This window comes from Haliotis asinina, chromosome 4 (genome assembly GCF_037392515.1).
Source record: "Haliotis asinina isolate JCU_RB_2024 chromosome 4, JCU_Hal_asi_v2, whole genome shotgun sequence".
Lineage (NCBI taxonomy): Eukaryota > Metazoa > Mollusca > Gastropoda > Lepetellida > Haliotidae > Haliotis > Haliotis asinina.
The window spans coordinates 59,941,728-60,085,906 of NC_090283.1; the positions used below are offsets into that span (position 1 = coordinate 59,941,728).

Sequence of the window (144,179 nt, forward strand, 5' to 3'; positions counted from 1 at the left end):
AAATAAACTCCACGTTCATTTACAGTTTGAAACCGTAAGCGGAAATTATCTAGTACACCCTGGATAAGTAAGCTACCATTATCTGACTGCCCGAAATGAAGACTGACTTGTAACGGGCGTCGGGCGATGGGATTTTTCAACCCCTGCTGAAGGCCAATTTGCTACCCCGGTCTTCAAGAATCCCATACGTAAATCATGTAGGACGTGTCATGACTCTTTTCCCCCTGCACCTTAGGAAATGAACGTCTTGGTGTAATGAAAGTATTTGACGGCAATGCTCACTGTTCTCCTTGGATTTTTATTAGGCTAAATAAAAAGGTGAAATGTTTCTTGTCTTGGGCATAGACGCGTCGCTTTTATCTGTGCGCGTAACACTTTTGTATTGATCTTTTAAAAAATAGTTTTGACTTATCCGCATCCAGATCACCCATTTGTCCACTATAAGAATGAGAGTCTGTAAGAACGAGTGTGACAACTCATTAACACGTGCTGAACTTCCCATGCTGGTCATCTGAAAGAGAATACACTCTTTTTGTCTATCAAAAATTACCGACCTCGTCACTTTTGAAAAAAGTGTGCCCGAAACATTAATTTGTATGCAGTCTTATAAATTCGTCTCCGAAGCAATGCTTCTAGACCTTCGCCATGCATCATTTTCAAGTGAGTGAGACTGTGAGTTTAGTTTTATATTCCCGTTAAATGGCGACAGTCTGTAAAAAATTGAATGGGGGCGATACAATCCAGTGATCAATATCATGAGCATCGATCTGGGAACCAAAGACATGTGTAACCAAGTCAGCGAGACTGGCCATCCGATCCCCGCCAGTCGCACTTACGGCAAGCATGGGGTACATACTTAGGGACCGTTAATAATTTATGGCTAGGGGTGGTGGTGATGAATTTAAAGGTGGGTCGCCGATTGTGTTCTGGAGAGGTGGGAGGGGGGGGGTCATCAGTTCCGTACACATGATCTGGATTGGGAAAGAGTTCCGCCCGTAGTCCACTTTTTTTACATAGAATATTTCCACATTCAGCGGTGTAATATTCCATCACTGCAATAGGTTCATTGATTGTTTGGGGTTTTTTTTCATACCTGTTCTAGTTTACTGAATGTATATTTAGGGTGAGGTATGCATGTCAGTTTGTAATTTTGGCTTTGGATTGGGGTGGGGGTTACGGGCGGAACTCTTTCCCTGGACTGTACATGCAACTCCATAAAAATCATTATCACCCCTTCTAGCCATAAGTTATGATCGATCCCAAACGGAAAAAAGTCCTTGTGCAAGTAATATAATAGCACAAAAGAGAAGTTATTTGAAACGTTACATAATTACCTCTAAACAAACATGTAACAAAGCACTTTGCACGAAATTTGATGCCATGCATCGCGCGTGGCACGAGCACGTGGTCCACAATCAACGTATTAACTCTTTGCATGTTCTTTGACCTGAAGTTCACAAACATTTTGGTGTACATCTTATAGGCGTAGACAGCATCTACAAGACTAGGATGGTTTTGCTCACTGACGAGTCGCGATTCCAACTGGACAGTTCAAATGGCAGGTCAAGGGTGTACAGACGATGTGTGTGCTGACGATTGCATTGTTCAACGTTGACAGCTTGCTAGCGAAAGCGTTATGATGTGGGAAGTCATCATGTCTCATGTTCACAACATGTCATTGCCAATGGCAATGTGACAGATTGCGGCGCGGGGATCAAGTCATTGGGTCCCTTGTGCACTGGTTTATACAAGGACAGAGACATGGATAAGTACAACGTTATAACAGATTCAGCAGACCAGTAAGCACATGATTGTCATTCTCAGTCCCCTGGAGAGTGAGTGAGTGAGTGAGTGAGTTAATATTTAACGTCACATCGGAAAAATGAACAAGGGAAAAATGAAAAAGCTGAATATTATCACGACCCAACACACCAGTATACTCACGATTGTCATTCTCACTTCATATTTAACATCACATCTGCAATATCTCAGTCACACTGAGACGAGAATAATCTACACATGAAACCCAAATAAATCTATAACATACAACCATGTCATCAATGGACAGTAAAATACTAGATGAACACATATTTGGAATACAGCATACAACAAATACAACAAGTAATAAATATAACAAATATTATAAGTACAATACAGTGTACCAAATACAGGCAAATACAGGCTACAAAGCTGAACGAACAGAAAAAGTCCTTAAAATGAGAAAAAGGGATTTTCTTGGACCACAATACATCTCGTCACTCAAAAAATGACTTTCTGATGGGTACATGTATAATAATTGAAGCATCTTGCCTTACAGTCGTCTCACAGAGTGTTGTCTGAAGGGCACATAAGAAGACATAACGTTGGTTAATCGTCCATAAAAACGATTAGATATTCATTTGCTTGAAGGGTTATGTACGTGGCAAAAAATATTATCGCTTGTTGTGTTTTCAGCGCAAGGGACCCTTTGTTTAATTTGGGGGAGGGTTGAATACATTCCGGGTGGGACTACTTCCACTGAACATTGGTGATATTCAGGGACAGATGATGTATCTGAAAATACACGCTTAGTACTGTGTCCGTTGCAATAGCAAGCATATATGTTGGTTCTCTTATTCATACAGCATACTTTCCTTTGTGTGGTTGTATCCCCTGGGACTCACAAATCCGCACATTGGAAATCAAAAGCAAAAATCAACATAGCACATACTGCTCTGCATTAGGTTTGGTTGAAGATTGGGGTAAGAATTTGTCTTCAGCCACTCATGCTTTCCCTAAGAGGCGACTAACACAGGCTTAGGCTTGCTGACTTCGTATACTAATTGTGTAGATCGGTGCTCATGAAGTTGACCACTGGTTTGTCTGGACTCGATTACATACAGGCTGTTGTCATTTAGCAGTAATAATGGTGACTGAAGTGTTAAGGAACGCTTGAAGAAAGTGGATTGACTTCAGAAACTGCATTCAAGCAAACGCCACCCTCCCCTCCCCCAACACACACGCACACCAACACCACCGACCAACTCTTCCCCCCCACACACACACACACACTTCCCCCACAACAACCTCTCCCGTCCCCCTCCTCTCTCTCTGTGCTTGTATGTGAGAGAGAAGGAGAGAGAAAGAGAGAGAATGTGTATACGCAAATACGTCGAGATGTCAGTAATGCCATGTACATTTCGCATGTGTTGAAGATGCATACTCAAGGGCTTTGTATCACCCGACAATCTACATCAGAAACATTCCCCAAATCATACACAAGCCTGCCTTCGAATTCTTAATGAACTGCTCTCCGCAAAATCAGAAACGTTTACCTGCCGCATGGACACCTATTGAAATCAGGCCACAACCCTCGACCTTTTACTACCGCTTCCAATATTATCCTGACATTGGCAACATAAAGATACTCACACATTCTCTCACATAACACGATACAATACATAAGAGATAAAGTTAAAATGTTTGGTTTTCTTAATAAATTCAGCAATACCTTCAAAGCAGTAGTCAGACCCCATTGTCACTTCGCAGAACGTCTTTGAGGACATTAAATAGTTTCAAGTTTGCAAGTAACAGATTTAGCTGCTGAGACGGCTCCAAATTCAGTCAAATCTGCTTTATTGATTTGTTTGGTTGTTGAGTAATGCCGCAATTAGCAATGTTCCCCCTATAAAGCTGAGCCGAGATCAGACAATCTAGTGACTGATATTATGAGCACTGCTAACTGCACAACTTTCCCTTTCTATCATTGATCTGCGCAATTGAAAAACGAGCGAGACTATCTGTTCCCGTTAGACGCCTCTTATGAGATGCTATGGTTGCTCTGTTGTGTAACGTCGTACTCAGCAATATTGTAACTATACAGAGGCGGTCTGTCGAGTCTGGACCAGACAATTCAGTGATGAACATCGTGAATATGACTCTACGAAATTGCATAATCATTGATGTTGGTGTTAGTTAAACAAGCAGTTCTTTTGGACATCACTCTAAGTTAGGCATGTCCTGGTGGTCTTAGTTTTACTAAGTAACAATAATCTGTTGAAAATAGGCTTTAGACTTTCCACACGGAAAAACAGTCACAACACCAAATTGAACTGTTTGATCAGCATTCGGTGGGTCCAAAATATAACAACTTTGTGTATGACAACTTCTACTCGGGGTAGAATAGGTCTTCATCAACCCATGCTTGCCATAAAAGGTGACAACGCTTGTCGTAAGAGGCGACTAATGGGATCGGGTGGTCAGACTCGCTGACTTGGTACAAATGCCATCGATTCCCAATTGCGCTGATCGATACTTATGTTGTTCATCACTGGATTGTGTGGTCCAAACTCGATTATTTACAGATTATTTATTCTTGCTGAGTGGGGCATAAAACTAACCTCACTCACTCCCAAACCAAACGTCATGTCACATTTACCCTCTCCCCCTCGCCACAGTTCCCTGTGGTACTTACCCCATCGGCATATTAATGTATTATTTATCTTGATTGCTTCCAGGTGAGTGTTCACGTGGAACGAAAAACTTCTGATAAAGAATGAATACCCTTTGGGTACAATATAAATACAAGTCAGGCTGGTAGGATATGTAGCATTGTCAAGTGTCTCCAGACAGACAAGGATGTTGAGCCTTGGACTTTGGCTGACTATCCTCGCCTTCCCCATTGTGGGGGCACAGGTTCTTACCGCAAATGAACTCAGGGCTGGTATCCTCGCCAACTGCAATGTCATCTATAGTATGACATCTTCCAATATCTGCCAAAACCCGGCTCTGATCACGACATGCACCAACTTCTTCGTCATGGCCGAAATCTGTCGATGGACGCGGTGTAACTACACTCCTATCTATCCCGATTTTGCTCTGATTGAAGTGGTGGAGGCTCGGGACAATACCAGTTACCAACTCCTTGTCGACCAATGCGGCGCTTCTACTACTCCACTGTGTCAGTTTGCACGAACCATGCTGGCTTTTGCTGACCGACTTCGTACAGGTATGTTCTCTTATCCAGTTATATACAGCAGCAACCGAAAAGGTCCATAGAAACATTTTCCATTATCCGCTGAACAGACGTCACTGGAGCCACCGTGACGCATACAGTTTGTTTGAAAAGGTAGCGTTGCCTGCAAATATGCACAACATGAGCCTTCACGCTGTGGAACCACGTGACCCATGAACATTCTAGTAAGACTGAATTGCCAGTAGCCCATGCTTGTCGTGAGCACCGACTTACAGGATCGGACGGTCAGGCTGGGTTAACGCGGTTATCTCCATTGCGTAGATCAGTACGTATGACGGCAATCACCTGACTGTCTGGTCCACATATGGGGAATACCGCACGAGGTCCCATTACGAATTATACGAAACGAGTGTCCTTCCCTTGGTATCAGATAAAAATAGGGAGGTCACGAGTTTCGAGTAAGTTGAATGTAATGAGTCACATGTTTCGTATAAGTCGAATGTAATGAGACCGCGTGTGGTATTTTATTTATTACCCACATCTTACATGCATGACACTGGAAAAATAAGGTTAATTTTGTGGTTTCTGCATCCACTATTTGCATGATCACCTTGTCCGCCAATGTTTACATTCCCACAATGCATATAAGTCATAGAATGAATTCACGCGTTTCCTCTGCAGGTTCAACGGCAGCCCCGGCTACAGCCACCACTGTTGCCATGACAACTCAACCACGTAAGTCCGAGTTAGAATTGTTCTTCAGTAACCCACGTTTGTCGTATTAGGCTATCGTATCTGGTGCTGGTGGTCAGGCTCATTGGCTTGGCTGACACATGGCATCGGTGCCCATGCTGTTTATCACTGGACAATCCAGATTCTATTTTGTACACATCGTCGCCATATAGGTAGAACTGCTCAGCGCCGGGTAAAACTAAACTCACTGACTGACTCACTCACTCGCTCACTCATTGCATGGAAGAGCTGCTTCGCCGAGATCTGCCCAAGCAGTTGTTCATGCGTTCGAATCCAAGAAACTTCTAGGTATTGCCATATCTTTCTTTGTGAGTTTTCCAAAGATGAAAAGACGATTCCTAACACTAACGGACATGCGAAAGTCGCTTTGTTGCACTTTTTACAGCAATATCACGACGGAGGACACCATCAATGGGTCTCACAACAGACTTGAAAAGAAACGTTGAGTTGGAGTAACCTAGAACGTTATTGCGTTGGCTCTACAATAAGCTCTAGGCCCTCATACAGTTGAGAAACTCCCATCAAGTCGCTAAATTTTGGGGAGAAGCGTGCGGAACCAAATTCACTTATACACGCAACACTGTTTTCCAGCATGCCCCGTAGGAACTGGAAATATCGCTTGTGTTCCGGCTAGTGCATGCAGCTTCTCTTTGATGTCCTTCACCTGCCCGAATGAAGGAGTGTGCTGTGCAGTAAGTCATAAATACTTGGGTTTTCTAATAAGAATAAATGAGAAGAATATACACAATTGTATAGTGCTCTATATTATTTAGAAACTACAACACATTTAAGGTCACCACAGAAACAGACAAATGCTTCTGAGCGTAGGCTTCTGAGAGATGGGTTTTACGCCGTTCTTGAACATGTTTTAAGGTGTTGGGGGAACATGGCAGATCGTTACACAGTGTTCATACAGTATTGTTGAACCATCTGTCACCATACATTACTGTTCGTGTTTTGGACACAGTGGTCAGAGATGCAGATTGTGATCGAAGAGATTGAGCTAGCTCATAAGAATGACTGGCTCCTTGAGCTGTGTTGAATCAGTGTTATGCAACACCTTGGGCGCCTACACAGTAGATGGAGGGGCAACCAGTGCCGGTCTTCAGGACCGCCGTGACCTGGTCGCGACATGTGCAAGGAAACGGAAAAGAGAACCTCTAAATCGAACAAAATGCTAGTCGCCTTCCACTTGTTTATAACCATGTGCTTAATTTGTGTCATGATTTGTTTGGTATGTTTGTTTATTGTAAGTATTCTAGGTTCAATTTTACGTATAAGCGATATTCCAGCTTTATGTCGTAATCTGAACAAAAGTAGATGTTTTGACGACTTACAGACAGTGGCCATATAGTTGCAACATCTCTAACTGCAGCGGGTTTGTTGTATCATTTTTGGATGCAAGGATGTTTAACTTGATGATGTCGTTTTGTCTGTGGAGTCGATAATTTCATAAAATATGCTTTTCGTTTATATTCAGTCGTTGGCTCCAACTACTACTACTACTCCTGCCCCACCTACAACTACTGTCGCGATCACAACAACACTGCAGCGTAAGAACATTTTATATTTTATATTTGCTTGTTTGACGCTGCATTCAACAGAATGTCTGGATCTATGAGGTTCGATCTACTCAATTACATGACTACAAGATCCTGTTACTTGCCTTTTTTACAGTAAGTGTGGGTTGACCAGTTCGAATATTCAGTAATATACAAAATGTAACTTCACAACTTCAATCCAACGTAGACGAAGTAGGTCATTTAGATATAAGACATTAGGTAATTCTCTCCTCCAGGTAACGACAAGATATATTACTAGAAAGCGGAAATAGCTGAATCGTTTTACATGTTTCACTGTAAGACCTGGTGTAAAGTTACATCACTGAAGTAAAACGGTGTCAATACAGACTGTAGTATATGTATGCACGTACTGTTAACTTTGTGGGGATGGTCACACAAACTGGAGGCTCACAATCACATGTATTTTTTAAGAAAACGTTCGCTAAAAGTCGACCTAGACGAGCAATGCAATCAAGAGCGAAATACGAAACTCAATTTTCACGTTAAAACTACCTGTATCTCAGTCTCTCTTGTCACCTTAATGATGTGCTACGTAACAACACGTCTTATAGGCAGGTACACTCACTATATCTTATCTTTATGTATATCTGGCTATATCGAAGATATAGGTGCTACCAACAGCCAACCTTATGTAGATGAATTGCTCGTGGAGCATGCATGAAGTGTCTGAAAAGCATATGCAAATATCGTACATATCGTCTATGGCATATACATCTATATCACATTTATATTATTCCAAAGAAATTCAACTGTATGGAAACGTTTAGTTTTATCTGAAATGTCTGGGGTTTTATGTGATGTTTGACTGAGATGTTAGTGGTTGTCAAAATCACTTTTAATGCGTTCGGTTTAATGTAAAACAAAGTACATTCCTGGGCTAGAATTGCTGCACAATTGCTGACGGAGCATTAAGCAATATATTCACTCCCTCACTCTCTAACTCAGTAACGAGGTTCATTTGTTTTTTTAATCGTCAGGTAATCTTCGGTTACATTTCAAAGTTGGCAGTACTTCTGAGGCTAAGAAATTACCTTTAACCGTGATTTTTAGAGAACAAAGAAGTCTCAATGTATTCTAAACCATTACTTTACAGCATATCCAATCTCTTTCATTTTCCAGCGTGCCCTGTTGGACAAGGAAGTATCGCCTGTGTTTCAAGTACTCTGTGTCCAGGGTCTTCCTTACCCCTTGCCTGTCCAACGTCCGGCCAAGTCTGTTGTTTAGTAAGGCCTATTTAAACTCGAATTCTGTCAAGGAAGGACAGTCAAATAATTAGTGGATCTCAGACATAGATCTGAAAGTATTTGGAAATCTTTCACATAAAACTGAGCTATGGATGATCAGCAGCCAAAGTTAGGCTACCACAATCGGAACCCGACTGTATCAAGAGCATGCATTAACGAATCACTATCAAATAGCGATTACATCTGATATTTGAGAAGACGTGAGCATATTCTGACGACGGTCAAAAACGCCTATCAAGTGAAATTCATGGTTCGGATATATAGAACAACTTAAAAGCATGTGAACACATTTCAGTTACTATGTCAAATATGATATTAATGTGAATGAAGGGATACGTGAAGGTACTATGTTTTCCTCTACTTTAGACTTCTACTGAAGTTCACGTTTCAGCTTGTGTTACTAATCTTTTGAGTCTTAATTTTCTGAGGAAATGTGTAAATTGTGTATGCTAAAGATTCTACTTAAGAATGTCATATAGAAGTGATATTATTTCTTTCAAAGGATCCACTGACAACGACGACGATGACGACAACAACAACAACTACGACTACAACGTCTACACCTACACGTGAGGAAATTAGCAACGTTTTTTGTGCTCTTATTAATTCTCTCTTGCTCGATTAGAAGTATCTAGATGAATTGCATGTGGAGCATCCATCAAATGGAAGGCATGTGCAAATATCGTACATATCGTTTATGGCTTATATACATCTATGTCACATTTGTATTATTCCAAAGAAATCCAACTGTATGGAAACGTTTAGTTTTATCTGAAATGTCTGGGCTTTTTATGTGATGTTTGACTGAAATGTTAGTGGTTGTCAAAATCACTTTTAATGCGTTCGGTTTGATGAAAAACAAAGTACATTCCTGGGCTAGAATTGCTGCACAATTGCCGATGGAGCAACAAGCGATATTCACTCACTCTCTCGCCCACTCAGTAACGAGGTTTGTTTGTTTTTTTAATCGTCAGGTAATCTTCGGTTACATTTCAAAGTTGGCAGTACTTCTGAGGCTAAGAAATTACCTTTAACTGTGATTTTAGAGAACAAAGGAGTCTCAGTGTATTGTAAACCAATACTTTACAGCATATCCAATCTCTTTTATTTTCCAGCGTGCCCTGTTGGACAAGGAAGTATCGCCTGTGTTTCCACTGCTTTTTGTCCAGGGTCTTCCTTACCCCTTGCCTGTCCAACATCCAGTGACGTCTGTTGTTTAGTAAGGGATATTTAAACTCGAATTCTGTCAAGGAAGGACAGCCAAATAATTAGTGGATCTCAGACATAGATCTGAAAGTATTTGGAAATCTTTCACATAAAACTGAGCTATGGATGATCAGCAGCCAAAGTTAGGCTACCACAATCGGAACCCGACTGTATCAAGAGCATGCATTAACGAATCACTATCAAATAGCGATTACATCTGATATTTGAGAAGACGTGAGCATATTCTGACGACGGTCAAAAACGCCTGTCAAGTGAAATTCATGGTTCGGATATATAGAACAACTTAAAAGCATGTGAACACATTTCAGTTACTATGTCAAATATGATATTAATGTGAATGAAGGGATACGTGAAGGTACTATGTTTTCCTCTACTTTAGACTTCTTCGAATGTTCAAGTGTCTCCTTGTGTTACTTTTTTTTATCTTAAATTTCTGAAAAAATGTGTAAATTGTGTATTTGAAACATTTTAATTAAGAATGTCATATAGAAGTGATATTATTTCTTTCAAAGGATCCACTGACAACGACGACGATAACGACGACGACGACAACAACAACTATGACTACAACGACTACACCTACACGTGAGGAAATTAGCAATGTTTCTTTCGCTCTTATTAATTTTGTTCTGCACGATCACAAGTATGTTGATGAATTGCACATGGAGCATGCATCACATTTCTGGAAAGCATGTGCAAATATCGTAATGTTGTCTATGGCATATATACATCTATGTCACATTTATATTATTCCAAAGAAATCCAACTGTATGGAAATGTTTAGTTTTATCTGAAATGTCTGGGGTTTTATGTGATGTTTGACTGAGATGTTAGTGGTTGTCAAAATCAATTTTAATGCGTTCGGTGTAACGTAAAACAGAGTACATTCTTGGGCAAGAAATGCTGCACAATTGCTGACGGAGCATTAAGCAATGTATTCACTCCCTCACTCAGTGACGAGATTCATTTGTTTTTTGAACCGTCGGGTAATCTTCAGTTACATTTCAAAGTTGGCAGTACTTCTGAGGCTAAGAAATTACCTTTAACTGTGATTTTAGAGAACAAAAGAGTCTCAATATATTCTAAACCATTACTTTACAGCATATCCAATCTCTTTCATTTTCCAGCGTGCCCTGTTGGACAAGGAAATATCGCCTGTACTTCCACTGCCCTATGTCCAGGGTCCTCGTTACCCCTTGCCTGTCCAACAACCGGTGACGTCTGTTGTTTAGTAAGGGATATTTAAACTGGAACCCTTTCAAGGAAGGACAGTCAAATAACTAGAAGATCTCAAACATCTGAAAGTTTTTGTAAATCTTACACATAAATGTGAGCTATGGATGATCATCAGTCAAATTAGGCCACCACAATAGGAATCCGACTGTATCAAGAGCATTCTATTAACGAATCACTATCACATAGCGATTACATCTTATCTTTACGGTGGCATATTAGGGCCACGGTGAAAAAGTATTTTGGTGTCACTATCTCCTACGTAGGACGTAGTATCTCCTACGTAGGAGATTATGACACCAAAATACTTTTGGACGTAGTATCTCCTACGTAGGACTAGATAGTAAGTCCTACGTAGGAGACACTGACTCCTACGTAGGATATAGTAAGTCCTACTTAGGAGATAATAAGTCCTTCTTATATATGCTAAGTACTAAGTCCTACGTAGGAGATACTAAGTAGTAAGTCCTACATAGGAGATAGTAAGTCCTACGTAGGAGAGAGTAAGTCCTACGCAGGAGATGGTGACACCAGAACAATTTTTCACCGTGGCCCTAATACGTTTCCGTAGATCTTTGAGGAGTGACCGTATTCTGACGACGGTCAAAAACGCCTGTCAAATGAAATTCATGGTTCGGAAATACAGAAAAACTTAAAAGCATGTGAACACATTTCAGTTACTATGTCAAATATGATATTAATGTGAATGAAGGGATACGTGAAGGTACTATGTTTTCCTCTACTTTAGACTTCTTCGAATGTTCAAGTGTCTCCTTGTGTTACTTTTTTTATCTTAAATTTCTGAAAAAATGTGTAAATCGTGTATTTGAAACATTTTAATTAAGAATGTCATATAGAAGTGATATTATTTCTTTCAAAGGATCCACTGACAACGACGACGATAACGACGACGACGACAACAACAACTATGACTACAACGACTACACCTACACGTGAGGAAATTAGCAACGTTTCTTTTCCTCTTATTAATTTTGTTCTGCACGATCACAAGTATGTTGATGAATTGCACATGGAGCATGCATCACATTTCTGGAAAGCATGTGCAAATATCGTAATGTTGTCTATGGCATATATACATCTATGTCACATTTATATTATTCCAAAGAAATCCAACTGTATGGAAACGTTTAGTTTTATCTGAAATGTCTGGGGGTTTTATGTGATGTTTGACTGAGATGTTAGTGGTTGTCAAAATCAATTTTAATGCGTTCGGTGTAACGTAAAACAGAGTACATTCTTGGGCAAGAAATGCTGCACAATTGCTGACGGAGCATTAAGCAATGTATTCACTCCCTCACTCAGTGACGAGATTCATTTGTTTTTTGAACCGTCGGGTAATCTTCAGTTACATTTCAAAGTTGGCAGTACTTCTGGGGCTAAGAAATTACCTTTAACTGTGATTTTAGAGAACAAAAGAGTCTCAATATATTCTAAACCAATACTTTACAGCATATAAAATCTCTTTCATTTTCCAGCGTGCCCTGTTGGACAAGGAAATATCGCCTGTACTTCCACTGCCCTATGTCCAGGGTCCTCGTTACCCCTTGCCTGTCCAACAACCGGTGACGTCTGTTGTTTAGTAAGGGATATTTAAACTGGAACCCTTTCAAGAAAGGACAGCCAAATAACTAGAGGATCTCAAACATCTGAAACGTTTTGTAAATCTTACACATAAATGTGAGCTATGGATGATCATCAGTCAAATTAGGCCACCACAATAGGAATCCGACTGTATCAAGAGCATTCTATTAACGAATCACTATCAAATAGCGATTACATCTTATCTTTACGGCGGCATATTAGGGCCACGGTGAAAAAGTATTTTGGTGTCACTATCTCCTACGTAGGACGTAGTATCTCCTACGTAGGATATAATAAGTCCTACGTAGGTGATAATAAGTCCTACATAGGAGATAATAAGTCCTTCTTATATATGCTAAGTACTAAGTCCTACATAGGAGATATTAAGTCCTACGTAGGAGATAATAAGTCCTTCTTATACATGCTAAGTACTAAGTCCTACGTAGGAGATACTAAGTAGTAAGTCCTACGTAGGAGATAGTAAGTCCTACGTAGGAGATAGTAAGTCCTACGCAGGAGATGGTGAGACCAGAACAATTTTTCACCGTGGCCCTAATACGTTTCCGTAGATCTTTGAGGAGTGACCGTATTCTGACGACGGTCAAAAACGCCTGTCAAATGAAATTCATGGTTCTGTTATATATATATGTTCAGGTGCCCCCTTGTGTTACTTATTTTTATTAATCTTAAATTTCTGAGAAAATTTGTAAATTGTGTATTTGAAACATTTTGATTAGGAATGTCATATAGAAGTGATATTATTTCTTTCAAAGGATCCACTGACGACGACGACGATAACGACGACGACGACGACAACAACTATGACTACAACGACTACACCTACACGTGAGGAAATTAGCAACGTTTCTTTTCCTCTTATTAATTTTGTTCTGCTCGATCACAAGTATGTTGTCGTACATATCGTGTATGGCATATACATCTATGTCACATTTGTATTATTCCAAAGAAATCCAACTGTATGGAAACGTTTAGTTTTATCTGAAATGTCTGGGGGTTTTATGTGATGTTTGACTGAGATGTTAGTGGTCGTCAAAATCAATTTTAATGAGTTAAGTACAATGCAAAAAAGTACATACCTCGGCAAGAAATGCTGCACAATTGCTGACGGAGCATTAAGCGATATTCACTCACTCACTCGATCACTCAGTGACGAGGTTCGTTTGTTTTTTTAACCGTCGGGTAATCTTCAGTTACATTTCAAAGTTGGCAGTGTTTCTGGGGCTAAGAAATTACCTTTAACTGTGATTTTAGAGAACAAAGGAGTCTCAGTGTATTCTAAACCATTACTTTACAGCATATAAAATCTCTTTCATTTTCCAGCGTGCCCTGTTGGACAAGGAACTATCGCCTGTACTTCCACTGCCCTATGTCCAGGATCTTCGTTACCTTTTGCCTGTCCAACGACCAGTGACGTCTGTTGTATAGTAAGGGATATTTTAACTCGAACCCCGTCAAGGAAGGACAATCAAATAATCAGAGGATATCAGATATAGATCTGAAACTATTTGTAAATCTTACAGCTTATAGTTTAAAGAGACGCCATCCTAAACACATATGGGTGAATTTCTAACATGACAGAGGGGTAGTTATGTACATAATACGTTCTTAAAACAAGATTAAGATGTAAATGACTACCCCTGTGTTCGCTTATAATGGATTGCTTTAGAGCTGCTTAAAAAGCGCGAAAATGTATTTGAGAATATGTGGTAATGCTAAAATATCGACAAAATCGACCACCATTGTGTACTCTCTTCCTAAAATTGAGGGGGCGGTACCCTACCGTTTGCCTGACACGCCGAAGACTATGGATACAATGTTTGAAGCCAGTTTCCCCACCATGATTTTGCTGGAACATTGCGAATGGAGGCGTAAAACTTAACTCACTCACGCATTCTAAAAGTCACCAAAATCCACAACAGTAATAATAAGACATTTTTTTTAATTAAAGTCGATAAAGCATGACAAAATGCAAGAAAAAAACAAGACAAAATGCATGATAATGTCATTAACACACCGAAATTCTAATTATTCACATTTTACAGAACCAAACAGCGTGGCTATTGGAAAATGTTGATAACCACAGGAATTTTAGCGCATTTATGTCGCGATTGGGTCTCAAGTAAAGGATGTCTGGTACAGTTACAGAATGCCGGATACCAACCTCCCAAATTCTTAAGTGTCAATGCACTTCTATTATACAGAAGCACGAGCAATAAAATTCGAAAAAATAAGGGAGCATCAAAATAAAAGCTAACCAGAACATCGGATTGTTTATGATCATTTCAGCTTACTTAAACTAACCAACAATTTTGAAAATGAAAGGTCAGTTATCAAATATAAAAAAAATTATGCACGTTTGAAAAGTAACAAAACAAGCCAGTCAGACAAGTTTGACGAATTATTTCACATCAGCGCACATTCAAGTCATGCCTAACTCCTCGAGGTCATATTAAAAAACTTCAGGCATCTTCTCTTATTAACAAGACTCAATTAACGTCTTACAGAACACGTTGCGACCGTACACACCTGGTCCAAGCTCTTAATGACACAAATGGGGATGGAATAACCAACCAATGAACACAAATAACTGGTCACTAGAACAGTGATTCCATGAAGCGATTCAGTTCCAAATATGTAAATATGTACCTATCAGTCAGCCTTGTGGCTGTTTAAGGATATTTCTCATGGCGTTGGAGCTAGTATTTCCCTTCTGAAACAACACTGGGAGTGAGTATGGTTGTAAGCCTCATTGCTGAAACAACACTGGGACTGAGTATGGTTGTAAGCCTCATTGCTGAAACAACACTGGGAGTGAATATGGTTGTAAGCCTCTTTTAGCAATGTTCCAGCAATATCACGTCAGGGACACCAGAAATGGTCTTCACACATTGCTCCCATGTGAGGCATCGAACACGGTCTTTGGACATTTTAACCCCCAGGCTACCTTACGGTCCCAATTTGGTCTTATGAATGTATTGTTTTGTTAAGGCTCCACTGACAACAACAACTATGACTACAACGTCAACTACCACGACAACAACAACAGTAAGTTAAATTAATTGTTAATATTCAGAATGTTTTATGGTGCATACTGTCGTACTGTAAATAATAGGTTTGACCAATGTGTGTGTTCGTGTGTGCGTGCGTGCGTGCGTGTGTGTACTAAAGAAAAATAATACAAGATCGCATCTGTGTTTGAGAGTGGTATCTAAATCACTTACATTCATTAGACATATGACCAGACGCTGCCAGACAGTGGCGAGAGCACGTGGGGGGCAGACTCGATGCTCGCTCTATGCCTGGAAAAATGCTTTATGGGCGTTAAACGTTAACTCACTGAATTTATAAGGCCTGATTTAGTTAAATCGTTATTGCAGTCCGTTTCCAGTTGTTTTTTTTCTGTACCTTTGATACACTGTCGTGTAATTTGCAAGAAAAACAAAAGAGATTTGCGATGGAAGCTCGTCCCTTCAACTGGGACGATGAGATAGTGTAGTTGTTAATGCGTTTGATTAAGTACATAGAAACAATATGTGAAACTCCATATGTGATGTCCTCACTTGTAGCCCCAATATATGAAATGTGTCTTCGAAAACTAACAATCTTTACTTTTGTAGCCAATGACAACAACGACTACTACGACATCAACTACGACTCCTACATGTAAGTCCGAACACCCTCCATGTGTTTTTGTTGTTGTTAAACGCTGCAATAGGGTCCTGACCAGTTCTAGAGGGTCCTGCTCTAGAAGGTCGATCCTGAAAAGGTTTATGACATGATTATGACTTCCTGCTGAAGACATTCGTGGAAACGAGATAGCTGACCGGCCCAAATCGCTGACTTTTTGTGCTGGCGATCTGCTGCATGACTCGTGAGGATTCGAATCTTGTATCTAACTCAGCCCATTGAAGTAGTAGGATATGTACTCTACTGAGAAATTGTAATCATAAAGGTACCACGTGTTACATTTGACCGCTTTCTGAATGCCATTCTCTTCGGAGTTTTGAAGTGGTAAGTCATGACGTCATTTTCTTCCAACCAAAACCCTTAAATGCGATTCACACTTAATAATTCGCTATGTGTTCAAGGCACAAAGTCACTGCGTCCCTTTTATTGAACATATTGAAGGCACTGAATCACAAATCAGAATCAGCAGTGGGGATCGTTTCTAGTTGTACCTTCGAAGTTGGTTGAAATAAATTCTTGTCCTCCAGAGAGGTCACAAAAATCCCTAAACATTCAAGATAAATTTACCAGATGTTTTGTACTTTTGCTATTTTAAGTTATGGCTGTTTTTGACTCCAAAATCGTCAGGGGCTGGTGTAAATCCAGCTAGGGGCCATGCAGGCAGCAGTGACGCTTAAAGTCGTCATGGTTCCTAATATGTTCATCTTCCTTCAGTTGCATGTTCCTCTTCCTTTGGTTGTATGTTTACCCCCCTTCGGTTGCAAGTTCATCTTCCTTCGGTTGTATGTTCATTTTCCTTCATTTGTATCTTCATCTTCCTTCACTTGCACGTTCATCTTCCTTTAGCTGCTGGTGAGCACTGGCCCGTTTTAATATTGTATTATTATCTGTAGCGATATATTTGTATAATAGCATCCCAGTTTAACCTCAGTATCTGTGATCCTACGCGCAATGTTGATTGAAAACAGTTCGGCAAACACCGACAACAGCGCGCTCAACACTTATCGGTGTACGAATCATTCCATACATGGCAAGTGTTATCTGCTTGGAAACTGTTCACCTCGAAGTTTCAGTTAGGTATGTCGTAAGGGATAGTATGTCTTTTACTGCATCACCAGGAGGCTAAAGGGAGTGCAGGTGCCCCAATGTATAAAATATGGTGTCGAAAATGTGTTGCACTCTGCTTTAAATGCATTTTACTAAATGGTTCGTCATGGGTTTCAGCGCTATGTCTTTCTCAAGGCTTGAACTGTAGGACGGACTGCGACCCTGCCAATCGAATAGGTGCTGGTTGTCCTATGGCTACGCAGTTTTGTTGTATTGTAAGTTGACTGATATTTTATCTATTTGTATCTCGTTTTGCCGCGTGAATATGGAATGTCAGTGCATTAGAATACCCCGCCTTGACTAGCCTCAGATATAGATCATATTTCGTGTAAAGGACCAACTACTGACTGTGAAAATCGTATGATTATAGTGGCACTGCCATACATATAGTCTGTAGCACCCACCATTGATCGAATTCATGTACCTGTTTTCAGTATTGTATAAAGCCTCGTTTCCACTTGTGATCAACATGATCAACCGTTCTGGGAGGTTACCGAGAGATCTTTCTTTTTTTTTTTTCACAACGAGTAGTTTTCGTATACACGAAACAGAAACCGTATCAAACAAAATTCATAAAATGTTTGTTCAAAACATGTCCATTATACATTAGGACATTGATTTGACTTGGCATTTTAACCACTAGTGCTATCTCCTCTTTATAGCTATTATCATCTCGAGTGTTCTTATTTGTTAAGTATACTTTAACTGAACTTAAATTCCGGAAACATATAGAAATACTAGTAATTGAAATAACGAGAAAAAGAGGCACCGAAGGACTTTCTCACTTATTGTCATTTATGTTCAAAATTTATTGTGATTTGGTAAGAGATCTGCTTCATTGATATGGTTCATAAGGTAAAAGATCTGCCTCTTTGATTTGGTTCTTATGAAGGTCATATTGGTACACCTTTATTTAGCGTGAGTAAGGATTATGAAAAATGGCAAGATGCAATAAACAATCACATGAGTTTTGAACATTTCAACATTTTTGTATTGACACTTCTCAGCTGTCAATCAAACATGCAGTAAACCAAACGTCCTCTTTTTTCAGGTCTAAAGAAGAATCATGGTGTTTGTTTTATACTGAAGGTTCCGCCACTGTCAATATTTATGTACATATATGTTGTTGATGAAATAAATATGATGTCACATACCGTTTTCACTGCCTATGTGTGGCTTTCAAGAATACATGTTCGTGACATTTCCAGATGTGACATTTCCAGATGTGACATTTCCAGCATCAGTGACAAAAAATGATGCGCGATGCAATTCCTTGTTTGGGCCTGCACTGTGTTTTTTTAGGGGAACAGTTTAGGGGAAACCTCTACGTGTGTTTTAACAATTACCACCAGTGGTAACAAAAGCATTTATCTTTCCCCACACATAATATTGCTGTCTGATTGGCTGGGCGCTCTTTTGTTATTTTCAAAGTACCCTGATTACAATCGAGATGCATTGCAATGCACTCCGTTGCCAATGGCAATTCACTCGGTACTTCGTGGTTGTACTCCTTTATCTCGAATAACGTTGACTCACGTATGATGTACGAAAATTACCGATGTTTTGCGAATTCAAGTCGATGAAAGTTAGATAACTCAAAATCTGTTGTTTTTTTCTTGTGTCGTCTACAGAATCCAGAGAGAGCCACGAAAAGATTTGCCTCACATTACGATACATATATTTTGACAAAACGTTTAAATTTAGTCCGATTGAATACGAGAATTACACCGCGGCGACTTTACTAAGACAATACCTGCGGGAAAAACAGCAAGATGCAAGATTCCAATCGTTTTTTGTACACGGGTTCACTGAAGCATACGATCCGATACCCGTGCTTAAAACAGTTTAAAAGTAATATTGAGGTGTTCGGTAAGATGAATGTTCGGGCAAACATCGAGGGTACATCAACCCATGGTCCCCTCGTGACCAGTGAAGGACTTGTAATGTCGGTGTCTCATTCGTACATGTTCATGTTAAACGCGGAATAACACAACTGACTCTTGGCAGATTTTGGTGTTTGATTTTGGCAATCAGCCAGCTAGATAGGACCCTGGGTGAGTGAGTGTGGTCGACAATCCAAAGATCAATGTCATGAGCATACACAAGCATAGGTTGCTGAAGACCAATTCGAAGTGGGATCTTCAAGGATAACACGGGCATTCAACAGACCTTGTCAGCTTAAAGGTAATCCTGGCAAAAAGTAACATGAATTAGATAGATTAATGATTTTCCTCAAATTATGGTAGCAATAGCTGACCTAACACACAACTATCGTGAAGGTTCAGGGTTCGGAATTCAAATGTTGGAGGGTATATGTATTTACAAACTCAAAACTTTCATATTTCTAGAGCAGTAAACGCTTTCTGAAATGGGAAATTGATCGCCTCTCTCCCATACCACCTACTTCACTTCGCACGCGCGCACACACACAGGTATCACCTGATTACAACTAAAAGGGCACGGGCAAACTTAAAATGTGTTTCTGGTTTTAAAATGACGTAGCGTTCATACGCTTTAGACTTGCCGATGACTAAGGCGAAGGAGTGTCCACTGTACTGCGAGGGAGGGTAGCCACACTGACGTAACACATCACGCAGTGACGTCACAAACGCCGATTGAGTCAAGGTTTGGACTCGACCATCCTCCCAGAAAGAGGAGATGTTTGTCTCGTGGGATGCCAGTCTGGATTTCCTGTAGAGCCGTCAGAGCCGAAACAGGGTACAAAGGTGAGTCTGCCATTGAGCAAAGAGGGATCTGCAGCACTCTCTGCCCGAACTGAATAGTCTTACTGCGACGTATGGTTAGGAGAACCTTTTCATTCTGCCAGGTGACGCTGTATACTCTAGGTATTCTATTAACCCCTGCGAGTCCAGTTCACCCTCCCTGACGAGTTTTGATAGAATTCTAGCGTTACAAGATATCCACTGGGGCATTGAAACTTCTTCAGGCTTCAATTTTGAATTTCTGTTCTTTACAATGAGCTGGGATCCTTCTGGGAGATTTGCAGCTTCCTCATTTTCATAATTTACCGTATTTGGCCTCGTCACGAAATCTGCTATAAATAGCGGCTTCTCACCTGATGTTCTCGCCTCCCGGGTAGCTGAACCTGTATGTTCCTGTGTGTGGAGAAGGTCTGAGAGTGGGGCAGAGCTAGGGGCATCTAGGAGCGAATACAGCTCCGTATTAGCGGCTAGGGACCGGGTGGTTGCTTCGTCCGCGGTGTGAACACTAAGAGTTTTCTCTGCGCCATTTCAAGTCCAAGTTCTGAAATATCTGTAGCAGTGAGCTGCCCGAGTTGTTGTGGTGACTCAAACTCCTCATCCAGGAGAATGTCAACTGTGTTTTCGTTAAGACCTTTACTTTGTAGCCACTGGGTAAAACTCTCGGCCATGGTGCGCTCGCTGTCCGCCAGCTGATGTGCGACAAACACTGCAGACTCAAGTGGGGTCTCGTCTGCTGCTGCACGCGCAGGGACACTCGGGTGTTTCTGCCCAATTCCGAAAGCAGCCGAGTTAACACAAAATAATAGTTCCATTATTTTCCTCCTTACAGTAATAACAGAAATATTTAAAACTGATGATGAAAAACAGACGAAATATCTTCATACGTTGATACGCGTTTTTTTCCTTGAGGATTGTCATTGTATCAAACATTCTGCTTTTCCTGGGGTCAACCAATTAATACATTGCTTTGTGTTTTCCTTGAGGCATGAATTCGAACTTAGCAATTTTCAATTCTCACCTTGAAATCCTTTATACCTCGAAAACAGAGTATTTTGGGATAGTGATTCCCCGATCCAATTTCACTGGAGGTCGGCGTATTGTTTTGCCATTGTACTGAAAAGGATACCTTGTGTCTACAGTTATTCAGGAAAATCGACATGCGGCGACATTAACGAAAGGGGGATACAAACGTCTCCAGCAACATTCAGTAAATTATCACAAGTAACTGGCATGCCAAATTTTCCCTGTGTTCGCATATATATACAGATTTACCTTTACCTAAATAGCGGACTATCTATCTTAATTTTTAAAGGTCGCAGTCAACTGAATTAATTAACCGTACGAACTATATCTTGTATATACGTTAATAATGCTTGTGTGATTGTACCATTGTACAAGAATAAATCACAAACACACTTGATTCGCAGAAACTTCTAACAACAGTCACTTGAAAACCCTCTTCAGGTTTTGTCGGTTATATTTACATCTCAATAATTCATAACAGCCCTACTCAAAATACTTTGACTTTACTTCCGTGTTATGAGATTTCGAACCATCATGATTTGAACAACAAATCAATGACGGCCTAATCCATACATCACAAACGTTGAATTCAAGGGCGTGTAACTCTCCAACAATGTCATGACAGCTGTCGATAACTAACTGTAGGTGGCGGACTAAAGGTCGATAACGTGGTCAAAGGTCCACTCGGGCCACGTTCAATAAATTCTCAACATTTATCAAAAGGTGAAGATCACTTATGATGAAAGAATAACGGTCAAGCATAAATATGAAAAATCGGAGGCTTTTCCATTCAGAAAACTAGACGACCAAACTCGCACTTTTGCTGACATTGAAGTGAATTATTGAGAGCACAAACTAAATTAAATGTTCGGTCTCTTAAATAAAACCTAAAACTGTATCGTCTGACTGGCGGAATGACCTTTGATGAAATATAAGTCACATTTTCATTTGGTAGTCTTTAATTCGTGATGGAAAAAGACAATCGGGTTTTCAACACCCGCGGAACATTTCAGTGCCAACTCTTGGATAGGTTGAATTGTTGGATGCTAAACAATGTCAAGTCATTATCAAAGTAAGTAATTAATATATTAATATAAAATTATAATATCAGCACGTAAAGATGGTCTCTTCACAGCTGTGTCCTACATTATCGCTCCCCAGAGAAGTTATAATGCAAGCGTTATTTTAGGATCATTTCGATTATGTTCACAAAGACCTGTTCATTACTGATAGGAAATAAACTGTTTTGATTGTCCACACTAAGCGCCTCATCTTGATATGTGAGAAAGAAATGAAAGATGGGTGATCATCGCCTGAATGTTGATGATATGCTCCATACTCTATCCTCGCCCGATTTCTTCATGCTTTGTTGATGCTCGTGAAGATCGGGGCTAGATCTGGTCTTCATTAACCCATGCTCGTCGTAAGAGGCGACTAACGGGATTGGGAAGACGGGCTCGCTGACGTGGTTGACAAATAGAATGGCATCCAGCTGTGTAGAACGATGTTCATGCTGTTGATCACTAGATTGTCTAGTCTAGATAAGATTATTTTCAGATCGCTGCCATATATTTTGAATACTGCCGAGTGCGGCGTTTAACAACACACCAAAGGACCAATTTCCAAGGTTCTGATCACACCACTGACTTCTTTCGAGATAGATGAGAGAGACATGTTGCATGACAGCGATGCTGAATGATCATAGGCCTTGGCCCATGTCTCCCAACAATCGTACCTCAGCCATAGTGCGTCGCCAATGAGGTGTCCATACCCGACACATATTCTGTCTTCTATATTCAATTTGATAACTGCCCCATCGCCTCAGATGAAATTTCCGGGGGACATGTGTTCATGCATTTACCTTTGTCATTTATGGACATGGGATACTTCTGGGTGAGTGAGTGAGTGAGTGAGTTTAGTTTAGTTTTGCGCCCCTTTTATCAACATTCCAGCGCAGGGTTACACCAGAAATGGGCTTCTCACATTGTACCCATGAGGGAAATCGAACCGGGGTCTCCTGAGTAAAGAGCGAACGCTTTGAGCACCAGGCTACCCCCGCATTATTATTATCCCTGGGTGCTGTTATACAAACCAACCTTAGCGCTAAGACTGTCTATGGTAAGTACACGTTATGGTATGAGAGTTACGATCACCCTAGCGCTACAACGCCACCCATATCTGGATTTAGCCTTTCATTCACAGCTCCCTGGAGACAATTCAACCAGGTCTGCAAGTGAGGCACTTAAGGGGAAACAGTTCCATAACCAACACATCCTACCGGGTACCCATTCCCAATTGGTTTAATGCAAAGTTCTAGAAAGAGCAACAACACAGCCCACGCTCAAGGAGACAATACAAATGGTACATTGCTTCAGTATGGAGAGGGGAAGAACCCAACCCCTAGAACTGTTTAGGAACCACGTTTGCAAAAACAGATATACATCCTAAAACGGCACTCCCACGTGCACTGTTGTCGCATAACTTCGCCGGATGTGTTACCGGTGAACAGGCAAAATAAGGCAACGCGTTAATTCTTCAGTCACACAACGGCTACCATGACCGCGGCGTCCTTCAGTCACAGTCACCAGAAGCAACAACAGGAGCGCGTTTTTTTCGATTTTGTTTCTCATTATATGACAATAATCAATATAACTCATCCAAGTGTTCAGTGGACTACGATGGTCTTTAGAATGTTTGGTCTTCCACAGTCGTCCGTTTGGGTCTGCTTTTGACTGAAAGAACCGCGGTGATTTCAAAGAGCAAGAAAATCAAACCCGTATGTTACCGATGTCAAGCACCGGTGAGTAGCTTTGATTAAGAAATCTATAGAAAACACATTGATGAAGACATGATGTAAAGGTCGACCAAAACGTCAGAGAGCGACAGATACCAAAGCCGGTGAAGAGAAAATAGGGTAAGTTTGTAAATAGCGTTTTTCAGTTTTCAAATTCCATCAATCTTGAAATATCGTATTCTTTACAAGTTGTTTAACATAGATTTTTCCCTCTTACCTTGGTTTAATGAGTGCACAGTGATATAATCTCCAGAGCCTGCAATAATGGGGAAACGCGATTTTATGCTTAAAAGATTTCAGCATTTCAGCTACAAACAAAATGTAAACACAACCTCAAACCGTGAAGATCAGCATTAATGTCGTATTTATCTGACTAGCACTTGATGTATTGAGTACATTCATATGTTTGTGTGCCAGTATACATGTTCCCCCACAATTCTGAATTGTGTTCTCGTTGGTCGGGGTGGTGCGAGTCCCCCTCATGATCAGGATGTGCGAAGTACATTTCTGGTGTCTCCTATTGTGATATTGTTGGAATAATGCTAAAAGTGACGTAAAATTGAACTCACTCACTCACTGTCCTGTACTGACGTGCAGTGTAGGAATCCATACCAATTTCACCCTGATTATTGTTACGTTGTTTGTGCCTCTCATAATGGAGAGAATACGCGTGCACTCTCTTTGGATAAAATTTCTCGACTTCACAAAGAACAACGTTAAACCTCAGAAAAACGGAGTTCTGATTAAACAATGACGTTGTCTGCAAATTGTTATCAAATCCTGTTCATTGTTACCCGTTGATTGTCATGTTCAAACCTGGAGTAAACTAGAAATCATTCCGCTATCAAACTCGTTATGAAGCTGACAAACGCAGAGTGTAACAAATTACATGATTGTGTATTCTAAACTTAACAGGTTTACAAATGACTGCAAATCACTACCAGGGAACTTCAGTGACAGTACAAAGCAGAGAGTCAGTATAGATAATGTAGAAGTGAGCACATCAGTAAAGACAGTGGTTCGCCTTGTTGCAATGGTCAGAAATCCTTGATGACAAAAGCTCTTGAAAATACTGCAGATCGTTCGTGTTTTCAAATGCTTGAAGGGTCTTGATCCATCATATCCCCCCCCCTCTCTCTCTCTCTCTCTCTCTCTCTCTCTCTCTCAATGTGAAACGAAATTTATCAACATTCAATGAGGATATACATGTATATACCTATGACTGGACCTCCCCCTGACTCTCTGCATCCTACTGCACTGCCTCGACATGTCTTGCCCTTTTGTTCAAGTATGATAAACATCAAACCAACACAATCTTCACACAAACAATGTAATATAAGTACAACAGTGTCGTATAAATTCATAAGCAAAACTGAATCAGTATTCCACCTTCCCTTTATGGATTCGACGATGGTTATGCATTTGACATACTGTTCAAACTGTGTCTAACCCAACCCACTCGATCCCATGTTTCAGTCTTACAGCTCCATCAACTGGTCACTGATTACTGTTGCGTTTCCTCCAGTTACGGTCCTGAACAACGGAGATACACGATGAAGCTTCTTCAGATCTGCCTCTTGTTTCTAGTTGTCTCTCCTGGGTCAGTTCTGTGTAAGAGAAGGCGTGTTCCTTTTATGAGTTGCCCATCCACCAAAACAAACAGTCAGTTCGTGTCTGTACGACCGGCCCGCAGCATGATCGAGTGTTCTGTGATTTGTTTGAGTGACCCAGACTGTCTGTCAGCCTCCTACTGCAAGACCACCGATGGCTACACGTGTCAGCTGAGCGGGTTGTATGCTGATGGAAGCTGTTCCGGGCTGGTTGCTGATGGTAATTGTATCCAAACTGCTATGGTGAGCATTTGTATTCTTAGGTAGTGAAAATTTTAGAACCTTCAGCCCTCCAGTTAACACCATTAAAGATTTGGGTTAAATAATTTATATTTTTTCAGAAAACACAAAACGTGATTACCACTAGGTTGTAGGGAAAAAAAGAGAAAAAGAGAAAATCTCTCCAACGTCACTTGAAATAAACGCGACAAAATCTATGTCATACCCACAAGTACAATTCACCAAAAGTTCTATTGTATGTGTTCTACTACACGATACACTATACGATTTTGTAAAACATTGTGAACAAGTGCCCAGTGGTGTCACCTGCTATAAACACATTCAAAGGCTAGTCAATTGTCACTTGTATGCTCCAGTAGCGACTAAGTGATTTGTTTTGTTCCACAGATGGATCCATGTGAGAACGGAGGAACATTCTTCTCTGAGAACAGGACCTGCCACTGTGCACATGGCTTTGTTGGGGATTACTGCCAAAGACGTTACCGAGGTAGGTGTTCCGCTGAAGAACACACGCGCTGGTAAAACAACGGTCATTCACATTAATGCCCTTTCCTCATTCTTGGAGCCATTTTAAGAAAGAGGGTCTCGTACACCTCCCACTGCAATTAGTTTGCCGCGAGTTTCTACATACACGAAAACACTACATCATCCAGTCAACTACACATGTGATAATGTGTTGTGTTACAATAAGGGTGGTTTCGCGTCTCTACATAGACAAAATAGTCGAGTCAAGACCTGCCATGATTTACGAATTCTTGCTTACAATTAGATTGGTTCGGGTCTCCATGTCAAAAATACTCTATCATCCGGTGAACTACTACAGTGGTTTATGGATGTTTGCTTACATGCAGATTGCTTGGAGTCACCCCAGGCCAACACCCACTACTACCTGGAACCGCTGGACTCCAACCACGTGTTCGAGTGGCACTGTGAACCTGCTGCCGTCAACTACACATTGGTAGCTCCTATCATCCAGGCTTACAGCCCGAACTACACCCTCTCCTGGCAGCAGTTCAAACACGGTATCCCACGCTTTACTGGCTTCTACTTCATAGGCCTGGAGAACCTACATCAGCTGACAAAACAGGGAGTGTATGATTTGGTTGTGTACCTTATTAAAGCTGGGGGCGGTCCCTATGGATCCTTGGCGTACAGAAACTTCAAGGTGGGTTCTGAATCAGAAGGGTACGCGCTGAGGTGGGAGTACTTCGAAAGGGAATTTGATAACGTCTTTTCTCACAGCGAGGTCTTCATGGATGGTTTCGGGGGCTTTAGTGACGCTACCAAGAACCTGAATGGAGCACGTTTCGGAACATACGACAACGACATCGGCGTCTGCGCTCGTACTAAGAACGCTGGATGGTGGTATAATCCTGTTGGTTGTAGCATGATTTCGTTTGGCGGGGATGGTTTGTATTGGCCTACCAACACAACCGGGACAGTTGGAATAGAAAACGTGATGATTGTCATGATAACGATGAAACCAGTTTACTGGTATAAGTTAGATGACCTTGTTCTCTGATGACCCCTTGCTTCAGTATGGGTAGCCTATTCTGTACAGCATCACAGGAACCAGGGTAATCTACAGCGAATTATCCACTGCCAGATTTAAGGGAATGTGTCAAGTTAGATCAAAATAAATATCACCTACTAGAATATCGGCAAGCCCAACTGTTAGATTTATGGGTAAACAAAAGAAATACCACGTTCTGGAAGAAAGGATATAACATCTAATAGATTCAAGGGGATAACAAAAGAAATATCACCTACAAAAATATCGGAAATACCAACTGTCATATTTATGGGTAAACAGAAGAAATATCACCTACTAAAATATCGGAAATACCTGTTGTTAGATTCAAGGGGATAACAGAAGAAATATTACCTACTAAAATATCGAGAATACCTGTTGTTAGATTCAAGGGGATAACAAAAGAAATATCACCTACTAAAATATCGGGAATACCAACTGTCAGATTCATGGGTAAACAGAAGAAATGCCACCTACTAAAATATCGGGAATACCAACTGTCAGACTCAAGGGGATAACAAAGAAATATCACCCACTAAAATATTAGGAATACCTGTTGTTAGATTCAAGGGGATAACAAAAGAAATATCACCTACTAAAATATTGGGAATCCCAGTTTTTAGATTCAAGGGGATAACAGAAGAAATATCACCTACTAAAATATCGAGAATACCAGTTGTTAGTGAATGTGTACAGTTAGATGAAAATATGGAATGGAAATATCACATGTAGAGTCTTGGAGAAAAGACTTGCTAATGTGAAGGAAATATCACCTGCTAGATAAACGGGAATATCACATGTAGTATATTTGGTGAAATACCTGCTAATGTGGAGGAAATATCACCTGCTAGATAAACGGGAATATCACATGTAGTATATTGGGGAAAATACCTGCTAATGTGGAGGATATATCACCTGCTAGATAAACGGGAATATCACATGTAGTATATTGGGGAAAATACCTGCTAATGTGGAGGATATATCACCTGCTAGATAAACGGGAATATCACATGTAGTATATTGGGGAAAATACCTGCTAATGTGGAGGATATATCACCTGCTAGATAAACGGGAATATCACATGTAGTATATTGGGGAAAATACCTGCTAATGTGGAGGATATATCACCTGCTAGAACGGAATATCACATCTAGTATATTGGGGAAAATACCTGCTAATGTGGAGGAAATATCACCTGCTACATATCACACGTGGAATATTGGGGATAAGACCTGCCAATATGGAGAAAATATCACCTGTTAGATAAACGGGAATATCACATGTAGGATATCGTGGAAAGGACCTGCTGATCGATGTGGTCGAAATTAATATCACCTGTCAGATCAACGGGAATATCACCCGATAAGTTGAAGGAGCTTGATTTAAAGCGAATATCACCTGGAGGGCAACGCACACTTATCATTGCCATCAGACCTTCAGTGCGTGTTATGAAATTCACCTACTGTGGGAGGAAAGCTGGTGGTTTTAAAGATTTGTTACTGGACCAACTGACCTTCTCCCCGTGTCTGAGAAGTGTTGACCTTGTGTTTAAGGGACGCTAGGCCGTATTGCAGATATTAAGCAGACTTTGAAAGGCCGTAACTTTGTGCTCAGGTCAATCATGACGTCATTGTTCTTTGTGTATTGCAATAAAGAGAATGTTTTTGTGGCAATATGTACGAGTTCGGATATCTCATGTGAAACACTTTGACAGCTAGAAATGTTTGGATGGCTATAAACGATGTATGTGTTTTTAGTCTCTACTTAGTCGTTCGCTAACCTCATTGGGATATACATGCCTTGAAGCTCCTGAACTAGTCTCAGTGTATCAGTCTTTGTTAGAAGTGTGATATAACATCACACCTTGATTGTCAGAGGCGACCAGAGGCTTGCAAAGGGTAAACTGTATGGCTGTTATCATGCCACGTTTGCAAGGCTCAGGCGACCTTTATCTGTTAAATGCGGTCTCAAAACTCTTTACTCACTCATACACACGATGTTAAAGATTTCTAGAAGACGTGTCACACTTACGATGACGAGGGTGTCGAACATGGGATTATTTCTGTATAAATATTTATCAAGGCCTTCTGAAACTAGTGTACACATTCGAACCTCCTATAAGTGAATGCTCCTAGACGAATTTTCGGATATGTTTTACTTGTAGAGGGAAGTAGATATTAAAAGAATATGACTAGTTGGAACAAACGAAATATGGCCTGCTTGAATTCTGACATTACCTCCTGTTAAATTCATGGGAATAGCAAACAAAATATCCAACTACGAGATTCAAAGGAGACAGAAATGTTTTGAAGATCACCTAATCGACTTTTAATCAATTCAGTCCAGGTACCTTGTCTGGGTAAAAAAATGGGAGAGTGTATGACTTATTAAACATCCATGTCTGATTAATTGTTTGAACTTTTGGTGAGAAGCGTTATCTTCAGTATTGGTCGATCTAGCAATGGTTCACTAACACAGTAAGGCAACGTTTACCTAGTCCAGGTGAAGGGTATTTTTAGTGCATTGCATCTCACATCTGACCGTCGGTTACACCCCACCACCCACTAAGAATGAGTGAGTGAGTTTTGTTTTACGCTACATCCGAGTCTGGACCAAACACTCCGCTGATCAACAGCATGAACATCGATCTACGCAAATGAGGTACAATGACAAGTGTTAACCACGTCGGCGAGCCTGGCCGCCTTACACCCATAGTTACCTTCGACAGGTATGGGTTGCCGAAGACAATTCTAATCCGAATCGTGACGGGTCTGTTACAAAATAACCTTTTCTTAATAAAAGAAACATTCACATTACTGCAGTATGTACTCGTCCCTTTATTCAAGACTGCACAGAGACAACGCGCGTTCTGAACTGAATTTGCATTGACTGGTACCATTCGCTCGGTTCAGTTAAGCCAGTCTGGCAGCCATTATGTATGCAGCTGAAGAAGTGTTGACAGTCGCCAGAAGACGTTTAAATGCCATCATAATGGCGGTGTAAATGTTTTCAGTTACCTTCACTGAAGGTCAGCTCCAGATGCGTGATTAACAGTGACATGGGTTCACTATGGTCATCCAATCCTCTGTGTTGGTGTGGCGTGGCTTGTTTCATGAAGAGGCTTCCGTGCTCTTTAAGCTTTTTTGAGGAGGATACAGTTGACGGTTATTCGGCCAGAAGGAGAAAATACTTTGACTCAGATCGAGAGAACACATTTTACGTTGTTGAAGAAGGATGTTCGCGCGGAGATGATGAAGTGACACGTACTGACTGGAAACAAAGTAAAATATATAAACAAGTGCTTTCAAAGTCTCGCCCCTGTACAGAAGAATCCAAGGGTATAGCCTGTTCAAGTGGACAATGATAGAACAACCGTGGTTTCGAACCAAACTAGTGCACTTGCTCTTCCATGTTGCTCTTTGAAACGACAATTCGGCATAACAAAATCACGATACACTTTATATCGTGGGTAAGAATATATTTCAGTGATGCTGAATGTGATGTTTGTTTGCCTATAAGCCTTACATGAGGTCAAATGTTTTTACTGTTTGCATTCGAATAAATGTCACTGAGAATAATTTGTCGCAAACACCAAGAATAATTAATTTACAACCACCGTATTGGTGGAAGTTTTGCTGAGTGTGATGATAGATAACAACCACCATGTAGGTGAAATGTTGCTCAGTGTGGCGTTAGATAACAACCACCGTATAGGTGGAACATTGCTGAGTGTGCCATTAGATAACAACCAACCTAAAGGTGGAATACTGCTGAGTGTGGCGTCAGATAACAACCACCGTGTAGGTGAAATACTGCTGGGTGTGGCGTTAGATAACAACCACCATGTAGGTGGAATACTGCTGAGTGTGGCGTCAGATAACAATCACCGTATAGGTGAAATATTGTTTATTGCCGAGTATGGCGATAGATAACAACCACCATGTAGGTCGAATATTGCTGAGTGTGGCGATAGATAACAACCACCTTCCAGGTGGAATATTGCTGAGTGTGGCGTTAGATAACAACCACCTTCCAGGTGGAATATTGCTGAGTGTGGCGTTAGATAACAACCACCGTATAGGTGAAATATTGTCTGTTGCCGAGTGTGGCGATAGATAACAACAACCATGTAGGTGAAATACTGCTGGGTGTGGCGTTAGATAACAACCACCATGTAGGTGGAATACTGCTGAGTGTGGCGTCAGATAACAACCACCGTATAGGTGAAATATTGTTTATTGCCGAGTATGGCGATAGATAACAACCACCATGTAGGTCGAATATTGCTGAGTGTGGCGATAGATAACAACCACCTTCCAGGTGGAATATTGCTGAGTGTGGCGTTAGATAACAACCACCGTATAGGTGAAATATTGTCTATTGCCGAGTGTGGCGATAGATAACAACCACCATGTAGGTCGAATATTGCTGAGTGTGGCGATAGATAACAACCACCATGTAGGTCGAATATTGCTGAGTGTGGCGATAGATAGCAACCTCCATGTAGGTGGAATACTGCTAGGTGTGGCGTTAGATAACAACCACCTTCCAGGTGGAATATTGCTGAGTGTGGCGTTAGATAACAACCACCTTCCAGGTGGAATATTGCTGAGTGTGGCGTTAGATAACAACCACCGTATAGGTGAAATATTGTCTGTTGCCGAGTGTGGCGATAGATAACAACAACCATGTAGGTGGAATACTGCGGGGCGTGGCGTTAGATAACAACCACCGAATAGGTCGAATACTGCTGAGTGTGTCGTTAGATAACAACAACCTCTCATGCAGCTTATGGTTGCATTGTATATCGTTTCTAACTTAGCGAGGCACATCTATTGAAAGATTCACCCCGAAGTCTGGAGATTCTCTTCCTATCCACACGGATATCCTTACAGTGTGCAGTGGCATATATATCTGTACACAGCTAGATTCTCCTTCACAAGATCACTCTTATACGTAATAACTATCAATGCCACATATGTGTACTTTATACCTTTACAAAATGTCAGTGCAGCATAGGAAGCCTAGTGGGTAAGTGTTATCTCGTCACACCTAAGACCCGGGTTCAGTTCCCCACATGGATACAATGTGTGAAGCCCGTTTATAATGGTGACATATTGTTAAAAGCGGGGGAAAGATAAAGTCACATATTCCCTCACTTACAGAATGTCTGCATACAACAGCTTTCATGATACGGGACAAGGAGCGAGAGAATGTGTGAGTGACGGAATGTAGCTTTACGCCGTTTCTGTCAATATTCTAGGGACATTTTTATCACGTGTGGGGAGTGATTCTGGGTCCATGATGTCACAGAAAACAAAACAGTGTGAGTTGTAATGGCTGTTCTTTTGAATCCACAAAAGGCATCATACCAGTTTTACAGCATTCGTCACCGAAAACACAGGGCAGTGTTACAGTTAACAACGTGGTTCATCACACAAACCTGATCTTTTGTTCGTAATGTTACCATTGTACAATCGCGTGTATATTGGGTATTATTCACTATAACTATAACCTTGGAAGTTAAAACTATACCTGGATTTCCTTATAGGCATATAGACAGACAGATACTGTTATACATGTATTCAAGGCGATGGCCCTTTATACAGTATCCAGGTGCAAGTGTGTTGATGCTGACATAATATGTCAGTGTGTTTTTAACACATGTCGTCAAATCGTTATAATTAAACTGCGTTTTACCATGTATACTGGACAAAATAAGTTAGGGATATTGGTATTTTTATCATTTATATTTTTTCAGTGTGTCAGTGAGTGGATAGATCATTATTCATAATTTCAAAATTTACATATATCCCTAACTATTTTTGTTCAGTATATATACATTTAGTGATTAAAAAATAAACAATGAATGTGGAATTGCTCAAAAACTAGGTGGCCACGCTTATGGTAAAACACAATGTTATCATGAGGATGTGACGACTTGTGTTGCAACATCTGTCTCGTTTCCTGTGATTATGTCATGTGTGATGACAGCTTCCTCGTCTGTCAATCTTTACGCTCTACATTATTACAACAACAGGCAACGACATATAGCATCTCCGATATTACATCACCAATACAGGATCGTCAGATATTGCTGCCTTGCTGCATTACAGATGGACTGGTGCACATTCATTGCTTGTCCCTCAATGCGATCGTAACACTAACGATCCTAACTCACATTCTTTGACGTAGACTTACCTTCGCCATAGTGCTGTTCCACAGAGTGATCGTAGCGCTGGGTTGATCCTAACTCCCATCCTGTTACACATGTACAGTGAGTGCGTTAAGTTAGTTTTACGCCGCGCCCAGCAAAAGTCTATCTATATGGCGGCGGTCTGTAAACTAGACTAGAGTGTCTGGTCCAGACTCGATTATTTACACACCGCCGTCAAATAGCTGGACCTTTGCTGAGAGCGGCTTTACGGTAAACTCACTCACTCACTCATATAATTAACAAGAAAGCTTTCTGGAAACATATTCTAACCTACAATTACCGCCTGATATTATAATATATATTGTGGTAGTCTGATAAGATATGGTATCGCATTCAACCATCTGCAAACACTTAAGGAAATGCGGCCTTTCTCGGGAAGGCAGATTGGCGTTATTGTTGTCTTCGAGGAAGACCCTATGAGTTAAGCATTTCCGTTGACCTCTTTTGACTTCCTGCCTACCATTACGCAGTCATACGCAGTCACCAGAGTGCCCAGCCGCACACGAGACGACTGACAGCTTCATTCGACTTATCTTCGCTGGGATATTTGTCAGTATGGCGGGTAAGAGTTTTGCTATAAACAGCTGCTGGTTTTCTAAAAATCAGTCACAGTTGTTTGATTTGGCATAAGTCAAGAGTGACGAATTTCAAATTTGGTTTGTGAATGATCTCACACATGGGTAATGCATGCACCTTGTACTAATGGGAGTTGAACTGCATGCCGGTGAGTTCGGTTTTAAGCCACAATTAGCAATACTCCAGCATTATCACGGCGAGGAACACCAGAAATGGGTTTCACATTATGTACCCATGTGGGGAATCGAACCCGGATATTTGGCGTGACGAGCGGCCGCTATAACCAAAATGCCTTAAGCACAAGGCAGCCCCACCGTACTGCATGCACTTTTGTTGTACACACGTGTATGCACTGAATGTTCCTGACTCCGGAAACTTGTCCTATAGCATATGAGTAAGTGTTAACAAAGTGACACGTAGTGCCAACGGATGCAACCAGAAGCCCATGGCAAAGATGGCATGCATATATGCCAACATACACGCGTTAGGTTATTGCTCAGGGTACTGGTTGAAGATTGGTTCATAGGAAGTGACCAGGAAATATGTTATTCCCCAGGGTATTGGTTGAAGATAGGTTTATAGGAAGTGACCAGGAAATATGGTATTCCCCAGGGTACTGGTTGAAGATAGGTTTATAGGAAGTGACCAGGAAATATATGTTATTCCACGGGGTACTAGTTGAAGATAGGTATATTGGAAGTGACCAGGAAATATATGTTATTCCCCAGGGTACTGGTTGCAGATATATTTATAGGAAGTGACCAGGAAGTATCTTATTCACTGGGGTACTGGTTGAAGATATGTTTGTAGGAACTGACGAGGAAATAAGTTATTCCCCAGGATAATGGTTGAAGATATGTCTCTAGGAAGTGACCAGGAACTAAGTTATTCCCCAGGGTACTGGTTGAAGATGTGTTTATAGGAAGTGACCAGGAAGTATCCTATTCTCCGGGGTACTGGTTGAAGATATGTTTATAGGAAGTGACCAGGAAATATGTTATTCCCCAGAAAAATGGTTGAAGATATGTCTCTAGGAAGTGACCAGGAACTAAGGTATTCCCCAGGGTACTGGTTGAAGATATGTCTATAGGAAATGGCTAGGAAATATTAGTATGTTATTCCCCAGGATAATGGTTGAAGATATGCCTATAGGAAATGACTAGGAAATACTAGTATGTTATTCCCCAGGGTATTGGTTGGAGATATATTTATGGGAAGTGACCAGGAAATATGGTATTCCCCAGGGTACTGGTTGAAGATAAGTTTATAGGAAGTGACCAGGAAGTATGTTGTTCCTCAGGGTACTGGTTGAAGATAGGTATATAGGAAGTGACCAGGAAATATGTTATTCTCCGGGGTACTGGTTGGAGATATATTTATAGGAAGTGACCAGGAAGTATCTTATTCACTGGGGTACTGGTTGAAGATATGTTTGTAGGAAGTGACGAGGAAATAAGTTATTCCCCAGGATAATGGTTGAAGATATGTCTCTAGGAAGTGACCAGGAACTAAGTTATTTCCCAGGGTACTGGTTGAAGATATGTTTATAGGAAATGACCAGGAAATATGTTATTCCCCAGGATAATGGTTGAAGATAGGTATATAGGAAGTGTTGTGGAAATAAGTTATTCCCCAGAAAAATGGTTCAAGATATGTCTCTAGGAAGTGACCAGGAAGTAAGTTATTCCCCAGAAAAATGGTTGAAGATATGTCTATAGGAAATGGCTAGGAAATACTAGTATGTTATTCCCCAGGATAATGGTTGAAGATATGCTTATAGGAAATGACTAGGAAATACTAGTATGTTATTCCCGAGGGTATTGGTTGGACATAAGTTTATAGGAAGTGACCAGGAAGTATGTTATTCCCCGGGGTACTGGTTGAAGATATGCTTGTAGGAAGTGACCAGGAAATATGTTATTCCCCAGGATAATGGTTGAAGATATGTCTCTAGGAAATGACCAGGAACTAAGGTATTCCCCAGGGTACTGGTTGAAGATATGTCTATAGGAAATGGCTAGGAAATACTAGTATGTTATTCCCCAGGATAATGGTTGACGATATGCTTATAGGAAATGACTAGAAAAAATACTAGTATGTTATTCGCCAGGGTATTGGTTGGAGATATATTTATGGGAAGTGACCAGGAAATATGTTATTCCCCAGGGTACTGGTTGAAGATATGTTTATAGGACGTGGCCAGGGATATGTTATTCCCCAGGATAATGGTTGAAGATATGTTTATAAGAAGTGACCAGGAAGTATGTTATTCTCCAGGATAATGGTTGAAGATATGTCTCTAGGAATTGACGAGGAAATGAGTTATTCCCCAGGATAATGGTTGAAGATATGTCTCTAGGAAATGACCAGGAACTAAGTTATTCCCCAGGGTACTGATTGTAACACTCAAATCAGTATCAGAGGAAAACGTCACGTGAGCGTATGTCCGTGTACTGTTTGGTTGCCCATCCGTCTATAAAGTTTCTTTTTTACACAAACCCCTTTAACGCTATAGCGTCACGCATATATACCACATTAAACCTGTGTGACAACTATATGCTGCCTGACGATGTAAGGGTTGTCTCCCTTTGATTACTTTGATGGAATTCCCTGCTGCACCTTTGCCCAACTGGATGGTTCACTTTTCAGACAGATCGTACAAAAAGGTCAGTCCAGAGTTGAATGTTGACAGGTTACAGGTACGAGCAATGTGTGAAGTCCATTTTTGGTTTCCCCCGGCGTGATATGGATGGCATATTGCTATAGGTATGCTAAGTCCCTCACTCACTTCAAACATTATATAACACTAATGCATGGTATAAACTACCGTTAACACTGACAATAAATACTATTGTTAACACTGATAATTAACACTACTATCATTAACACTAATAATAAACACTAACATTAGCACTGATAATAAACCTTGGCATAACAGCTAATAGTAATCAAACCATCAGCACTTAGAATAAATACAACTGACAGCACTAGAATAAGCACTACCTTTATCACTGATGATAAAGAATACTTCCATAAACGCTAATCATAAACATCAGTACCATTATCACTAATAATAAACACTATTGTTAACACTCATAATTAACAATACGTCCGTTAGCACCCACAATAAACATTAACATTAAAACTAATAACAAACACTACAATTGACACTAATCACAAACACTACAATTAACACTAATTCTAACACTAATGTTAATTGACACTAATAATAAACACAACTTCCGTGCACACTAATAGTGAAAACTACCTTATAAACGGACAATAAACAGTAATAATTAACACTACCTTAGGCATTGATAATAACACTACCTTAACACTAATAATAACACTACCTTGGCCATTGATAATAACACTACCTTAACACTGATAATAGCACTTCTTGTAACCATCATTATTAAAACTATCATTAATAATACACGCTACTGCTAACTTTAATCACAAACACCACTGTTAACACTGACATTCACTACTAAACTTGTATGGTCTGCGTGCCCCACCACCCACACACCTTGCTTATCAGGCAAATGAAAAAAGCAAAACTGATAAAGCACTCATTCACTGCTTACTGCTACCAGAATTTACAAAAAGTATTCATTAATGCAATTATGTTCTGACAATATTCATCTGCTGTTTCAGCTAATACAGTGTTGGAAAATATCACTGGTGAGTACTGCGTGACTTGGAAAACAATTTTTTAATGATGTCCGTCATATGGACATACTCTATGCAAATGATTCAGCAATCCTATTGCACGTTAATGCTCGCTCTTTCTATTGCTCTATTTTCTATTAACTATGTTATTGAACTGTAGATTGTCAACTACGATTAATGGCTTGCAAAAAGCCTTTACTTCCGGAAAGAAGCTTCCATGTTTTATATCTTAATTTACTATCTGTCCTGTAGATGCAACAAGGGCGTTAATACAGTATGAAGACCCGAGGAAACATGTTTCCACGTTTTACGAAAGATCAGCACTAAAACTTATGAGAAGAACTGGATCTATATTCATCAAGGGAAAATCAGGTTCTGGAAAGTCCAACCTCGGTCTCAGGTTACTGGCGCACTTCAGCGCAGAAACTCAACGGACGCCTGTCGTAATCACATCTGCCTCTCAGTGGAATATCATTCCTAAGTCAGGAAAAGAACGATACATTGTCATGTTGGATGACATATTTGGTTCCAGCAGTATGGTGCAAACACGTGTTGATGAATGGCTGGCAAAGTTCAATACCATATGGCCACTCATAGAAACAGGAAGACTCTTCATAGTATTAACATCAAGACCTGAAATTTATGACCAGTGTGCAAAACAACTTAAGACAACCACCCTTATGAGAAGTATTAAATGTCTGACTCTGGACAAAGGCGAGTTTAAACTACGAGTGAGTGAGAAGAAGAGATTTTTGAAGTTGTACTGTGGAAAGTCTGGTCTCAGCAAGGAAGATTTCGAGGAGATAGTAGAGAAAGCTGAACCGCCCCTTGGGTTTCCACAGTGTTGCAATTTCTTTGCCATCAGCAGACGAGCACAGTCAAATGGTAAACATTTTTTCTTAAAACCATATGAGTTCATTGCCACAGAATTAGACATCTTGGAAGAGAGCGATCCTTTTGGGTACTTTGTCTTGCTACTTGTGATGATGCATAACGGTCGACTTGGACCAAACGAGCTAGACTCTATTCAGCCATCTAAGGAATTTCGCAAGGCAGTTTATGCTTTGAAAGACATTTACAAGCTGCCATGCATGCCGTCACGCATCAACATCAGATTGAAAGCTGAGTCACTAAGTGATGTCTATCTCATTCATAGCAACAAAACCTTCCAGTTTTGTCATCAATCAATATTTGATGTTCTGTTTCTGAAAGTGAGTGAAAAAGATCATACAGTTTGTATGAAGATATGCCCAGCTCGTCTGTTGGTTGAGCAAGTGAAAACACAAACACAAGAAAACATTTCTTCAACCAGTGGTATGTTAGTGATCCCATTCGAGAGCTTTAGTACACTAGCTGACAGAATCACTGCAATACTCTTGTCAGACGAGGATATTGGGGTACTTGACCATCCGTCCTTACGAGAATCATGCTTTGTCCAGTTTCTGTTTCACAAATGGTGCAAAGATGATGTGATATCTAAATTGTTCAAGGTCACTTTCAAACCCAGTTTGAAGGCAGAAGTGCCAAATCCTTGTAAAGACGGTGAAATGATTTCATTGTTTGAATGTGATAATCTGCTATCCTGCATGGCATTAAAGGGAAACACTGAACTTGTGAGCTTACTTATACCCGTTATTGAACAACATTTAAATCCCTCAGTGCTTCAGCAGGTGTTTGCAAGTGCCATATTTGGCTGCAAGCGCCAACTATATGATATGTTAATGGCAATGGGGGTAAATTTCAATGACGATTGTTTCAGGGCAATGTGTGCTATTCAAAAGAAAGATATCGATATGGCCGGTCATATTGTATTTTCACCAGATGTCCAATATTTCAAGATGCCAGACTTTACCAACTTGTTCACAATTGCCTTTCTCAATCAAAACCAGCAGATGGAAAAACTTCTTTTCAATCCTGACCCGTTGCACTTACCGATCTTTAGTGCCTGTGTGAAAATGCTGTTTCATGTTTTGAAAGACCTGTCTAATTCACAGAGCAGCCTGTTTGAGCTGAACGGCGATAGTGATGAGGTATACACTACTGTCATTGAGGGGCTCTTAAGAACTGGCTGTAAGGTCGACCCAGAGTCCCTCCTACTTTGTGCATCATGCCATGCAACAGCAACAGCCATGAGGTGTCTATTCAGGGTATACCCTGGCATTAACGTGAACAGCATAGAGTGTGAAAACACTGCTCTGGAACAGGCGTTAGTTTATGGAGGAGCCGAATGTGTGTCTTTGCTTCTGAACCAGGGTGCGGAAATAACTGTCGCGGAAAGGAAGTCTTCAAAATCTAGTGTGTTGCATATGGCAGCAAAGTCGAAGAGAAGTAGTAAACAGAAACTGGAAATGATGTTAGCAAAACTTGTTTCAGATGAAAAATCTACTGCTGTTCACAACCCGTCCCACCAAGTTAGGCAACAAACAGCTATCGACATAAACGACAAAGAACAATCGAAAGATAGTTCAAACCCTATTAGATTCGAACATTTACTAAGTAAAAGGAATATATACAAAGAAACACCACTGCATGTGGCAACGGCTGCTGGAAATGCAGATTCAGTTGAGTTCTTGATACATGCTGGAGCTAGGATAAATGATCGAGGTGATTTTGATATGACCCCTCTTCACCTGGCCATGATGGTGGGTCATTCCGAGTGCATCATGCACCTTATAGAAGCAAATGCTTCTTGGGGTATCAGGGACCAGTTCAATGCTCTTCCTTTGGACACTGCGTCTGATAGCAGCATCAGTTCCTTGAAGGCAATTGTTTCAACTTTGAAAACAAGTTTGAAAGACAAAAGGAAACTCAGTGGGCCCTTACTGACAGCCGTTAAAAATAATGAACTAGACAAAGTAAAATTCTTGTGCGGGAATGGAGCTGATGTGAATTCGAACTTTGCTGATGGAACTCTATTACATCACGCAGTCGAGACAAGTGATATCGACATGGTGATGTACCTCTGTGAGGAAGGAGCGCGGGTTGATGCCATTGATTTTGATAGAAATTCTGTTGTTCACAGAGCAGTCACGTCAGAAATTGAGCCAGTTGAAAAACTCATGTACCTACTTGATGAGAGACATGCACCTATTAATGTTAAAGAAGGTAGCCATAAACAGACTGCTTTGTTTTCAGCTGTGTTATCAGGAGATGCCGAAATTGTGGAACTTTTGATAGAACGACAGTTCAATCACATGCATACTGATGTCTATGGCAATTCCGTTCTCCATACACTATGTCTTAAAACGAATTTCAAGGAATCCGTTTTCAAAGTGCTGTTAACACTTGATCACCGATTTCTGAACATCCAGTCTAATGACGGCAGTACTGCTCTACACATACTTGCAACAAACGACAATGCACATGGCATGAAAATGTTACTGACGAGAGGAGCTGACCACTCTATTCAAGACGCTGACGGCTTGACCCCACTTCATGTTGCTGCATTATGGAGTGTTGATTGCCTGCAGCTTCTGCTGCAGTTTAAGGCAGACCCGCACCTCAAGGACAACAAACGTCGTACGGTCCTCCACCATGCCGCAAAGGCAAGTAGCACCAGTACCCTGGAACAGCTTCTTACATGGAAACTAGATTTAAATTCGGTTGATGAAGATGGATGGACAGCAGTTCACTCGGCTGCGGAATATGGGCGCACAGATAACATCAAACTACTGTTGGACAATGGGGTTGATCTGTACATTCAGGACAATCAAGGCAGAACAGCACTCCATGTTGGGTGTGAGGGATTGCATTACCAAGCTGTCGATTTATTTCTACAGAAAGTGTCCAGCCCGGACGTACTGGACACGAGAATGAGATCGCCACTTCATTTCGCTGCAAAAAGGGGAAGTAGCGACAATATAAAGCTCTTGCTAGACAAAGGAGCGAGCCCTTTTGAGAAAGACCTGAAAGGGAGAATTCCACTTCATCTCGCTGTCAAAAGCAATGATAGTCAATGTGTAAAGTTGTTGATAGCTGCAAAATCGGATGTGTGTGCAGCTGATAAAAATGGCGACTCTCCCCTTCATCTTGTAACCAGAAGGACTCCCGGCTCCAGTTATGAACTGCTCCTTGAAAATGGCGCCAGTTGCAACACTCAGAATAAAGACGGAAACACGGCACTTCATCATGCAGTTTTGAGGGGATTAAACAAATACGTGAAATGTCTTTTGGAAAACGGTTCAAATCCATGTGTACAGAACCACAAAGGCCAAACACCGTTACACACTGTTTCTAAAAGAGGAAAGCGGGAGTGTGTGCGTCTTCTGTTACAGTATGGCGCCGATATATCTCTGTCTGATGCGTAAGGAAGAGACTGATCACTTGGAACGGAAGTCTTTACAGCTGGCAAGTTATGTGCTTAGCAGACTCCCTCATTTAGTGACTATACTAAGCTTGTTTGCAGCATCCATCAAATGTATATTCATTATTCATGTGTGTGTGGATATTCAGTACTCCATATGCATGTGGATATTCAGTACTCCATATGCATGTGAATATTCAGAACTCCATACACATGTGGATATTGAGAACTCCGTACACATGTGGACATTCAGTACTCATATACATGTTGATATTCAGTACTCCATATGCTTGTGGATATTCAGAACTCCATACACATGTGGATATTGAGAACTCCATATGCATGTGGATATTCAGAACTCCATATGCCCGTGGATACCACTATAAAGACCTGTATGCAAGATGACCTCGCGTACCACTATAAAGGCTTGTATGCAAGATGTCCTCACGTGTCACTATAAAGGATTGTATACGAGATGTCCTCGCATACCACTATGAAGGCTTGTATACAAGTTGTACTCGCCTGCCACTATGAAGGCTTGGATACGATATGACCTCGCATACCACTATAAAGGCTTGTATAGAAGATGACCTCGCGTACCACTATAAAGGCGTGTATACATGTTGTACTCGCGTACCACCATAAAGGCTTGTATACAATATGACCTCGCATACCACTATAAAGGCTTGTATAGAAGATGACCTCGCGTACCACTATGAAGGCCTGCATACAAGTTGTACTCACGTACCACTATAAAACTTGTATAGAAGGTGACCTCGCGTACCACTATGAAGGCCTGCATACAAGTTGTACTCACGTACCACTATAAAACTTGTATAGAAGGTGACCTCGCGTACCACTATGAAGGCCTGTATACAAGTTGTACTCACGTACCACTATAAAACTTGTATAGAAGGTGACCTCGCGTACCACTATGAAGGCCTGTATACAAGTTGTACTCACGTACCACTATGAAGGCATGTATACTTCATATATAACCTACGTGTTCGTCTAGAAACGTTGAGAAAATCACAAATCACTCGTTCGTCATCTAAGGGTGTAATTGCCAGCTTTGAAGAACCGGAAGATTCATTGTACCGTGTCTAAAGACTATATGGATGTGTTTGATCATTACACTGTAAGAGACATGTTTTTGTGAATAGATGACTTTACTAAGAAACGTTGAAGACGGCTTCATAAAAGATGACAGCCCTCCCACAAGCAAGTAAACAGCACCTATGTTGTTCCATAGTTTAGAAAGGACTACATACTGGCAACAGCCATCCATCACACTATTTTCCTCAACGTGGTTTGGGGTCTGTGAGATATCCTTGTGGTTAAAGTGTTTGCTTGTCACAAATATTATGCACATTAAGTAAAGTAGCGGATTTACATACAAGTTGCACTCGCGCACCACTATAAAGGCTTGTATACAAGATGTCCTCGCATACCACTATAAAAGCTTGTATACAAGTTGTACTCGCGCACCACTATAAAGGCTTGTATATCATTATAAACATATCAGTCGAGTGTTAATCTTTCCTTACTGATCATAACAATTGTGGACAAAATCATACATTGCAAAACCAACAGAAGTTCAAAATCATTTGTCCATTACAGCATAAAACCTCTGAATCTTCCTTCAAATTTGTAATAGTGAAATATTGATGAGGTTCGAATGACTATTATATCATGTACATAGGTTATGTTGTGATTTATCATTATATTCTGATTAGCTTCAGATAGTGCATACATACTTTAAATTATTTATTGTTGTATACTTTGTATTAGCTCTTTGAATGTAAGACACATTTCTCTTGTGGGACAATAAATTTTATCTTATCTGAATAAGACGAAAACAAACCTTCTTTCCGATTAACCATTACCACTACTACAAACAATGAGATGTGCCGATCTCAGACAGTTTAAACAAAAGAAGTGACTTTATTTCATGTTGGAAACGTCTACACAAATATTAACACATACCTAATGATGTAGGTGAAATATCATAAAATGTGAAAAAGTATAAAATATATTATTATATATTATGTTTGTGTATTTATCGTTGGGCGATTACCTGAGTTAGCAACAGATTCCTGTGGAAAAGTAAAGATTTGGCCACTTCATTGAGCAGAAAAATAGTCATCACCGTCAGTGAGGAATATCTTTATTATCATATTATTATTTATTATTATATTTATATTATCAGCGCACACATACACGCACACACACACATACATACATACACACATACATACATACATGCGTGCGTGCGTGCGTACGTGCACACACACACACACACACACACACACACACACACATACATACTTGGGATTAACAAGGTACACAAAATCTACACTATTTGTGTTGCATGTGTAACTGCAACTATGAAAATGTCTTGCCTATACGCACTATAAGCACTAGCAATACATCTTCTATGTGGTGTTCTGTTGGATCGATAATGGTGTCATCGTTTTGTTATCAGTTTCTTATCAATTTGTCACGATTGTGGGCGATGCTGCTTCTCAGCCGAGGGTTTGGCGGTTACCGTGGCAGCGGGTAATAATCTGTTCAGCTATCACCATCCTGGGAGGAATGACACGGAAACCAAAGTGTTTTACATGAAGGTAAGGTACTAGTCGTGAAAAGGGCAGAACGTTGCAAAACAGAGAAGCTAACATTAAAACAACCAAGAATAGTTCTGTTGTGACATTTCTGTTGTGTTTTGATGTTTTTTGACAACTCAAAGAGACAGTAAGGGCAAGTGATCACAGTCAGTACCTTTCAAGATACTTTTAACAGGGGCAGAATCTGACCGAAGATTCGTATATTGCACGTGATCAAGACGACCAGTTGTTCGACTTGAATTTTTGTGACAACGGATGAGTGGACCAGATGGCTGCCCTTGAAAGGTGCCTCAATGAGACTTCTTGTTCGCATCTCGGATGGGACTCAACCCATTAAAAGTAACCAGAACACTAATTGTGGGGTCATCATTCTTACACCAGATACTCATGAGTATTCATTTCGCTTTAATTGTTATAACGCTGGGTCTTGTACTGCATTGTCTTTGAATTTGGAATGGCGCCCTATTTTGTATTGTCACAGCAATGCCAGGTTGATCTGTAGGTATTTGTAAACTGTGTAACATCGGAGTGTGTTTCAGTCACAACTTTGGCATCTACTCTTAACAGTGTGCGTGACTTATATGTAAATATTTTGTCACAAGTGTTTGTCAGTCAGTCGACATCTGAGCGGCTGCATTCTACGTGTGTTAAATTAATGTAACATCAGCCGTTACAACATATGTCATATTTGGGATTTCACTTTCTTAGTAAAGTACAAGTTCTAGTACTTTTTTCGGTTGAGTCCCATCCGGGATTCGAACCCGCACCCTCAGAGTCAGGCACCTAATCGCCAGCACACAAAATCAGCCGCCTAGCCCGCTCAGCCACCGCGACTTCCACAAAAATGAAAGTCGGACAACTGGTAGTCTAGACTGCGTACTTTGTGTACCCCTCTGATGAGTGTAAATTGGCACGGCTCCCATATGTTGTGGACCACTTTCTAAATGGCATCGTGTAATCATAGCTTTCGGCCGTGGGAGCCGTGCCAATTTACACTCATCAGAGGGGTACACAAAGTACGCAGTTTAGACTACCAGTTGTCCGACTTTCATTTTTGTGGAAGTCGCGGTGGCTGAGCGGGCTAGGCGGCTGACTTTGTGTGCTGGCGATTAGGTGCCTGACTCTGAGGGTGCGGGTTCGAATCCCGGATGGGACTCAACCGAAAAAAGTACTAGAACTTGTACTTTACTAAGAAAGTGAAATCCCAAATATGACATATGTTGCATTTGACCACTTTCTAAATGGCATCGTGTAATCATCAGCCGTTACTTCGCACATGTACGTGTATATGCCGGGTGATATATATCATATATGCCGGGTGATATATATCATATATGCCGGGTGATATATATCATATATGCCGGGTGATATATATCATATATGCCGGGTGATATATATCAATGTCCTGTGTATGTCTTAGCACCACGTGTATATAACATGTGACGCCATGATTAACATTATCTATGCGGTCTGTGGTTATTATCCTTCAATAGATAGCTTAAGATATATGTGGTGGCATGTCTGTTTCTAACTGAAATACACCCGTGAGGGCCTAAAGTTAGAACTGATGTAAAGTAGCCCATGTTTGCCGTAGGGGGAGACTAATGGTATTGAGAGGTCAGATTTGCTGACTAGGGTGACACATGTCATCAGTTTCCGATTGCGTAGATCGATGTCCATGCTATTGATCACTTGATTGTCTAGCCAAGATTCGAATATTTACAGACCACCGACATGTAGCTTAAATATTGACGTGTGCGGCGTCAACCAACCAATCAACCAACCATCCAACCTTTCGAATCATCCACATTGTCTGATGCGTGCGTAAAATCTATGCACATGGAGCTTTTCACCGTCCGTATTAGTGCGATGTTCAATTTGTCAGACGTACCAAATCTGCATGGAATTTCACAGCACAAGTGCAGACTACCATCACCCATCACTGACATGCCACTGAAAGTGTGTCTCAGGAATATTTAATACCCACACATCTTCTCCCTAAAGTCACACCTTACTATCACCACATCATCAATATTACTGAGCATTTATACCCTAAATGTAAGCTTTTTAGTTTGGCAGTCTATCCTCTCCTTATCAGAGTAACAATTAAATAAGTAAGGAAAATACGCAGATTCTCTACGTCACTAAGCAATGTAAGTAATCACACATGTTTGGGTGCTAAAGCTAGGTACAGAGAAGGAATGTTGATTTAGTTGGTTGGTTGGTTAACACAAAACAAAACAAAAATTCCAGCCATTTGGTTTAGGTTTGTAAATAATTTAAACTGCGTAAGACAACCCAGTCAGAGCATCGATCTATGCAGTTTGGATACGATGACATGTGTCAACCAAGTCCGCGAGCCTGACCCCACTGCTCTGAGTGTAAGCCAAATTCAGTTCAGCAATTCATTAGACTGGCTGACCGGGCATGCATGATGCACCAGTGCATGTCACAACTGTATATCTGGAGGGTATAGCTCAACCATCCTAAGACATGTATGTACACCACCCTAACATACGTCCTCTCAGATCAGTTGTAACACAAAGCTGACACAGTTCAGGAAACGTTTTAAGAGGCATATATTTAGAAACTATATTTACATAATGTTTGAAAAATGCGGCAGTGTTTTATCTGTGTTTTATCAGTGCTGCATCGGTGTTGTGTCGTATTGGTGTTGTGATAGTGTTGTATTGGTGTTGTGATAGTCTTGAACTGCTGTTGTACTCGTGCTGTACTAGTGTTGTGACGGTGTTGTACTGGTGTTGTGATGGTGTTGTATGCCTTTGTATTGTTGTTATAACAGTGTAGTACTGGTTTTAATGATGGTGTTGTACTGATGTTGTGATGGTGTTGTACTGGTGTTGGGTGATGTTGTACTGTTGTTGTACTGATGTTGTGATGGTGTTGTACTGGTGTTGGGTGATGTTGTACTGTTGTCGTACTGGTGTTGTGATAATGTTGTACTGGTGTTTACAGTCTTGGACGGTTCATATGTTATACATATGTTGTAAAGGGGTTGTACTGGTGTTGTGTCGCTGTTCGGATGGTGTTCTACTGGTGTTGGATGATGTTGTACTGTTGTTGTCCTGGTTTTGTGATGATGTTGTTCTGGTGTCGTGATGGTGTTCTACTGGTGTTGTTCTCGTGCTGTACTAGTGTTATGATGGTGCTGTACTGGTCTTGTCATGATGTACTGGTGTGTGTTGGTGTTGTACGTGAACTGTACTGATGTTGTGACGGTGTTGTGCTGGTGTTGTACAGTGTTGGAAGGTACAAATGTTATCCTGATGTTGTAAAGACGTTGTACTGGTGTTCATGTTGTGATGGTGTTCTACTGATGTTGTGACGGCGTGGTAGTGGTGTTGCGATGGTGCTCTACTGGTGTTGTACTGATGGTGTAACGGTGTGGTAGTGGTGTTGTGATAGTGCTGTACTGCTGTTGTACTGGTATTATGATGGTGTTGTACTGGTGTTGTGACTGTGTAGTACGTGTGTTATGATGATGTTACCCTCGTGTTGCCAGTTTGCTGAATGAAATGAATATGTTCGATGTCTTCTCAGAAAGGTACTGCCTGTTTGCGATCGTCACTGACAGCTGGTGCTGTCATACGGTGTTATTCAATATCTTAACACAACAGAGGGCGCTCATCTGTGACTCATTGTTAGGGTTAAACAGACTGTTGTGAATGTCCTTCACCTTGCCTATGTATGCACTTAGTCTCGTCATAACTAGGAATGGGATTACCATGGGAAATGAAAGGACATCTTTCCTGTATGCCGTCGTAGTGTGATAAACGTTTTGATGCATTTTGTATTTAACAAGGGACAGCGCATTCCCAGGACTTCGGTAAGTATAGTTTATCAATGTAAGAACGCAGGAACGCAGGTTCCCAAACTGTTTACTAGTTGTTTGTCCCATGTAATCGAAACCAATCATTGTGGCCTTCAAAAAGTACGTATTGCGTGTTATATGAAACCTGCACCAGCTTGCATGTATTGCCTGTTATCTGGAATCTGCACCGAACACCACACTGCACCACGCGTTGTAAATACTAAAGAAGTAGTAAATCCATACCATGCACTGTTATGTTACCTTCCAACGCCTAAATGCCCATCAATAATCGACATGTACGGTGGTATAAATCAGTGATAGACTAGGACTTTAACTGCCCTTTCCAGACAGTTAAGTATATATGTTTGTTTTTATTTCATTCATACATTTACAGATGTAGGACTTCCATAGTCACGATGTGGCTGAAATACTGCCGAATTTCTGCTCCAGATTTTAACTCACTCACATGGATTGTGACTTCCACCTAAATGTCTGTTATCTGGAATCTACACCAGGCGCTGTGTCCTCCAAATATATACTAATGTCTGTTGTCTGGAATCTTCAACAACTGCTGTGACCTCCAAGTATCAAAACGGAGTCGTGTGTCACTCTTCGATATGTTCGTAGGCAGAACATACTGGATTTTTCTTGAAAACGGAAAGTCTTTGTTTTAGTGATACAGTGATGGGTGGTATGATTTCACTCTGTATCATTACATTAAACAGACGAGGCGGCCTCACTGGGAAAGAATGTCCACGACATACTGATACGTCCTCTATACAGTCCAAGTGGGTATACTGGCAGTTGAAAGAGAGATGCTTCAGAAACTATAACTTACCTGTGCAGTAATCATGGCATGGTATTATTCACTCAACCAGTTATACCACACTACATGTAGTTATAACCCATGATTATATTTTGTGATCACTATATATAGTCACTATATATATGTATACTTTACAAATATAAAAAAGCCCTGATAATTAAAACAAATACCTGCACCGTGATATCAAGAAGGATACATTTAATGCAAGAGAAAGGATTTCCATCAATCACTTTCGACTATCAGTCATTATTTTAACTCTACGCCCTAACAGATTCCTCACGGAAATCATAGAATTCTGATCTGCTCATCAAGGATGTATATAATTATTTAATGATCTTCTCTAAAATGAATCTTTTTTCTGAACGCCTTTGTCCTTGTGTATTCACTTTCGCTGAAAGAGGAAATGACGGATGTGAGTTGTCATTGTCCTTTGTATTAATTCGCAGTGATGACTATTTGTCTCGTCATGTGATACAGCCGTGAAGCACACACGCACACGGAAGGAAATGGCCTGTGCCAAATGTGCACTATACATTATGAACACGCTCATGTTGTACTTATGAGTGAGTGAGTGAGTGAGTTTACGTGAGTTGAGTGAGTGAGTGAGTATCTACCTTTCCATCAGCAATATTTGAGCCTTTTTGACACTTAAAAATTAAAATAACGTTGAATACATTTTGACTTAATAGAACATCACAGTCAATAAGGTAAAATCAGCAATATTTGAGCCTATTTGACACTTAAAAATTAAAATAACGTTGAATACATTTTGACTTAATAGAACATCACAGTCAATAAGGTAAAATTAGTATGTTGTCATCAAATGATATCATTAACAAGAATAAGACATAAAACATGGGCTGTATATTGCCGACAACGGAAGGTAGATCACCATATTGAGGACCAGGGGGCTTACAGTACTTTTGTTACCTGCATGGACCCAAGACGGATTTTCATCATTCCCTCAGCCGTTGAAGATTCTATTCAAGTTTAGCCAAATACTAAAATAACATAAAAGCTTCTACGATAAAAAAAAGCCGTAGTTTGACAAATATACTCAATGTAACACCGTCGCACAATGACCGCTTAAAACTGACAACTCATAAAGCATAACCATTTGTGGATTATATTTTTATTTTTATTTTATTTTTACACCTACTTTGGTGTCCTACTTGTTTCGCAATCAGAGAATGGTATTAGAACGGGCTTCACAGACTTGTTGAATGCTGCATGAGAATCAGAACATGAAGCTTCAGTAAAGCTTTCAAAAGGTTTTGTGGAAACATGTGGAAACATTTCCCAATTTTGTTGCATCAGTGACAAACGGTATGTCAATTTTTTAACTTAAATCACACCTTCCCAAATTATTTCAGGTAACTAATTCACTTGGCATAATAATGTTTATGACAAGTGAATCAAATCGTCACGTGATCAAAACCAGTGAAGGAAATAGCCTGAGCATGTACATATGACGATGGATGGGTGTGGGTTGAGTGTTAAGTATTGCATGTACTTGTGTCCGATGTTGTCTGTCATTATGACATATATGTGTTTACAATACGAAAATAAAGTCACGGAAAGAGTTTAGTGTCTCATTACATGATGCTTACAGTCTCGGTACACGTCATCACCATGATCAAATGTCCAGCTGTTTTCAATGGGAACTGTTCCAGATGAGATGATACTATGTGATTACTGTGGCGATGATATCTCACCAACGACTAGTGGTCGTGAACACTCAGATAAGATATTCCATCAAGATTGTTTCAAGTAAGTATTCTACTTCAAACTTTTCCCTGAGCACTGGTTTTCTTTTCAGATATTATACCATAACAATTTTTAATTAGAAAATCGCATTGTACCAAAAGGAAATCATCGCATATCTGGTGACAAGGGATATTACATTGCCGTAGGACCATAGGATTTCGCCAACTATTTGTGCTGTCTAGAGATACTTTACAAAGACTGGTTCCTTGTGGTCTTACCATATGGCTATCTCTACTAGTTTGTTCATTACGCCTATTTGTTTCTGTTTCTGCAGACAAGCAAAAGTAGCCATTCTTTTAAATTTTCCTATTTCAAATCCACGAAAAAATGAACAAATATTCTCTCATATTATTTTGTATTTCAGTCACCATATTCCCAGAGGAGAACGTGCTCTTGCTCTCTTCAGAAAGGATTCGTCGCAATCTAATGTATTTCTGACGGCAATACACATCTGCTATTTGAACGGACTGAAAGGTGAAAACGCCGAGCAGAGGAAACAGAAAAGGGTTAAGAGAGACAGCAAAGTAAAAGAGTTATTGAAAGAAGTGACAGCACTCCGCAATTCAACCTCTGGTCAGATCTTGATACATCTTGTAGGTCGTGACCATCAGGATACCTTCTCCGGTGCTTTTGACGAATTCGTTGATGAAAAGCTTTTGGGTTTAATCCACGATGGAAGTCTTTTCACTGATGTTTACACGAAACAACCCATGTGTGCATATGGCAAAGTCCTGCAGCAACAGAAACTCGAGAAAGAAGAGGAGCTTCGCGCGCTGAGACAAAGCCAGAGGGAAGACATTGATCAGCTAGATACCTTGATAGAACAAACCAAGCTAGAGCTGGAAGCCATAGAACAGGAGTTACAACAGGATGAGGTGGTACAGTTTCTGAGCTTTACTGATATTATAGTTCTTTCTGTAGAAGGGGGAGACTATCTTACAACAACCGACTTCAAGACCAAGATAGCCTTGGACGATCGAATCATCAACCCCTCGGATCACACTGTACTTACTTGCCTGAGTAAGAAGAAGCAGTTTCATGAAGTGTTCCATCGTCCAGAAGTGAATTGGGATATACAAAATCTACAAGAGAGCAGGTCAATTCAGTTCAAAGGATACTACCCCAAACCAAACAGCAGTGATCGAGATATTTTAGATTTCATGTTCAATGAGCACAAGCTTCTGGAATACGCAAGCGCATTTACGAAAAACGACAGAGGTGGATCGTATTTCGTTGGAGTTGCAGAGAGTGATGTGTACTTTGCAAGCAACTTTTACAGGTCAAAGGTTTATAGAAAGCAACCAGTGGCAGTGATAAGTTGTGAACAACTTGTAGTTGACATTAAGAAAACATTTGAAGAAACAATATTGGTTTGTGACTATAATGGGAATAAAAGACCTGATCTGGATTTAGTGAAGGTTGAATTTCTTCACTCACACACGCGCAGCGGAGCAGACGGTGCACCAAACACACCAGGTGGACATTTTGTAATCCATGTACACATCAAACCAGTGAGTGGAATAGTTTTCTATGACAGTCAAGGACCACTGGCCTATAGAATAGTCAACAACGCAGTCACAACATACACTGTGAAGGAGTGGTTCCGGGCAATCAGTGTGTCATCCAACACTTTAGCCCCATAACAGTATTGCAGAGGACATAAGATCATATTCATCACCGTTCCACCAGAAGTAAGTATACACATATATATTTGCAGCATAACGTTCACATCTCTCCTCTGTCATGCAATATGGTTTTTCAAAATTGAAACAACAATATGGGCCATACAACTCGAATTACAACGTATAAAATACAATATATGCTATACAGTATACAGCGTAAATAATGACAATGACATATCATCATTTTCCTTTACTGTATTTGATATGTGAGTGCTAACCTACAATATGTGATGGCGGTAGCCAGCCGTGGCTGTGTGGTTTAGATCGCTGACTTTTCTTGTTGGCGATTTGCTGCCTGACTCTCTCTGCTAGTACAGTTACCTTTACTGAAGTAGTGTAATTCCAGATTTAACATATTTTACACTTCGAAATACGTTCCAAATAGTATTGTTTATTCACATGAGTGCTAACAGCTGAAGTGAGTTAGGACTGACGGTCACAATGTTTCGGTCATATCGTGACTAAAACAAATGTCACTCACTAGGCTAACATTGAAAAATCACTCTTCTGTCATACAATAGGATCATACATGCATGACGTATTTAGCCTACAAAACGAGCGTCTTGTTTCAGATTGACATGTCCACTAGACAGACAATGGCGAAACTTGAGGTATATTTTTTAATCATTAGCTTTTCAACATTTGCTGAAATCAAAATATTTCAATCGAAATGTAGGTGCAGCTGATGCATGTACAGACACAGGTTAGACTGACGTGTAAACTGGCATACAAAAGAAAGTACACACAATTTGTTGGTGAATTATTTCCAAAATGCAGTGTATGCGAAAGGTTACCATAGTTACGAATAGGTCCATTGTAAATGCAGTCAGGGGACTGTAAGTCGTTTCAGTACAAGACGTTACCGTTGTACACGCGACACTATGCAGGATGGGGTAGTTGCCAATAGATCCACTGTAAATACAGGGAAACACAGTCGAACGTGACTGTGTCGAGTTTGCGCTGTTTCGAATTGAAGGCTGGGTGCCCCAATATTGTTTCCTTATTTATAAGAGACGGTGAAATAGCCTTGTGGTTAAAGCGCTCGCTCGTCACGCCGATGGGTTCATTGTGTGAGGCCCATTTCTGGTCGCCGTGATATTGCTAAGCGGCGTAAATTTTAACTCACACACTCACTTATTATTCCCATCGGTTGTAACGAACCTTGGATATTATGAGTTCGGTATTTTGAACTTCGACACAGCGGGGTTCAGCTGCATCATAAAGCTAGACATAAGATACACATGATAACCAGGGATAATGATATCATCGATTCCTACGCTCCATGTATATTCAGACTGATATGTCGATTGTGTAACTGTAAGTGATCAACCATATTCACTCCACTGTTCCAATTACATATGTACATGTGTTAGTGTTGATTACATAACTGTAACAGATTTCACCAGAATGATTCAAACGCTCTAGATGTATTCATATCTATACACCTGGAAATTAATCAAGCAACACCCCAATTTTTTCTATTGGAGCAACTTTGAAGTGTTCTGACAATCAAAATATGCCGGGTTGATATAGTTTGACACTTTTTTATTCAACAGACGATCTCTGACAAACAACTTAAAGGGAAAAAGTATCAAGACTTTGCTTTATTGCAACGAAATCCAAATTCTTAAAACTGTCTTAAATTCATGAAAAAATGGACACAATTTACTATTCATCCACAGACGTTTTTGTCAGGTGTATTAACACAAATGTCACATGGAAAGAAAGAACAGTCATCTGAGAGTCTGCACACCGACTTTCATCAATATCTAGTGTGTCCTCCCTGCGCACGCACCACCGATTCCAGACGCCTCCTCATTCCTTGGATGAGTCTCCGGATCTGATTCTGGGGGATCCTGTTCCACTCCTCATGCAGGGCAGCCGTCAATTCGTTGAGATTATGGACTGGTGGGTCTCTCTGCCTCACACGACGGCCAATAAAGTCCCACAAATGTTCAATGGGGTTGAGGTCAGGGCTCATGGCAGGCCATGGAATTCTGTCAATTGCATTTTGCCGCAAAAAATCATTTACAGCATGCGCCCTGTGAGGTCTAGCATTGTCGTCCATAAATATGGGTCTCGTTGCCAGAGGATGGTTCTCAAAATGAGGTACCACAGCCCTGTCAAGAACCTCCTGTTGGTAACGAACACCGTTAAGGTTGCCACGGATGGTAATGATATCCAACTTGCAGTTCATGGAAATGCACCCCCATACCATAACGGAACCTCCCCCAAAGGCCACAGTCTCCTGGATGTTCCGTGGAGCCATTGCTGTGTTCCTCTGCCTCCAGACCCGAGTACGACCGTCCACCATGTGCAGCAAGAACCGGCTCTCATCTGAGAAATGGACCTTCCTCCAAGAGGCAATGTTCCAGTGCAAACGGTCATTACACCAGGCCAGTCGGGCTGCCTTATGGGCTGGAGACAGTCTGGGTCGCTTGATTGGCCTCCTTGCCCGGTATCCTGCAGCTTTCAGACGATTCCGAACAGTCCTGTTCGAGATGGGTCTCCCTGGAAGCCACTCCTGTCTCAACCGAGAGCTCGAGTCGAAGGACCTGCGCCGTACAAGTCTCAGTAAAGCTCTGTCCTCCCGGACTGTGGTCTTCCTGGGTCTTCCTGGTCTAGGCAGGTCTTTAACTTCATTAGTGGCCCGGTATTTTTTCAAAAGTTTTGAAATTATGGAATGATGTCGTCCGATTTGAGTCCCGATTTGTCTTAGAGACATACCAGCATTCCTCATGCCGATTATTTGCCAACGAGTGGCCTCTGATAATTTCCTACGTGCCATGACATTGAAATGAATGAAAAACCGAATGCAATCGACAACCTGCGCTTGTAAACACCCCAGGGAAAAAGTGCATTTTTCGAAAGTTGAGGTTAAAGCAATGCACGTGCGCTGTGCAAGCTTCACGCGCGTCATATCAACCCATGAAAAGCTCATGCTGTATGTCAATACATCAAAATTGAATAATCAATCATCAAAATTACTTCGTTAAACTTTGTTAAGTTTTTATGTGTCTTTGAATTTGGTGTTGCTTAATTAATTTCCATATGTATATATGCTAGTGTTGATTACATAACTGTAACAGATTTCACCAGATTGATTCAAACACTCCAGATGTATTCATGTTTATATGCTAGTGTTGATTACATAACTGCAACATATTTCACCATGTTGATTCAAACACACCATATTTATGTGTTTAGTGTTGATTCGTATGAATGACACATATACCGCCTTATTTCAGGGAAGAGTGAACCCAGAGGAGGAAAACGAATTCCATTTGAAAACTAAAGATTTTCTTCGCCCTTCATTGAAGCAAATAGGAAACAGCATCGCTGAAATCAAAGGCTACTTTCAGGAGCAAGGTAAACAATCCCTTTTTATGCATAATGATCAACTTCTGATTGTACATATTCTGTCTCGAATATACTGTAAGGCTGCCTGTTATCATTTTCACCAATCTTACACCAGATTTCCAAAAAATATTTGAAACGGAAGCTATTACAAGATGGATGCTTAACGTCTTCCTGGGCTCCCAGGAGTGTAACAAAAAGATTACAAGTTGTACATGTTGCCTGTATCATTATCACTTTTAATTAACAATTCGTTCACAGGAATATCTGTGAATGCCTTTAAACATGCTTCTGAATGCATGTCCATGGAATTTGAGGTACATTTTCATTTGACCAAAACACAATGCCCTCCAATTCAAATGATGTTTTCATCAGAACCTATCGTTATATATTACACATACGCCTCATTTTGCAGGTGTCATAAGAATCGTTCCATCACGACTGCACGAAGATCTGCAAGAAATCAGTGATGATTTGATGTCACGAATTAGAGCGGATGGATCTCTGTTCAAAGAAAACATAGTGAAAGGTGCAAGTTCTGAGATATGTGAAAACACGACTGGGCTTGTGCTGATGACAACTTCGTTTGGAGCAACATGCAACCTGCCGACATTGCCACAAACACTGCAACATCTATGTGATATTTTCTTGGCAATACCTCAGCAACCACCCATGTTGCTCACAGTCATTGATGCTTTTCCTGAGACAAAGAATGTAAAGGATTACAATGCACATTTGGCCAGAGAATTGACAACTAAATTGCGGTTGTTTACCAGTGAGAGTGTTAACCTTGTACGTGGGATTATCAGTAGAAACGATCTAAAAGACAGAAGACTGTTCCATACCAGATTGCGATTGCATGCATCGTTGTCTTCAATATTCCCGCCAAAGTCATCATTCTCCATGAATCTAATGAAGTATGATCAAGTCATGACAGCCCTTTGGGCGGTTGTTGCTGAAACAAACTCCGTTGTTAAAGAAAAAGGTGATGTTAATCACACGGATATACGGTTTCTCACTAAAGAACAGTGTGTCGTCTGGGTGGAGAACATGAACTCTAAAGATGTTCAGGTGAGATGTGAACCCGGAAGTGGAGCCACGACTCTGATGCTGGAGGTGGCCAGGAGACTGAGCAGGCTGGGGGAAACTCTCCTGGTTTGTAGGTCAAGGAAGGAGACAGACAGACTCAGGTAAATTACTCTGTACGTTTGTAAACATGTTGAAAGCAATAACTGAGATTAAGGAGTAAATGTTTGACAACTGCAGTCATTCTGAGCTAAAACATTGTGTGTTTTAATACCTGTGTTTCTTACCTGGAGGATGAATCCGTTTCTTGGGTTTGTTATTGGCCGATTTCATTTATGATGTATGTACCCATAAAAACTTCATACGATGATCCATTCTGAGATAAAACAGAATGCGTTTGAATGCCTTTGCTATTTTTCCATCTGGAAATGTATGTGCTGATATATTTCCAGGCCTGTGTACCCATCCATGCTATCACTCGACGAAGTTTGGAATCGTGATCTGTCCAAGTTTGAGAATCTAGTACACAACACTCATGCAGTACTACATGGAACAAATGGCCGTCACTGGCAGTTTGTGAGAGGCGAGTGTCAGTCTAGAAAAACACTCAACCACATTGTATTCTCTCATTCAAAGCCTAGTGGTTAAAGTGTCCCGATGAAGAGCGATACCCCACATGGGTGCAATGTGTGAAGCTCATTTTTGGTGTTCCCAGTCATGATATTGCTGTATTGGTGGAGTATTGCTACAAGAGTAGTAAAACCATCTTTACTTACTACCATTTTCATTCAAACCTCAAATGTACGACATTAGCTGTAGGATTGTGTAATGAATGAGGGTAGTGTTAGATGTGACAGTAAATGATGACGATTTCTTTGTTTGATTTTCTACGGGGCTTACAGCTCCTCAGATGTCCGCGTTTTATCATTAGCATTTAAATGTAACAGATGTATTTCCAGAGACAAGCACGGCAGACCTGAGGAAAAGCGTCACGGCTGCTGAAAGGGTAAATTCAACCATTGTTCATGATGAAACTTGACCGTGAACATCCGGGTTACATTTGGTCTTAAGCAACCTGTGTTTGTCGTAAAATGTGACCTACTGTTGTGGTTGACACATATCAGCGTATCCCCGTTGTGTAGATCGCTACTCGTGATGTTGATCACTGGATTGCCTGGTCTGGTTTATTTGCAGATGGCAGGCATTCAGATTACCTTCAGAAATGAGACAAGGTAAAGGGCATATATTTAGGTTAAACCCAAGTAAAAGAAAGGAAAGTAAACCCCCAGAAGAAATCCACAGAGGCATTAAAATCTCCTTGACATTGTGGTTAGAGTCGGCATTAAACCCGTTTCATATGTTTCAGGTTGTAAGTGCAATGGACAATCAACTGAAGGCCATGAAATGTGGTATGTCTTTCTTTGATGCTTCAGTCAACCATCCTTTATCATGAATGCACGACTGTTTTCGACCTCGATATCTAATTTCCTGTTTTATTCACAGAAAACTGGAAACAGAGGATGAACTACTTGCAGTCGGAAATGGATGTACTCAAGTTATTTCGTCAACTAGCTGGGTCTCATGCTGTAAGTTGTGTTCTGATGTAGAATGTGGTCTGTAAATGTGCTGTGATGCTGCAAGTTGTGTTCTCATGTTGTAAGTTGTGTTCTCAAGCGGTATGCTGTGTTCTCATGCTGTAAGTTGTGTTGTCATGCTCTAGTTTGAGAAGAGAGTAAGGAGAGGTTGTAAAATTTAACTCATTCTGGTCCTTGGGGCCTTTATCGGTCTCTTCAACCAATAATGTGGATATTTCATTGGTTAACATTAAAAACAATCACTTCCCGCTCAAGGGATTGTACCAGTCCTGCTGGGGAGCTGTGCAGGAAGCAGAAGTATTGTAAGTCCCTGGTATAGTGGACTCACCTTAGTTGCTCGCGATCTCTAGCCAACATCTGAACTGTGTTTGTCAATAAATAGATTTTTTAATGTTTTCAAGCTACGTTTGATTGTGCACTGGTCTGGTTTCTGGTAAGAAACAGTCCACAGATCGGCTGACAGTGATGCTGACAGTTAATGCAACCGGAAATGATAAGTTGAAACCACTTGTTATTCACAAATTCAATCGGCCAAGCTGTTTTGGTAGAACATTTTACCCCACATCTGTTTGCCACTGGTACGTAAACAAACGAGCGTGGATGACCTCCTTAATTTTCCGTGATTGGCTGGTGAACTTTGACCGACAAATGCGAATACAAAGATGTCACGTGATTCTGCTGTTAGATAATGCTCCCTCCCATGCTATTTGTCAGTTAACTAATGTTACGTGTCACTTTTTGCCGCCCAATGCAACGTCACACATTCAGCCACTCATGCGAGGATAATAAAAAAATACAAACTGCTGTACAGGAAAAAGCAAATGAAGCTTTATTTAGAAAATACACACAATGAAACTCAACAAGCCCTGGACGTAAAGCGAGCCCTCCTCTTTATCAGAAGTGCATGGAACGATGTCAAACAAGAGACCATCATTAACTGCTAGCGCCACACGCAAATTCTGCCATCAGCTGAACCGTTGACCACAGATGTTGCCGTCGATATAGAGGAGACAAGTGAAGAAATTTCAACAGCTGTGAATATGGTGTATGGGCTAAGCACGTCAACGGAACATTTCATTAATGCAGACAGCGATCTACCATGCGAGAAATCACTATCGGACGAAGCGATCATCGACATGGTGAGGATGACCGAAGCAGGAGAAACCAGTGAAATCGAGGACGACAGTGAGGAACCCACCATTCCAAAGCCTTCTGCTGTCAAAACATCCTTGAACGAGCTTGCAAGTTTTGTTGAACATCATCTGGATGCGTTGACCGTGATCCATCGTAATGCGATTGAAAGCATGCACCAAATTCTCGAAGTATACATCAACTACGCATTAACTAATCCTTCTCTTTGCAGCTCAACTCTATGAGTCACAAAACGGACATTCTCGGAAAATGTTTAAACGATGACATATCACTCTGTAAGTATGACGTAAATAAATATACTAACGTCATGTTGATGCACGATGCATAACCGGGTTAGAACTGACCTTGAACGACCCATGCTTGTCATAAGGTGCCATTAACGGGATCGGGTGGTCAGGCTAGCTGTCTTTTTTGACATGTGTCATCGTAACCCCATTACGTAGATCGATGCTCATGTTGTTGATCACTTTTTTGTCTGGTCCAAAGTTGGATTTAGTACGGACTGCCAACATGTAGGTGGAATGTTTCTGATAGTGGCGCTAAACAACAAACATACAAAGCACAATCAAAATCAGTCAAAACTCTTATCCAAACTAAACTCACTCACCTACATGTATTAACTCACTCAAAGTAACTATCAATTGATAAATTAATAGACATGTAAAAACAACAATACTGTTCTTTTCTTGTAAAACCGATAACGTTTCTGAAAACTGACTTTCAGCTGCCGAAAATGTCAAAATCACTTTGCTCATTGGTTATAATACATTTTCAGCATCCCAGCAATCTGGTGTGGTGGAAGCTCACATGAGGAACTTTATGGAAAGAATAGAAGACCGGAAGGACCCTTTTCCCATTGTAGCAACGGTACGAAATTAAATTAAAGATACACTGTACATACCTATGATCAATATTCACTTTTATTTGATATATTTTGAAAATAGAATGTTGAATGTACTCATAAAATACCTTTTCCAGTTCATTATTTTTTGTAGTTTATCAAGGAAAGGAAGGCTGAGCTGATGTATCTGAGAGCTAAAATGACCTTCTTGGAGAAAGGTATGTAACTACTGGTGTTGCTATCTTCGTCACTATGAACTCTTTTCAATGGCAATTAATGCCCAGAATGTACGGTGATTTGTGAAATTATGAGTGTTTCATATACTGTACAGAAAGATGAAAGTTCTATTTTATAATGTTTGAACTCAAACAATGATCATGAGTATCGTCATGCATTCTTTCTTTTTTAGCTACCAAGGGTTCTGAGGACAAAAAACATAAGAACAAGCTGGGCACGCTGCAGGTACGTTCAGATTAAGGAACAAAATCTTATGTCGACTTCCTTATTATGATGAATATATTCCCATTATTGCTCATAACAAAAGAGTTGACACCCATAAAACTCTTTTCCTTGTTTGTATGACATCTAAATGCCGTTTACCATAGAGTTGAGTGTGCCGCAAAACTAAATGGACGATTATTGTCGTGCGATTATAAAAAGGCACTGTCTCTAATATCAACGTGATGTTCTTAAAAGCAATTATCAATTACTCCTATTCAATATTCTATTACAGGAGGGACAAAACAATTCCGAACAGTTGTGTCTGAAGCCCGGGAAAGGTTTGTAATCATCACTGACGTAACCATAATGTCATTTCAGTTGGTCGTTGTTTAATTCTGAAAAATATGTTTGCCGTTAATCCACCTGTAAAAATGTTGTCAAATGTAACTGTAAATGCCTGGGATTACACTCAATACTCGCAGTGAATCTCAGTAAAATACAGTAAACTGATCGCTTCGTTCTAAGAGTGAGGTTCGAATTCCTTATGAGAATGAAGCCAAACGAACTAGAACTTGTAAGTTATACAGTGTGTGTGTGTGTGTGTGTGTTTGTGTGTGTTTGTTTGTTTATGTGTGTGTGTGTGTAGTTAATGTCAGTGTTCATCCTCCAGCTGCCACGAGAGAGAAACAAAAACAGAGGCCTAAGAGGAAACATTCCCGGAAGCAGAGACACAAACGCAGTTCCATAGAAGACGATGAAGATTGTGGAGCTAGAGTAAGGTTAAATTTTAGCATCGTTCAACATGCTTTCCTCCTTTGCAAGAGATCTTGATCTCTCAGGATGATACTATGTGAAAATATGTGTGCAAGAGATAAAAAATATATCCATAGCCATTAATGGTTAGGTGAGGTGAAATAGGGAGTAACGTCTTACTGAAGAATGCGTACATGTGTGTGTATGTATGGTTGCTTGTTCTACCAAGACTAAGGTGATTGTATAGTGCTGGCTCACTGAAATAACATGCTGCAGTTAAGCATGAATACCCCTCTCTGACACATTACACTCACTACAACCCGACCACTCCTTGGTTTGCACATTAATGCCGACTGGGTACAATCCATCCACATGTTTTCATTTCAGAACATATCCAAACTGCATCCCGCGGCAGTTCCTGAAACTCAGACTCAGACACCCCACCCAAGATCTGAAGAAACACAGCGGCGTAAGTATAACAGTGCTTTGGGCAATGAGGAAATAGGGATTCTTCGCAGTTTCTACTGCCACTCACACAGATCATGTTCAAGACATCTACTATCCACTAATATTTTTCCTAACTTCCCTGGCGAGCCCAGCTATATGTATGTAACTAATGATTATTCAATGGCTCGTTGAAATGTTGCGTGTTCATCAAAAGGAAATGTGACCATTATATGTGTACCCTGATAGATTTGCACGTTTCCCTTTCAGCAGTTGAAGGAAGTGAGAAACTCCAAGAAAGATTGGAAACGCTTGAGAAGGTACCACTCCACATTTATATGATTTTGCACTGCATTTATTGCAAGACACATACAGATTCAATGTTCAACAGAACTGTTAATAGAACACAATAAAAACCCTTCACGTCTTTGTATTGTTTTTGTTATAAGTGATTTGTTCTGTTACAGGCAAGAGATGAAAAAACACGGCAGCTGATTTCTCTTCTCACTGGTAAGTAAACTGCCTGATATTCAGCTGATTGAAGAACCCATACAACGTACCCCGATGTAGTCGTACAGCTTACGTCAATTATACGTCCACAGGTGCATTTCTTTACACTGACATGTACCGTAACCAACTATAGAAAACATAAAAGTGCCCAGGTTTAAGTGAAGATGATACTTGTTATAAAATGGACGTAATTCCGTTCGTTCGACACTAGTCATCGGCCAAGTGCAAAGGCTGGGCGCAATGTTGATAACCATTTGCTTGCATTCCAACATACAGGAAAATACAATGGCCTACACATTCTTTAGTTCGGATAGCACTTTCTCGCTAAAGTATATGACCTGTGTAATCTTTGGGGTTTGAGTTACGCTCGGGATTCGATCCCACGTTCTCAGAGTAATGGATCTAATCGCCACCACCCTGAGTCAGCCATCTAACCCACTCAGCCACCATGTCCTCCTTATAAATGATAGTCAGATAACTGGTAGTTTAGATCGCGCACTCTGACCAGTGACCTCTCTTTGACCCCCTGTTTGAACATTCAAAGGCTGATTTCCCAAACGCCCCATATCAACTTGTATTTTCAAAGATAAATTGTTCACTAGTAGTTATTGTTTCCTAGTTGAGTGGCAAAACACGTTGAACTACTTGAGGAGACATACAACCACACTCTCCTGGTTTGGTGAGGATATGAGAGGATTCGAGTTTGTGAGTATTGACATTTTCATTGCTAATGCACATAACAAATCTGTATGATGACAATGAGAGAATTAATCTCAATGTAAAACATTATGACGAGCACGGCAGTCATAGCAAATGAAAGTAGTAGGTGCAATAACAAGCAAAGAAATATTTGATAACTTGTAAACATCAACTGGTGTTATATATTGTTGCTAGCGTCAGAGATGAAAGAAAATTACTTGAAGTAACTCTATACATCAAATAAATATGCTTATATATGAGTCCTCGTTTCCTTCAGGATCAAAGAGAGCGATACGACTCTTTTGTGTTCGAAACACATTCTCGCCAGGAAAGTCTTTGTGAAGGTAATACTAGAGGGTAGTAAGACTGTGAGCGACCATCTATGCAAAGTTTTATCTCGCATCGTGCTCAGTTTTACACACCCGTCTGTCTGTTTCTCCAATAACAAAGCTTGACAAAAGAAATCTCAGAGATTATTGTATCGTGTTCCCAAAACGGAATGATGCACTACGGTTGCTCTTGTGTAGTCTTCTGCAAACGTAGACATTAATCATGTGTGTTGTGCTTTAATCTTGTAAATGAATGTTGTGTAACGGTCGTCACCGTTCTAAGTTTTTCTTGTCTTTTGTTCTTCAACCTTGATATAATGTCTTGTTCTTCAACCTTGATGTAGTGTCCTGTTCTTTAACCTTGGTATAATGTATTGTTTTTCAACCTTGATGTAGTGTCTTGTTCTCCAACCTTAATATAATAGCTTGTTCCAACCCTGATATATTTTCTTCTTGTTCTTCAGCCTTCATATATTGTCTTGTTCTACAAACTTAATATTGTCTTGTTCTTCAACCTTAAGATATTGTCTTGTTGTTCAAGCTTGATATATTGTCTTGTTCTTTATTTTTATACTTTCATCTTGCCGTTTGTTTTTCAACCTTATTAAGTCAATAGCGTTGTTCTAAAACAGTACACATCAAAGAGACGTGGCTTAGCCACAGATTATAACGTTTAAAACGCCCTTTGAAAAAAAGCAAATCAGTTTTGAGAAACAAATGGTTGGTTCTAAGTTCTGAGATTTCTAGTAGAAGATATGCCTTGTGCGAAAAAATAGAACAGACTGATATAGCACATGTTACTCCATTTCAGATCAGGGAGGTCACCAAACTGACACAATAAGAAACAACGGTGTTGATGTAGGCACAGAGGAGGTAGGATTTATAATATTTTGGCAAACTTTTTCCGACATACACTGAGACAACATTGATCATGCGATGTCGAAGACCTGGTTCATGGTGTATCATAATGTCCTGAAGGTGAGGGGCGTCGATTACATATATCACCAGCAATGGTGAATGACAGATGTACTTCAAGGAGTTGGAACTAGTGGAACGTGAAAACGTTCACTCATTAATTATTTGTGTCCTTACCTTACCGTGTATATCTGATCACATCGCTATCATCACTGTACATTGTCTTATAGATATATATAATATGTTAGCTTAGGGCCTCCTTTGAGGGCATATTGTATGTGTCATTCCAGTGTCTAGTACTTAACTTTCAGGTGGCTTCCTTTGCCATGGACTTGGACAGAACAAGATCACCTTCCATTTGTGAGTGTAGTATAAATAATTCATAATCTATGAAAACATCCTTGTCAAGGTTTATATGCATTGTAATTTGTCAATCCAGTTGTGATTAAATAACATATGTATGAACACCGATAAGCAGATGGTTGCAGCCATCACGGAGCTCAAAACAAACATAATTCTGATATTCTTAGCTACATCTTCATCAAAATGTCAAGGAAATTGTATGAAGTCCCATCTGGGCATTTTATGCAAATTTTGTCTCTTGCAATAGGTTGCCATGTCAAGTGACTGTTAATGACATGTTATTGCTACCTAACATAATTACTATCATCGTAATGATAATCATTGTTCCCTTCTTGCTGACCGTCCATCCTATTCTGCCATTTTCTCCTCCAGCTCATCCTATCAGGAAAACACGCTCCAAGCAAGAAAGCCTTGTCTATCAACTGAGAAATTTTCAGTTGGGAAGGCTAGGTGTTGTGCGCATTTATGAAAAACTCGGACAGGTAAGTTTAAATAGAACAAATACAGCGAAGAGTCTACTCCCAACTGTATGTTCACGAAGAAAACGTCACTCACTGCACTCACCCTGTATACAGAGATCGCTTTGCTAACATCTCCGTGTATAAGAGAAATCTTTTCTCCACTGTTCCATGTATACGAGGAAAACTATTCACACCAGTTCATGTACAGCATTATACACACGACGATTCCCTCTATACGAGGAAACCAATTCACACCTTGTACATGCACAGCATTATGTACACGACGGTTCCATGTACACAGAAAAGGAACACTTTGCTCACAAGTCAATATATATACGCAAGTCCACTATAAACACTCAAAGCATTTTAAAACACTTATTTTCACATTTCAATGTTATTTACAATTTAAAACGTGTTGTAGCTATACTGTTAACAACTCCACATTAACGAGGACATAAATCTACTTAAGTATCACAGAACACATCGACTGCAGTAAGACACTGATTCACAAGAGAATGTATCATCACCATGTATCATTTTGGGAATTTCCGATGAAACATATGCATTTGCTATATGTCACCGAATCTATGATATCACCGCACTTAATCAGGTATTTTTTTTATCAGATAGCCGCCGCGGATAAACATAGCATCACTGATCTGCAAGACAAAAGTGGACATTTGGAGAAAGGTGTGTTTATAATGAAATATAAATCATCATTATCAGCTGGTATGTGGCTACTGAGGTATATGATGAGCGAAGGAACCCACAATTACCCGAGTACCATTGAAGATGTAGTATGACGGTTCAGATCATATTATGCTAGCAAAGATGATTCAGTCATAACACAACATGTAAAACGAAAAATGAATATGAACATGCTGCTTCATTTCTGGAAATATGAGGGACAAGTAATATATTCTCGAATTTGAAATGTTGTCACTAAGAACTAAGCAATTGGAGTCTTGACAGCAGCATGTCGTTGTAACACTTACTAAATGTAGCCATAATATCATGAATGTTTTTTCAGCTTTTGGTTGTCCTCTTCACGTTGTGGGAGAACTGGATTCATCCCGATGTTATCCCGTTTCATGTAAGGGTGCCAAATAACACTATTCCATTCATGTATAAAAATGATGAAGTACGACGTTAAACTACAATATATCCACATTGTATGAAGAAATTACCTATGGTCTGAAACTATGTGAAATAGCATTAACTTATCCGGTACTTAATTGTATTGTTTATGTTGATACTTTACCACTGAGAAATGTGGAATCTGATACATACATTCAGTACAAAAATAGTATCACAAGACGTGTTTCGTTTCAGGCACTCCATTTTTACTTAACGCCAAAAGAGCCAATCAAAGACGGTGTCACGTGACTGTGGATGGGAAGTTAGTGAACTCACCACCAGCCAAAAAGGCCAAGGATGATACTGGATTGGAGGAGTATAGTGGCACCTGCAGCCATCTTCCTATTCTACTCCCTGAACATGTGACAGGTGACTGTGATAGTCGCCCGGTTCAATATTGGGAGACACATACAGATGTAGGTGTGGTCGGGGGGCAGGGATGGCCACCCATCCTAGAGATGGGACTCTCAGAGGCAGGACTGGTTGACAGCAGGACCTGGATTTGTAATCAGCCACGCTCCTGGTGCGTCACTGTATGGAGGTGCAAGAAGCACGGTGGAAAGATCTGTACACGTGCGTATCAGGAAGGGGATTGGGCAGAATGTGTGACTGACACCATGTCAGACATTCCTGGAACAAAGGCAACCCTCTGCTATGGCGTCGTTCTGGATTTGGAGAGAGGGAGGGTCGCCTTTATTGATCTGAACAGGGAGGTTGTTTTGGCCAGGTATGATGTTCGGTTTAAGGAGACTATTTTCCCAATGTTTGGTGTTTGGCGGAGATCAGAAGATTTCTCAGTGGAGATGAAGCTCATCAGTGGGGTGGCCATTACAATGACTGACACCAAAAGAACTCTTATTTGCCAAAGTCTTAAATAGTAGAGAAACTTTAATCACTCAGATGAACTGATTGGTTACTGAAAGCAATGTTAAATCTATACAAGTCACACCATGGGATGTGCAAATCTATATGAACTGATTTGTTAACACGTTTTCTGACACCCGGTGTCCAGGAGTTGTCCTGCCCTACTGGTACCAACCATCCCACGGATCAACGACATTGTCAGCTAACATTTTTTTCGGTAAAAACAGTAAAGTGAGAGCCACTTTGAACAATATTCCAATTATATTACGGCCTGTGCAGTTTGCGGGAAAAATGTTTGGTACAGTGGGAAACAGTTTGCGGGAAAAACGAGTCCCTGGCGTTTAGTACTTCCACCTGCTCGTTTGGTTGTCTGGAAGTTAAGAACACCCTCAAGCCTGAAATCAAGACATATAATCGGGGCAACACGGAATTCAAATCCACCCTGTCGAGGTTTCTGGAGTGTCCAAGACATGAGACCTCACAATGAATAACACTACCTTAGACCACTAGGTCATGGCCCCGAAAGGGAGCCGAACTATCTGCCATTTTCTTACCTTACACATAAATGTCGTTTGCTTATTAGCTAAGCCAATCAGTGTACTACGCATACGATCGAGTAACGTTTTCTATGTTACCCGCTGGAAATGCCAAACCGTTTGGTACTTCGCGTTGATAGAGTTTGGGCTGTTGTCTTACTCCGGTACTCCTTGTATCATCCAATACCCGTGCTTCAAACAATTCACAATTACCATTGAGGTGTAAGATAAGAGCGTTGTTCACTGATCCCCCTAGAACCCTCGGGTGATTTATCGTTTGCTATGACCTGTGCACAGTGAACAAGTTATAATGTCTTCTGTCTGTAATACATTTTCCTTGAGCTGCATATTGTGTCTACCAAATGAAGAAGTGTTGTCTGTAATGCACCACACAATGATGATGACAGATGTCTTGCTCTACTGAAAGACAAATGGTACAGGGTTAGTTATCATTGCCATTTATCGCTCGGCTTCGTTTCAAACATCTTTTGAAAGTGTTGTTTTTTGCCATGCAATCGTCTTTTTAGTTCAAGTCGACATACTCTTGAAATGGAGATTTGATATTGCTCTAACTGCTGCTAGTTGCATTTCTGTTATGTTGAATACAGTGTGAGTGAGTGAGTGAATGAGTTAAGATTGTTAGACAGACAGGCAGCATTTCAGTCATACAGTGGCAAGCTGTACATTCATGTCACATAAAGCAAGAATATAAATAGGAAAGGCAGTAAAAACAACTAGATTATCACAGACATAAAACTAGCATGTAAGCCTAACTATATGGACAATACAATATATGTATAGACATATAGATTATGTGTATATGTGTGTATGTATGTGTGTATGTATGTGTGTATGTATGTGTGTATGTATGTGTGTATGTGTGTGTATGTATGTGTATGTTTGTATGTGTATGTTTATGTGTGTATATATGTGCGTGTATGTGTTTGTATGTGTGTATATATGTATGTATGTGTGTGCGTGCGTGCGTGCGTGCGTGCGTGTGTGCGTGCGTGCGTGCGTGCGTGTGTGTGTGTGTGTAATAGGCTATACAGCAACTGTAGGTAGGTCACTACACAAAGCACTATGGGGACTTTGATTCCTTTGGCAGTTGTACTATTTACTATGTACGTGAGTGTCTCACTTTTTTAATACGAATAAGCTAGGGGAAACAAATAAAAGAACACGAAATAGATTGACTTCCAAGGTTACACCAACAGTACAATTCAAAACGTGACGAACACAAAAAAAGGAAATGAAAATAAAATACTTGTTTCCCACTGTACATGTTTAAGTAGTGCTTATTTCCATGCCTGTTTTCATACTGACTGCAAGTACTGTAATCGTGTATATGTTTAAGTAGTGCTTATTTCCATGCCTGTTTTCATACTGACTGCAAGTATCGTAGTCGTGTACATGTGGAAGTAGTGATTATTTCCGTGCCTGTATTCATACTGACTGCAACTATTGTGGTCGGCTACATATTTGAATAGAGCTTTTTTCCGTGCCTGTTTTCATACTGACTGCAACTATTGTGGTCGGCTACATATTTAAATAGAGCTTTTTTCCGTGCCTGTTTTCATACTGGTTTTCATACTGACTGCAAGTATTGTAATTGACAATTGAATACATTTGTTCAAATTTTGGTTGCTTAAAGATTCTCTAGATTGCATATAGGTTTGCTGAATAAAGCTTGTTAATGAATAGGCATGAGTTTACTAGTTACTTGTGTGAGTAAGTAACTTTTACATTGCACTTCAATGAAAAAATAAGCTGGTTTTTATTTACTGAGTGAAGTTCTAGTGAACTAGTTCAAGCATGACGTCACTGCTCAATTACAGTAAAATCACCACTTTGCAGATTTCCAAAACATGATTATCCAGAAAGTGTTTGGTAAACCTAGAGAGAGATATTAAAGCACCTTGGTCAGAGTAAAGTGTCTGCATCTGGTGTACCCACCATGAGCATCGATAACAAACCATCACACTTTCACCATCAAATGTATCGATCTGCTGTACACAGGTATAGGTGTAATATTCGCTCTGATGTCTGTCCATCAGCACGTCTGAGAAGAAACCGAAACTCATCCGAAGACAAACCTGCACTCCATCCTGCCCGCGGTAATCTCACTCGTCGCTACAAACTGGTGTTCTGTAAAAAGTACAGTCCCCGTAGCCACAATCAGTTCAATCATGAGATGACAATGATAACACTAAGAGTGGGGCAATCATGAGATGACAATGGTAACACTAAGAGTGGGGCAATCATGAGATGACAATGGTAACACTAAGAGTGGGGCAATCATGAGATGACAATGATAACACTAAGAGTGGGGCAATCATGAGATGACAATGGTAACACTAAGAGCGGGGCAGTCAGTGGTACCAATAACGCATGTCAAATAGTTGATCATTTGTATATAAATTACACAACGCCCTTTAGAAAGAAGTCACATAAAACATATGTTACGTTTGGAAATACACTTTCTCAGTACAGTGCAGTACAGATTCTAATTCTTTTGTTAGGATGAGTGTCATCCAGCATTCAAAGCGCACTCTCATGGCGATAACTCGCCTATACTAGGATGTGTACTTTATAACGAAAGCTTAATCCCATGTGAAAGATATATTTTACACGTCCACGTGCATACAGATGTTCCTGGTGATAAAGTGCACTTCCTCTAGGGACGTGACGTCATGACGACGTCAAACACTTGATCAATATACACCACCGCTTATGCAATTTAACAGGATATGTTCCCGCTCCCATGAATGGAGGGGTACGAATCACGATAAATATCTTCCGTAACTGCGTCACATCAGTTCCACGAGGACAATGTGTGGGTTGCCCCGTAATTTAATGCTATCTGTGTTAAATACCCATTGAGAGCATATATAATGAGAAATATTTCTAATATATTTCTGTCGACAGAGACCGTGGTATGAACTACCACTAATTATTACCTGCGTTCGTGAATATAGGACAAGAGATCCTAAGTGGTGCATGTTTGTGGAGAAACGGAACTTCAGCTATCACAACCACGTAACCCAGAGGACGATATAATCCCAGACCCGAGTGTGAGTATATCTACATTCGTGTCCATGTATACATAATAATTATACTAAGTATAACTTTCATTTTATGTCCAACAGGACACGTGAAGTAATATTGTCATTGGCTTGGTGGAACCAAATCTGTGTATAACGTGTATTGAACATCACTCTGAAATATGTTATAACAGTTATAAGAGATTCAGAACGGGCGAACATACACAGTGCTTGTTATAACAGACGTTAACTGAAGTGCAGACAGAGTTCATAGAGTATGAACTAGTTGATGTATATCATTTTGACTCGAGCCCGGGGACAACCACTAGCTTACCCAGAGTAGATACATGATATATTTACTAAGTCACCATGACATAACTGAACTGTTGTTGCGTGACAAAACATTCATCAAAAGGTGCATTCAAATGTCTGTATTCACATTCTGTTTGTGAGATACGAGTGAGATATCACCCATCCCACCTCTATTGTCAGCACGATGAAACACCGACCACGCCCTCCATACAGTGTATGACGTCACCTGTATAAATCTTACATCCCCTTTTGTCAATACCAAGTGGTTGCACAACATCAGTGTACATGTTATGCGTACTCATGGCACAGGACTTTTACATGGAAAATGTACTCCTGTCAGAAAAATTATTTTTAGCAAAAACATAAATGTGTAATACGTAAACAAAGCAGACCTTCAAATCAGGAAATGTGTAAGTTTTCTGAAATTTTCAGAAAATGTGTGCATTTACTAAGTAAACCAGAAAATGTACACGTTTCCTAAATATTCCCGGAGATTAACACATGTCCTGATTTGACACATTCACTGACACGTATATCCGCTGGTCCAGCCTGACCTGAACTACTCAGCATAAGCATGACCCCGGAGGTCACAGGGCACAAGCGGCAGGTCGAGTTAACTAAATTAAACAGGGGATCAGAGGATGTCATTAATGTTGCGTTCGTGCGAAACCTGGATGTATGGATTGTCCCAGAAAACAACGCTCTTGAAAAAACAGTCGTTTCATGTTTCAAGTGAATTTTTTATAGTCATATGCTATCTATTTTGGTTTACTAACTTTACAACGTACAGACGTCCGGCATCAATTACTTTCACAATCTCGCTATCACTCTCTGCACCAAGCTAAAACATCACCGGAAACACAGTACAGCCTGACAGCCTGAATAGGAAACATTAAACCATCTGTAACTTCTTGTTGAAAAACATTTAGGAAATTGCTGGTGATTTCTCGACATTGAAATGTCAAACGGCGACCTTGTCTCTGCTGTTCCGACAATCAGCTGACAAAGGTGCATCTCTTCACAGTAACAGACCCAACCAGCTGTAGTGTATAGTATTGTAGTGGCGAGTCGGACAGTGAGTGAGAAGTGTTACATGGTATATTTGCCAATATTAAGAAAACTTCAATTACTTATTTTCTGTGTTGAACCATATATTCCAAATATTAATATTGATAAGTGCCCGACTGCATTCTCTCATTACCGTCCACCTTCTCATAAATCCATATTGATGTTGTCACATATCATGTTGCATGAAACCAACAATTCTATCACCACTGTAACAGAAGACATATCGAAAAAGATTAAAAATGTTAATTTGTAAAAAATACAAAAAGGCTGGAATAAAAAATACCATGTCCATTCGATTTGTGGAAGTTTAACGCTTTGTTGTTATCATCCCATACTCACTCACTCACTCACTCACTCACTCACTCACTCACTCACTCACTCACTCACTCACTCACTCACTCACTCACTCACTCACTTTGTAATGTCACCTGTGGACCTGCCTCTATAAACTGACAATCACGACATGGTCCATAGTGCGTAATAAACAGACCATATCGAAAACAAAAATAGCTATCCTCCAACCCCACAGTGTATCCACATAGCGAATCGAAGGTGCGTTTGAGCCACTAGGTCTCTCACTGTTCCTGGTCCATAGCGAGTAACTGAGCACAAGTTTACACATATGCGATATCCTACCGTGTATACGAGGAAGTGTTCCCTGTGACAATGAAAGGACTCACAGAAGCCCTCGCCATACCAAGAAGTGATATGTATCTGGCCCTGTGGGATCTTCTCGTTTACCCACCACCTTTTGTTCTAGGTGTGCAAATCACTGAAGCGGAATAATCCTCTAGTCAATAGATGACTTTTTCAGTTTGATCCCTGTGAAATAAAGTCCCCCCTTCATGACAATGACAAATGATTTTGATAAATACAACTACACCAGTCTTTATTTTTCAATTAAGGATAACAATTTTCAGCAAATTTCAATTCAACAAAGGCACTGACGACGTCAGGATTCGACACTCTGAAATCTAGATTAAATTACTCTTACCTTAAATTAATTCTTTCTGGTATATAGATGAAATTTGTTTGCAATTTTGTCAGACAAGATCTTTGAGGTTGACTAGGAAGGTGTCTATTGGTATCTGATTGTTCATAGATTGGTGGTTATGTACGTCTCTGAACTATGTTACAAAGTTATCCTTGGTGTTGACCGTGGCATGGCAGGTTTTCCAATGTACAGATGTGCGTCTTCTTCGTTTAACTGTTAATTTATAGTTTTGAAATATCAAATATTGACCACCTCTACCATTTGGAATGAACTTGACATTCACTTGTTGGTTAGCCATCGTGACTGACTGGTCAACTGATGATGTGTACATGTCTTTATATACTGTTGAGGTTTATGAAAAGTGTTCACTAATTTAGTAACTTTACATGAAAAAAGAAAACCAAATCACAATCTAAGTTCATGAGCTGGTGAACACAGTTCACTTAGGTGACACTGATTAGTGTTACCCACCAGGATCATATTTCATGGTGAGCAGTGTAATCACCGACCCGTCCGCACTAATCCCCCTTGATCCCTTGTATAAACTTCAGGGTGGCCGGTAAGTGAGAATAACCCGCCCCTGTTACCCGATCATAGCATCACCCATGAAGATCCGTGTTAGGACTGATGTTCAGTAACCCATGCTTGTCGTAAGAGGTGACTAACAGGATCGGGTGCTCAGGCTGTCTAACTTCGTTGACACATATACTCGTATCCCAATTGCGTAGATCGATGCTCATGTTGATGATCACTGGATTGTGAGGTCCATACTATATATTCCAGCTATATAGCGTTGGTCTGTAAATAATCACCAGACAATCCAGTGATCAACAATATGAGCATCGATCTACGCAATTGGGATACGATTATATGTGTCAACCAAGTTAGACAGCCTGAGCACCCGATCCTGTTGGTCGCCTCTTGCGACAAGCATAGTCGCCTTTTATGGCAAGCATGGGTTGCTGAAGGCCTATTCTACCCGTCACGGGTACAAAATCAGTTTAGGAAATCAATGCTTATCACTGTTGATCACTAGAGTGTCAGGTCCAGACTCGATTATTTACAGACCGCCGCCATATAGCTGTAATATTGCTGAGTGCAGCGTAAAACTAAACTCACTCACTCACTAAATTGATATTCGATACAATTTACCTGCAAAAAATACTCTGAAACTAATGAGTATGATTCTATTTTCAGATCCGATAAAGAACTGCGCAAAGATGGTATTACTCCAGGTACGGTAATTTAGAGCTGTACTGAGATATAAGTCAATACTATTTTACATAAGCGTTGATGTGGTTAAGGTTTAAATCATGTCTCTGATACGTTACAACTTGACTGTGCAGACCATCAATAAACCCGATGTATCATGTTTCAGAGATTGGTGCAGACGGAGGAGGAAAGAGGATGTCATCTGAACACCAAGGATTTCCTTCGTCCACATTTGAAACAAATAGGAAACAGTATAGCAGACATCAGAAATTATTTTGAAAAGAAAGGTATAAATAAACTTCACTACAACAAATTATATCCTTATGGCCATCATTGTAAAGGAATTCAAACTCTTTTTAAAAAAAATTGTTAAAGTATTTTATAGTTGGTGAAGGAAAAGACAGACATGTTCAGTACCGTTTTATCATGCAACGTAGAGTTTTTGCTTTTTGCTGTTTTACTGCTGACTGCTGCGTCCAACAAACACATTCTCAGGATACATTCACAGATGTAGACGTAACTCGATTTTAGCAGAGATGTCTTAGGGTTTTGTCGTCTCTATTTTTACTGTCAGTCTCTGCATTGCAGGGGTCATAAACATGATGTGTGACGGTGCCAAGAAGGATCTGGAAGATATTGACTCGGATTTGTTGTCACTATTAGAGAAAGACTGTGTCTTCTCAGGTGACAATATAGTGAAAGGGGCGTGTTCCGGCATACGTTCTGACAAATGCACAGACGCTTCCTGTCTTGTGGTTTTATCAGAATCCTTAGCAACAACATTCAATATCTCTACGTGGCCACGACTGTCCGGACACAAGTGTGATATATTCCTAGCAATACCACATCAACCCCTAATGCTGCTAACAGTGATTGATGATTTGTCTGAGACGGGAGCAGGAAGGGACTATAATGCTTCTGTGGCCAGAGAAGTGATGTCAAAACTGCGAGCGTTTACAAGTGACAGTGTTAACATAGTGCATGGTGCTATCTGCAGAAGGGATTTGAAAGACAGTCGAACGTTCCACAGAAAGATACTTCTTCACGCAGCTCTATCGTCATTGTTCCTTCCAAAGTCTTCTTTCTCCATGAGTGAACCAAAGTACAGTCGTGTTCTAACAGCTTTTTGGGCAGCAATGGCTCAAACCGGATCTGTGCTGACGGAGACAGATAGGAGTATCAGGTTTCTTACCAAAGAACAGTGTGTCGTCTGGGTGGAGAACATGAACTCTAAAGATGTTCGGGTGAGATGTGAACCCGGAAGTGGTGCCACGACTCTGATGCTGGAGGTGGCCAGGAGACTGAGCAGGCTGGGTGAAACTCTCCTGATTTGTAGGTCAAGGGAGGAGACAGACAGACTCAGGTACACACAAACGTTCTGTAGTAGAAATTGTACAGTTTGATAAAACAGTTGAAAACATCAGTTCTATTAAGATATCATGTGATCATTGTGTCTGGTATGTGGGTTGCTGTGTAACGCCTGACTCAGCAACTTTGCTGCTATATAAACTCCGTCTGTGTATAATCGAGCCTAGACCAGACAATCCACTGACTGGCAACAAAGACTTGACTACACAGTCCGTTAGTCGCCTCTTAACGTGAGCATGGTTTGTTGAATACTCATTCTTAGCCCTATCTTCACTGGTCTATAACATGCTGATTACTCAGGGTGTTCAATTACGTTTCCAGGTTGATGTACCCATCAACAGTATCGATGTATGATGTCGAATACGTGGATTTCTCAGAGTTTGAGAATATCGTCCACGACACTGATGATATATTCTACCAACCACAAGGTAGACACTGGCAGTTCCTGAGAGGTGAGTGCGAGACAATGCCATAGTCATCTTTCTTCTCATGTCACTAGAGATATGACTAAATATTTAAGTGTCATCCAAAGACAGATGTAAGTTGGTTATCAGATGTTAGTAAGCTGGTTACCAGATGTTAGTAAGTTAGTTATCAGATGTTAGTAAGTTGGTTATCAGATGTTACAAATCCTTTGGAGACACTAGAATCCCTATATGATAATGTTTACAAACAATCGTTGTGTATCACACTGTAAGAGCCAAGACCGTTGTGTTCAGCTGTGTTTTAGAAATGCAAAAGACATTCAGTTTATACACACCCGGGTTCGATTCCCGCATGGGTACAATCACTGAAGCCCATTCCTATTGTCCTTTTCCATGATATTGCTGGAATATTGCTGAAAGCGGTGTAAAACTCACTCACTCACTCCAGCTTCCCGTATTATCTTTGTTGCATAGTGACCGATGATGCTAATTTATAGTGGCATTTTGTACGATTCTCGTCAGTGTCATCACGCACTTTAAGTCGTGTGTGCGCGTGTCAAGAACATACACAGTTACAAATTCCGCATCTGTGAAACCAGTGTATCAAAATCATTTATGTACACAGCGCTTGCATAATAAATGAATCGCCCAAGCGGACATTTCTAGACTGACGGACTTTTATCATGTATGAACAATGAATTAATGTCGATTTTAACATTGGAACAAATAGATATGCCAAGTGAAAATCATATTCGATTGAGTGACTTAAACTTTAAAGACACCTTGGAAATATGTATGTCATATTGTGACTAACACATTAATAATAATTAATGTAATTTATCTTAAAAAAACTGACAGTGATGGACACTTATGTAACTAGAATATCACCGATATAAATGTTAAACTAGGAACTGACTAACACTTAGTCTCTGAACACGCACGCACGCAAGCACGCACGCACGCAAGCACGCACGCACGCACACGCACAATGAAAAGGAGCCCCAGGGATACCACATATATACTCAGAACCTGGAGAAAAATAAAATAGACATGCTTCTGCAGAGAGAGTTGGACTGTTGTGAAAATAATATGGTTCAGGTTGTTGAGGGACTGTGAAACAGACTAGACTGATAATCAGATCTAAAATAGTATTACTATAAACGACAGCACAACATAAAATAAGCATAGATTGCTAACAACTGAAGGTAGATCGTTAGGGACCTAATAGTACAAAATCATATTCCATTATCAAATAATTAGTCTGTGCAGAGTTGCGTCCCTTAGTTGCGACAATGACGGGACTGATTCCATTCGTCACCACTCGCCCCTTTCCGTAACCGCCAAGAGGGCGATGCTATCGATGGTTGATATGTGCGAAAATACGACAAACTAACCAGAACGCGTGCTTTGATAAAAGAAATCACAACTACTTAATCGTTCATGGCATCATGCTATTGTTTTAAAAAATCATGAAAAATATGCACATCGTCATATTGAAAATACTGGGGACGTAGCTAACAAGTCATGTCTTCTTTAAAATATTCGACACGCAAATACAACCAATCTTATTGTATGGGGCAGAAATATGCGGTATAAAACATTTGATAAATTAGAAAGAGTGCATTTAACTGCATGTAAGAGATTTATTAATGTTAACCCCCATACCCCGAGTGTCATTGTATATGGGGAATGCGGCAGGTATCCGCCTCATATTAACGCAATGTGTAAAACATTAAGATATTGGCTGCGAGTTTTAGTTATGCATGACAACCGGATACCTCGCAAGGTATGTAAAATGCAATTATGTTATTCTAACTGTGGTTACACGACTTATGCATCGTATGAATATTCGTAAGATCTTGTTCTCACATTGTGTTTGTAATGTGTGGATGTTCCAATATGTAGGAGATATATCCTCCTTTATTAATGCCTTTACAATTTTTGGTATTAATATGTTTTTCCAGTCTTGGACTTGTACTCTGAATGATAGCTCCATATATTGTGAACATAAAAGCATTTTAGCTCCTGAGAAATATCTAGATTGCACTATTGACAATCGACTTAGGAATATATTTGTTAAGTTTAGATGCGGTTTATTAAGATTAAAATGTAACGAAGGGAGATGGTTAGGAATACATAAATCTCAGCGTTTATGTCCATATTGTAATTTAGCTACTGAAGATGAGTACCATTTTTATTCATTTGTTCATTATATAACACGGTACGAATTAAGTACCTCCCTTCTGTGCATCATCAAAATCCGAATATGTACAAATTTAGATCCCTTCTATCAACGGATAATGTAGTAGTTTTAAAAAACTTAAGTAAATTCCTATGGCATGCATATAAATTAAGAGAAAATACATGTACAACTTTAGATAATAGATAGATATCACATAGACAGTATACGACTACTATAATATATATAATATACATTGTATATACAGCTGTATACTCTGAATTGTATATGGGCCTGAGGCCTTCGTACTAGAAATAAACACTTGACTTGACTTGACTTGACTTGACTTGACTTGACTTGACTATTTATCATTCCCACTTTACTTAGATTAATAATAACTTCCATTAAAGCACGCTTACCTCTCGACGCTAAATCATCAATACAGCTTCCCATTTTATGAGTTGAGGAAAATAATATACCGAGGTATTTATAACTATTTACTACAGTAATTCTGTTTTCACTTGAAAAACACTGTTCATGTTTAGCTAAACGTCCACCTCTTCGAAAAACAACAATATTGGTTTTGTCGAGGTTAACCTTTAAACCGGAGTGTTCCGTAAAATCATGTAATATGTTCAATTGGTTTTGTAATCCAGGGACAGTATCTGACATAAGTAAAACGTCGTCTGCAAACATGCGTTGTAGAATATCTAGCCGAATTGTGCTTTCTAAAGCGACGTTTTTGATACGAATCATGCGATACAAATACACGAAGTCCGACAACCTCGAGGGTTGTCTGTGGCGATTATACGTGCGCTTCACACAGTTTTAGGATATGTAATTGTATATATCGCCACGAGTTTCAAAACAATAACATTATATTTGTATGTAATGAAACATCTTTAACACTGGGCATACATTTCACATTTCTACGAATATTTAATTCTGACTTTTTTTCTTTTCTTTTTAATACAGTTTATTTGCATATTCACTGAAACAAATTCCATTTGTGATTATTTTCAGAAATATAACTGGAAACAGAAGCTGAACATTTAAATATAATAAATTAATATTAATATAAATCATCAAGTCAGAACATGTCTTAACAAATAGGTGTTTCTCCATGTAGGCGTATCAAGGAAGTTTAATTCTTCAAAAATATATACAAAAAGAAAAACATATCTACAATGCATGAATTAGGTACCAAAGCAATCAAACAGGAAGAGACTTATCGGGCCTGCTCGAAGTAGTTCTATTCTATTCGAGTCGCTATTCGGCTTCTCCCGGAATAACACGAGCGGGTCACGAATAAGTTGATTCTTCTCCTGTCTGCTCTGTATCTGTGCTCATCGCTTCACGAAGACAGAAAGGGTCTCACAGACAGCAGGGTGAAATATGAAATACGGAACCACTGTCCAACCCAGCAATACTTAAGTATAAATACATATAAATACCTATTGTCTGATCGGCATTCTAGAAGTAAGAGGTTCAAAAATAAAACATACAGCATTCGGGATAACGGTGTCAGAATCTACATCGATACATCGGTCTGTGCACTAAACAGGAAGTTGTCATCCATAAAGTTGCATGTTTAATTATTTGAGAATAAATAGGGTACAAGGGTAGGTCGGGTAGCCTGGTGGTAAAAACGTTCGCTCATCACGTCGAACACCCTGTTTATATTGGTATCACTGGGTACAACGGGTATAGCCTATTTCTGGTATCACTGGGTACAACGGGTATAAGCCTTTTCTGGTATCACTGGGTACAACGGGTATAGCCTATTTCTGGTATCACTGGGTACAACGGGTATAGCCTATTTCTGGTATCACTGGGTACAACGGGTATAGGCCTTTTCTGGTATCACTGGGTACAACAGGTATAGCCTATTTCTGGTATCACTGGGTACAACGGGTATGGTGTATTTCTGGTACCACTGGGTACAACGGGTATGGTGTATTTCTGGTACCACTGGGTACAACGGGTATAGTCTATTTCTGGTATCACTACCGTGACATTCCTGGATCATACTGACTAATTATATATGTATATAATCTTCTTATGAACACACTTCGAACGACCTGCTGTATATATCATACTCTTGTTTTAGTGCCCGGGTATTGGTTGTGTTTTGATCAAAATATATTTTTGATCTGATATTGTTTCTTGTTTTCATTCATCTAGAATCATCTTGAACCAGGGAAAAACAGTAGCTGTCACTGGAGTGCTTATTTCTGTCGCCATCTTGTGATCCTCCTCCCTTTCTGTCCTCTCCCGCCTCCACCAGAAGCCACCAGTTCGACGTTGGTCTATACTAGTGACGTTGACGTTGTAGAGGGATGTAGATGACGGCAGTTCTAGGATCAACTCCGCTCCTGGTGTGTCCTTGAGTGTGTGCTGTTGTTGTTGTATAACAATGTTCAGCAATGTTCCGCACGGCGGCAGTCGGTAACTAATCGAGTCTGGACTCGTCAAACCAGAGATCAGCATTAAGAACATCGATGTACGCATTTGGGACACGGTAACATGTGTCAACCAAGGCAGTGAGCCTGACCATCTCATTAGTTGGCTCTTACGTTAAGCATGGATTGTTGACGATTGGAGACTGGATGTGTGAGACGTTGTACTACTAGCACTGGGCAATACACGACTAGTACTAGGAAAGTCGGCCCGGTCTGTACGCCACAGTCATCAATGGGAAACTTCGTTGCATTGAGCATATTTCAGACATACACGGATTCAAGTCAAGCACTGTCCCCTGACATTTCCTGCTGCTTCGTTGGGTCGTATTACACGTGTTTATGGTAGCTACTTCACAAATAAATAATATCACATTTGCTACCAACTGACCGAAAGGTGACTGCGATATCGAAATAAAGTGTCGTGTATTGTATGCCATGTCTGTTTATGATTTGTATGATGCTTTACACAATTTAATACGGAAGAGCAATACGTAAAGTACATTAAGTAACTGAGGTGAGGTGAGGTGAGGTGAGGTGAGGTGAGGTGAGGTGAGGTGAGGTGAGGTGAGGTGAGGTGAAATAGGGTTAAATGTCCTACTTAAGAAGGTTTCGCTCATATGACGACGTGCATGCGTGTAGCTGCTTGTCCACTCTGGCTTTAAAGTACCAGCTCACTGAGATACCATATGCATGACACAGTTAATCATGAATACACCACTCAGACAGATGTTGTGCGCTCAGAGCCGACCAATCCTTGGAGTGCCAATTAATGCCGATCACCAGGCAGCAAACAAGTGCCATATATTACCGTCTTTTGGTTTGACGCGACCGGGGATCCAACCCGCGACCTTCCGCGCTCCTGGCGGACGCTTAACCGCTACACCATCGAGGCGGTACGTTAAGGAATTGACGTGCACCATCAAGACAGGTATTTGATCTGTAATATCTTAGTGCACATGGCCGGTTCTTGACGCTGTCTGATGGTGTGAAAGAGACCTGTCACAGCGATTCGATGTTTTCACTTGTGTCTCCACACAGCAACTCTTGACAAATGTTATTGATCAAAGCTCATACATGGTGCAGCTTTCTTATGCTCCAAACTTTCTCAAACGATCGAGACTGCCATGTTTATGTACGACCCAAAGCCATTCACTCTAAAATGAGTAGAGCGCACAGGTAGAAGATCGATGCTGTTGGGTGTGGTTCAGGTCCAGCCTCGAGAACATGCATAGTATTTTAACAGCCTTTTAACATGTTACATAATTTTTCAGCAATGGATGAGGTCATGTTCGGCTTGCAAGAATGAGTGAGTGAGTTAATATTTAACGTCACATCGGCAATATGTATGCCATATCGTGATGGGAACATAACACTGAAATGGAATATATGTGAATGATAAAAACCTGTCAACAAAGGACAGTAAAACAACGAGAATATCACAGAAAAGAATGTAAAACTAGGAATTATACCTAAAACAGTTTTTCTGTAGAGGACAATACACTATAAAAATGGGTTATAGATTGCTAACAACGGAAGGTAGATCACCATACTAGGAACCATGGGGACTTACAGTACTTTTGCTACCTGCATGGACCCTAACGTCATTTACATCATTCCCTTAGCCGTCAGCAATTTGGGAAATCTAGCCATACAATAAAAAGACACTTATTCTACGATTAAAAACATGGAAAGTTTGAATTTACATTACTTTGAATGTTTGTGGACTGACGTACCCTCTCAGGAGGACCATAGTTTTACAGTACTTCAACCCCCTTTGAGGATACAGCCACTAACAAGCACAGTTCTGAATTCAAACTTCGAATAAAGTATTTATCTATTTACAATTCAGTTAACAAAATCTAATTCTTTTTAAAATGCAATGGTTAAATGGCGGCTTGAGAGAATACCGTAACTAGGTCAATTTCATCTATTTGGAATTTCTCCATTTCAGTTGCTCCGGTTTGGTTAATTGACCAGTGCAATCATTCTGGGCTAAAGATCGTGCACCTAACAGGACTGTACCGCCGTCCAGAACCTTTGGAACCTTCACAGGTAGCGAAACGCAATCCGTTCAGACATGACGGGCACCACCAAAACCATCCACTGATCACTGTATCTACCGCTGGCGTATCTTTCAAATAACCCCAGTGACACGCATATCCGTTCAGATTCTCGGTGACATGACGGGCACCACCAAAACCATCCACTGATCACTGTATCTACCGCTGGCGTATCTTTCAAATAACCCCAGTGATACGCATATCCGTTCAGATTCTCGGTGACATGACGGGCACCACCAAAACCATCCACTGATCACTGTATCTACCGCTGGTGTATCTTTCAAATAACCCCAGTGACACGCCTATCCCTCTGCTTCTGAGTCATGTACAACAAAGACCCCTGACCAAAGCCAAGGAGGGTCATTTTTACAGCTAAATCATATGAACCATGTTCAGTTAATTGGTGTAGACTTTCAAGATCGAGAAAAAATATTTACTCTGCAATGGAATGCCCTGTTTCATTGGCTGCCATGTCCTTGATAGTTCAGGAGCTACAAGGCGTGTATATACCAGTGAGGTTAGCGAAAGACTAAGTAGAGACTAAAAACACTTAAATGTATTCTTAATTTAGACCAGATAAATCTATAATCATTATCACTATTGCTGACAGTAAAAAACTCACTTCTAGGCCACCTCCTCACAGGATTTTCTCTTGGTCTTGAGATTAATCGTTCCGCTAAAACCTGAAAAGAGCACGGCCGAACGTAGACCGATCTCCGAGACTACAATCTCCATCTCAAAGGCCGTCTAGTTGGCCTTCCTGGCCAGTTTTACACTGCTGTTCTTTTCGGCCATTTCAGTTTGTTGGTGTCCATGTGTGCTATATATACATAGGGGAATTCCGTCACGTCATCAGGGATTCCCTGGATACGGTTTACAACTGTCATATCTTGCTTGACCTTGACCTCGCTGTTATCATCGCGCTTAGATTATCTTCAATGATGGCATAACTTCTTATATATGACAGCTTCGAAAATCTAGGCCCTGTTTCACAAAGCTCTCGTAAGCCTAAGATCTCGTAACATTCCTAGTAGCATTCGTACTGCCAGTCCAGGGCCTAGAATCTCGAAACCCTCTTAGCGCTAAGATAGTCGTAAGTTATTGTTAAGGTATGGCACTTACGACAATCTTAGCGCTAAGAGAGCTTCGAAAATCTGGGCCCTGTAACATGGACTTACGATAGTCGTAGCGCTATGAAAGTTTTGTGAAACGGGGCCCTGGACCTTTGCCTGACATATTTCACTGAACGCCACTAGGCATTCTTAAACTGAATGTGACTCTCTAATTCTCCGATATGGTCAGTTCGTAGCTGCAAACAGGTACTGTCGCTGGGTATCATGTCAGCTCTGAGAAATAGTCAATTGCGAAAAGGCGTGAGTGAGTTGGGTTTTACACCGCTTTTAACAAACTGAATGTTTCAGGAATTTCACAGTGGGGATACGAGCAATGGTCTTCACACACTTTTAACCACCACAAGCCTACAATCAAGTTTTGTCCGCCTGCCAGAAAGGTTTAAAATGGTGTTCTTCAAGCTGCTTTCAATTCGTCTCATTAAACTGTAAATGTATTAGAAAACTTATATCAGTTATGAACATTGGGAAAAAGTGAGAAAATGTATTAAACTAACGGAAAAAAACAACTCCTTTCTTTTAAATTAACGCTTTCATAGTTACATATATTGCCATGAAATGAAATGTCTTCACGAAAATTCGAAGAAACACATTCGGTGATCGGGTAACAAGGCATAAGTCGTTGATTAAGGGAATTTCGTGCTGGCATGAAAAAATCCAAAACAGCATAAATGGGCTTAGCTGAAAATACCTGTGCACAATTGTTGCATAAATACAGTCTGAGACGCAACGCAGGTTACAATGGGCGCGAACTGTAACTGTTGAGTTGATTCAACATGTTCAGAAATGATGGGCGAGTTTGTGTTTACAGACGTGGGGGTGTCCAAGTGTGCATCCTTTTGGCAGAGGTGATATCATGGCATGAGACGGGAACATTCGAGGGGTTTGATCTTCCAACAGGACAACGTACGTCCGCAGACTGCCAGGCTCGTTCAGGATTAGTCCAGGGTAGAATAGGCATTCAGTAAAACCAATGATTGCTGTAAAAGGCGACTATGCCTGTTGTAAGAGGCGACTAACAGGATCGGGTGGTCAGGCTGACTGACTTGGTGGACACATGTCATCAATTCCTAGTTGTGCAGATCGATGATCATGCTGTTGATCAATGGATTGTCTGGTCCAGACTGGATTATTTACAGACCGCCTTCATATAGCTGGAATATTGCTGAGTGCGGCATAAAGGTAAACTCGCAACCTCACTCGTACAAGACTACCTCAACAACGTAAACATAAACTTACTGTCCTAGCCAGCAAGATCCCCAGATATACATTCAATACAGCACACCCGGAATCATCTTGATAGACAGCTGATAGAACTTCGACCTCCACCAGCAAACTGACAGCAGTTCGGACAAGTTCTCTTTGATCTGCGGCATTGAATTCCTGCTGACGTCATCAGGCGACTACCGTCATCCATGAGGTCACATGTCCTGGCATGTATCGATTAAAGGGATCGTCACTCACGATACTGATGTTCCACTGTGCGACGGTAAACACGTCTTGCACATAATCTGTGATTGGGTAACATTTCATTTTGATCCCACGTCTCCTCTGCTTCATGCCGTGACCAGATTACTATTGGTTGGATATTGGTGATTCTGTTCCATGCTTGGTCAATCGTTACATTTTGCACAATAGACAACATTTTTGTCACATGAGTCTTGGTGTCTTCTTAATGAGCCACAATATCAGGTAATAACATCCTTTTGCCCATGATATTAATGTACTAAAGCATACAGCACGCCCTATGAATTTCAATGTTCATTTATTTATGCAGTAGTGTTATTAACATAATTTGAATTTAGCTGAAAGCTTAAATTGTCAAAATGTTTCGAAATGAGAAATATCTAATTTACCCTCACGTTTTAGATTTAATAACTTCATTTCCATTTGAATCACTGTTGTTATAATTCCTGTTTCAATTCTCAAACAGATGTTAATGTGTTTTCATTAATAATGAAACATATTTTGAAACGTCACTTCACAATACACACATGTACCCAATGTGCACGTCAGCTGATCACGGTCACTAAATGCTACTAAGTAGCCTCGTTTCCATTCCTTCGTGATTGCCTGGGAGTTACCTGCCCCTGCTGGTGAAGCATACAAAAGTACTTAGTCCCATTTCAGTGTTGACAGCTAAAACACTTCACAACCAGTACAAGTGAGTGAATTAATGATCGCAAAAGCTCGATGTCAGTCATAATGCGCCGAGTTCCCACATCACCAGTGTCCATTACAAATACGAAGACAAACGAAAGGAATTTCAAAAATACAATATTCGGGACCGTTCAGAACTCATGGTTTGCTTCGGAGCTATGATGATTTTTATGGAGGTATGGAGGTTCATGTACAGTATGACTGACCCGACCACAATACACATGTACACACACACGCACACACGCACACATACTCAAACACACCACCCCGATCCCCTTAAAATTCTGTACAAATTAAGTGATGACTGCAGAACTTGTACAATTCCAACGATCGCCTGACCTTGCATATGCCATATTATAATAAGCATAATCGTTCAATATTGATATGCATATTATGGATGTACCCCTGATCTTCCCATAAAATGGGAAGGAAATGGGTGGACAACCCACCCCACCCAAACAAACATTATCACAACTCCTAACCATATACAATGAACGGTCCCTAACTTACCGCGTAAAACAGCGGCTTCTAGAATAGCATTTACACGATATGAAAGCTAATCCTCAAAGAACGTTCATATTTTTAGCTATTAACAGAGATAAATTTCTTTCAAGTAACTTACCATGAGGTGCCTCTTCCCACGATATCTTTCTGTTTCTTTCTTATCTTAATGTTGTCTTTAATTAATCTGTTTCCCAAGCTGCCTTTCTATTGTTCACAGAACAGTTGTCCACGCTGGCATACGTCTAGTCCTCATAAATACCGTTTTGATATCAAAACAAAAAAATCCTGTTAATTCTGGGAAATATCCTGAAGAAAACATTGTCTTTTGAAAAAGACATATGTCTGTTCCCTCCTAAGAGTCAAATGGATGATCCCAAACGCAAATGGCCCCAAGGCAAGAACAAGTTGCGTTTTCATTATTTTATCGAGAACATGGTCCAGTAGGTTTTTAAACTAATATTCATAATCTGTTTTGGGCATGACTGGATAGTATTGTTATCAAATAGTAGGTCACGTTTAAGCCTCACGGACATTGGAATGTTTCCAGAAATGGTTTCAGGCAAGTGTTCAAGCTAAAGATTTGACGAGAGAACAATGAGGATGTCAGCAATAGTTTTTACATTTTGCAGTCAGCCGAGCTAGCTATGCCTGAAAGTTATCCCACCAATAATTCACACAATTAATTGAAAATTAGTGTACTGGTGATTATGGGTATCTCTCATCCAGAAGACTTTGTTGCGAGGCACCAACAGAGTATGATGTCTTCATTAAAACAACTAACGACGTGAATCTTCAATGAAACAGTTTTACAACATTAAAATGTTAAATCATCATATTAGTGTATGAACCAATATAAACAATACAGATGTAAATACATTTCGTTAAACACCTGTACCCTGGTTTTGACTGATGTGGGATTTTACCCTTTTACAGACTGAAATTGGAACAGCGTGTCACGCCCACATTAAACGAGCGAAGTGCACCGCCCAGTCCATCTCGCTGACTGACCGATCCAGCCTGCCAATCAAAGCTGTCGCAGACAGACAGACAGATATTTACTAAAGTCTCACCTCGTATTTACAACGTAAAACAATAGACAGTTTATTTTAAAAAAAAAGGCTATCACGGGCCATTCACTGAAGGTTATGAGAGAATACATGTACAACGTAAAATACCCTTTAAATAAATGCATGGTACTAAAAGCAATAATTATTAAATGTACAATATACATTTTAAAAGCAAGACAACCCATCGCGATGTATAATGCTCTGCCATTTGTTTCAATAAACGCTTACAGTTTGGGCATCTAAATACAACATCTCGGCTTCGGACGTGATAAAACTAAACTTGTCACTATCGTTCAAATATATAAAATAATGATAATACGACATGACATATAAGTAGGCATGGACAGGAAAAATTGATCATGGGAGCGGAGAGTGAGTGTACAGTGTCATGAGGTCTTGAAGACAGATAGGTCCCATTTTGTGAACTGATTTGATAAGTGAGAATCGGTGTTTTGAATTTGATACCTAGACGAATGTGCAGCCAGTGGAGAGATTGGAGAATCGGTGATATGTGACAAGATGTGACAAGAGTGCTACAGTAGCGACAGAACTAAAGTTGTCATGAGACATGCTGTAGTATCTTGTGTCAACAGATCACCGGTAAATGGATTTAATGTTTCTCAAATGAAAATAGCAGCATTTGCATAACTGTGAAACTTCCATAGTTTCCATAGAAAGTTTGCAACAGTCAATATGAACACCCGAGTTCTTGAGTGGAGATGAAATAGCCACTGCGGATTGATCAAAGTGAGGCTGCTTAGTGTCACACCTCTTCAGATTACGCTAGCGCATGCGTCAAGCAAGAGTATCCCACAGATGTTCAATGGGGGACAAATCGGGTGATCGAGAAGACTAATATGACACCTGAACATTGTTTTACTGAAGGAGGTGCTCTCACACGTGCAACGTGGGGTCGATCATTGTCATGCGCCAGAGATCAACCATTGACGTTGATGAATGTAACGGCGTGACGTTACGTCGATGTCACTTCTGGTAAATAGTCTGGCTTCCCATGGCCAATTGCGGACTATCTGGTCGGAGATTCGGCTTTGGATTATTGTGGATGATGCGGCCGTGGTGTTTGAACGACGATGTCGCAACCGGATGTAGCGATCCTGGGCTGGGATGGTAACTGTAGGTCGACCTGGCCCGGGTCTGTTATTAACACTCCCAGTATTGGTGTTTCGGGTCCATAGGTTTGAGATGGTTTGTCTCGACACCCTGAAGTGCCTTGCCACCTCATGCTGCAATGGCCCTGTAAGGGGCTGATGGCGGTGTGTCGTTGAGATTATGTCTGTCTTTTCATTCTCTTGTCATCTGTAGTACTCATGTGGAGAACCATTTATGTGGCTTCAGATCACGATGATTTCATGACGCACATGCATTTCATGTCCGGTGCGTTTTAGCGATTCAGTACAGACGTGAGTGTAACGTTATGTGGTGACAGTTGATGTCTGCGCTATCCAAGCACTCGCCAATCACGCAATTTGAAAGTAAGCATTTAAAGTCCGACGCTCCACAGCAACATTTACACAGTTGGGTTGCCTGGCAGTTAGAGAGTTCGATAGTCACGACAAATACACGGGTTCGAATCCAAATATGGGTACAACGTGTGAAGCAATTTTCTGGAGCCCCTCGCCATGGAATACTGCTAAAACATCCTCACTCACTCAGTCACCCATCCACCCACTCATTCACTGCAATGTGATGGCGACGTGTAAACAAGCCAGACTATGACATGATTGATGTATCAGAACTTCAATGGTTGTTCTTGAGGCGAGGAAGTACTGAGACTCCGATGCTTGCAAGGAAGAAACAAATGGATATTCTAGAATAAACGAGGAGTCTTTAGTCAAGTACAAATGTCACATACCAAATTGTTTTTAAAAAGAAACGTGTATCCTTTCTGTTTGGTTACCCAAGTCAAAAGTGCCAGAAACCTTTCAAGACGACATTACAGCTACACTACTTCAGTAATTGTAGACTATATCATAACTGTCAGCAGAGAACAGGAAAAAGAAGTAGATCACACAGACATCTTTAAAAATGAAAACAGCATCGCAGCAATCTTCTGTCATAAGGCGTCTTCATATTGTGGTGAATATGACTGTTTCCGTTCACTGTGTTAAATAGATATGACAATCCTTTAGAACGTGATAGGCTCTGGGGTCACTTTAAGGCATCACAAAAAACATGGAATTAATCAAAACAACAAAACCATTCTCTGGAAAACAATTATTTATCATACCAGCTAAGTTATCATCATCTTTCTCGTTGTCCCCGATCTGGTTTTAGAGAATATGTAGCATATGAACATAACAGTCTACTCCCTAACATTTTATAAACATGATCTAGATCACGTACACACACAGACATTTTAAGAGGGATTTTAATGTCGAATTTAGACCTAGACCAAAGATGCATCTATCATGCATTAAGTTGCATGTCATGTCAGTACGACAGATAGTTTAGTGTCATATTTCCTGTCAGTACAACAGGTAGATCAGTGCCATACTTAGTGTCAGTACAGCAGGGAGTTCAGAGCCACATTCAGTGCCAGTACAACAGACAGTTCAGCGCCACAGATCATACTAGGGGCCACTCAGCAGGGTTTCTGCTCGTGTATTTTGGTGCCTAATGCTCTCCATTTTATCAGTACTTGTCATCAAGGGAGCTAACTCCTGTCAAATTGGACAATTCGGACTCTATGTAATTCGGAGAATTAACTCGGTCCCAGTCGAGTCCGAATTTGACAGATTCCACTGTATATACCTGTGACAGTTATATCAAGGTCTATTGCTCTCAGACTATATTTGTGAGTTTAGTTTTATGCCGCTTTTAGCAATAGTCCAGCAATATCACGCGGAACGCCAGGAATGGGCTTCACACATACTACATATGTGGGCAATCGAACCCTGGTTTTCGGTGTGACGAGCGGACGCTTTAAGCTCTCGGCTAAACCTCTCGGGTTATAGGAGTGAGTGAGTGAGTGAGTGAGTGAGTGAGTGAGTTAATATATAGCGTCACATCGTTTAATTTATATTAGTATTAAAATTAATAAATTGAGAACGTAAAATCCTGCCATCGAAGGACAGTAAAAATACTAGATTATCACAGATATGAACGTAACACTAGCATGAAATATAGTAAGTATTAATACATGGATAGTTTTAGTCACTTCAAGTATTATTCACTTGTGAACTAAATGCATGGCGTTGTCTCGATGTTTTGTTCTCAGTGACATGCATATGTCATATGTCTACCCATTTCTCTAGTTAAGAGTATAGCCTTTGGGAATATAAATGTTTTCATACGAACAAAGAACACTTTCTATGCCATGAGCTGTGCCATTAAAAATCATACACATCCCAGCAGTATGTGAACCCTCGATATACAATGTGTCCACTTAGGCGTTATGATAAGATGATGACTAACCATCCATGTATCTGAACATATTTCAGGTCAAGCAATACGCTGTCAATTTCTACAGCGTGTTGCTTCATAATCCATCTATCAGCACTCGCGCAGTAGGTCAGAAAAAGTAAGCCATGATCGCCATTCATCTCAATCCCATCGGTAATATTTGCCAAGGATGTTTCTTTCTGAAATGGATTCATCAGTTCAGGACATCGTGTCAAATTATTTGTACCTTTGACATTGTTATCATACCTATCAACTGGGATAACACTTGACAATGCACAGTTTCTTTATGTGGCTATTATAATTTATTCATAGCTTCTTGAGTGTACCACTTCCATTGCATCAGATCACGGGTGTGAGAAAGATAAACGGATTTTTTTATCTATGTATGGAATAAGAAGCGGAGTCACTGACCTGTTGAGTGCTGCTTTGGCGGCAAGATCGGCCATTGTATTCCCAGAAACGGCCATTGTATGCCAACGTGGCTGGGTAACCAACAAAAGACGACGTCGCATTGGCCAGTAGCAAGATCATTATACAATTCAATAATTTTGATTAAAAGTGGATGTTTACGAGAAAGATTTTTAATGGCTTGAAAGCATGAGAAAGAAATGATTATGTATTGTTTACATTTACGGCTGTCATTAATATATGTAAGATTTGTTACTACGGCGTTAGCTTCTGCTATGAAAATAGACCTGGGCAATCTAGAGTGAGTGAGTGAGTGAGTTAATATTTAACGTCACGGGCAATCTAGAAGATATAGTTTTGGATCCAATGACAGTATCACAAGCAGCAACGCGGTCCTTGGCCCCATGTAAAAATAAGCATTTGTAATTGCTATATTTACCTTTTAATTCATTATATTCTTGTTCATACTGTAATTCATTACTTTCTGTTCTATATGTATGTATACAATATTAGGTAAACTTGTGTCTTAACCAACTATGATGATGATGATGATAATCCTATGATGAGGAGAAAGAAGACGAGAAGGCGCTATATTTTCCAGCCCAGTGCTAACAGAAGAAATAAATGGCTTAATTATTAACCTACGAGGCGGAACAAAAGACGAGTCCTTATTGTGTATTCTCATAGAGCGGACTGAAAACTCAGTTATATGCAGGATTATATTTCTCAGTATATAATTTTGTAATATATTTTAATGATAATATATACGGTGATGTGTAAGAGATGACGCATAGGCCTCAACCTACAGATTGTCAACAGGAGAAGTTCTGAAGGACCCGAGGCAAAGTCTTAGGCCTTGATGGTGGACAGAATCTAACAGTTTGAGGTTACTTTTGCAGGCTCCATCATAGACGACGGAGCCATAATCAACTTTGGAATGAACCAGTGATCGATATAGATGGAAGAGGGTAGCTTGACTCCCTCCCTACTTAGAACTTGAAACAAGTCAAGTGCCTTCAGGCATTTAGTTTTAATAGATGTAAATGATTTAATATGTGGTAAAAACGTGAAGTGTGAATAAAAATTAGACCCAAGAACTTGGCATCAGTTTCAACTTTAAGGGGTGTGCCATTTAGAAATAGTTCGGGGTCCTTATGCGGAAATGAATACAGTAAATTTTGAATTTAGAAAGCTTGAAGCCATTTTGAAGACACCATTTATTTATCCTGTTCAACTACACCTGCAGTTATCGTTCAGTAGTATGCATTTGGATATTTTCATCACGACAGGAAATATTACAGTCATCGACAGATAACGATCCATCAACTGAATCGTTTAAAACATTTGCTAAACTATTTATCTTTATACTCAAGAGTGTGACGGACAAAATACTGCCTTGTGGAACACCCTGTCCCTAATCCACACCATCTTGGAATTGCCTGTTATTTAATAAAGTTGGCCATAAATTGAGGCTAACGGTCTCGCAATCCAAAGCCACGTAAATCTCTTAAAGAGCTATATTTCTACGTAGTGTCATATACCTTTCAAAGATAAAAAAGATAGACATAACGTGTTTATTGGCTAGAGCGTTTTTGACAAATTATACCAAACGTACCAAGTGATCGACATAACTTCTGTTTCTATGGAAACCACATTGTATATCCGTTAGAAGGTTATTTGTTTTCCAGAACAAGTCCATTATTTATCAAGCGTTCCATGGTTTTGCAAACTCAGCTACTTAGGGAGATCGGTCGATAATTCGAAGAATCAGTTTGATCACGCCGAGGTTTCGGGATAGGTACAACAATGGCATTGCGCCATGAAGAAGGAAAGTTTCCAGACGTGCAAATATCATCAAACACGTAGAAGATGGTCTCTAAATACGATTCAGGTAAGTGCTTCAGGGGCTGATAATGTACGTTATCAGTTTGTGAATACAGAGACATTCATATAATGTCCTGTTGGCCCTTTTGAAATTCAGAATAGGGACATATAATCTCGATATCACAGGAACATTTTTTCATCTTTTCGTTCGGTTGCTTTCTGGAGGTGTACATGTGGCCAGGAGTACTGAATGCCTTCTGATCCTCTGGCTGCTTTCTGGAGGTGTACAGGTGGTCCGCAGTACTGACTGTCTTCTGGTCAGTTGTGCTGACTGGCTCCTGATCCTCTGGTTGCTGTGTGGGGGTGTACAGGTGGTCAGCAGCACATACATGGTCAGATGTATATGTTGCTGGGATAGGATCCATATGTTCAAACGATGGACCATTCCCACTGATGAAGTGTTTGGAACATGAGTGTGTGTATTTAGTGACCTTGTCGACAACGACAGCCAACCCACCTCGCACACTTCTCAGGCTATTTGTGAAACTTGGTAAATAAAACAAAACGAACCCCTACCATCCCCTCTCTCTCTTTGTGCTGGCGTTCGCTTCTGCAGATTCCACGCCCACAGTATTTAGCCGGCATCGTGGAAACATATCCCAAAGCATGTAGTTGTACTGACAAGTGAAAGCGGAACAAATGCCACTCGCTTTTCGCGAAACCGCGAATCTAACATAGAGCGGGAGTACCCTATATTCTATTTTTACGAGTTGAGCCGATACTTTAATTTGATCTTTCTTGCTACGATACTCTTTCCATGTATGTTCTGAAGCAGGCCCCCCTAAGTAGTTGAAGGAATTACAGCAACTTTGAAGGAATTGCATCTCAAACGTAAACAAACGCAGCCACTCGCGAAACAATTGCAGCCATATCGGTAATTTAGCGGTAATAACAGAAACACATCGGCCATATCGGAAGCAATGTCGGTAATACTTGAAACACGTTCGGCCGTCTCCGGAGATTTTTCGGCTCACTTCCGTGATTTGTCGGTCGCGAGCGGAAACTCACGTAGCAAAACATGGCGTCGTTCGAAGAAGCACACGTCTCGGTGAGTTTTGTTTTTAGTTTCTACTATTACATTTTTATACTTATCCATCTTTGATCACCCGTGTTGAATGCGTTTAGGTATGAGGTGTTGTTGGAGCTATAGCTTATTTTTTTAGGAAAAGACTGTCACTGCAGAAGAGTGTCACAAGTCACGCCCCTGGAGGTTCAGATGTAAACAAACGCGAAACGTGATTTTGTAAACACTACCTTATATTTGCGGAAAGCACAGTACAGTGTTCGTGAAAGAGCATTTTTAAAAACATCCCAACTGATTCAGGGTTCATCGGCAACGTTTCAAAATTATCATTAGTGCTTTCATGAAAAACTGATATCAGTGATCATTAATATGCTAATTTTGAAATTCAGTACTTGCAATAATTATCAGATTTTCACATTTCAAAATATATAGCAAGTAAGGCTTTGAATAGAAGGCCGGGCGGGACAACTTAGGAATGGCCAGCGAGTCCTAACTCAGAATACACAGAAGGGAGCCAGCTACAAAGACATATTGTATATCATTGGAAAGATATCGAGGAGATGAACACGAAAAGTTCATGTGCCAGTGTGTTCACGTGTTAATAAGCTCACAAATTGGCTCTGAAAATGAATTTCTGCAGACATTTCTGGCAGAATTTTTTTTTCTGCAGAAAATTCTGGCGAATTGTTTTTCCTGCAGAAATTTCTGGCAGAATTTCTTTTTCTGCAGAGGTTTCTGGCAGAAATGTTTTATTTCACTACCAGAATTATCTTGATTTAATAAATTTAGAGAGTATAAGTAATGATACTGCTGTGTGGGTGGTAGTTTCATGTTTATTCCAAGTAATAAGTACTTAGCGTGATCAACTGATCTGATATTTTTGTTTCGCTACCAGAATTATCTTAGTTGAATAAGATTAAACACCATCGTTATATAATTTAACATAGACTTTCTTTAAATGATGTCGTTTTCCCCTGTTTAAAGCCTATTAGTACCAGACAACCGAGTATTTTACAGTGTGAATTTGACCGTATTTCATCATAGCTTTTACAATTTAAAAGGGTTATGCATTATTCCCATCCGTTTCATTATAACACAGTTGTAACTTCTTAGTGGATTCACGTCGTGCAAGATTAATTTAACATTATTGTAGTGCATTTTCCAATCCTAATAAGCCTACATTGTTGTTTTATGCGATATAGGTTGAAGGCGAATAGAGACGAAACCGGACAAATACTACATACATACAATAATAACAATGTAAGACACGGCATCCGTGGCGAGCCACCTCCTCCTGGTGGGTGCTGGGTAACGCTAAGAGCTCGCCAACACCCCCGTAGTGGACCCGGGGGGATATTTGGTCCACCAACCCGTTTGCCGTGGGTTGCGGCCCGTGTCGGCGGAGGAAGGGATCCTGGTGGTTGAGGGCAATAGGAGCTTGCAACCGTGTTCCTGCTCAATACACCACTTTGGCCCTGACTTCGTCTAGAGGGGTGGTCGAATGGGCCCGGTTCGATCAATCGGCTGGTCATGCCAAGCCCTGTGCAAGCCCTGTGGAATCTATGTATATTTATCATTGCACAAGTATAATTTGAAATTGATGTAATTTTGGTCTTGGTTTTATTTTTATAAACATGTTTGATTTGAATTCTGACGTTCAACACTTTGCCTAGAGTCTTATGCCCAGAAGGCGATGGCTCATGGGCCAATCTGGTGGATCAATTATTCATAATTCTTCTGCTGGAGTATATCATCCGGGTATCCTTGGTGCTGCAGGCTGGAGGCCCGCTTGCTTTAGCATTGTCCTTGTGATACTCCGTGGTGGGTGGGGAGCTCGGATGATGAAACCTAAATAACTCACCATGGCTTACGAAACCCCCACTAAAAAGAGCAAACGTCCTCTTGAAAATGACCCTGTTGATGACCTCAGAACGTCTAAACACATTGACTACTGGCCACGTTTTATTGTCATTGAGACCAAAGATAATGCACCTTTAAAGTTAAACCCTTTTGCGGTGTCTAAAGGTATTCAAGGCATTGCCGGTGATGTAAAGAACATTAGAAAATTACGTTCTGGTGCACTGTTGATCGAGTGCGCCAAAAGGCAACAGTCAACGAACCTTTTGAACACTGACACTTTCGTTGGCACTCCGGTTACTGTCACGGCCCACAAAACACTGAACACGAGCAAGGGAATCGTACGTGATCGAGATCGCTTACTGGCAGACATGTCTGAACTTGATATCGCTTCCGCAATGAAAGATCAGGGTGTATTATATGTCACACGTTTCACAACCCGTAAAAACAACACAACTATTCAAACTAATACCTATCTGTTTTCTTTCTCATCACCTACTGCTCCAACATAACTTAAAGCTGGATACTGTAATATCAGTGTGGAAAAGTACATTCCGAATCCCCTTCGGTGTTTCAAAAGCCAAAAGTTCGGCCACGGTGTCAATACTTGCACATTGTCTGTTGTGTGTGCTCACTGCAGTGAAAAGACACACACAACAGAAGATTGTGACAGTAACGTCAAAAAATGCACCAACTGCTCAGGCGACCACTCCTCATTTTCGAAACAGTGTCCTGTTTGGAAAGAGCAAATGGAGATAAACAGAATAAAGTTTACTCAAAATACCTCCTTTTCTGAGGCAAAAAAAATGGTAAAGAGGTCTGATCTTCCAGAAAGTTATGCTACAGTAGCAAAAACTTCATTGGAGTCTACCCCTAAAATACCAAAATCATCCACAGGCTGCCAAACTACCTTGACTTGGGTAAATTGTGATTCTCCACAGCTTTTGTACCCTGCTATATCATCTCAGACTGAGGAATCACTTCCTAGTACCTCAAAGTCTTCTTCTGATCACAAATCATCATCTCAGTCACACTCAAAGTCTCAATCGACAGCTGATAGTCAACAAACTGTGAAAAGTAAACCGAAGCCAAAGCCTGATGCTTCAAAACAACAAAGTGGCAGAGCTCCTAAAGGGTCACAGAACAAAATTCAACTGTTTAATAAATACGGGTCTCTTGAAGGCATGGACATTTCTGAAAACGTCCATTCTAGGGCACATAGCTTGTCGCCCTCCAAAAGAGTGCGGGGTAGATCACCAATAAATCCCCCCAAAAGATAGTTTATTCTAATAATATTATACAGTGGAACTGCAGAGGATTGAGGACTAATTTACATGAATTACAGCTATTAGTCCAAGATTTTACACCTTCAGCGATATGTCTCCAAGAGACATATTTAAAACAAACAGATACATTTGACCTTCGTCAATTTAATGCATATCATTGTTTTTCACCTCCGGGTGATAGGGCCACTGGCGGATCATCCGTTCTAGTCAGACAAAACGTTATTCAAAGCCATGTTTCACTTAATACTAATCTGCAGGCTGTTGCAGTGAGAGTTACTTTACATGTAGCGTTTACGCTATGCTCTCTTTATATTTCGCCGTCTTCGACGTTTGCCAAAACTGATCTTCAAGCTCTATATGACCAGCTCCCGAAGCCCTGTATTATAATGGGAGATTTAAATGGGCACAACCCACTCTGGGGTAGTGTAGCTACAAACACTAAAGGCAAGTTATTGGGGGATTTTTGTTCTGACAATGATTTATGTATTTATAATGATGGTTCCAACACATACTTACACCCTGGTACAGGGACCTATTCTGCTCTCGACTTGTCACTCACAAATTCAGAACTACTAAATGAATTCGAATGGTCAGTCCACAATGACCTCTGTGGAAGTGACCATTTTCCTACTGTATTAAAAGCTGTAACTCCATCTGATGTTCCTCCATCATCAAGGCGAAATTTTAAAAAGGCTAACTGGGCTTTATATGAAACACTGTGTGCTGAAAAACTTCAACCTGGGCGTTTTATTGGCGTTCCCGATGCTATTAAAAGGTTTTCTGATGAACTGAATTCCATAGCTGATGAGTGTATACCAATGTCCTCTGTAGTTCCACACATAAGAAAACCACGGTTCAACGATGAGTGCAAACAAGCTAGGAAGGCAAGGACAAAAGCAGAACATTATTTCCGTCGCCATCCTATGGTACATAATTTCAATAAATTTAATTTTCTAAATGCTAAAGCGAGGCGTACATCTAAACAGAACAAACGCCAATCTTGGCAAAATTATGTATCCAAAATAAATTCTCGGACACCCATGTCCAAGGTATGGAACATGGTGCAGAAAATTAAAGGTAAAGGTACTAAATCCACTGTCCATCATCTTAAACATGGAGATCAGTTACTTACTAATAAATCTGATATTGCAAATAAACTGGGTGAAACCCTTGCTAAACACTCTTCCTCTTCCAACTATTTACCTAAATTCCAGCAATATCAAAAACAACAAGAAAAGAAAAGTATTAATTTCAATTCTAATAATGGGGAAGATTATAATGAAACTTTTTCTATTCATGAACTCCATACTGCTCTTGATCAAGCTCACGACACTGCTACAGGAGCTGATAACATACATTATCAACTCCTGAAGCACTTACCAGAATCCTGTTTAGAGACGCTCTTGTATATATTTGATGATATTTGGACTTCCGGGAAATTTCCTTCTTCATGGCGTGATGCAATAGTGGTACCCATACCTAAACCTGGACGTGATCATACGGATCCGTCCAATTATCGTCTGATTTCATTGACAAGCTGTGTTTGCAAGACCATGGAACGCATGATAAATAATCGACTTGTTTGGTATTTGGAAACTAATAACCTTATCACAGATATACAATGTGGTTTCCGAAAAAACAGAAGTACAGTCGATCACTTAGTTCGTTTGGAATCATTTGTAAAAAACGCATTAATTAACAAACAGCACGCTGTGTCTATCTTTTTTGATCTCGAAAAAGCATATGACACAACTTGGAAATATGGCATTTTACGAGATTTACATGACTTCGGTTTGCGAGGTCGTTTGCCTGAATTTATAGCCAAGTTTTTAAATAATAGACAATTCCAGGTCCGTGTGGGTTCTACCCTGTCTGATCATTACAATCAGGATCAGGGTGTTCCACAAGGCAGTGTTTTGTCTGTCACTCTTTTTAGCATCAAGATCAACAGTTTATCTAAAGTTTTAAACGATTCAATTGATGGATCGTTATTTGTGGATGATTTTAATATTTCTTGTCGTGGTAAAAATATGCATACCATTGAACGGCAATTGCAGTTGTGTTTAAACAACATTAATAAATGGTGTCTTGAAAACGGCTTTAAATTTTCTAAATCCAAAACTAACTGCATACATTTTTGTCGAAAATACAAACCACATAAAGACCCTGAACTATCTCTAGATGGGACGGCCATTAAAGTTGTGAAGGAAGCCAAGTTCTTGGGTCTTATCTTTGATTCACATTTAACGTTTTTACCACATATTAAATCACTTAAAACTAAATGCCTGAAAGCACTTGACTTGTTGAAAGTGGTTTCAAATTCTAAATGGGGAGGGGATCAAGCTACCCTTCTCCATCTATATCGATCTCTCGTGCGTTCAAAACTTGACTATGGCTCCATTGTCTATGGTGGAGCCTGCAAAAGCAACTTAAAACTATTAGATTCAGTCCATCATCAAGGTCTAAGACTTTGTCTTGGCTCCTTTAGAACTTCACCTGTTGACAGCCTGTATGTCGAGGCTGATGAACCATCTCTTGAGCAGCGACGTATAAATTTAGCTTTACAGTATGTAACAAAACTATATTCAAATGAGTCAAACCCTGCATATAACTGTGTCTTCAATCCTCTTTATGAGGATTTATACAATAAATAATCTTCTCTTGTTCCCTTGTTCCCTTGGATTAAGAATTAAACCACTTATTTCTGCTGCCAGCATTGAGCTGGAAAACATAGCTCCTTCCCGTCTTCTTTCTTCTCCTCCTTGGCAGTTGGTTAGGCCACAAGTTGACCTAACATTAACGACTTTTAAAAAATCAGAAACGAATGAATTACAGTATAAACAAGAATATAATCAACTGAAACATAAATATAGCAATTATAAATCCTTATTTACAGATGGGTCGAAGGACGGTGGTGCTGTGGCTTGTGCCACTGTCATTGGATCCAGAACAATATCTTATCGATTACCAGATAACAGTTCTATTTTTACAGCAGAAGCTAACGCCATACTAACAGCTCTTAAATATATTAAAAGACACCCTAAACGTAAACAATATATAATCTATTCAGACTCTCTTTCTTGCCTTCAGGCTATTAAAAATATATCTTGTAAACATCCACTGGCCAAAACGACATCGTCTTTTGTTGGTTACCCAGCCACGTAGGTATTTCCGGTAACGCAATGGCCGATCTTGCTGCTAAGGCAGCACTTAACAAATCTGTGACACCACTTCGTATTCCTTATTCTGACTACAAAGCTAGCATTAGAGCTTACACTCGTGATCTGATGCAGAAGAAGTGGGACACCCAAGTAGGTATAAATAAATTACATGAAATAAAACCGTATATTGGTTACACCTACTTGGGATGTCAGTCCAGATTTGAAGAAGTTATTTTAAGACGATGTCGTATTGGCCATACTAGATATACTCATGTGCACCTTTTGAAAGGTGAGGATCCTCCATTTTGTATCCCTTGTGATGAGAGAATCACGGTCAAGCATGTCCTGCTTGACTGTGTCGAATTCTCCATCACAAGGGATAAGTATTTTACAGTTAAAACAATGAAGGATCTTTTTACTAGCGTTAATTCATATTTAATTATTGGTTTTTTAAAAGAGATTGATTTTTTGGTGGAATTTTGAATGTTATGTTGTGTAAATAGATGTATTTTAATGATTGGTAGTTTGGATTAGTAGCTTGAATTGTTGGTGGCTGTACCCTCAAAGGGGGTTGAAGTATTGTAAAATTATTGTCCTCCTGAGAGGGTATTCAAAGTAAATGTAAGTCTACCAGGATTTTAATCGTAGTATTCATGTGATTTTAATTTCGGCTAACTTTTCGTACAATCGCCAGCAGCTGAAGGGATAGTGTAAATCCAACTAGGGTCCATGTAGGTAGCAAAGGTACTGTAAGTCCCCATGGTTCCTAGTGTGGTGATCTACCTTCTGTTGTTGGCGATCTATAGTCTGTTTTTATATTGTATTGTCTAAATAGTGCTATTAGTTTTAACTTTCCATGCTAGTTTTAATTGAAATTGTGATATTCTAGTTGTTTTACTGTCCTTCGTTGACGGGTTTTTTATGATGTATATATGCTCTTTTTCATTGTTGAATGTTCTCGTCACGATATGGCTGGGATATTGCCGATGTGACGTTAAATATTAACTCACTCAACTCACTCATGTAAGACACATGAGCCATAATTTGAATTCATCAACATGCCCGAAAAGACCAGCGTACCAGATGAGATGCTAAACAATACCTATGCGACAATGCATCGGTGTTCAAAGTGTCAGTACCCGCGAAAATGTAATTGCCTCGTTGAAACAATGATTTATGCCGAAGTGGCCACCAAGTTTTCACACCTGTTAATCCCATTCAAGAATGGTACAATATCCCCTTTATATTTGTTATTCCTATCTTTTTTTTAACCAAGACCCTAGTGAGTGAATTGTCGTCTCATCATGACAGAAGCTACTGAAATAAGTTGATTGGCGTGTTTTCGTAGGAAAGGCCAGTGGTTGAAATGTTAAATTGTATAAATGTGTCTGTGATGATGACAGTTTATATCACTGTTCTAGTGTACCGTCGGCATATTATCAGTTACATGTTTTTCAAACAGGAATAGAAAGAATTATGTTGGTCACTCGTGGATTCGTACAAAATACAGCAGTTTGAAAAATTAATATTCCAATCATTATGATTCATCCATCCACTTCTAAGCATACACAATAGAAGAAGTTGTTATCCATAAATATTATATATTAAAATGTTGGGTTTTGTACATACAGACCTTGAAACTGACAATCTTAGTTTGTACCCAGTTCCGTCCGACCCAGTCATCAGGGACAAATGGAGGTAGTTTGTTTGCAACCCACACACGTAATAACATGTTATGTGTACAGGAATCGCACCTGCCTGTCTGTGTAATTACATAATGTGACAGAGACAGACCCCAGGTGCACGAGCCATAAATCAATGTTGTTTGTTTACGGTGTATAGCCCGATAGGTGTTAATTTCTTCAATGATTGAAGTTGAGTATTGCATATTGTCATTAGCAGACAAGCAGAGTGACAGGTGACAATAAACAGACATTGCGCTTTGTCTGTGACATAGACTGCTTGTCACAATCAATATATTTTCTATGTTTCCATATACATGATTTAAAACATTTCAATTTTCAGGCTGAACAATGAAATTAGCATTTCTAATACTACACATTTTTTTAAGACATGGGTTGCAAATATGCAGGTACTGTACCAGTGTATTGTTATTACTGCCGAACCAGGATGATTGTAACCACAAGAAACGTCTCTTGTTCTCCCACTTCGACCGCAACGATAATCTTGCACATATCACTTGTGTTTATACGAGTTGGCTTCCCGGTTCAAAATAATAACTGCATATGTGCTATGGTTGGTGCAACCACTTTTGCCCCCTGCGTTGGGGAGGCGATTTTTTAATCGTGATATTTTTCAACTTCATAATTTTAATTTGCATTTTTGATAATTTGTTACCGAACCGAATCAAAATCTGCAAAGAACTGTTTTGTGTTGCAAGTGACCTTGAACCGACAAGACGTACTGGATATACTCTATAAAACATCTATTGTCCATGGAGCACCAAATGGCATTGTTTCAGTGTATTCCCCGAGTGGCTGCTCTCTGGCTTGCGCAATTATTAACCGCGGTGTCCACTCAAGGACAACCGAACCTGAACGATGACCGCTTATTGAGACAACCTGATAAACCACAGATTAACAGGTGTGAATACTCGGTGTCCACTTCGACATAAATCATTGTTTCAACGAGGCAATTACATTTTCTCGGGTATTGTCATTTTGAACACCGATGCATTGTCGCATAGGTATTGTTTAGCATCTCATCTGGTACCCTGCTCTTTTCGGGCATGTTGATGAATTCAAATTATGGCTCATGTGTCTTACATTGTTATTATTGTATGTATATAGTATATGTCCGGTTTCGTCTCTATTCGCCTTCAACCTATATCGCATAAAACAACAATGTAGGCTTATTAGGATTGGAAAATGCACTACAATAATGTTAAATTAATCTTGCACGACGCGAATCCACTAAGAGTGAGTGAGTGAGTTTAGTTTTACGCCGCACCAGACAATCCAGTGATCAACAACATGAGCATCGATCTGCGCAATTGGGAACCGACGACATGCGTCAACCAAGTCAGCCAGCCTGACCACCCGATCCCGTTAGTCGCCTCTTACGACAAGCTGAGTCGCCTTTTATGGCAAGCATGGGTTGCTGAAGGCCTATTCTATCACGGGACCTTCACGGGTTGAATCCACTAAGAAGTTACAACTGTGTTATAATGAAACGGATGGGAATAATACATAAGCCTTTTAAATTGTAAAAGCTATGATGAAATACGGTCAAATTCACACTGTAAAATACTCGGTTGTCTGGTACTAATACTCTTTAAACAGGGGAAAACGACATCATTTAAAGAAAGTCTATGTTAAATTATATAGCGATGGTGTTTAATCTTATTCAACTAAGATAATTCTGGTAGCGAAACAAAAATATCAGATCAGTTGATCACGCTAAGTACATATTACTTGGAATAAACATGAAACTACCACCCACACAGCAGTATCATTACTTATACTCTCTAAATTTATTAAATTAAGATAATTCTGGTAGTGAAATAAAAAGAAATTCTGCCAGAAATTTCTGCAGGAAAACAAAATTCGCCAGAAATTTCTGCAGAAAAAAAATTCTGCCAGAAATTTCTGCAGAAATGCATTTTCAGAGCCAATTTGTGAGCTTATTAACACGTGAACACACTGGCACATGAACTTTTCGTGTTCATCTCCTCGATATCTTTCCAATGATATAAAATATGTCTTTGTAGCTGGCTCCCTTCTGTGTGTTCTGAGTTAGGACTCGCTGGTCATTCCTAAGTTGTCCCGCCCGGCCTTATAACGACTTCGACTTAGATGCGACTTTTACGATGAAGCATATATTGAAAAGTTATTTTAAACAGTTTCACTTTGTCTGAGATAAAAGGGAATGGTATCAAAGAAACAGAAATTTCCCCTGAAAATTAAAAACTGTAGAGTATATTTGTGTGCATGATATATTTATTTTTTCTATATATCAACGTACCGCTCATAAATTACAAGTGTAACGCTATTTTTCAGGGCAAATTCTATCATTTGCAGAACCCCTAGGTCTTTCATTATCATCATCAGTTGAAAAGACTGCAAATGACAATGCCCTGAAAAATAGCGTTACCGTTGTTATAGCTACATTGACTAGAATATTTAATAAAATAAGAGTAAAAACAACGGCATCGGTTTAGAAGCATTTACCTCCAACAACAAACGACGGAGGTTACCGACACACATTTTACAAGTATAGGCACGTCATAAAACAACACAGATGACGTCACTATTGAGTGACGACATTCGACCTTGACCTTTGCTCATACTCTCAGCCGCCTTTGTTTTCAGTGCTCAACAACGCTTTTTCATTGCTGTATGTTGTAATTTATGGCACAATTGCATAATGGTACATGTGACGAATGTGAGCCAGATATAACGTCAGTAATGAGCTCAAGTTCAAACGAGCCGTAGGTGATTGAACTTCAACAGCTGAGCTACTTATGACGTCACCTAACAACGGGCTCGCCAAGCATTTTGGGGGCATTATCTGTATATGAAGAGACCGAGGGTTTCTGCAAATGATAATGCACTGAAAAATAGCGTTACCGTCATTATGTCTAAAATGGATAGAATTTCTAATTAAATAAGAATATAAACAACGGCAACAACAAACGACGAAGGTCATTTCCACACTTTTTTACAAATATGGAAACGTCCTGAAACAAAACAGTTGATGTCGCTATTGAGAAGGACGACATTCGATCTTGACCTTTGCCGATACATCCAGCCACCATTTTTTACAGTGGTCAGGAATGTTATAATTCGATGTTTTCATTGCTGTATGAGGTAATTCATGGTACAATTGTTATGGCTGGCACCGGCATGAAAGTGCATATTGGTTCGAATGTGAGTCAGACGAGTTCAAACAAGCTCTAGGTGATTGAACTTCAACAGCTGAGCTACTTATGACGTCACCTAACAACTGACTTGATAATGGCCCGTCGTCAAGCATTCTGTATGCATTATCAAGTTGCACAGCGGCCCGCTCATTTCTAATAATTCTATCCATTTAAGGTTTGATTTCTTATAACTAAAGGGCGGATCATTCCATCCATTTTTAGGTATAACAATTATTTATTCGTCATTGTCAGATTTCGTCAGTGTCTACAAAATGAATGTATCTATTTTGATCATTTGACTTGTAATTAAGTTTGCTGAATGCTAATTATAAAACGGCAACCACCTTTTCTGGCGATTGTGTAAGATCAGTGAATGATAGTATTAACCTATGAGGAAGAAGGTTGAACTTTGACCTGATATAAATAATGAACTTATATAAAAAGGAAGACAAAAATGGGGTAACTGTACTTTTACGCCTTGCCTATATAACCAGCTTGCTGCCATATGATTCGTCAAACACATTACAGTTATCTTTTAAATAAATAAAAACAATGGTTAGACATGCGTGCCTAGGTACATCACAGAGAGTTCTTCTTAGTCAATATACCTTCCTAACCATAGGGTTAAAAATACTGCTGGAGTCAGGCAGAACATAATGAAGCATAACTATCTACAAAGTAATGTATCTCATCTGATGAGACTTAATCCAAGCATGTAATTATGGGCTATGGGCTATCCACTATCTCCATCACCATCATCACATTACCTATAAGACCAACCGAGGTAGCATTTTCTCATCTGTCGTGAGACTTCAGGGAAGATGTCTTCACCAACAGCCTTCCTGATCGGGGTGCCCCTCCTGGTCCTCCTCATGCCCTGTGCCATCCATTGCTCGGTCACCTTTCAAATGTACAAACGCTTTGTGGACAGCAACTGTTTGTCCTTGGGACAGATAGCCCAGGATATCTGTAGCAATGCAGAGGCGGCATGTCTTCCAGTGTTTGAATTGGTTGAATACTGTGAAGAATTTTGTGGGAGGCACACCATGAATAATGCACTACTCTACAGTGCTATCATGGCTGGAAATGTTCCAAGACTGAATTCAACTAAGTGCAGGTGCGTATGAAACTGTGTTTTCCCAAATTGATTGGGTGAGTCATAACATTAGTAAGCAACGTTTGTGTATCTTGTTGAAAATACTGTTGTTAGAGTACGAATGAATATAAAACTTTCATTGTATGGACATACACTCAAAGCCAAAAGAAAGTCACTCGTGGTAAAAGTCATAATAAAAATCAACACTGACAAAGATTAGATTTCATATCTGTTTGTGCTGATAGAAAGGCCACTTGTTAAACACCTGGGGGTTATTACAACATCAAACATGAAATAATATTTAAGAAGCCCTAGGTCTTCTTAATTAAATGACACTGGTATCAAAAGGCAAAGTTACATGTTTTCAGCTGTGTTAAATAATATCTGGGAACTCAGATTAAAACACATTTTTCACCGTGTAGGTGTGCATTGCTTAGTATCTTGTATGTCCTCCTTCCACACTGATACATGCATGTAGTCGACGCCTCATTGACGCTCTAAGACGTCTGATGAAAGGGTTTGGGATATTCCGCCATTCCTCAGGATTGGCCTGACCCAGTTGTCTCTGGTTTGCCGGAGTGTTTCGTCACATTTCTCACTTTTCTGCCCAGAAAGTCCCATAGATGCTCAGGCCAGGCGAACGAGATGGCCAAGGCAAAACTTTGACATGCGTTTGTAATTGATTCTCATGAAGTCTGTCACAATCCTAGTTTTGCGTACGAGCATTGTCTGGTTGAAATAAACAAAACCTACTCTCATCACTTAATACAACCCTACGCCAGTCACGAACACGATGTGCCCCAATCGGCCCATTCAGATAATGTTGACGTGTAAGCATTGGTCTATGAGCTCGAATTCCAGCATACTGCAGTCGGCGTCTCACTGTGTGACTCCTGACAATCAGGGCCGTCGATCCCGATTCCGGTACTGTCAGGAACCGATTCCTCAAATGTAGAGTTCGTAGATGTCGATCTCCCTAGGGGTATAGTTCCAGTCTCATCAAAACGTTTGTTAAGTCTACTGATAGGATGTCTGTGAACCAAACGTTCTTGCGACATGGGTGTGAGGGGCTCCCATTCTACTTCGAAGCGACCTTCTGATTTAATAGACGCAGTATGACAGTGTAACGAATAATTAAGAGCCTTACGTAGACGTGGTTGGGTCGGAAATTTGTGATATCTGCAAGGGTTGTCGGTCAGCTGACAACGATGAGACCAGTTAGAAAGGTCTTTGTCCTCGAAAGTAGTAAGATCTCTTTGAAGTGCCGTGACCTATTTACGGCCTATAAAGTTGTTTTTATTCTGCAGATACTGCGCCAGGGATCCCATGGGCCTGACCTGTCACATTCTGACGTTCCTTAACAATGCAGCCGAATGCCTGGGTGAGTTCCATAGAAAGTAACCCAGATGACTTTTCGTGTTTGCTTCATGTTGAATTCATGACAGCTACACCACCGTTTGGGCACAGACACGGGTTTGCTAAACAGTGTGGTTGCCTGATGAGGTTGTTTTACTTCCTTTCCTTTACCCTTTTGAAACAACAATTTTCATTTTCAGTTGCTACTTCGAGTGGCAGTAGGAGAGTCTAGTGGTTAAACCTCTCGATAGTTATGCCGAAGATCCGGGTCGATTAATTCATGTATTCTCATCTTTATTTAAGAATTATGAATAAGATGATAAGCGTGCACCCTATACCTTTGTTTGGCATGTGTAAAATTATTTGATATTGAGCAAACTATGGTACACGCCGCAATATTCCAGCAGTACGGCGGCAAATTAGTCTGGACCAGTTAATCCAGTGATCAATAGCATGAGCATCGATGTGAGTTAGTGAAGATCTATTCTACTCCGGATCTTCATGGGTCTGAAAATAGGTTGTCGAATATGCTGTGAACAGCGTATTATTTGGCAATAGTCATGGTGGCGCTGAGGTAGCTAAGTGGTTAAGTGTTCGCTAACCCGTGTTCGGTCCCCTATATGAATATAAGTTTCTGCTGTTAGAGATGAAACATCAGTGAGCAGAGCTTATACGCACTCGCTGAGCTTGACGACCTTGTTGCTCTGCCGGCGTCATAGGGCATTGTTTCAAGAACGTGCTTTTGAAGAAAACCACCTGCAATTATGTAAAATAGTATTATGACCTGTCTTTAAAGTTTGTGGTGGTGTATTCTAAAGGTAGGCCGTGTGCAGCCCTGGAAGACTGGTAAAATAGGCATTATACAATACTGAGTCATTGCCCTATTACTGATGGGCATCATGAATTGGTCGGCCAATGAGAAACAGAGGAAATGAAACGAAATGAAAGGCCACACTGGTATTCATTTGATATCACCATATTTTCATTCTTGCAAAGGTACACGTTGAACATACCCCATGAAGATCCGAGTTAAAACTGGTCTTCATTGAGAGGCGACTGACGAGATTTGGTGGTCAGACTGGCTGACTTGGTTGATAAATATACTCGTATCCCTTATGCGTAGACCGTAGACCGATGTTAATGCTGCTAATCTCTGGATTGTCTGGTCCTGACGCAGTTATTTACAGGCAGTCACCATATAGCTGGAATATTGATGAGTGTGGCGTAAAACTAAACTGACTCACTAACTGTAATATTGCGAGACAGTTCTACATAATTAGTTCATGACTGCTGTCGAGCTCTCATTTTAACTCTTATTGTCCTTTGTTTACAGGAACAACGACCACAGCACCCACGACACCCCTCAGTGAGTTGAACACAATATATGTTTTGGAAATCTGTACCCAATTTCTTGAAAGAAAGTTTTTACTCAAATTTAAGAAAATGTAGGAAATGAACTGAAATCGATATTGAACTCAAAACCATAGTAGACAATTTGAGTTTGGTGGCTAGATGACATAAGGTGTTTGGACTTTCTTTATTTCATTAATGCAGTTACAACTTCAGCTGTTTCAAATTGTCAAACTGAGTTAAAAAGTAAATGCGTAAGCTTGTTTCGAGAAATAGGTGCCTGTGAAAAAAGGATGATATCGACTGTCATTTTTTTTCAATGACGGGTTTAGCGTTGGCGGTAACAGTAGTCCAGACGGACCACTGTCTTAGCTTAAGACAGTAAATGTCCATGAGTCTCTTAAACTGAAGGTGTCTTCCTGTCTACAAGGACTATATTAAAGTTCCATAACGTGAGTTTGCGATATGTTCTGATTGATAACAGCGTGTTTTATCATATTTAACGCTTTTCCACCTAAAGACGATATACGTTGTACAAACGGATTGTATATTTAATATTCTAGGGCACGGACAGAGAGAAAGAAAGATGTAAATGGGCATATTTCATGGAGTATATTCTGAATGACACTTTTCTGTTTGTTGAAATTGTTATTCCTTCTACAAAGCAAAGGGACGCAGGCCAAAGTGATTGTGAAAATGTAACGTTGCCCTTTGTCCAGTGACTAACAGAAAAGGGTGTGCACGTTATGTGAGTCAGAAATAGCACTTGAAAAGTTTATTCATATCTGCACAGGGAAAGTCCTGGGAGTAGGGGTGACAGTATGAACATAATCTTAACTTTATATAAGTAATGAACTTCATGACTCAATTTGAAGATAGGCAGGGGTACCCAAAACTTACATCAACAGGTGGCCGTAATATAATAATTCGCTGCAGGTGAAGATGGACAATTCACATTATACCATTGTTTTAATAGTGTGTGGGAGTGGTGGCAGCCCCGGGACATGTGTGGCTGGAAACTGTTCAATACCACTGGCGCTGGGCACATGTCCTGCTGGTGAACAATGCTGTTTAGTTCCAAGTAAGTATATTGGTATTTATGCATAAAATCCTGTTTACCGGTGAAGGAGTGTGAGGTACCCGTCACAACAGCACTGTTTCAGCAGTACTGCGACCAGACCAAGTTTACAGCTGTGGCCAACAAGATGATCATCGATCCCAAGACTTAACAGGAAGTATAGGGTGATTTGGCTGATGCATACGGTATCCGAGTTGTATCTTCTTATATCGAAACTCTTGTTATATCGTGATCTTATATGTTCCCAGTTATTCTGCCGTAATGTTAAGCCTTTCAACAACATATTATACGTTTATATGTGTACATATGTTTCTAAATGTTTCTTTGTATTTATTACATTTTAGTCTCTCATAAATCGCAATGTTCGACTGTCTGGTCCAGACTGGATTATTTACACACCACTGTCATACAACTGAGAAAGTGTGTAGTGTTAAAAGATCAAAGATAATAAAGCAAAAGAATCAACCTTTATTGAGAACATAGTGAGAGAGGCTGATATCCCAACTGATATTTGTCACTGATCACATCATGAATGTTTGTCCTTTGTTTACAGCGACCACTGCGCCAAGTGAGTTGAAGCGTGTTTTTCTTTTGTTGTAAAAGGATGATATCGATGGTCGTTGGACTGTATTTTTTCTTCATGTAGTACCTTTTGCTTATTTGAGCAGTATACCTGGTACCCGGACGTCTCTGCTTTGATAATAGAGGAAATTCCGAAATGCTACACCTTTAACGTTTGCACTGGAGTATAGGAATTATTGAAGCAATTATGGCAAACACGAATCCAAATTCGAAATGCGAACACGCAGTCACGGTAATCCAGAACACCATTGAGCCTATGTGTCAAAGATTGAATTTGGATAAGTGATATTTCGACAATGATAACCTATTTTGCCAATTTCTATAGAATTTCAGAAGTAGAATGCCATAATGTATAGAGTATCAAATAACTCATTTTCCATAAGTAGTGTTGTTGTCTTGGCTCTGTTAATTACTAAGTCAGTTTCTCTCCTCTCCTCTTCAGCCACAGAACCCGGTGAGTATTTTGAAAGAACCTTTTGTTAGAATCTGCAAGGAGTTGCGTGTACTGCCTCCTGGATCAGTATGACTCACTGACTCCGGAAACAGCATGACTCACTTACTCCTGGAACAGTATACTAATTTCTCAGCGTGAATCATCTGCCATTAAAAATGAACTCGTAAAATACATAACTTAGCCACTTTGAAAACCAAGCTGAAACCCATCTGTCCTCAAAGACATACGCCAAGACGGAGTGGACATTGTTGATGGAGGTTACGTGTATACTTTCAAAGCGCTTTAGAGAAGTTATACTCGCTGTATAAGATCTTGTTTGATGACGATGAAGGTGATCAATGTTGTTTGAGAGCATGAAGTAATGCACATGCCAGACCTTTGCCATGTTTGTGTATCTTACATACATGAGAATGTTGCTAAAAGTAAAGGAGCATTAAAATGGTCGTTTAACTGTAATTTCCATCATACAAGTACTGTTTTGCTAATTTGAGGAGTAGCATAGATGACAGTAACTTGTTTTAGGGAAATACTTACAAATTACACGTAACCTGTTTTAGTTTGGTTTTTTTTATATAGCGTGTGGAACAGGAGGCAGTTTGGGAACATGTATTACAACTAGTGCGTGTGCGGTTATGTTACAACTGGGCACTTGTCCTGCTGGTCAAACTTGCTGTTTCGTCGAACCTACAAGTAAGTATCAAGTTTTAATGATCATTCAAATCTCATTCTTCCGGAAGCACCATTTGACAGATACATACTCTTATCTCAGCAAGTGTGTAGTGTAAAAGAACAAAAAATAAATAAAGCAAAAGTACATTTATGGTGTAAACTGTGATAGAGGCTGATATTCCAGTTGATATTTGTCACGATAAACTGATCATATCATGAATGTTTGTCCTTTGTTTACAGCGACCATGGCGCCAAGTGAGTAGAAGTTGAATACCAAGCATGTCTTTGTCGTTGTTGTAAAAAGGGGTGATATCGATGGTCGTTGGACTGTAATTTTTCTTTATACACTTTTTGGTGATTTGAGCAGTATACCAGCCTATGTGTCACACACTAAATCTGGAAAGTGATACTTCGAGATTTCAGTTATCACCTATTTTTCCGATTTCTTTTAAATTTCAGAAATAGAATGCCATAATGTATAGAGTATCAAATAACTAATTTGCCATAGGTAATCTTTTTTGTCTTGGCTCTGTTAATTCCTGTCTGTTCTTCTCCTCTTCTCTTCAGCAACGGAACCCGGTGAGTATTTTGAAAGAATCTTTTGTTAGAATCTACAGGGAGTTGGGTGAACTGTATCAGTATGACTCAGTTACTCACTCACACACTTACTCCTGGAACAGAAACCTGCTGATTTTTGTATGAAAGCATGAAGTAGTGCACCTGCCAAACGTTTACCATTTTTCGTTTATATTTTAACACTTGAATGTCGCTAAATATCAAGAAGGATCATAAATTTATAATTAAAAGAGGGTCAGTGGTCACTGAATGTAATTTTCTTACCACAGTCCGTTTTACTGATTTGAGTAATATGGGTGACAGTAATTTATTGTAGGGAAATACGTACAAACTATATATATCCTGTTTTCTTATATAGCATGTGGAACAGGTGGCAGTATGGGAACATGTATTACAAGTAGTGCGTGTACGGTTATGTTACAACTGGGCACTTGTCCTACTGGTCAAACTTGCTGTTTCGTCCCACCGACGACTGTTACTTGTAAGTATCAAATTTTAATGATCATTCAAATCTCATTCTTCCGGATGCATCATTTGACAGATACATACTTTTAAGAAAGTCTATCATGTTATAAAGATCGTTCAAATCTCATTCTTCCGGATGCATCATTTGACAGATACATACTTTTAAGAAAGTCTATCATGTTGTAAAGATCATTCAAATCTCATTCTTCCGGATGCATCATTTGACAGATACATACATTCAAGAAAGTCTATCATGTTTTAAAGATCATTCAAATCTCATTCTTTCGGATGCATCATTTGACAGATACATACATTCAAGAAAGTCTATCATGTTTTAAAGATCATTCAAATCTCATTCTTTCGGATGCATCATTTGACAGATACATACATTCAAGAAAGTCTATCATGTTTTAAAGATCATTCAAATCTCATTCTTTCGGATGCATCATTTGACAGATACATACATTCAAGAAAGTCTATCATGTTTTAAAGATCATTCAAATCTCATTCTTTCGGATGCATCATTTGACAGATACATACATTCAAGAAAGTCTATCATGTTTTAAAGATCATTCAAATCTCATTCTTCCGGATGCATCGTTTGACAGATACATACATTTAAGAAAGCCTTCATCAGCCAAGTTTCAATTGGTCTTCAACAATCTATGTTTGTCGTAAGTGGCGGCTAATGGAGTCTGCGGTCTGAGATTGCTGAGCATGATTTCCAAACGGTAAAACAACAAATAACCTCACAATGAATGGCTTGATTCACTGTCTGTTGTTAATCTGGGTTCACAATACTCATGTTATCAATGTAGTTGTTATAGATGACATCCTCAGGACTGATTGAGTTGTGTTTTACGCCGCACTCAGTAATATTCCAGCTATATGGCTGCGGTCGGTAAATAATCAAGTCTGAACCAGACACTCTAGTGATCAACAGCATGGGCATCGATCTACGCATGTGGAACACGATGGAATGTTTCATCCAAGCCACCCAGCCTGAGCACCCGATCACATTAGTCGCGTCTTACTACAAGCATAGGTTACTGAAGATCAATGCTAACTCGGACCTTCACGGAATTTCATCCTAATGAAAGTAAATTTGCAAGTGTCGAATTTCGAGTGATTTGGTCGAACGTTGCCCTTGAATAAACATGGAGGTTTTGATGTTTTAGATCATCTGATAATTGACTAGGAGCTTGTAGAGGGGAATTCCAACTATTTAGTGATTTTAATCCCTTTTCTGTAGCGTAACCAACGTTGACAACGGCAACAAAACAACAACAGTGTATACACACAAAAAAGCGTAGCAGCTGAAGATACCAAAGGAAATATCTCTATGTTACTTGGGGCCAATAAATGCATATATCATTGTTTGTCTTTGACTTATTAATCAGCACAGCAATATCAGCGAGAACAATGTTACCCTTTAAAGGTACCCTTTAAAGATATCAATAATATTATATGTGTTCAGGGACAACAAGTTACAACACAACTTGTCATTCAGATCGGCTCAACAAACACCGATAAGACCGCTTGTGACAATTCAGTTACCTACCAAAATGACATTTACACATGAAGAAAGCTTTAATTATGCATACTCTGAACCCGAACCTAAAAGATTCAGACTTTTTCCAACAATTTAGATCGCTAATTGACGAAAATTGGAAAAAAGGCCACATAAATAAAATTTGGGAAGAAATTATTGAATAAACACTTCTCCTTGTTGTATACTGATATGCACAGCCAAAATTTATTTGTTTAGTTTCTAATGCAACGTTTACTGCATTTTAGATTTGTTTGTTTTGTGTAGTTTTATTTTAACTTTTTCTATATCTTAGGTTCAAACTTCCATCCATTCACAATAAATAATGAATTCATAGGCCACATAACTATCAGTGATTACTTTCACTTTATACTTTCACTTTATAAAATGAGAAAACTTGTTTTAGGACAAAAACATATGTTTTAAATGTAGTAAAATATCGTAATTAAAATACATGAAAATTTCAATTATGCTTCTGTTTGTGCTTTTGAAAAGGTTATTTTTCGGAAAGAGATTAAAATTTCATTTCACACAAAATAAATTCGTAAAAATACAGGATGGTGGTTATTTTATACACAGATGTGTTTAATATAGGCCAAAATAGTGTGAAAATGTGTAAACTGAACTTCATACAAACGGTCATTGCCTCGCTAAACAATAGACTAAAAATAAGTGTTGTCCACAGGATAACAATCCTGTTGCATGGTCAAGTAGAAGCAATAACTTGAGACCTACACTCCGTTTCCCAGAACCAACAACCAAAGTCATACCAATGCATGTGGAGTAACAGTGATCCACTTCTCTCGTGAATGATAATTCCAAAATATAATATACTCTTAAAAAATGTGGGGGATCTTCATTTGTTCTTTAATTACGATTAAACATATTTAGTAGATTTATTGGAGTCAATCAATATTGATATATTATTGAATGTTTTGAGAGTGCATCACCATTTGCACTTCCTTACAACCATAGTTATTTTCGAATGTAGTCGCTTTTGAAAGATGATTGGTGTATGGCATGTAATTTGCAAGTATACGTTTTAAAACAAACGACTAGAAACAAACACTAACAAATGTGTGATGCAAGATGAGTGTCAAAACTAATGTTCTAAGTGATTTCTCAACCTTCTTGGAAAAACGTCAAAATCAAGAATGGGACCCCATACGTGTATGGGGCTACTGCGTTGTGAACGTGCATATCATGCGTTGTGTTCAGGAGTGGTAATCGAAGGAAATGGTGGTGAGTTCATAAGATATGTGTCCTTCACACGTTTGTCAACGTTTACATTTCTTATCCAAAATGAAAGTTCATTATCATCTACTTTTTTAAGACTATATATGAGGCGAATATTACGTAATATGAACAATCATCATAAACACATTCCATTTGTTACTTATGTCAACAACGTAATTCAGTGAGTCCTCCGCTGACAAGTTAAGAAAGACATGGGGACACAAGGAACGGGCTTCACACAATGTACTCATGTAAAGAATCTCTGGCATGACGAACGAGTGCTTTAACCACTGGCTTCCAGAACATTCATTACAAAATGTTTATCAGTTTAACTGGATTTGTCGTACAAATTAGGCTGATTCCATTGATCAACACACCAAAGGACCAATTTGAAAGGTTCTGTTCACACAACAGACTTCTTTCCCGATAGATGAGAGAGACCTGTCGCATGACAGCGATGCTGATGTTCATAGACCTTAGTCCATGCCTCCCAACAAGCACACATCAGCCGTAGTGTGTTGCCAACGAGGCGTCCATAGCTTGTCCTTCCTAATGTTGGCCATACCCAATACATGTTCTGTCTTCTATATTGATAACTGCCTCTTCGCCTCAGATGACATTACCAGGGGACATGTGTTTAAGCCGTCACCTTTGTGATTTATGGACATGGGATACTGCTGAGTGAGTGAGTGAGTTTATTTTTGCCCCGCTTTTAGTAATATTCCAGCAACATTATGACGGGGACATCAGAATGCATGAAAACCACCAAGGCTACCCCCTCGAAGGGCTGCGTTATGATTATCCCTGGGTGGCGTTGGACAAACCAACCTTAGCGCTAAGACTGTTTATGGTAAGTACACGTTATGGTATGAGAGTTACGATCAACCAAGTGTGCAAGTGAAGGGGAAACAGTTCCATAACCAACACATCCTAGAGGAGTAGTATAGGGTATGGTGGTTTTGGACCTCACCAAATATAAGCCACGTAATCACCAGTGATGTGAATCTAGACCCCGTTTTCACAAACTGTGAAAAAAACAGACACTCTCCATCTGCTTCACATAAGTGATTTTGTTGACATAAGGTGACTTTGGGGTCCAAAAATCCTTCCAACTTCGATTATGGGGGGATTCCCCAACTACGTGTTTCAATCTCTATAAACAGAGGTGGGGCAAACCCCACCACATGGGTCATCACGGTACACAAATTAAAACATAAATGTCTGCGCCAGCTGGGAGCTGGTTACACAATGCATCACACAATGCTGGTTACACAATGACATACAATTAGCCAATTGTTTCACATATTGTGTGAACACTGTACCATGATTACAGTGCGTGAGTTGAAAAAGTAAGCAAGTGAATGTGGAATGCAAGGGTATTCTCGCATGAGGAAACCTGAGCTCATCAAATTACTAAAGGAACAAAAACCTATAGAATTACAATTCACACCTACTGAGCGTGCTACAGGAAAATATTTGAGAGGTTGGAAGATGGAAGTTCAAAGAAATATAGACTTTGGAGATATAAAACAATTGGTATTGCATAAAGTGAACAAAGAACTGAAATATTTAAGAGGCATTAAATTTCAACATACTTTAAAGATGACACTAGAGAGACAACAGGTGAGTGGTGCAACTGAATACACCAATGTTTACTTCAGAGGTAATCAGGAAGTTACAACGCAGCAGGATACTATCAACTGTTCTATTAACAGATCATTCCAAAAAATCGAGAAACACGAGAACATTACACTAATAGGGGGTCTGGTTGGGTTGTTGATATGATTAATATGACCTACCTGGATATGGCAAACTATAAACCGTTGAGAGGTGTATTTTAAGAACAAACATGCTATTTTTAACCTTAAAAATACTGGTGATGATTGTATGAGGACAACAATAAGTTTCCTGCTGTAAAACATTCTGACAGACTTTCCAGTAATGCAGAAGATGATGGGATAAATTGGGAAGGTATAGATGAACCCACCCCCATATTTCAGGTCTCAAAAATAGAAAAACAGAACCCAGACTTAGCTATAAATGTATTCCGACATGATGGTAAAACAGTAATAGAACTCAGGATAAGACCTTTATGGTATATATTTATGGTACAACAAGGTGAAAAATTTCACTACACATGGATTAAGAATTTTAGCCGACTGTTGGGGGAAAGAAACACTTTTGTGAAAGTAACTTGCTTGGGGGTATCAGGGTATTCCCCATTGAAAAAATGGTACTGAATTTGATGAACAAAACAAAGTAAATCGTTCTCTATAGTAATTTACAGCTGCATCTATCGCTGGGTACGAAGCTGACAAAAGTTCATAGAATACTGAAGTGCGATCAAAGCCCACAGATGGCACCATCAGGATGAACACTGACTTGAGAACGCTGGCCACCGACGACTTCGAGAGAAACCTGTACAAACTACTGAACAATTCTGTATTCGGTAAAACGATGGAGAATTTACAAAAATGTGTTAAAATGAAGCCAGTCCACTCAAGCGAGGATGACAAGCTCAGGAAACTGATAGCGAGTCTGGCGTACAATAGAGGTAGTATATTCAATGATGACTTAGGAGCTATACATATGAAAAAGAGTCACACTAAACTTAAACTGGTCTATGTCAGTATGAGCATTCCAGACCTATCCAAACACCTGATATATGACTTCAACAAGCTCAAGAACCAGTATCCAGATAGGGTGTGGGGGGTACTCCTACCTGTGAGGTGTTGTACACGGATACTGATTCACTGCTGATGGAGATTCAAACTGAGGACGTGTACGAGGATATGGAAAAAACATACACCTGTACGGCACCAGCAATTACCCATTAGATCACCCCATGCATACATAGCCAAGTCAACAAAAAAGTGTTAGGTAAGATGAAGGATGAATGTGCGGGCACACCAATCACTGAATAGGTTGGGTTGAGACCTAAGATGTATTCTGTCAAGAAAGCAGACGACACTGAAATAAGAAAGGCTAAAGGTGTGAAACAGAACGTGGTGAAATGACATATTAAGCAAACCCTCTACAAACAGGCCCTATTCGAGAAGAAAATGTTCAAACACCAGATGAACATACTTTGTAGTGACGGGGCATAAGATATACGGTTTGACTTTAAATGAGACATCTCTATCACCGATGGATACAAAATGATGGACAGCCTCGGATGGCGGGCATAAAAATATTAAAATTCCATGTACATATTGGTGAAAATTTACTACAGCCCGCAGGGATATTGGAAAGTGGCAGATGCTATTAAAAAAACTGCACGTGTTTCGGAAGAAAAAGCTAAAGCATGGTTACAAAAACAAGCTATATAAAATATAAAAATACATACCCAGGAGAAAGTTCGGTATTCATACACCTAATAAAAGTTCACCAGGCCGACCTGTTGTTTCTTCCACATGACACCATCAGACGTAAAACCTACAAGTATGCACTGACAGTTGTTGACATAGCTAGCTGATACAAGGAAGCTGAACCCTTGACCACAAAGGATGTGACACAAGTAGCCAGCGGATTCGAGAGCATTTACAAACACAGTCCACGAATCTTTAACAAGCGTTTAACTTTGCTGATCTTTTTTCTTCTCGTAAATAACCTGAAATCGTTTTTTAACCGGGCCATGGGCTTTACATAATTGTTGTTGACATTGCACCACTATACCACACACTGAGCATGTATAGTTAGCGCGGCTTTCATTACCATAAATTTTAGTTTCCCCCACAAGTACCCACTGACAAATATATGGTGATGTTCTCATTTTTTAGGTATAAAAATTTGTGTAATTAGTCTAATTGTTTAGTGATTAACACTGCCGCTGCTAAACAAAGTGCCACGAAGACCAACTCACGATCTTTCTGGCCCTCTGACGGAGTGTAACACTAAGATATGTTGCAGCATTGGTTCCAGTTGTTTACCCGTTAACAGGTAGTATTCTTTCATAGCTTCGTCGACGTCCTTGGAAGTTCTAATGGAATGACCTGGAGTTGATCATTGATAAATTCTATTCTCTTCATTTGTTCCATAGGGTATTCAGCCTGTGCAGCCTGTACTTTTTCTACAGATAAATTATGTCGTTTTCATTCTACCTCAGCCGCGTTTGACTCTCTAAATTGAGAAAAAAGAAAATTACTTCCGGAAAATGCTTGGGCATTCACAAGAGCCCCACCAACCATCATTGCTATCGTGGCCATACTATATACATTACTTTAAAATATTTTCAGGAACAATACCTTGTTTTACCAGAAAGTCCTTGGTGGCCATCGCCATACCAATGTGTATAGTAAGCATAAAAATATCTTGCAGGTCGAAGTACAGTTTTATAGTCGGTTGTTTTATTATCATTTTAGTCAACCGAGCATATCCTACTGCTATTCTGGAAACCACTGCGTGGTCTGCATCGTTAACGAATGATTTTCCCTCAGACGTAATATATATTAATGGAAATATATGACTTTAATTATAATATGAGCGTCTACAATTGGGCATAGGAAAATTTTGTCAAATACATATATATAGTACCCCTCCAACAAATGTGACAAGACCGTATGGTCTTGCCACAACCCGACTGAAAGCATATTATAGCACAGTGAGGATCATGGGGGAGTTCCCCCTGTGACGTCTTGCGCGGTCAACCACAGGTCAATAGATGGCTTGCACAAATCTCCCATTGTTTATATTAAGTTGCGCATCCATTATTACATATAAATATAAATTTAACTTACCTGATGATTGAGCTTTCTTCAGTATTTGAATGGTTATTCCTTCGCTTTCATTGTCGATACGACGACCACTACCATATAGAGTGTTATGCTATCGTATAAGGGTGGTCATTTTTCCAGAGTACTGATATCAAATCTGCCTGGCAAGATCCAGACTAGTCACCAGGTCGAACTCCAATGAGATGTTGTTGATCTCGTAAATACCCTCATCACCACATGGCCTACAAACGACTCTGCTGTAATCATTGAACGTGAGTTCATATTCCTGCCCAATGCGGCTTGATAAAACGGCGTGTGCCCAGTTAGCAACTCAAAGGCAAGCGGGATACAAAACCCATATGCTTTGGCGATTGCTTTTTCACTAGCCGGTAGTTTGACTGTCTCTTCTGGCGTGAAGGCATACCCAATATGTAATTTATTCTATTTTCTGCTATCGACTCCCTGTTACATGCGGTTGGCGCTTCTCCCTCATTTTTCCATATATCTGTGTAAACACCATATATCTGTGTTTGTCGTTGTCCAAAGTCAACTTGATGTTAAACGCCAATCGTGCCGTCCTGGCACTATTACATCGCTCGCACCCAAGTTTGGGAACCTAACCAACAGTACTTGGTTCTGGTCTATCTTGCTGGGGCTATTCGTAATAGTAACCGACAGGCACACATCTTTTACGCCTAGTGGTTCTCTTAATCTTTGAACAGGATTTAGTTTTCTACCATATAACATTATCATATATTAATATTTAATATGAATATAATTTCAAATTATGGATGATATCCAAGGGGATGATTTTGGAGCTACTGCTCCTCCTGATGTTGATTACAATGAAGATACTTCGGTTACTAGTTCGTCATTGAGCAACCAACTTTTAAAACCAGCAGTAGACGATTATTAAAAAGCGATAGAAACTACGCTGAGCCTAAGGGCTGATACTATTCAAAATTTTTTATAGATGATAAAGGCATTCTACGTCTTAAGGATAACCCAGAGGTTGACATTTTTAACAGGCGCACTAGAAAACCACTCGTCCTGTCAACTCTATCCAGTCGCCATGGTACCGAATTTATCCATGAAAAACTAAACATGTAGGATTATGGTGGTGAAAAACCTAAAACGGCCCCGAAGGTCGGACAAGATCTGCAAACCACAAGATCTGAAATGTGGTGGGGAACCCCCTACGGTGACATTATACAGCTTGCTACAGAAACAGTAGTTACTGGGATAAACCATTACCAGGATTTGAATTCCCAATGAACTGTAGGGCCTAGACGAAACGTTATGTTTATGACGTCACGAGGACGTTATTTTTGGGTCGTATGAACGTAGAAAATAACGTTGTTACAACGTTATGTTTATGACGTCACGAGGACGTTATTTTTGGGTCGTATGAACGTAGAAAATAACGTTGTGCCAACGTTATGTTTATGACGTCGCGGGGACGTTATTATTGGGTCGTATGAACGTAGAAAATAACGTTGTGAGGACGTATTTTCGACTCCACAAAAAGACGTAAGTGGGACGTTATTTGCTGACGTTCTGCGGACGTAAACGTAACGTTGCGACGTCCTCAAAACGTACTTTTGTTAGCTGGGAAGCACCTCATCTCATGGAAGCAAATTCCTTTGAAAATGTTCCTGTTAAATGTTATCCTCACAAAACACTGAACTTGAGCAAAGGTATTATTCATGACAGAGACAGAAGTCTTGACGATTTCTAAACTGATGACATTGTCAGTCAGTTACGAATGTAGGGAGTTGTTGAGGCTATCTCCTTACCTTCCAATACCTATTTACTGACGTTTGATATCCCAAAATCATCAATCTATTAAAGTTGGATGTTCTTCAATGAAAATTGATCTATATGTCCCTAATCCTCTCAGGTGTTTCAACTGCCAGAGGTTTGGTCAGGGGCAGAAGACCTGTAAGAATCGTGCTGTTTGTTATCGCTGTGGTGGTGACGATCATGATTCTACTACATGTTCATCTGAACCAAAATGTGTGAATTGATCTGGTTCGAACATGGCCTCCTCAAAAGAATTTCCAGCTTGACAGTTTGAAATGTCTGCTCAGCGTCTCAAAACGGAGAAGAATGTAAGTTTTTCAGAAGCAAAGAAACTGGCTGCTACAGCCTCGACTTCTGGCAATGCTTTCTTGAGAGGTTAGTCCACATACGCAGAAGTACTGAAAGTATCTGTCAAGTCCACTAAATGTCGGAGTGATATGACATGGATGTCTGCAGAGAAAAATGTGCATTTCTGATCTGACACCCCTTACTGAAAGTCAATCTTCCTCACAAAAACACTGAAATCATCAGAAACGCAGACGTCTGCGCCAGTTGTGAAAAAGGAAAATGCGAATGTTGATTATTCTAAAAAGCGAAGTAGAACTGATCGTGTGCCTAAAGGACAAAGAGACCCTGTGTCCATTCTAAATAGGTTTGAAAGTTTAGATGACATGGACGTGTTATCCCAAGTGAGCACCTACTCCAGGAGTCATTCTCCAAAGAAAAAAGGTTGTGAGCTTTCTCCAATTGCTCATCCTAAATGATTGATACTCTAATGTATTGGTACTGAACTATCCAGATCTCCTACTGAACTGCCATGCGTTCTCAAAATAAAATCCACTGGAACTGTAGAGGTCTGTGGAATAATTTTAATGATTTACAGCTTTTAGTTCAAGATTTGAAGCCACAGCAGTGTAGCTCATATCATCGTTTCTCCCCTCCAGGTTCTAAGGCTACTGGAGGATCTTCAGTTATTGTGAAGCTGGGTATAATCCATAGTCCCATCTCACTTAACACCCTCTTGAAGCAGCTGCAGTCCGGCTTACATCTAATTCTGTGTTCACTTTATGTTCTCTTCACATTCCTCCGTTCTTTCAATGATAATTCACATACTTATCTTATTCTTCAATAGATTTTTCCCTTACAGACTCCAACTTATTAAATGAATTTGTATGGTCGGTTCATGATGACCTTTGTGGAAGTAACCATTTTCCCACTGTTCTATCAACTGTATATCCAAGTGACACTCCACCATCATCAAGGTGGAACTTAACAAAACCTGACTGGTCTCTGTTTCAAACATTATGCACTGAAAGATTGCAACCTGATTTATTCCTAAATGTCCCTGATCCTATTCAACATTCACACATTCGTAAACCGTGGTTTAACACTGATTGCAAACAAGCTAGCAGGGAGAGACAAAAGGCAGGAAAATAGTTCCGCCACCATCCAACTGTCCATAATGTGAATCTTCTCAAAATTTCTAATGCCAAGGTTCGTCGCCAATTTCTAATGTTTGAAATATAGTACAGAAAATCATAGGTAAGTGATCAACGTGTAGTGTTCATCTCAGGGAGGGTGACACTAATAAAATTGGTGAACCGTTTGCAAAATATTCCTCATCTAATTACTTACCATACTTTAAGAAATTTAAAGATCAACAAGAAAACTAATTTTAATTCGGACAATGGGGAGGACTACAATGAAATCTTTTTCCATTCATGAGCTCCATTCTGCCCTTGAGCAAGCTCATGATACTGCGACTAGGATTTATAACATACATTATCCAGCCTCATGTAAGAATGTTGCGTTTTGATTGGTCCACGTGACTCTCATAAAATACCATGTACATCCATCACGATCCGCGAGCGGGAGTATAAAAGTCGAATATCAACCCGGTAAGCCTCGGTGACGACGCGAAGTGACAAAAGTGTGCATCGACAAGCCTTTAGTAACGTGCGGTGCATTGAGGTCAAACGATCAGCTAATGTCAACATGGCAGCAAGGAAACGTTTTGCCACAACATCGGAGGAAGAAACTGAAACAAAACGTTCTAACGTTGTTCCGATGAACACCAAAAAGACAAATGACACCGCAGTGAAAATATTACGAGGCTACTTGATAGAAAAGGAAATTGACCCTAACTTTGAACATTACGAAGTCGTGTGGCTGAATGCCACGTTTCGACACTTCTACATGGACACTAGAACAAACAAAGGCGAGATATACAAAACTTCTAGCCTCGACACTGTGAGCTATGGTCTGAACAGATATTTGAAAAGAATGGGGCCAATGAGTGTTTCAAAACTATGAAATTAGAAACAAAAGCAGCTGGAAGGGGAGATACAGAACACACACAAAATCATTGTTGAGGCTGACAGACAAAAACTGTACATAACGTTACACCTCAACCCTAACACACCTGCTGGACTGGCCGATGAACTTACCCAAAATCATCGATATGATGCAGAATACGTGGGAGCTATCATGGCTGAGCAACCCGGTAACCCCGCCTGTCCAGTAGCATCGTACGTGAAATACATAGAAAAGCTCAATCCAGGTTGTGGCAGTATCCAAAGGATGCATATTCTCCAGACGACCAGACATGGTACAACAACAAGCCGATCGAAAGAACACACTTTCAAAGTTCATCACCCAGTTAAGCGAAACGGCGTCCTTACCAACGACATATAGCAACCACTGCATCCGAGCGACTGGAGCCACGATTCTGACCCAAAGCAATTTCGCCAGTGCACAAATAACGAGAAAAACTGGTCCAGTTTGAGTGGAGTAAAATGTAGGAATTCCGCTTCCGTTTATTTAGCATGTTTGTTTACCCTGGATCCAGTGTATCTACGAAAGAGGAAGTCAATATAATTGAGGTGAGTGTACTGCATGGGCTATACACATTGGAAATCATTTACCAACTATATACTTGTTGTTGTGGTAAGTGGTTGCACGCGCTGATCGAAACAGACGATCGTTTGGCAAGATACTAGATCAGCAAAATGTCAACGAATGCTGTCAGTGAACCAGATTGATTGATTGATGTGTGGTTTAACGTCGCAGGCGGCAATCCTTCAGCCATATAGCGACGTGTCAGTGAACCAGAAGCTATACCCTGCAAGAAAGGGACTGCAGAAAAAAGAAAGCCAAATTGGTCAGCAGACGAAAATCTTTTTCTCGTCCAGTTGATAGATGAAAATAAGAGGGTTTTGAGAGGGAAATTCTCTCAAAAGGTCTCGGTGCGCACAAAGAAATCTACATGGCAAGCAATTGCCACCCAGCTCTCCGTAGCCTTTCCACACGTTGTCAGAACCGCTGACGAATGTGAAAAGAAATGGTACAATATTTTATCAAAGTTTCGTCAACAAATTGCTGGATACAGGAGACAAATCACTGGAACAGGTAAAAGTAAAATTCCAGTATTGAAAATAGCCCAACAAACAATGATGTTATCAGCGTGACAATTTTAATGTTTTTATAGGTGAAAATTATGTGAAAAATTCTGGGTTTTTTTTATAGTCAGATCGTGTAATGTTTTTAACGTTAATGACTATACTATTCAAATTCTATTAATTTTGATGGAGGACCTTTAATTGCTTATATAGGAAATTGTCTTCAGTTACATATCTAGAATGCATAAGATATTCTAAATCCAACACTCACAAAAAGTTCACTGATTTACATTGCATGATGTAATTTTGTTCCTCTTATGTACATTCAAATACCAGTTGATAAAGAAACTTTTGAAAAGAAAACTGCACTGTTTTAAAAATATTTCACTTGCAACAATTTCTTTTACACTTAAGTTAACATGTTCAAGTAGCAGAATATAACAATATAACACAACATCTAATTAATGAAAAACAAAAGGGAGGAAAAGTTAAGAATATTATTGGAATGATGACATTTCTCTAACAATAGTTAAAAATTGTGATGCAAAGATATGGAATAGAAATATTTGGTCGATGATGAAATTATGTCATAAATGAATTTATAATGTTATATCTATTATTTGTAATTTTCATATCATATATTCACAGGGGGAGGTCAAAGTACAGCTAATTTGTCAGCTGTAGACTAGACAGTCCAGGATATACTAGGAGAAACTAATGTTTCAATTTCTGGACTCGATGAAGGCATAGACACATCCTTTCTTCAAGTTATTGACATGGCAAGGTAAAATTCCCATTGAAATTGCAAATGCATAAATATGAAACCAAATATTAATACAATGATGAATAACTGTTTAGACTAAATGTGTGAAATTGTTGTCTGGTTGATGTTTATAAAAAATATGCACATGTACATACATCTTGTTAGAATATAGATGTATCCTGGATGAACGTATAACACGCAGGAAGAACACTTGCTGGTGTGTTTAGAACAGTTATTGATGTGATATACGAAGTGGTATTTGACACCCTGAAACTTTTCACATCGTAATTAGTTGATATAATGAAAACACACACCAAAATATATATAAAGTAAACAGCATTGTACCTTACAGTACAATAACATGTGCGCTCATTACTTCCACTCTTTATCTATACAGTTCACTGGACAAGGACAGCCTGCTTGCAATAGTGCCTCAAGAACAGACAGTGCAGCCCACATACAATATCCAGACAAAGGACTGTCAGCCTGCACAACTCCATCCACTGCCTTGCCATGATGATGACAAGAACCATCAGGCCAGGAACCGTCAGCTGGAGCTAGATGTCCTTGAAGCACAGCTCCAATATTACACACTGAAGATAAAAAAAAATGAAGAACGAACTTTGAGCATGTTATATATAAATTTCCATCATACAATATATTCATGGGAGTGGGATGGGATGGGGTCAGGTATTAGAATTTGTTCTGTGTTTCTTGGCAGATGTGTTGGCATTCATAACTATGTGTAGACACATAACAGTATTTCATATTGTATATGAAATATGGCATTAGCAGGTTTGACTGCATCAGATAACATGCAAGGTGTTAGTCATTTTTTCATTACCCACTTTTCCTTAAAAGGGGTTTAAATGTTCATAGGTAGGCGTAGATACATTAAATCATTCAGCTTTCCAACTTTCCAAAACCATTTAGCTAATTCTCTCTATACTTTGCTTTAACAGGTACAATGATATCATAAACGTATAACACTCTCAGGCATCGTTGAAGAAAGGTGAGACCAAACTTTGATGACAGTTTTGACAGTGTGCCGAATTGTTAGAGGGTTAGGTCATGCCTCAGCAACATCTTCGATGTTTAAAAGCATTCATACAGTAGTTTATACCCGTTAAAATATGTTAAAAACATTCTTTGTTGATCGTTGTCACTTTTAATAATGTTGTCTATACTCAGATATTCCATAGTGTTCTGTGCATTATCATATGGTACCGAAGCTCTTTCGCCGGAAGTTTACACAAAATGGCGATCGAAGTTGAAGGTCGCTAACACTACTTTCTGCGAGAAGATAAAGTCGCACCAATGGTCCTCAGTCGACCACGGAAATGCAGGAAAGATTGCCTGTGACAGCTTCTAACGAGGGCTGTATATTTTATGTCTTAGGAACGAGCGTGTGTTAGTAAAATTTCTGTGTTGCTGATGTGTATAATTTTCTGAAAAGACGTTCAAAAGTAGACACTGGTAACACTGTAAGCTTACACGCAGTAAATGCAAATAACTTAATGGTTATGATTATGTTATAGCTTATTTATCATTTCATCTCGAGCTTCATGCCCCTGATTTGCTTGAGGAAATCTGAACTGCGACGGAATGCATATATTTGTTTCATGATGACGCATGCATCGAAGGCTTTCACAGAGTTGCTAAGTCACGGACTACTGCAAGCGAACATATTGGGGTTTTTTTCAACACTGAAACTTTACACTTCTAAGGTGTCTGTAAGTATTTGTTCATGAATCAGGTGTTACTTAAGGACATATTTTTTTATTTTTAAGAATTATGTGTACGTGTTTCTATCGACTCTCTGTAGTTTCCACCGCGCACCGCTCCCATATAGGCGAGAGGACGGGAACGGTTCATTTGCGATCTGGAACAAAATACCGTGACACGCGACCTATGACTTGCCACGTCACAAAGGTTACCAGAGGCCGAGTCAAAAACAATAAAGTAGTAGATTTCAATTGATTTCGTTGCAATGTAAATTAAGACACGACTGAAGTTAGAATAGTAAATGCTTGTTTTGAGTAAGCAATCAACGCGAGGAATATTTAAAGAAATACATGAAAAGTTTGCTTCCCGCCAAGAGTATGAATGTTCATGAATATAAAAATAGCCCCATGTGACAGACGACAACAAATCATTCGCAATCATGTCTGCTGTGGGTGTCGGTTCCGACAGTGATTTGTGGGGGTCGGACTTTGAGTCGGATATATCTGTCGATTCCGACTCAGAGTCTGACTCCAATATAGAAGATATGGAGGAAACGAGAGATGAGTAAAATTTATCTTTATTGTACAAGTTCGGTAGACTAGACTGAAGTTATTACTAATGTCAAGCAGTAACAAATGAAGTGGCGAAGTAGAATCAATATTATGACTGATTTGCAATTTGGACTTTTTAATCGTATTATATTGGTACCATAAAAATATTGGTGATGCAGACACAGTACACTCGTTATTTACGTTTTAGTTGATACATTTAAAACCTGAAACTGAAGGGAAAACGATAACAGTATATGCATACTGAAAATTTCAACAAGTACACAGGTGGTCAACACATACTTGTTACATATAGTCTAGCACCATGAACACAATGAGATTGTGTCTGAAATATTTTCCAATATAAATAGTGAATGTAAACAACATAACAGTGTAAAGTTTCAGGACGCAGATACATGTAATACACTAAAAGTAAGAAATATTACTTTCACCAGTAAAATTTAAAGCAATATTGTTAAGTAATATACATTGAAAACAACCACCAGCCGAACATAAAAATAACAGACATATTATGTGAATTCAACCAAAGTTTGTTTCTAAAGAGATGGTGACAATGGGCTACGAACGGAGAACATACAAATACTGCATACTAATTAATTAGATACTGAATACACCAGTTTCACATCTTTAGAAAGGTTAGATAATAACCCTTGAGTTAGATAATACTCATTTTTAGATATAACATTTTTAATACATCCAAGTTGCTAAAGTTTGATTACTAAAGTATCATTACAGTAATAAAGTTTGATAGTAATAATATACAATATTCTATGTTACTCTTTACATTTTTTATACTTCATGTGATGGAACAAATATTATATAATGCAATGGCATCATTACACATTAAACCCTTCTATTATCAATATTAATGTTTTGGCATACGCCTGTTTGGATAAATACTTGCTTTTCTAAGTATTCAGTTAGATAAATAATATTTATGAGAAGATTGACTGATATTTCAATATTCCAAACTCTATGTTTACATTGTTGACTGTAATGAAATTGTTTGAGTTACTAAAAACTTAAACACATGAAATATGATTAACAGGATTATTTACTCCTTTCTGTCTGACCCAGTCATTAATTTCACAGTATTGTTAGGCATGAAAATTAGGTTCATAAAAGTGGATCATTACATAAACATCTAGAACTTTGTATTCAGGTGTTGTTTTTGCAATGCACGGACCATTTATGATGTTGGCAATGTCACTTATTTCAAACCTTGATTTCGGCATAGACTCTCGTTACTCCCAATATTGAAGATACTTGTAATAGGTTATATTCGACTTTTAATATCACTACCCGAAGAGAAATATCATGTTTACCTTTACATCAAAAGAATAAATATTCGTCAGTTAAATTAATTTAAATTTTAATGTAACCTTCAATCCGTTCCTAAATGTTTGTCCATATATCTATTTCTTTTTGACTAGTAATAAACTGTTAAATGCTACATATGCCCATTCATAATTTATTTACCTGTCGTACTTCAAACAAACCACAGTAAATCTTTCCTCTGGAGTTATAGTGAGTGAGTGAGTTAATGTTTAACGTCACATCGGCAATATCTCAGCCATGTCGTGACGAGAACATTTAAATTAAATATATGCATATGGAAAAATCTGTCAACGAAGGACAGTAAAACAACTAGCATATCACAATTTTAATTAAAACTAGTATGGAAAGTTAAAACTAATAGCACTATTTAGACAATACATAATAAAAACAGACTATAGATCGCCAACAAGTGAAGGTAGATCACCACACTAGGGACCATGGGGACTTACAGTACCTTTGCTACCTACATGGACCCTAGTTGGATTTACATCATCCCCTCAGCTGCTGGCGATTGTACGAAAGGTTAGCCAAAATTAAAACAATATGAATACTACGATTAAAAACCTGGTAGACTTACATTTACTGTGAATGTTTGTGGACTTACGTACCCTCTCAGGAGGACAATAATTTTACAGTACTTCAACCCCCTTTGAGGGTACAGCCACCAACAATTCAAGTTACTAATTCAAACTACCAATCATTAAAATACATCTATTTACAGAAACATACTATTCAAAATTCACCCAAAAAATCAATTTCTTTTTAAAAACCTATAATAAAATGAGAATTAACGTTGGTAAAAAGATCCTTCATTGTTTTAACTGTAAAATATCCCTTGTGATGGAGAATTCAACACAGTCAAGCAGACGTTCTGGGTGAATTTAATTTTATTGATTTCCATTTGTTTTTTCCAGACTGGACACTCTTTGGCGAAAGACGAATGATTTCCAGAACAATTTGTACACTTTTTATGGTCACTGTTACAGTCTTCTGTGACATGAGTATTCTAACTGCAGTGGGCGCATGTTATGGGCTTGGTACAAGTGTTAACACCGTGCCCATACCTTTGACATCTAAAACATCTCAAAGGATTTGGGGTGTACACGTCAACTGAAATACTACAGTAACCTTCTTTAACGGACTTTGGAGGATTTGGCGATGAGAAGGAGAACAGATAAGTATTTGTTTGGACCGTTTCATTGTTTCTGCGGATCGTGAATCTTTTAACACAAATCACTCCCTGATCTTTCATCTCAGAAGCAATATCCAACTCAGACATATCAGCAAATAATCCATCTCTGTCTCTGATTATGCCTTTACTGGTATTCAGAGTCCTGTGGGCAGTGATGGAGACGGGAATTCCAACAAATACTTCTGTTGACATGAGGTTCTTTGCTTGCTGTTTTCTGCTGCATTCAACCAACAGAGAGCCTGAACGCAAGCGTCTAACGTTTTTAACCTCACCTGCAATGCCATGTGTACCCTTGGAAATGGCAAAAGGGTTAAGTTTCAGTGGCGTCTTGTCTACAGTTTCTAAAACTAAAAATCGTGGCCAATAGTCGATTGAGTTGGAAGGTCGTTGGTCGTCATCATCGTTGTCAAGTTGACGTTTATTGCGTTTTTGGGGGGTTTGGTATTCCATAGGTAGTATATATGTTTCATCATCCGAGCTCCCCACCCACCACGGAGTATCACAAAGGACAATGCTAAACACAAGCGGGTCTCCAACTTGCAGCACCAAGGATACTCAGATGATATACTCCAGCAGAAAAACCAAAAGATTAATTCTTCCAGCAGATTGGCCCATGAGCCACCGCTTTCTGGGCATAAGACTAGGCAGAATTCATGTAAACAAAATTCAAGTCAAATAATATTCTGAGCAAAGGGTGCCAAGACTAAAGTTTAAACAATTCCAAAACAAGTTTGTGCAATTACATATTATCTATGCACAGGGCTTGGCATGACCAGCCGATTGGTTGAACCGGGCCCATTCAACCACCCGTCTAGGTGAAGTCAGGGCCAAAGTGGTGTATTGGGCATTAGGAACACTGGTCCTGCTCCCATGCCCTCAACCACCAAGATCCCCTCCTCCACCGACACAGGGCCGCAACCCACGGCAAACGGGTTGGTGGACCAAATATCCCCCCGGGTCCACTACGGGGGTGTTGGCGAGCTCTTGGCGTTACCCAGCACCCACCACGGGTGCCTCTGGAGTTATAATTTAGATGATTGGTGTTAATTTAGATGATTGGTGTTTATTAAAGATTACATAATCATCTAATGCGAAAAATTTTCAGATGAGGAAGGAGAAAAAAGAGGGGCCCAGCCAATGGTTCGAGGCCCCTGGCTGCCTGTGCTGGACACAGACAGCTTTGACCTCGGCAATAGCATTGACGACTGACCGGACGCCACTTCATTGAAGCTCTGCCTGGAAGGAAGAGGAAACAGTGTGTCCTCTGTAGAAAGCGACACAGGACCACAGATGGCTCTGCAGGAAAGGTCTGGACTTTGTGTCCTGACTGTTCTGTTGGCCTGTTTCCGCCAGTATCACACAGCCGCTCACATGGAAGAGTGAACGGCTGTATGTACTGACATATCATCCCTTCAGTCCACTGTAAATAATTTCTGTGAGATTATGACTTACACCGTATTCACATTATTAGAGCAAGATCACGGTTAAATATTGTATATAAATTTATTGCATGTAAATATCTTAATATCATTTGATTGTGAGAATATCAGCTACGCCATATTTGCAATATTGCAGCAAAACATCACGGCTAATTACTGTATATAAATATATCTGATGTAAATATTCTTCATGTGATTTGAGTGTAAGGATTACGCCACAAATGCAATACTAAAGCAAAGTCATGTAGAGCAATTATATATAAATATGGTGAATGTAAATATCCTTTAAATTATTTAATGGTGCGATTAATATGTACGCATCTGCAATATTTAAGCAAAATCACGGCGAATTATTGTACATAAACATGTAAATAAATATGTATATCATAGATTTCTTTTCATTGTCTTATATATATATATATATATATGATTAGAACTAAAGTTAAAAAGTTGCCAGAACTTTCATTTTGAATGAACTAGAAAACACTTGCCGATATTAACTGTTACTAGACATAAATTTAAAGCTTATTCATCTTTAGAAAACAAAGTGTTGTAACAGAGACTTTGTGACATTGCATGTAACTTAATTTTTATGAAGATATACTTTGAAAATATATCTACACATGTTACCTTAAACACAAAAAAGTACTACTTACATCTGGATATCAACCTTAGGCAAAAAATATTTCAACCTACTACAAAAAGAGCAATGTGAAGCACTCTGTTACTAATTACATGGTTGTTTACTTCATATGATACAGCTATGGTCAGTTGTGAATATCTAATTTAACAAAAAACACAACTACCCTAATTACAAGTCATTCATAAAGCACAACAAGTCAACGATATCAGTATGTTTCAAATTACCATATCACCCCTGTGACATATTGTACCAGTGTGGACAAGACTGATTATAGGATATTAAACGAGCTGCCCCTTTCATATCAAGTTTATGTCCCGAGTGAAATAATTTTGGTTTGTCACGAACTTTAGCGAGTTTTGTATCCTATTTATTACCCACGTTCTAAAAAGTGAAAATGTCGTTAAAATTAAGCAATATGTTGCTTTCTTATATAGAACCAGGTAAGGCGGAATAATATATCATATTGGTGATTGGAAAGTCAACCGCTTCACTCCAGGAAAACGTACGCTGCGTAGAGGCAATATATTTCCTATACGGCGCCTAATCACAAGTGAGCAAATTAAGACAGAATCAAGTCGTAATCAGAATTTAATTCTTTACAGTTGAGGATTTGTTTTCAAAAGCAATAATCTAATTCATCAAAACACTTGCGAAGTGTAAATATTTTTAACTTGACTACGTGACCTAAATCTTGCCTGAACGTCAGTCGGCCATCACTGTCAGGCTAGTCGTCATGTTGAGAAGTGTTCCCTAAGAAGAAGATTCAAGGGAGCATTTAATTAGGAGTGGCAAACTCAACAGCAAAGGTGAATGTGAATAACTGGGAACTGTATGTCTCAATAGTTGAGCTTCATCGGAGGACGAGTTACTGTAAATAATTCGGCGACGCTTTGCGCAGGATGCCAGTGACGCCCTCTCATCTCGGCTTGGGATTCCCACTTGTCGACATCCGATGTTTATGTTGAAGACTCCACCGAAAATTGGGTCTAAAAACACAGCCTACAACCTTGAACGAAGACGATTTCAAACCTATTGTGTTCAGATTCTGGGAAGTGCTTTTGATCCCTACATAAGAAACCACGGAGGCATGGCAGTGACAATTAATATGTTTGTGCGGGAGGACGCGAGTGGATGTGGCTCACAATGACAGTGATAAAGATAATAGAGCGCCGCTCGTCGTTTGATGTTGTGTGTTACTGAGCAGTCCTGACAACTACACGCAGAAGGTATTCAATCTCTTGATTATATTCAACTCTTCCAACCAACTGTCCGTCAATTTTGACGAAATCAATAACTTTTTGGCGACACCATATTTGTTTACACTCATGAAAGACCTGCTAGACGCATTTGTTTAGTTATTTTTACAGATTGTTTTGTTTTCGTTTTTATTACAGAATCTTGAGTTATTATAGAATTGAAAATAATGCTTGTAACCACACTAGTATAAATGAAATAAATGTTATCTAATTCCATAGAAGTGTTTTCGTTTTACATGCTCTCAGGTGTGAAAACTTTTGAATGAAAATCATGAATGGAATGAGGGATGAAAGTTGTACCAGTAATGTCAAAGTTCACGTATTGGCCCATCAAATCACTCGAAGGTGTTATGACACATATGTATCATAACACTTTGTTATGAAACACCCTTACGAAGTGCCACGTGGGTAATAATATAGTTTACTTACCGGAATTGTAACAATATACATTTTGGGTGGCCATACATAATCATAAAAAAAACAAAAAATGACTTATCTGGGAGTAATGTGGTTCAATATTTAGCTCGGAAGGAGATAGTGTTTATTCGGTATACAATAAATATTAACAAGCATACTGAGTATTAACAGAATGCTAGTCTTATTTCTGAGATTGTCTAAGATAAGAGCACTTGTAACCTTTGGCAAGCATGAGAATAACATTCTAACCAATGTAGCATACCTACACCAATTTTTTGTTAGGACTATGAAATAGGTTAGTGTCGCTTTATAACAATTTCCATAATACGTATATAGTAATAAGTATTGCTGGAAGGATTAATAAAGGTATGGTTCTCAGTAAATCATTATTCATTGTGAAGAAAAATGTTCGTTAAAAATATTGGTTTTCATTAGTTTCACAAAAACGTTGCTCGATAAAGTTCACTTTTTCTCCTGTGATTTCAATCTATATCTTCTAAGATTAAAACATTTGCATGGTAAAACAATAATTTTAAAATTAACATTTTCCGCTCAAATTATGTTACCATGTCAATTCAGTGTAAAATGGATATACACGTCACAGTACGGCAATGGATTGAACATCGACGAAAAGTTTCACAAGGTTCGAACTCAGATCATCTTTCCGGACAAATTTCCCACATTCACGAAATAAAAAATCACAACGAAATCGACTTTACTGCACACATACCAGGTATTACACTGACATTGCCATGTATGCCTTACGTACCGCATGACAGCAACCGCACGGGACGGGATTGAATTCTGGAAACATCGCCCAACTTCCCCTAAGCATATAACGTCCAGGGCCCCGTTTCACAAAAAAATCGTAAGCCTTAGGTCTCGTAACTCGTACGATATGTCTTACGATACACCGCTAAGGGCGTTTCACGAAAGTATCTTAGCACTCTCGTTGCTACGAGAAAAGATACGGTAATTTTTAGCTCTCGTAATGCGAACTCTTTTGCCGAGGACACCTGAAAAGAACGTGAATCGCGAGTTACGTCCCTTTGTGTAAATAGCCGTACAATGGAGGATTTGAAGTCAAAGGGAAGGGCGAGAAAATCTAATTTCCCGTCCTTCGAATTGGATATTTTAACATCTGAAGTGGCGCAAAACAGCAGCTACCTATTTGGTAAACTTTCAGGAGTCGTCACAGCAGCAGGAAAAAAGCGACTGTGGAATGAGATCGCTGAAAAGTAAGTGATGACGGTCGTAGATTGCATCTTATTTTATTAAACCGCAATAACAGAAAAACACAACGACTGGAATAACACAATACATAATTTATTATTCGTAACAAGTGTCATCCAAGTAAATTATTAAATAGTTAGCCAAACAACATCATAAAAAATAATCACATCCTCGCTATAGCGAAATTAGTGGGCGTGACAGGTTACGGCGTCCTTAGATACAAAATGGCTACTGTGTCGGCATATTGTGTGTTAAATTATCGCGGTATTATAAATACCTTCATACGCTCAACATAATTTCTAAACAAGTGTAGTAATATCGTAAATGGAATATCATCTGTCATTGTACTATGAACACGTATTTTAACAGGATCAATGCGCATGCCAATGCCATGAGGGATGGTGACGAGGTCCGCAAGAAATGGACTGTTTTCAGGTGAGGAAACATTGATCTTATCAAGACTGAACCAAAATATGTGCTACTTTCTGCCAAATTATTATAAATTTTTAATTGATTTTCATGAGCTTGACAGTCAACAGTACGAAATTCAACATCAATAACAATTTGATCCACATTTGAGGACAATTTCATTTGCTTCTCATTACAATCGGTAACATATTTTGGTAACATAAATGCATGCTAGTAATTTGTATTTAATGTACAAAAACCTTGATACCAGTTAATTCACAAAATCTAACATAAATGGTATAAAGTATATGCATTCAAATACGAAGTATAAATTATAAGTAATAATTTAATTATAAATTAAAATTGCTTTTAATTAGAATAAACTCACATACATGTTTTAATAGCGAGGTGATCATGTTGATAAAGCAGTAATGGTATTGTCAAAATATCATGAATTTCTATGAGATATCACTTCACTTTATTTTTTCATATATCATGATCATTTACACAAGATTGGAATCTTCACAGATCATTAGTTAAAAAAAAAGAAATGATGAGAAGGAGGGAGATGAAGAAAACTGGTGGTGGTCCTTGCCCCCAAACATTGTCCGAAGTGGAAGAGAGGGTATGAGAAGCATTCACTATATTGCTGAAACAATGCTGTTATTTGCTACACAGATTCTCTACATAGACAGAAATTATGAATGACAAAGATGAAAATTTTAAATCTCTACCCTAATGGTGTGAATAAAATTAGGAGATAAGCCTACTGTGTTTGAAAATCAGAGACATACTGAATTGATGGCGACTAAATTTCAATTGGAACCAAACGCCCAGCTGATTTTTCTGAACAACCAATCAGAATCCAGTATTTTCTTGAGTCATGGTAGAATTATTAGTAAATATATTCTTAGGTCACTGTAAGTCCCATTAAGAAAATATTATGTTTAAGGCATGACAATTTTTAATAGGTAGCAAGTCTCATACCCACTTGCCAGTTAGAAGGGATTGAAGGTGGAATGGAGTCCGAATGCTTTCAAACCAGTAAGAAGTTGCACTGCCATAGGTATCCCAATATTGGACCACCTCTGCCTTCATATCTTCAATATTTCTCAGTCCCTTTTGGTTTATTCTGTCCTTCATGACTCCCCACACATTCTCAATTGGGTTTAGGTCTGGGGCCCGTTTCACAAACCTCTCGTAAGCCTAAGATCTCGTAACTTTTCTCGTAGCACGATCTTACGATTTTATGGGCGTTTCACAAAACTCTCGTAGGCTTACGATACCTTAAATTTACGAGAAAAAATAAGGTAGCTATTTGCTCTCGTAAGTGAGCATTATTCTCGTAACTCAAGAACAAAATGGCGACTTACCTATTGCTAAAAGAGAAACTCAGCAAGAGATGTATTAAAAAACAGCGTGTTTTTCGGGATCGGACATGTCTGCTGGACATCGTAAGTGACGACGATCTGTATATGAACTACAGAATGGACAGGGAATCTTGTTTTGAGCTGATTAATCTCGCTCGTCCCTACCTTCAGAGAGACACTAAGCGTTCCGTGCCGATTTCACCAGAAACCCAAGTGCTCGCGACGCTGCGATTTTTTTCAAAAGGAGGTTTCTACTCCGAGATCGGCCAACTGCATGGCATCAGCACTCCGAGTGTTTCTCGTATCCTCCATGCTACGACAGAGGCAATTTGTAACTCGGACAATATCCACTTTCCGCTCGCTGTGAGTGAGCAGCGTTTCGTGAAAGAAGGTCTCCATCAAGTGGCAGGTTTCCCCAGGGTTCTCGGATGTATTGACGGCACCCTCATCCCAATTCAGGCTCCGACTGGTGACGATGAACCCGCTTACGTATGCCGGAAAGGTTACCATGCCATAAATACACAGGCTGTGTGCGATGGCAAACTCAGGTAAACTTTGATATTTTCTTTATGTGTAACACATTTCTTTAACTCTTGCTTCGATAACTGTCATATCTATCTCAAAACAAATTGGAGTAAGTTCCCCTTAGTTTTGGTTCATTTAAAAAAATGGATTTCCTAAAATGAAAAAAGATGTGAAACAAAAACACCAGTACTGATCAATCAACGTGTTTATGTCATAGGTATATGTCACATGCCCATAATTACACTCAACAGACATAAAAAACAATTTCAGAATATTCTTGGACACTAGTGCATTACAATTTGATAGAGTGTTAAATGCAAAAATGTATGTACTATTAAATATTATGGACAAAAATTACTTGATGCCAAAAAAGTAATAGTTACCTTCAAAAATAAGTGGTAAGTATACAATGATTTACAGTTGATGATAACATAAATATTGTTTATTGTTGGTACATAACAATAGCGCATTTTAAATGTAATGTAGAGGACTTGTTTATTATATTCTTAAGGTTGAATTACTGTAAATCCTGGTGAAAATATAAATTGTATTTTCACTGAGTGGAGTAACATGTTATTTCAGTTAGTAGAATATCACTTTTGTTCGTGACTTAATTTCTGATGTCATTTATAAACAATGATAGAAATGTACAAAATGGAGCATTTAGTTACTGTTGTCAAATAACATGTAGATTTCATTTTGTGGTATAACAAAGCTGGGCCACTCATGATCATATCAATTTTGTCATACCACAAGATGAAATATACATATTATCTGACATCATACACAAATTATCCTCAGTCTGTTTATTTTTTTTATAATCAAACAAAGTAACACATATGAATGTTTCTTTTCTAGATTCCTTAATGTGGTGAGCAGATGGCCTGGGGCAACTCATGATGCGACGGTGCTGTCCAACTCTGCCCTTGGACAACACTTGGAGAATACACCCATAGATGGATGGCTACTTGGAGACTCAGGGTCAGTGTCAATACATTAATTCTTACCTGATTACCATATGCTTAACACTCTAGATAGTTAGCATTAGTTTTCTTAATTATTAAAATGTAATTCGTACCCAAGCAATTCCAAATTTGTGTAATTAACATCATATAGATTTAACATAACCCCATTTGATGTCAGTTTGATTTCATTTTGATTTGACCTAAATTAGAAATACTATGTTAATTTTTCCATGAATGTTTTTCATTAGATATCCAAGTCGTTCATGGCTATTGACACCAATCCTAGAGGCACAGACATACCCTGAAGAGAGATACAATAACTGTCACAGCAAAACCAGAAATGTGATAGAAAGGGCCTTTGGTGTCTTGAAATCAAGATTCAGGTATGATGGCAAACCCTGTATGTTTAAGAAATAAACAAAAAATAAGTTGTGTCAGTCATGAACATACCAGTTGTGTCGTACCAATCAAGTGAAAATTAGATGATATGTAACAACATTGAGGAAATATACTCAATGTACATAACATTTGAAAGTATTTTACTTAATGTCAATAACATGAAAACAAATATCTATTTATTAATTTAAATTGTAATTATAATATGATTATATGATGTGTGACATTTAATTACACACACAGACATGTTTATATAATTGGATTTCCTGTTTTCAGATGCCTACATAAGTCAACTGGCTGCCTTCCCTTCTCACCTGCTAAAAGCTCTAGAATTATCATGGCTTGTTTCAAACTGCATAATTTTTGCATCAGTAGACATATGCCTTGTGTTCTAGACGATGACATTGATGGTGATGAAAATGATGATAATAATTTTCCTGGGACTGCACCACAAAATGATGGACAAAGTGTCCGCAGGAATTTAATTAAGGATAGGTTTGCTTAAAAAGGATGAGGAGCTTTCATGTACAGTAAATGAGTCATGAATTGAACATTACCAAAGTCAAAAGAAAAAGGAACGAACTTTGCACTTTTACAAATGTAAAAAAATGTCATATGTACAGTGTAAGTAGTCACAGGAAAACAACAATCTAAAGATATATTACATGATACATATCCATTATCTCAGACCAAAACTTAGTGGGATTGGTTTAAGAGTGACATGAGATTATTCATGGGTGATTAATTCAGTATTAACACTTTTAAAACACAAATATTGATGTACATTAAGTTTATGGCTAAATAATCTGAACTTCCATACAATAAGCAGTAGATATGTTCATGTAATGTAACATGTGCAGCTTGGGTTCACGAACAGTCTTGTAAGCACAAGAATTGTTTGGAAATGATGAGGTGATTATACTTTGATTTAATACCAAATATCTTTCCATCTCTGTTTCAAAGATTTCATCAAACATATTATATATCCACAATATTGGTAATGCCATACATATGAAACAACAGTATATGTGCACAAGATTTGAACATGAGACACGTACTCACATCTGCACGGTCATCATGTTGTATAGCATTACTCAAAATACAGTAGTATTGCAGTTAATGTTCATGTTTAATTGCATAGTGCAATATGTAATACACCTGGGAAATACTTCCAATATCACTTTGTATGATGGAACCATATACTATTTTACTGAAACCAGGACATTTCCTAGAGAACAAGCTGTGTACATTTTCTCTACAATCTCTTTCACTTATAGCCCCATATTTCAGAAGCATGGTAATCTATTGTTGTCAGATATTTAAAAAATCATACCGTCATTAAAGAGCATTTCTTAATAAGCAAACAGGAGAGCAGACTTTTTCAGCTTGAGGGTCTATTATGTCACATGACTTTGAGTACACAAATCTTGATGAAAAAATACCACCTTAATGGCAAACCTCTGTTAACATCAAACTGCTGCTGTTTTACTTGATAGGTATGAACACACCCATTCCAGTAATGGCAATGGTTACATATACTAGCAATACTTATTCACTATTTATCTTTTATCTATTCATTATTTATCTTTTACATATTAATTATTTATCTTTTAAAACTTCTTTTTAATGTTTTTCCACTTAGTGTTCAGGGTTCAATCAATTCAAAACTTTATTACTGGGTCAATGCTTATAACTGATTCAAAATCTATTCTCCTTTTCTTCAATTCTAATTTTTCTCTTTCAATGACATTTCGCTCCTCCATAGCACGAGCTATTCTCTTCAACACCTCTAACTTCTCGTTTTCAACTTTGATAATACTGTGAAAGTCGTCATCATCAGATGTCACAGTGTCAACAGCCACTGTAAATAAGAAATGCCTGACATTAGTTATCCACACCAAAATTTACAGTTGAAAATGAACTACATTCAAATATTCAGTAGAAAAAAAGAATCATTTACATTAAATTAATAGAAGATGTATTATAACGACTTGCCTGTATGAGTTTTTCTTTTGGTATGCTTCAGTGGTGGCTTCACTGCAGTGTTGGGAGTTGAAACCGCACTGTGCAATGATGCTATGAAATCTGTTAACAAAATATAATGGTGATGATAAAATGTTACTTTGAAAAATGAGAGAGAGAGAGAGAGAGTTTACTTTGATTTGTCTATGACATACATGTAATTGAACAAACCTTCAGATGAGGAGGTTTCCACTGGGATATCAGGGACACGCTTGTTGCCAGTGTCCACTGAGTCCTCTGGTGGGGACTGCATGGCAGTGCATGAGTCTGTTGGACCTATAATGACATGAATTACATATGATGAAATATTCTCAAATTGAAATAAAGACAATCTTTTTGAATTAATTTCTCTGACTTCATATGAAAATAACTCAAATGGTTTATTAAAAGAAAATAAATTAATGTTGTTTCATTTGACATGATATTTACTATGCTTATGTTTAGCTACTTCTTACTTGTTTGGAAGTATTCAGATTCCATCCCACCTTCAATCCCCTCCAGGTGACAAGTAGGTATGAGACTTGCTACCTATTAATCCTCTCAATGCTGCCGTCGAACCCATTCGACAGGAGTGCAGGATAGTGACATCTCCAAATAAAACTTGCAATAATTATTCAACGAGTCGGATTTACGTGTCATATGAATTATGTATGGAATGTACTAATTCTCACCTTTTTAAATACATAATGTTCAAAACGTTTGTATACCTTAAAACGAAACGCCCGCTAAATAAAAATGAGATCGCCGAATTTCTCCGCACGCAGTCGAAAGTAACGGCCATTGTTGACTTCCAGCGCACCACCATCGTGTGGTATCCAGTCTAATATTTTCTTCATAATGAAATATTTTTTGATAGTTTAATCCATATTTTTTGTTCCTTGACGAAGAGAAAGCCCATAAGTTTTCCATTTTCTAAAAATTACTAACTTTCGGCTCAAATAATTATAAACAAAACCAATCTCAATGTTACATCATCGATTGGACGAACAGGAACGATCATGGCAACGGCGGTAAACAAACAACTCCACATGCATGGTGATGCCGAAGGGAATGTGCCATCCTTTTGACATATCCAACTATTTTATCTGGAATTAATTACACGGTGTTAATAGGTAAATGTTATTGTCTCTGCACAGAAATTACCATATTTAGCGATTTTATTTTGATTTTGTTTGATAAACCTTCCAACATTCACAAAGTTGACAGCCGTAGGTGACCCGAAAGGGCGTGGCCGAACTCGCGGTCTTTCTAAGTTACAAGATACGAAGGTTGTTTGAAAAAACGCGTTCATACGCAGAATCTGAACACATATATAGTCTGGTTCATAATTATTGAGAATTTTTCTTCTTACTTTGAGCTATCCTAACACCTCAACTGATTCACTGATACTTAAAACTAAGTAATGGTATAAGGGAGGTAACTCATCT

At 39.5% G+C, this 144,179-nt stretch overlaps 6 protein-coding genes and 2 long non-coding RNA genes across 10 annotated transcripts; all 8 read left to right on the forward strand.

The window, feature by feature from the left end:
- The first annotated feature begins 4,617 nt into the window (after positions 1–4,617).
- On the forward strand, positions 4,618–18,507 carry LOC137281745 (mucin-2-like). The gene is made up of 17 exons (XM_067813332.1): positions 4,618–4,987; positions 5,636–5,689; positions 6,299–6,399; positions 7,188–7,260; positions 8,410–8,513; positions 9,037–9,103; positions 9,650–9,753; positions 10,274–10,346; positions 10,889–10,992; positions 11,875–11,947; positions 12,491–12,594; positions 13,370–13,442; positions 13,938–14,041; positions 15,606–15,662; positions 16,235–16,280; positions 17,529–17,626; positions 18,463–18,507. The coding sequence occupies exons 1-17, from the start codon at positions 4,618–4,620 to the stop codon at positions 18,466–18,468; spliced, it is 1,611 nt and encodes a 536-aa protein (XP_067669433.1). The 3' UTR covers positions 18,469–18,507.
- Positions 18,508–25,645: 7,138 nt separating this feature from the next.
- LOC137281060 (angiopoietin-related protein 2-like) lies at positions 25,646–27,323 on the forward strand. Its single transcript, XM_067812205.1, has 3 exons — positions 25,646–25,804; positions 26,189–26,288; positions 26,653–27,323. Exons 1-3 carry the CDS (start codon positions 25,646–25,648, stop codon positions 27,321–27,323), a joined length of 930 nt encoding a protein of 309 aa, XP_067668306.1.
- A 6,704-nt stretch (positions 27,324–34,027) lies between these two features.
- On the forward strand, positions 34,028–43,963 carry LOC137281742 (uncharacterized). Its single transcript, XM_067813328.1, has 3 exons — positions 34,028–34,111; positions 37,783–37,809; positions 38,050–43,963. The coding sequence occupies exons 1-3, from the start codon at positions 34,105–34,107 to the stop codon at positions 42,102–42,104; spliced, it is 4,089 nt and encodes a 1,362-aa protein (XP_067669429.1). The 5' UTR covers positions 34,028–34,104; the 3' UTR covers positions 42,105–43,963.
- A 4,323-nt stretch (positions 43,964–48,286) lies between these two features.
- On the forward strand, positions 48,287–69,521 carry LOC137281743 (uncharacterized). Of its 3 annotated transcripts, none has more exons than XM_067813329.1 (27): positions 48,287–48,574; positions 51,059–51,155; positions 51,517–52,843; positions 53,407–53,445; positions 56,083–56,203; positions 56,607–57,381; positions 57,670–57,800; positions 58,177–58,223; positions 58,584–58,626; positions 58,721–58,803; positions 60,176–60,239; positions 60,740–60,831; positions 60,960–61,023; positions 61,215–61,267; positions 61,539–61,584; positions 61,917–62,020; positions 62,387–62,468; positions 62,714–62,763; positions 62,911–62,953; positions 63,573–63,658; positions 63,930–63,996; positions 64,793–64,854; positions 65,208–65,256; positions 65,632–65,741; positions 66,347–66,410; positions 66,751–66,813; positions 67,053–69,521. In XM_067813329.1, the coding sequence occupies exons 4-27, from the start codon at positions 53,413–53,415 to the stop codon at positions 67,733–67,735; spliced, it is 3,015 nt and encodes a 1,004-aa protein (XP_067669430.1). In that variant the 5' UTR covers positions 48,287–48,574; positions 51,059–51,155; positions 51,517–52,843; positions 53,407–53,412; the 3' UTR covers positions 67,736–69,521. The 3 variants fall into 3 exon arrangements, with proteins under 3 accessions (XP_067669430.1, XP_067669432.1, XP_067669431.1); XM_067813331.1 differs by having other exon boundaries at positions 62,717–62,763; XM_067813330.1 differs by lacking the exon at positions 48,287–48,574 and having other exon boundaries at positions 50,689–51,155.
- A 1,484-nt stretch (positions 69,522–71,005) lies between these two features.
- LOC137281746 (uncharacterized) lies at positions 71,006–81,752 on the forward strand. Its single transcript, XM_067813333.1, has 6 exons — positions 71,006–71,331; positions 74,873–74,910; positions 75,054–75,174; positions 75,476–76,250; positions 76,577–76,707; positions 81,044–81,752. Exons 2-6 carry the CDS (start codon positions 74,896–74,898, stop codon positions 81,052–81,054), a joined length of 1,053 nt encoding a protein of 350 aa, XP_067669434.1. The 5' UTR covers positions 71,006–71,331; positions 74,873–74,895; the 3' UTR covers positions 81,055–81,752.
- A 25,236-nt stretch (positions 81,753–106,988) lies between these two features.
- LOC137281061 (uncharacterized) lies at positions 106,989–111,647 on the forward strand. Its single transcript, XM_067812206.1, has 5 exons — positions 106,989–107,284; positions 108,571–108,644; positions 109,953–109,985; positions 110,946–111,050; positions 111,601–111,647. The coding sequence occupies exons 1-5, from the start codon at positions 106,989–106,991 to the stop codon at positions 111,645–111,647; spliced, it is 555 nt and encodes a 184-aa protein (XP_067668307.1).
- A 1,024-nt stretch (positions 111,648–112,671) lies between these two features.
- Positions 112,672–115,120, forward strand: LOC137281331 (uncharacterized). The gene is made up of 5 exons (XR_010956729.1): positions 112,672–112,773; positions 112,993–113,007; positions 113,320–113,331; positions 113,687–113,809; positions 115,046–115,120. It is a non-coding gene; the product is annotated as an uncharacterized lncRNA (long non-coding RNA).
- Positions 115,121–139,197: 24,077 nt separating this feature from the next.
- LOC137282631 (uncharacterized) lies at positions 139,198–141,105 on the forward strand. The gene is made up of 3 exons (XR_010956826.1): positions 139,198–140,350; positions 140,583–140,717; positions 141,007–141,105. It is a non-coding gene; the product is annotated as an uncharacterized lncRNA (long non-coding RNA).
- Positions 141,106–144,179: the final 3,074 nt, after the last annotated feature.

Coding starts and splice junctions, on each gene's coding strand:
- LOC137281745 (XM_067813332.1), top strand. CDS start 4,618: ATGTTGAGCCTTGGACTTTGGCTGACTATCCTCGCCTTCCCCATTGTG. Junction 6,400..7,187: donor ATGAAGGAGTGTGCTGTGCA/GTAAGTCATAAA, acceptor GTTTATATTCAG/TCGTTGGCTCCAACTACTAC. Junction 13,443..13,937: donor TACAACGACTACACCTACAC/GTGAGGAAATTA, acceptor TTCATTTTCCAG/CGTGCCCTGTTGGACAAGGA.
- LOC137281060 (XM_067812205.1), top strand. CDS start 25,646: ATGATCGAGTGTTCTGTGATTTGTTTGAGTGACCCAGACTGTCTGTCA. Junction 25,805..26,188: donor ATTGTATCCAAACTGCTATG/GTGAGCATTTGT, acceptor TTTGTTCCACAG/ATGGATCCATGTGAGAACGG. Junction 26,289..26,652: donor CTGCCAAAGACGTTACCGAG/GTAGGTGTTCCG, acceptor GCTTACATGCAG/ATTGCTTGGAGTCACCCCAG.
- LOC137281742 (XM_067813328.1), top strand. Junction 37,810..38,049: donor AGTGTTGGAAAATATCACTG/GTGAGTACTGCG, acceptor TCTGTCCTGTAG/ATGCAACAAGGGCGTTAATA.
- LOC137281743 (XM_067813329.1), top strand. CDS start 53,413: ATGTCCACTAGACAGACAATGGCGAAACTTGAG. Junction 58,627..58,720: donor ACTGAAGGCCATGAAATGTG/GTATGTCTTTCT, acceptor TTTTATTCACAG/AAAACTGGAAACAGAGGATG. Junction 60,240..60,739: donor AAACGATGACATATCACTCT/GTAAGTATGACG, acceptor ATACATTTTCAG/CATCCCAGCAATCTGGTGTG.
- LOC137281746 (XM_067813333.1), top strand. Junction 75,175..75,475: donor AAATTATTTTGAAAAGAAAG/GTATAAATAAAC, acceptor TCTGCATTGCAG/GGGTCATAAACATGATGTGT. Junction 76,251..76,576: donor GAGGAGACAGACAGACTCAG/GTACACACAAAC, acceptor TTACGTTTCCAG/GTTGATGTACCCATCAACAG.
- LOC137281061 (XM_067812206.1), top strand. CDS start 106,989: ATGTCTTCACCAACAGCCTTCCTGATCGGGGTGCCCCTCCTGGTCCTC. Junction 107,285..108,570: donor CTGAATTCAACTAAGTGCAG/GTGCGTATGAAA, acceptor TTTATTCTGCAG/ATACTGCGCCAGGGATCCCA. Junction 108,645..109,952: donor CAATGCAGCCGAATGCCTGG/GTGAGTTCCATA, acceptor CTTTGTTTACAG/GAACAACGACCACAGCACCC.